The sequence below is a fragment of the Rutidosis leptorrhynchoides genome, chromosome 4, assembly GCF_046630445.1.
Source record: "Rutidosis leptorrhynchoides isolate AG116_Rl617_1_P2 chromosome 4, CSIRO_AGI_Rlap_v1, whole genome shotgun sequence".
NCBI classification, from domain to species: Eukaryota; Viridiplantae; Streptophyta; class Magnoliopsida; order Asterales; family Asteraceae; genus Rutidosis; species Rutidosis leptorrhynchoides.
Genome location: NC_092336.1, coordinates 301,492,701 through 301,636,879, shown reverse-complemented (window position 1 = coordinate 301,636,879; position 144,179 = coordinate 301,492,701). Strand labels below are relative to the sequence as shown.

The following is a 144,179-nucleotide window of genomic DNA, read 5'->3' as shown; positions in this document are numbered from 1 at the left end:
GAGGTTCATGGAGATCGATGATCATAAGGTGATGATGATCGGAGAAGATGATGAATAGTGAAAACGTTAATGATAATACGAATGTTTAAGATGAGCAAAATGGTACATGTATGATGAAGAGGATATGACGAGGGTATGATGATTCCTGGATTTATTTCTGTTGTGGTCTCGGGTCGACTACAATTTAATAACAAGAAGAGAGAAACTGAAAGCGAGTTAAACAAAATTAAAATCGTATTTAGAACAGAAAAGTAAGTAGTAGCGGAATGGTTTGGAGTGTTGTTGAGTAAGCGAGAGGTCCTAGGTTCGAAACTAGGCCACTACATTATTTTTTTTCGTAATAAAAGCTGCTATTGGGCCAATACATATGTTGGGCCGAGTCCATTTGTCTGTTGGGCCATGATTAGATGTTGGGTCATTTTGCTGTTGGGCCGAGATTTGGGTTAGGGATTAACTTGGGCCGGAAGAGTTCCTCATGGACTAAGCAACTTGGGCCGAAACCCAATTGTTTATATATGTTTAATTCTTGAATTAAAACAAAAGGTAATCGCAGAGGAATGGTAATGAGTGTTGTTGGTTAAGCGTGAGGTCGCGGGTTCGAGTCCTTGCAGAGGCACTTTTATTTTTTTTGAGATTATACTCTTAAGGTAGTTCTTATTATTCTTCTTCTTCTTCTTATTATTATTATTATTATTATTATTATTATTATTATTATTATTATTATTATTATTATTATTATTATTATTATTATTATTATTATTATTATTATTATTATTATTATTATTATTATTATTATTATTATTATTATTAGGAATATAAAGTTATTATTACTAATACAAGATTTATGATCATTTATTATTATTGTTATTATTATTAAGGTTATAATTATTATCATTGTTATCATATCTAAGAGTATTATAATTATCATTAATATTAGCATAAGTAGGATTATCACTATTATTATTATTATTATGAAAATAATAAAAGTTATTGTCATCTTCATTGACATTAGTATTAGTATCATATTTTTTGAATTATTAATATTATTATTAACAAAAGAAGTACTAATAAAATTATCATTTGTAATAAGATTTTATAATTATTGTCATTATTAAGTATGAAGTATTATTACCAAAAAGATTATTTTCATTATCATTATTAGTAAATTTTTTCATTTAAGAAACTACAAGTATTATTATTAGAATTAAAATTTTAGGAGCTTTTATTCAAAACTATCACTAATATTAAAATCATTAATAATAAAATTTATACTATTATTATTATTATTTTTACTAAAGTTATCATAGAATTATTATAACTACTGATTTAATAAACAAATGATATATATATATATAAAGATATAATCAAAATACATAACTTAATCATATAAAATTCTTATGTATCTTAAATATACAAAATAAATATATTTAATAATAAAGTATATACATAGGTTATTAATACAAAAGTTATATCAGTAACAATAAAATATATGCTTGTTCGATTACGAATATATGTGTTAATAAATATACAAATGATATAGGTTCGTGAATCTGAGGCCAACCCTGCTTTGTTCAGTTGTTTAATGTCGTCATATGTATTTTTACTACAAAATACATTAGGTGAGTTTCATTTGCCTTTTTACCCTTTATATTTTTGGGCTGAGAATACATGCGCAATATTTATAAATGTTTTACAAAATAGACACAAGTACGTGAAACTACATTCTATGGTTGAATTATCGAAATCGAATATGCCCCTTTTTATTAAGTCTGGTAATCTAAGAATTAGGGAACAAACACCCTAATTGACGTGAATCCTAAAGATAGATCTATTGGGCCTAACAAACGCCATCCAAAGTACCGGATGCTTTAGTACTTCGAAATTTATATCATATCTGAAGGGAGTCCCGGAATGATGGGGATATTCTTATATATGCATCTTGTTAATGTCGGTTACCAGGTGTTCAATCCATATGAATGATTATTTTTGTCTCTATGCATAGGACGTATATTTATGAGAAATGCAAATCTGGTGATCTATTAAAATGATGAAAATGATTATTTATGTTAAACTAATGAACTCACCAATCTTTGGGTTGACACTTTAAAGCATGTTTATTCTCAGGTACGAAAGAAATCTTCCGCTATGCATTTGCTCATTCTAGAAATATTAATTGGAGTCATTTATGGCATCTTTCAAAAGACGTTGCATTCGAGTCGTTGAGTTCATCAAGATTATTATTAAGTCAATTATAGTGGATATATTATAAAATGGTATGCATACTATCAACCTTCGATGTAATGAAAGATTGTCTTTTCAAAAACGAATGCAATGTTTGTAAAATGTATCATATAGAGGTCAAGTACCTCGCGATGTAATCAACAGTTGTGAATCGTTTATAATCGATATGGACTTCGTCCGGATGGATTAGGACAGGTCTCTACAGTTGGTATCAGAGCGGTGGTCTTAGCGAACCAGGTCTTGTATTAGTGTGTCTAACTGATAGTTGTTTAGATGCATTAGTGAGTCTGGACTTCGATCGTGTCTGCATGTCAAAAGTTTTGCTTATCATTTTTAGTCGGAAATCATCTGCTTATCATTCTTAGTCTAGACACATCTTACTGCATTGATTGCGTGAATAGTGTATAGACAAAAATCCATATCTTAGCATATCTTCACTGTAGACTTTATCTGACACGTTTCCTTAATTTTCTCTGTAATTAACGGGATCTTTGAAAGTATGTATAGATATTCTATATATAATTAGAATATCATTCGATATTTGAAAATTATTTCATATCAAAACCCTTTAACTGATCGTGAGAGATGGATCCTACTCCTAGCTTGGATTCCATTAGTTCCGGAAGCGATTTTGAGATGTATATTGAAGCAGACTCCGAAGTCAATGAACCAGAAGTGCCTCAACCATTTAGTTATTTTTCTTTTTGGAGGAGATGGGGGTGGGTCCGAGACTTACTCACTCGATGGAGAAATGAAGAAGGCGAGCCCTACAGCGAACCAAACTTACCTCCTAACATCGGAGAAAACGATATACTCACCGGTGAACCTATGCGCAACACTGTATTCACCCTTCTTGCTAAAGTCTTCCACCTCGAAGGTCGTATTACTGCAATCTCAGAAAATATTCAACCTCTACTTCCGAATACCAATCGAAGAGGAATATTAGAAGAAGTTAGGGAACTTCGAATTGATAACCAAGATCTATCGAATCAGATGAGTGGATGGATAGAAATGAAAGAGGGTAGGATAGAAAACCTGACAAGAATGGTGCGTGATCTACAAGCTATACTTACTACACCAACATCATCACCAACCTCAGCACCAACAACACTTGTAGCACCGACAGCAACAGTACCACTATCAGCAGCACCAGCAGCATAAACCAGTACCAATAACAACAACATCATTACACGCCTCAACCTCGCAATCTATACCTCAAGCATAATCATCGTTCTACGAATCGTTCTACATAAACTATCTTCGTCCTTCATGGCAATTATGTAATCTCTAATGTTTTAGAGATTATGTACTCTAGTTCTAGCCGTAAATCTGATGAGTTTAATATCACATTGACTCATTAAATCCATGATTACGTCCGAAGAAAATATATGTATATATGTTTTCATAAAGATTGTAATTAAAAGTTTTATTGTACAAACTGTTAATGGTGAAAATATTTTAGCGGGTAGGTAATACCCGAAGAATATTTAGATTCCACATTAATAAGTTACACTGTACACTCTTAGAATCTGATTCAACAGTCATTTACTATTCTACTTACATCCACATATATACGTATCCGTTCACCACAGAATAACCATTTTCATTCAATTTCATATTTGGATTTTGACCTATCAGAATCCGACAAGTGGCATAATGAAGAAAACATTGGATAAAATAAAATTTGTTAGAAACAAACGATTATTATGAGAAATTTTGTTAAGAATCCACGGTAACAAAATCCTAGCTAACTGTTCCTAGCTAACTGTTAATTCCGTATTACCTTTTATTTATCACAATTTATTTATCGCAATTTATTTATCGCAATTTATTTATCGCATTTTATTTATCGCAATTTTAATTCTCGCAATTTTATTTATCGTCATTTAATTTCTGTTATTTATTTTACGCACTTTAAATATCGGGACACGTATACAAGGTTTTGACATATCATATCGACGCATATATATATATATATATATATATATATATATATATATATATATATATATATATATATATATATATATATTATTTGGAATAACCATAGACACTCTATATGCAGTAATGATCGAGTTCTCTATACAGGGTTGAGGTTGATTCTTAAATAATATATATACTTTGAGTTGTGATCGAGTCTGAGACATGTACACGGATCACGATACGTATTAATTAATTCGAATATTATATATTAAACTATATATGAATTATTAAACTATTAACTGTGGACTATCGACTGTGGACTAATAACATTGGACAATTAAAATAAATTAAAATATTGATTATAACATATGAAACTAAACAATTCTTCAAGTTTGCCACTTGATTTCATCCTAAACTTCATTTATATCTTAACGATTACGATCTGCGTTCAAACCTTTCATGATACTTGAAAACACCTCAATCGAGAGGATAAACCAACCGCATTTCATCTACGGAAGGAAAGATTGATGCATATAGTTATGTACTTGAAAACACTCGGAACCTGAGTAAACGTTTAACACGTATCTGTACTAGCTTCTTTGGCGTTGTTATTACCGAAAATAACTTTACAATCCCTCTTCAAAGTAGCCAATTTTGTCACAGCTCCAGCAAGTCAACTTCGACTTTTCGTTCGAAACAACCTTATTATAACCTTGATATATATATGTGTCCTCTTTTATTGTTACCGGGGAACCTTTCATATTCCACCATGTTACCATCAGCGTTTAATCATCTAAAAACACAATTCTCTTGAAACCACTTCGGAATGATAACCGATGATTCAGATATCGTAGCATTAAATGCAGAGGAAACAGAAAAATTATAGATGGTCTAAACGGTCAAAAGTTTGATGATAAAGAATGGAGTGTTGGGAACGCTCGATAGAAAATTTGATAATGAAAAACAGTAGGAGACTCTGAACAAATCAAAAGGACTAAACTTGTACATAAAATCCTGATGATTCTATATCTGATGAAATCTTTAGCCAACACCATGCTTCAGAATCTAAACCCTTACGGATAAATCTTCTTCATCATCCTTCGATATTAGAAATTCCAAGATATCATCGTATCTATCATTATAAATATCCTCCATATTTCTGAAGATATTTTTATAATTATTCTTATCTGAAATCATTAATCTCTTCGTGCTATCAGTGTTACATCATATAGAAACTGTTAGTTTTTATATTCTGTAAACTTTCGAGATTAAAATTTGAATGTTATTGAAATAATGTTGGGAACTGATGCATGAGTTAGTATAATATAATGACACTTGATTAACGTGATTATATTACAGTAAGTCATGCTGAGTTTCTAATGGAACGTGATGATTCACAGACTATAACGTCATCATGTGCTATGTTACATAACTCTTTCATTCTGATTAACTTCTGAACGTATCAAGAAAAATATATTCTTGATAGTTCTATTCTCAGTTATTCTGGTAATTTGACAAATCAAATCGTGCTGTTACGTTCTTTCTTATTTAGAACATGAAGTTCATTCGAAACCCCATACTTATGAATTCTGAACCATTACTCGCCTTACTAGAGGTCAAGAAGAGAATAAAAAGGCAAAGAGATCCAAAATATAAGAGAAAATATAAAGCCCAATAACAACACGGAGGTTACAAACCGTGAATATTAATACGAATAGCAATATAAAGATACGATAAAATTAAGAATAGTATCACCCCAAGGTAATAGTAGGAGTAAACAGATTTTTCTAGTAGAAGATTGAAAAGAAGGGTGACAGAAGATTGAAAAGAAGGGTGACAGAAATAATAATTAGGAAAATATCAAGGATTAGAACTGGATTAAGCATTTTCATAATCTTTTGGATGTACGAACTAAGAAAGAAAGTATATGAATGGTGAGAATAATAGAACGGAAGAGTTTAATTTATAAAAAAAAAAATTAGACGTAACAATCGAGACAGATGACCGTATTTAATTATAGAGATCTTAATTTCCTCATTTACCTAAGAATCATATCTTATAGATTTCATAGATTTTCTTTAAATCCCTTGAATTCCGGAATTCAAACCTGACTACGTCAAAAGTTAAAAACAAATTTTTTGTTTCCCATTTCATTCTTTTGTGAATAGCTTCACTCGTACTCTTTAAATAATCAAATTGTTTTATTCATATTACTTAATGATGATAAAACTCTATTTATCAACTCATATTCGTCATGAAAACATTTTTTATTGTTAGCCATGACCACCTCACTCAAATTTCGGGACGAAATTTCTTTAACGGGTAGGTACTGTGACGACCCGGGAATTTCTGACCAAATTTAAACTTAAATCTTATTATGATTTCGACACGATAAGAAAGGTCTGTTAGGTTGAGTCTCATAAACTTTGAACTGTTTCATATATTCGTTTGACTTTCGACCATTCCCGACGATTCACGAACAACTATTTGTAAATAGATAACATATATATTTAAATAGGTATTTATAATTTGAAATATAATTTGGAATATTATATAATTTAATTATTAGAATTTATATTGTCAAAATAGTAAAATGCGATGTAATGGAAACTATATTTAATTATATATAGATAAATATAAATATGTATATAAATACTACTTGTAAATATATAAAGTTATATTAAACCTATTTGTTTAAAACTATATAATATTATTATTTTAGTAATTAAACTTGATATTTTAAAACTGTTATATATATATATATATATATATATATATATATATATATATATATATATATATATATATATATATATATATAGTGTATATTAAATATAATTAATTTTGAACTTAAATTGTAAATGTCTGTAACTTTCGGTTGACATTTTATTATTTTAAAATAGGTCTAATATATATATATATATATATATATATATATATATATATATATATATATATATATATATATATATATATATATATATATATATATATATATATATATATATATATATATGAAGTTTTAAAATAAAATTTGAACTGTAAATCGATTACGAAGATTTTAGATTTGTTAAAAATATTTTTTACCTTTTTAAGTTTAAATATTAGTACTCCGTACATATAAATCGAAACAGAAAATAAATAATTTTCGAACCTTTTTGGTCAGGTTTCAAACAGTTAATGAGTGAAATAATTAAATATATTTAATCTAAAAATATGGGATTTTTCCGAATTAAATTAGCCATAACTGTTTAGCAATGGACACACCCCGTGAAAACTGTCTGTAACTAAATAACAAATCATCTCATCTGTCCACTGTGCTTAATTAAAAAAGTTGCGCATTATTACTGTTTTCATTTGACTTCCACTTCAAGATTTTTTTCATTATTACTTTACTATTATTATTATTAATTAATTATAATTATTATTAATAATTATTAATGTTATAATTACTATATGTATTGTAATATACATATATCTCCATATATAGATCGAGATTGGGAGAACACCCTCACTACCTTCCACACCGGACCACCACCATCGTGAACCTTCTCCACCTATCACCACCCAACGACCACCTTCCTCCCATTGAACTAACCACCGTCTCCATCTCTCTATATCATTTTCTCTCTCTCTAAATTTATGTTCGTAAGGCACAACAAGAACCACCACGACCTACTCATATTACTGCTGCTGCTATGATTCACGTTTCTTGTTCCTATTCAACTAGCCACCACCACCGAGAGTCCATCACAACCACCATCGAATAAAACATTTATGTTTTCTGTTTTCCTGTTTCTGGTTCCACCACCGTAAACCACGATCAACACCTGCAGCAATTTATACACCTGTTTCCATTCCAGTCGTTGTCAACAATCACCACCTTCATTTCACCGTTGCTACTACTATTAATTTATATTTTTTTTATCAGTCGACACCCAAAAAGAAACAGGAATGATGTTACAGCTGTGCATATGTGTTTCTGTCAACCCCCAACAAAAACAAGGTGTGATTAAACGAATGATGATGAGGTTCATGGTGATCGATGATCATAAGGTGATGATGATCTGAGAAGATGATGAATAGTGAAAACGTTAATGATAATACAAATGTTTAAGATGAGCAAAACGGTACATGTATGATGAAGAGGATATGACGAGGGTATGATGATTCCTGGATTTATTTCTGTTGTGGTCTTGGGTCGACTACAATTTAATAACAAGAAGAGAGAAACTGAAAACGAGTTAAACAAAATTAAAATCGTATTTAGAACAGAAAAGTAAGTAGTAGCGGAATGGTTTAGAGTGTTGTTGAGTAAGCGAGAGGTCCTAGGTTCGAAACTAGGCCACTACATTATTTTTTTCGTAATAAAAGTTGCTATTGGGCCGATACATATGTTGGGCCGAGTCCATTTGTCTGTTGGGCCATGATTAGATGTTGGGTCATTTTGCTGTTGGGCCGAGATTTGGGTTAGGGATTAACTTGGGCCGGAAGAGTTCCTCATGGACTAAGCAACTTGGGCCGAAACCCAATTGTTTATATATGTTTAATTCTTGAATTAAAACAAAAGGTAATCGCAGAGGAATGGTAAAGAGTGTTGTTGGTTAAGCGTGAGGTCGCGGGTTCGAGTCCTTGTAGAGGCACTTTTATTTTTTTTTGAGATTATACTCTTAAGGTAGTTCTTATTATTATTATTATTACTATTATTGTTATTATTATTATTATTATTATTATTATTATTATTATTATTATTATTATTATTATTATTATTATTATATTATTATTATTATTATTATTATTATTATTATTATTATTATTATTATTGTTATTGTTATTGTTATTATTATTAGGAATATAAAGTTATTATTACTAATACAAGATTTATGATCATTTATTATTATTGTTCTTATTATTAAGGTTATAATTATTATCATTGTTATCATATCTAAGAGTATTATAATTATTATTAATATTATCATAAGTAGGATTATCACTATTATTATTATTATTATTATGAAAATAATAAAAGTTATTGTCATCTTCATTAACATTAGTATTAGTATCATATTTTTTGAATTATTAATATTATTATTAACAAAAGTAGTACTAATAAAATTATCATTTGTAATAAGATTTTATAATTATGGTCATTATTAAGTATGAAGTATTATTACCAAAAAGATTATTTTCATTATCATTATTAGTAAATTTTTTCATTTAAGAAACTACAAGTATTATTATTAGAATTAAAATTTTAGGAGCTTTTATTCAAAACTATCACTAATATTAAAATCATTAATAATAAAATTTATACTATTATTATTATTATTTTTACTAAAGTTATCATAGAATTATTATAACTACTGATTTAATAAACAAATGATATATATATATATATATATATATATATATATATATATATATATATATAAAGATATAATCAAAATACATAACTTAATCATATAAAATTCTTATGTATCTTAAATATACAAAATAAATATATTTAATAATAAAGTATATACATAGGTTATTAATACAAAAGTTATATCAGTAACAATAAAATATATGCTTGTTCGATTACGAATATATGTGTTAATAAATATACAAATGATATAGGTTCGTGAATCCGAGGCCAACCCTGCTTTGTTCAGTTGTTTAATGTCGTCATATGTATTTTTACTACAAAATACATTAGGTGAGTTTCATTTGCCTTTTTACCCTTTATATTTTTGGGCTGAGAATACATGCGCAATATTTATAAATGTTTTACAAAATAGACACAAGTACGTGAAACTACATTCTATGGTTGAATTATCGAAATCGAATATGCCCCTTTTTATTAAGTCTGGTAATCTAAGAATTAGGGAACAAACACCCTAATTGACGTGAATCCTAAAGATAGATCTATTGGGCCTAACAAACGCCATCCAAAGTACCGGATGCTTTAGTACTTCGAAATTTATATCATATCTGAAGGGAGTCCCAGAATGATGGGGATATTCTTATATATGCATCTTGTTAATGTCGGTTACCAGGTGGTCAATCCATATGAATGATTATTTTTGTCTCTATGCATGGGACGTATATATATGAGAAATGCAAATCTTGTGGTCTATTAAAATGATAGAAATGATTATTTATGTTAAACTAATGAACTCACCAACCTTTTGGTTGACACTTTAAAACATGTTTATTCTCAGGTACAAAAGAAATCTTCCGCTGTGCATTTGCTCATTCTAAAAATATTACTTGGAGTCATTTATGGCATCTTTCAAAAGACGTTGCATTCAAGTCGTTGAGTTCATCAAGATTATTATTAAGTCAATTATAGTGGATATATTATAAAATGGTATGCATGCTGTCAACCTTCGATGTAATGAAAGATTGTCTTTTCAAAAACGAATGCAATGTTTGTAAAATGTATCATATAGAGGTCAAGTACCTCGCGATGTAATCAACTGTTGTAAATCATTTATAATCGATATGGACTTCGTCCGGATGGATTAGGACGGGTCTCTACACCTGTTGGGCCGTGGTTGGGTAGGTGGGCTGCGATTCGGGTTATAAGTAAATGGTGTGAATTAATCTCAGAAAAACTACATTGGATGAATGGTATGGGAGTGTTTGTGTTTAACGAGAAGTTGAGGGTTCAAGCCAAGGCAGGGGCATTTATTTTTTAAGGGCCTATTACATTAAGGTAGCATTTCTATTATTTTTATTATTATTATTATTATTATTATTATTATTATTATTATTATTATTATTATTATTATTATTATTATTATTATTATTATTATTATTATGTTTACTATGATTATTATCATTATTACACTTATCACTATGTTAATATTATTATTATCATAAAGTATTAGAAATAGTAATATTATTATTGTTGGTATTATTATTATCAATTATTATCAAGTATTATGGTTATCATTATTAATATCTATATTATTATTATTTTCATAAATATTATTATTACTATCGTTTTATAATTATTAGTACCATTATTATCATAACATAGGTATTATTATTAGTATTATCATTACTATCAATTTTACTAAAAGTTATCATTAAAAACTATCAATATTATTATTATAATTATTATCAATATTATTATTAAAATAATTTATGAATATAAAAATAAAAGTTTTAATAACGTTGTTAAAATTATAGGTATAAAAAAAATAAAAATTTTAAATACAAAGATATATTTAAATTTCATAACTTAACTATATTAAAATTCTCTATATATATAAAATGAAAATATATAAATAAATAATGAAACTTAGAAAGTATTAATATAACAAATACATTACTAATAATAAATAGATTTATTCGATTACAAGTATATGTATTAATATATATACAAATGATATAGGTTCGTGAATCCGAGGCCAACCCTGCATTTGTTCAATATCGTAATATGTATTTTTACTACAAAATACATTAGGGTGAGTTCATTTGCCCCTTTTACTCTTTACATTTTTGGGCTGAGAATATATATGCAAATGCTTTATTAACTATTTTACAATATTTATATGCGTGAGTTCATTTGATTCCCTTTTACTCTTTACATTTTTGGGACTGAGAATACATGCGCTACTTTTACAACTGCTTTATTAAATGCTTTTGAAATACATTTTGAACTGCGAATACATGAAATGCTTTTATAAATGTTTGACGAGATAGACACAAGCAAAACATTCCTCGAATGAATTATGTGGACGTGATAATTGCCACCATTGAATTATGTGGACGTGATAATTGTCACAATTGATATGAATATTTTTCCCCTGATTATTATTGTTTGGTAACCTAAGAATTAGGGAACATCACTAATTTTGAGAATTAGTGTACGCCTAATTGACGCGAATCCTAAAGGTAGCTACCGGGTTTAACACCCCCACCCAGAATGTTCACAAGACGGACGGGCTAGTGGGCGTGGTGTATAGTACTTCGAGGTTTATATATTATACAGACGAGATGTTCTGTTTTTGGGGATATTATTTATGCGCATTATATGTTAAGGTCGGTTACCAAGCCAAGCTATGAAAGAAATGAAAAGTGAATGTTATGTATCGAGAGAATGATTTTATACACAGGTTATGTGTATGTTATTTTTGTGCACTAAATATGTATACGGTTACTAAGATTTATGAAAGATGATTTCGTACACGAGAAAGGTGTACTGTATTTAAAAGATATCGCATGTACATTACAGGTGGTTATAGGATTCGGGCCCATTTGTACCATGCAGCATTTAAATCTTGTGGTCTATCAAAATGATGAATTTTATTGTTTTATGATAAACCTGTGAACTCACCAACCTTTTGGTTGACACTTGAAAGCATGTTTATTCTCAGGTATGAAAGAAATCATCGGCTGTGCATTTGCTCATTTTAAAAGGCATCATTTGGAGTCGATCATCGCAATGGGACCAGATGTTGGTGACTTCGTCCAGATGGATTAGGACGAGGTATGACATAATTTAATTATTATCATAATCATAAACATCTCATTCTCGTATCATCTTCTATATGATTATTATTATCAATTCGTCGTTAACATAGAATCACCACTATATCATCAACATAGCGATCATCATCTCATCTAACATCTCACTATTATCATTAACTTCTATCATAATCATCATCTCCTAATCATCATACATGTATCACCTTCATTATCCTAATCATTATACATGATCATCATCAATCATCGTTGAACTTCATCACTCATCATCATCATAACGTCCTTGTTTGTTATAGTACATCACATAAACGGAAGAGAGAAAAAGGTGATCGAGTATGGTTAGTTTTAGTAAATGACACAAGTCATCTGTCGAAGGAGGAAATAAAAAGAACGGGCAGCCCACTAAAACGGAAACTGGATCTTGAACAGGACATGACCCAATATGATAAGCCTACTAAAAAATCTCTTATAGTTTGTTTGGATTGGAAGCCCCAGAAAGCATTTTGTAGGTTGTCTGGTTCTTTCAAAAGCACAGTAACAAATCAAAGAATGATATACGAAATCCTCATTCTTTAAACATCGCTATCACTCTTTTTCATTTCCTTAGTCATACGCTAATAAATAAAAAATGAAATGTCAATTTAAGAGGTAAAGTTGGTCGGCCATTTAACTTACTTTGTTCCATATGTAATTTGATAAAGTGCCATAATATTTTATTTTTAAGTTGACAAAACCTTCCAACAATTAAGTGGTGCAGCTTCTTTCTCGTTTTGATTTGTAACCGAAAGTAGCAGTAGGCGAACAAAATAAAACAAGTGGTTTTTGAGTTGTAACAATAGGAGGAAATAATAGTAGGAAATCGTCCAAGATAGTAACAGCGAAGGCTGCAAATTGGAGTAGCAAAGCAACAGCTCGAACAGTAAACAAAAGCAAAAATAGAAAATGAGACGTATAGCAGCAGGTTATGAGAGTTTGGGTTGTGGTGGTTGTCGGTTTTTTTCTTGTTTTGGGTTGACAGACGACCAGGTGGTGACAAGGTGTTCAGCGTATTCGATAATCAATTAACTGATGCATTGAAACTGTTACAATTTGACAAACGACTTGCAAGTGGGTTTTATGGTTGAGTGAGGTGTGGATTTTCGTGTGAATTTAGAACGAAAGAAAGGGAAAAAACAAAATATAACAAAGCCGAAAAACCGAAATGGGTTTCATGTGGTTAACAAGGGTGGTAGTTGAAGTGGTTGAAGGTGGTGTTATAGTGTTGAGTTATTGGTGATCAAAGGTGGCGTGTGATTGCCAGAGGTGATAGCCGGTGATTGAAGAGGAAGGTTGGTTGTATGGGGGATTGAGCAAGGTGACTATGGCGTGTTTGTTGTTGTTTGTTTTTCGAAAAGGAAACGAGAAGGAAGAAGAAGTTCTCTAGTGTGTGGTTATGTATTCTTGTGGTTTTATATATATGCATATGTATGTTATATACAGAGAGAATAATGGATAGATAGATAATTGGTGAGATGCAAAAACAAAAGCAAAACAACAATAATCTCATCAAATTTCGGATAGATAGATAATTGGTGAGATGTAAAAACAAAAGCAAAACAACAATAATCTCATCAAATTTCTGAATAAGTTAAATTGAAAACAACTGGATTCCTTTTTATTTTCAATTACAAAAACTACCACTAGTACTTATTATAATGTAATTAATAAAAAACGTGTCATAAGTTTAGTCGTCACCATTTACGGACTGGATTTCGTATTTCGTTGTAATTAGTGGCGGATAAAAGTCCTCGAAAAAATTCCATATTTTTAAATTAACTATATTTATTTATTTTGGTCAATATGGTATAAAATTCGAGCATTAACTATTAAATAAAAATGACATTAATTATTCACTCCCAACCCTAAGTAAAATATAAAAAGTTTTAAAATTAAACAAATAGTTCCTAATTGTATTTTTAATAAGCCTGTAGTTCGTATAACTCATTTTCGGATCACCGTTTATTTTAAAATCATATAAGTTTGAATTTAACTTGCTTAATATCAATTGGAACATCAAACGAGTATTACAATCATTTAGTATTTATTTTTACTATACTTTATTTATATATAGTTATGTTATAAATAATAATTATTATAATATTCTATTTTTATTTTATTTTACATAATGCATTTTAACAACAACAACATATAATGTTGCGAATTATATTTCCAATTATATATATATATATATATATATATATATATATATATATATATATATATATATATATATATATATATATATATATATATATATATATATATATATATATATATATATATATATTCGCACATAACTATTTACAAATAGTGGTTCGTGAATCGTCGGGAATGGTCGAATGTCAATTGCATATATGAAACAGTTCAAAATTATTTTGAGACTCAACCTAACAGACTTTGCTTATCGTGTCGAAAACATGTAAAGATTAAGTTTACATTTGATCAGAAATCTTCGGGTCATCACAGGAAAGACGGGCCATTACAAAACTGCATGCCCGGACGAAGTAAATAATAATGGCCAAAACCGTGAAAGAGTCTTCAACATTAATGCGGTTGAAGCGCAGGAAGACCCGGAGCTTATTACGGGTACGTTCCTTATTGACGATAAACCTGCTTATGTTTTATTTGATTCGGGTGCGGATAGAAGCTATATGAGTAGAGATTTTTGTGCTAAATTAAGTTGCCCATTAACGCCATTGGAGAATAAATTTTTACTCGAATTAGCAAACGGTAAATTAATTACAGCAGATAAAATATGTCAGAATCGAGAAATTAAACTGTTAGCGAAACGTTTAAGATTGATTTGATACCAGTAGAGTTAGGGAGTTTTGATGTGATAATCGGCATGGACAGGTTGAAAGAGGTGAAAGCAGAGATCGTCTGTTACAAAAATGCAATTCGCATTGTACGAGAAAAAGGGAAACCATTAATGGTGTACGGAGAAAATAGCAACGCGAAGCTAAATCTTATTAGTAATTTGAAGGCGCAAAAACTAATAAGAAAAGGTTGCTATGCCGTTCTAGCACACGTCGAGAAAGTACAAACTGAAGAAAAGAACAACAATGATGTTCCCATCACAAAAGAATTTTCCGATGTATTTCCAAAAGAATTACTGGGACTACCTCAACACCGATCTGTTGAATTTCAAATAGATCTTGTACCAGGAGCTGCACTAATAGCTCGTGCTCCATACAGACTCGCACCCAGTGAAATGAAGGAACTTCAAAGTCAATTACAAGAACTTTTAGAGCGTGATTTCATTCGACCAAGCACATCACCATGGGGAGCTCCTGTTTTGTTTGTCAAAAAGAAGGATGGTACATTCAGGTTATGTATCGACTATTGAGAGCTGAACAAACTTACCATCAAGAACCGTTATCCACTACCGAGAATCGACGATTTATTTGATCAACTACAGGGTTCGTCGGTTTATTCGAAGATTGATTTACGTTCTGGGTATCATCAAATGCGAGTAAAGGAGGATGCTATTCAAAAGATTGCTTTTAGAACTCGTTACTATCATTATGAGTTTATGGTTATGCCGTTTGGATTGACTAACGCACCAGCTGTGTTCATGGACCTCATGAACCGAGTGTGTGGATCATATCTTGACAAGTTTATCATTGTTTTCATTGATGACATACTTATTTACTCAAAGAATGATCAAGAGTACGAAGAACATTTGAAAAAAGTGCTAGAATTGTTGAGGAAGGAAAAATTGTACGCTAAATTTTCAAAGTGTGCATTTTGGTTGAAAGAAGTTCAATTCCTTGGTTATATAGTGAGCAAATGAGGTATTCAAGTTGATCCGGTAAAGATTGAAACCGTTAAGAAGTGGGAAACACCGAAAACTCCTACGCAGATACGCCAATTTTTAGGATTGGCAGGTTACTACAGAAGTTTCATCCAAGATTTTTCTAAAATAGCAAAACCCTTGACTGCATTAACGCATAAAGGGAAGAAATTTGAATGGAAGGATGAGCAGGAGAAAGCATTTCAATTGCTAAAGAAAAAGTTAACTACGGCACCTATATTGTCACTGCATGAAGTGAATGATGATTTTGTGATATATTGTGACGCCTCAAAGCAAGGCCCCGGTTGTGTATTAATGCAACGAGCGAAGGTAATTGCTTAAGCGTCTAGATAATTGAAGATTCACGAGCAAAATTATACGACACATGATTTGGAATTAGGCGCTGTTGTTTTTGCATTAAAGACTTGGAGGCACTACTTATATGGGGCCAAAAGTATTATATATACTGACCACAAAAGTCTTCAACACATATTTAATCAGAAACAACTGAACATGAGGCAGTGTAGGTGGATTGAGTTATTGAATGATTATGATTTCGAGATTCGTTACCACCCGGGGAAGGCGAATATGGTAGCTGACGCTTTGAGTAGAAAGGACATAGAACCTATACGGGTAAAAGCTATGAATATAATTATTCGTACTAATCTTACTACTCAAATAAAAGAGGCACAACAGGGAGTTGTAAAAGTAGGGAATTTGAAGAATGAAATACCCAAAGGATCGGAGAAACACCTTATTATTCGAGAAGACGGAACCCGGTATAGAGATGAAAGAATTTGGGTACCAAAGTTTGGAGATGTGAGAGAAATGGTACTTGGGGAAGCACATAAAACCAGATACTCAATACATCCCGGAGCGGGAAAGATGTACAAGGACCTCAAGAAACATTTTTGGTGGCCGGGTATGAAAGCCGATATTGCGAGATATGTAGGAGAATGTTTGACGTGTTCTAAGGTCAAAACCTCGCAACAAAATCAATTAATATGGAACGTTTATAATCTATATAAACAGGACATTTCAAATGTGATGCCCAAAATTTAGCCCATTCCATATTAGTATCCTAATTCACAAAATAAAACAAAAAACAACATTAGTGAATTAAAGAATTGTTAATTATTTTAATACTTACAACTAAACTATTAGATATTAGTAAGACAAGTGGTGTTCCAGTGCCTCCTGTAGTTGTTAGTGGTATATACCTAATGTCAAACTTCATCAACTAAACAACACAAAGTATCAAACTTCATATCACAGGCATAGACTCTCTAATGTCAAACTTCATAAACTTAATAACACAAGGTATCAAATTCCTATTCTAGTTGCAATTAAAAATCACTTTTACAAATACCTAATTTTAATCACCATAGCATAAAAACTACCGAAAAGATAAGCAACCCAATTACAGAATAGTATACATATTATCAAGAAATAGATCATCATAAAAAATAATAAATAAAAAAGTTAGCAAACATATTTACTACCTCTTGATTTATCCAAAAAGACCAAGAATCAAAATCCGTAGTCGTAATTCATCAATGGATAGTCGTATTCATCTCTGTACCTTTGAGCCTAATCGAACCTTATGCTTGAGTTTGTACATAGAAAATAGGTGTTGGTGGGTCGACCTAAAAATCTAAAATGTTCTTCTTTGTGCCAAAATATTACCCATTTGACCATTTGAAGTGTGTTCCTGCATAAAACCATCCGTTAAGCTTTAGAAGAAAAATTACAGCATGCTCTTATTACCACTATGACTTTCACAATGAATAAACCTCATTTTGATATAAAATGAAGAACCATATGTTGATAGAACACCCCCATTTGTTAATTATAACTATTTGCAGCATCAATTGTCGAACTTTGAATGATTTGCATATACCAACTGAATTCGAGTGTAGATTAGATAAAAAAAAATGGAACAGAACTTATAATTGTAAATATTTGCAACATAAATTCTCGTACCTTGATTGAATTGCGACTGAATTCGATTGTAGATTAACAAAAAATGGAACCCTATTTTCACAGTAGACGACTTATAACTGTAAATATTTGCATCCACAATTCTCGTACCTTGATTGAATTGCAAAAATCCTTCGAATTAGATCTTTCAATCTCTGATAGGAATATAAAGCGGCTGGAATTGATTTTGCTGAATACGTTAATTGTGGATGAACTGAGGGTTTGGAATTTTGTTATATTGTATACGTTAGATGGGAGGGCATTGTGGTCACTCAACAAATGAATTGGAGGAGAGAAACAAATGTTGAGTGATCACTTGATCCAATGGTAGATTTTGAATGTTGTTGTTTGATCTAATGGTTATTTCTCTTCTATTTAATTTTTTTTTTAAAAAGATTAGCTAAATAGGACTTTGTTATTTTATATAATGTAGAATGTAGATAGCTGAAACATATCCATATCCATAATCCATAATCCATATCCATAATAAACTATAATAATCGAGTTATAATTGTGGCATCAAATTCTATTGTATCTTTTCTTGACTATCATGTCACCTTAATAGAGGTCCACGTTTGATTTTTGCTATCAATAATTCAAACATGGAATAAGATACCTAGGGAGCATTATATTATATTATTATTACAAGTTTTATGAGCCAGTAGTCGATAATGTTAGTATTGATACTTATCGAATTTATAATACAATTACAATAAAAAAAATCTTTTATTACTGACAACATTTGTATCGAAATCATTAGTTACTAAAACATAGATTATGAGTCCGTCCGTTAGAATCATTTTAACTTTAATTGACAAATAATCGATAAAACACTAAACATGAGCTCGTAATAGGTTACTTTAAAACTGATTGTTTCTAATATAAGTAACATAAATTGTCTGAACAATTTGCTCTCTGTTACCCTTTTAAGATGACAATAAAATAAAATAACATAATATAATAATAATAATGTATAATTAACTTACGGGAGATGATTCTCACACACACTTTTTTGATCCTCACATACCAATCGAGTATTATTAGAAGAGTAAAAGGTTAAAATAGGTGTGTGAGGATCAAAAAAGTGTGTGTGAGAATCATCCCCCTTAACTTAAGGACATATAATCTTTAAATTAAGATAATTATTTCATACAGAGTATAAATTTATGTTAGTTAAAGATTTATATACGAAGACTTATATACGATCTAAGATAACTTTTAAAATTTAAGATACCTTTTAATTAAGATAAGATTTATATACAAAAAAATCTTTCATATATGAAATTAATTTATAGAGTGACACGTGGCACGTAAGATTATAAGCACGCGCTATATATATATATATATATATATATATATATATATATATATATATATATATATATATATATATATATACTAGGTTTTAGAGCCCGCGTGTTGCACGAGTAGGTAAAAAACCGTGCAAAAACAGTTACATATATATAATTAATTGAGGTATGTAAATATCGATATTAAATAAAAAAAATTAGGAACATGTAAGAATAATCAATTACATCAATGAGAAATTATAATCCCAACACTAATCTATTACTAAAAAATAAACCATCTATCTATGTCTATGCTTAAGTAAAAGGAAAATGAGTCATAGGGTAACAAACTATATTAAGATGCTTACACAAAATATATATCAGTCCAATAAATGAATGAGATAATTAACAATTGAATAGGGTCAGTTGAGCCCATAAAAATTAAGCATAGTCCTCTTTTAATATTTAGTAAAAATGTTAATTTTAATATTAATAATACTTTTAATAATAATAATACTGATAAAGATAATGAAAACGATATTTTTATCTAAATCAATAACTTACAATATTTTAATTTTATCATGATACTTATACTCATTATTTCTTAATCGATTTGTTTAATAGCTTTTAGTCCTCTTTTATAACGCATTCATAGAAATGATAATAATCGCAATCATAACAATTAGATAATACTAATATTAGTTTTAATGATAATGATACTAATAAGTATTATAATAATATTAATTAATAATAATAATAATAATAATAATAATAATAATAATAACCTTTGTGATAATAACGATAGTATTAATAATAACAATAACAATTTTAAATAATGATACTTATATTAATAACGATAATAATAATAATAATAATAATAATAATAATAATAATAATAATAATAATAATAATAATAATAATAATAATAATAATAATAGTTATTAGATAATAATAACGACGATAATAACGTCGATAATAATAATCATTTTTAATAATAATACAAAATTTAACGATAATTTAGTTGACTATATCTTTTAAACCGTTCAACGAAATCATACCCTTTCTAAATGAAAAGTTATTAATTTTTCGCCAGCTTTCCAACGACATGCATATCATATACCTTATCTCAGTCGCAAATGTAACAAATTCATGATCTATCATAAACTATCTAACGACAAAGTTAAACATACAAGCATGCATAATCATATTACTCGAGCACTAGTGTAACGACCCGCACTTTTTCGATCATTCCATACTTATAAGATTAATATTTACATAAATTAAACCTTACCAACATGATAAGCAATCCAAATTGTCGAGACTTATGTTTTTCGAAAAGAGATTTACACAACGTTTGACCGTCTAGTTTGACCGATGATATCACGAACTATACAATATATGATAATTATACATTTGTATATATATATGTATATATACATGTTTAACATGATTTAAGGATGTTTTAATACCTCATTTTGTATTAATAACAATAAGTTATAAGTATATTTTGAAACTACTAACTTAAGTTTTCAAAACGATAACCATACGTAACGTTATTTGACTTAAATACTTATGACATATAATGTTTATACATATATCGTATAAGTAATGTATTTAATCATTTTTAAGGACTTAAATACATAAAACCATATAAGTATATTCACAAAAGATAGCTATATTTGAATCCTCGTTCCGTTTTCACAAGATTTCTATACGTATACTTAGGGTATATGTACCCGTATAAATACGCAGTTTCTAGAAGTTTTACTATTGAAAAATACCAATTATTAGACTTCAATTATATGATCTTAGCAGCCTTTGATTAGTCAATACATGTGGGATCATATATGAGGACTTTTGAGCTAAAAATCAAAAAAATAAAGTCTATATATACATATACATATATACGCCTATATACACATATGCACACTTTCATAACAATTTTCTTTCAAGTTAAATGATCTTCTAAACTCTCTTATCTTCAACCTTCAAGTGTTCTTCAAGGTCCTCATAAGTTTTTAGCTTCAAAACATCACTTAATCATCATAAGAAAACCCTTACAAAAATACTTCAAGAAAACCTTCCAAGAATACCAACTTACTTCCAATCTTTCATCCACTTCCATCACCCTTTTAGTTCTAGGTTCTTACTCCTCTTTTACAGCAACCTTGTCCAAGGAATTTGAGGTAGAATCTATGTTCATAACCTTATTCGATTCATATATATATATAGCTATCTTATTTTGTGGTATAAAATTTTAACAACAAGAACATAGTTTGAATGTTTTCAAACTTGTTTGCAAACTAAATAGATCCTTCTAACTTAACTTTTAAAATACTCCAAGACCTGTAATATAACTTAAATATATGCTAATTTAACAAGGTATAACTTGGTTTTTCAAAGATTATCTTAAAAACTGTTTTTACGACGTCGGAGTGCCACCGGGGACTGTTTTGGGTTGGATAATTAAAAACTATCTTAAACTTTGAATTGGAGGTTTATGTTCTGGAAAAATGATTTTTACTATGGATATGATAACACATAAAAATTCCATGATTTAATTCAAAGTATAAGTATTTTTAGAAAAATAATCATTTAAGGTTGTTTACATAAAGGAAAATGTTTAACTTCATAAGTTTCACTAAAGTTTCACCTATGCCGTGTGATTTTGAATACAAACCAAGGTATTTTCAGTTCATAGTCTTAAAGAGGGACTCGATCCAAGGAGATGGCAAGTTGAATCAACGAAAACGGATTTGTAACAAAGAAACTATGACCGAAACAAAATTGGTTATCCAAGACTTGTTTAACTTCGGGATTAATTGGGAAAAATTAAATAAAATCACATCTTTCTAAGATAACATGATATTTTATATAATTCAATTTTATATGGTTCAGGATCACCCGTAAACAACACGAGAAGATTAATCATAAGATCCCATGATTGTACGCAACACGTCATTTGACAACACCGGTACTTTATGTACGCAACACGTCATTTGACAACACCGGTACCGTGGGTCAAGATTAATCTCGACCAATACATATACGATGGGGTTTTATTTATTTCGTTGGGGGTTTTATTTATTTCATTGCGGGTATATTAAACATCTAAAAATGAACCATTAAAATTGAATTACTAACAACGAACTGCTAACTACGGACTAAGGAATTATTCAAAGTATTAAAAGTATAACAAGTATATATATGTGACGTTTGTTTAAAAAGAAAAGGTATTGATATATTATATATGGATAGGTTCGTGATATCAACCGGAGACCAAGTCAAATTATATATATATATCTTCAAGACGAAAGTGAGTATATAGTCCCACTTTTAAACTCTAAATATTTCGGGATGAGAATACATGTATTTTATGTTTTACAATATGGACACAAGTAACTGAAAAATATATTCTACGTTGAGTTGTACCACTGGCATACTTCCCTGTAGCTTGGTAACTAATATTTACAGCGGTATTGTAAACGCGAATCCTGTTGATAGATCTATCGGGCCTGACAACCCCAACCGGACTGGACGACCAGTATTCAACGGTTGCACAGTACTTCGTTTCGTGACTACACTTGGTACAGTGTAGTAAGATTTCATATTAAAGGGAATATGCGACGTGATTAATTGTTAAGTATGGTTACCAAGTGCTCAACCACTTAGAATATTTTTATTAAACTGTTTATATACGAAATCTTGTGGTCTATATATATATTGCTGCCGGCACTAAACCTATATCTCACCAACTTTATGTTGACCTTTTAAAACATGTCTATTCTCAGGTGATTTCTAAAAGCTTCCGCTGCATTATGTTGAATTTGAGCAGGATCTTGCGTACGCATATTTGTGTCAAAAATAAGACTGCATATCCAAGAACTTGTGTTGTAAAATATGCTAGAAATCGTGTTGTTATCATCATTTGTAAAGTTTGTAAGTCGAAGATTATCGCTAAACGATAATCATCTTTATTTCGTCCAAAGCTTGTATCAAAAATAAGAATCATGGTTTGTAATGTATAATATATGCAGTTTTTCTTTTAAAAATGTCGCATATAGAGGTCAATACCTCGCAATGAAATCATACGTTATCTAACACGTTCTTACGGTTAAGGACGGGTTATGACATGTGGTATCAGAGCGGTGGTCTTAGCGAACCAGGTTTGCATTAGTGTGTCTAACCGAGAAGTCGTTAGGATACATTAGTAAGTCTGGACTTTTACCGGGTCTGATTTAAAAACCATTGCTTATCATTGTTGGTTAAAATTTATATGTAAATATTATGTAGTACTAATGGGTTAGTTGTTGTGTGATAGATGTCAGGCTCAAAACTTGTCATCACGTTCAGCGACTCCGAACCAGAATCTTCAGATGGTGTTCCAGTCATTAACCTATCCGATGACGAAAATAATATCTTTGGGGAAGACTCACAAATTCCGGATGAACCGACTATAGAGAACCCGGAAAGTGAACCCGAGGAGGAAAGTGAACCCGAGGAGGAAAGTGAACCCGAGGAGGAAAGTGAACCCGAGGAAGAAATACAGGAAATTACAAAAGACGAGTTCAAACTAGGAAAGAAACGAAAGGCTAATGAATTAGAAAATTCAAATCCCGAGTTTAGTAAGGATGATGTGGCACCAACTCCACTAGACACTACCACCCCTATTCCCGCTATTCCTATTCGTTCTATCCCGGCATCCAGTTCTTCAGCCCCACAGCCAAAATATAGGCAGACAGCCAGGATAAGCGTTAAGCGATTCTTTGAACCTAAGCGTCCTAGAAAATAGACCAAACGATGCGCTGCCGTATTAAACCATGGGATCATATAATGTTTTGTATAATATTATTAGTGTGGTTTGCTTAATGTTCGATGTAAGATAAGCATATGTAAAATAGTGAAGTGTGAAATGCAATAATTTTCCATGGTTAAGTATTATTTAGATGGTAGTAATTGATTCTGTACTAAGCTATTAAGTATGGACATTAACGGGTAGGTACTACCCTAGATATAATTATAAAACGCTAATAAGAAGAAAAGGCTTTTATAATAATACCTGGTTCATATTATTAATAAGCTATAATGTACTGTAAATATACACTACATCTATAATATTCCATGTGAATAATTATTTTCTTTTCATTCTTATAGAAGAATATGGCGCGATTGAACCGAATGACGGAACAAGAAATCCAGGAACTCATCAATCAGCGAGTGAACGACAGAATGTTATGGGTCGAGGCTGCAAGAGGTGCTGCAGTTAACCCAAATCCTCGTGTGGGGTGCACTTACAAAACTTTTCAAGCTTGCAAGCCCTCATCATTCAGTGGAACAGAAGGACCGATCGGTTTAACCCGGTGGATAGAAAAGATGGAGACTGTGTTTAAAATCAGTGGTTGTGTTGAAAAGGACATGACCAAGTATGCATCGTGCACTTTACAAGATAGTGCACTCACGTGGTGGAAAAATTATGTGAAGGCTGTAGGAGGAGATGTAGCTTATGATACTCCATGGGAAGAATTCAAAATAATGTTAATCAACGAGTATTGTCCAAGGAACGAGGTTAGAAAGTTGGAAGATGAATTACGAAGCCTGAAGGTTGTTGGTACTGAAATAACCAACTACAATCAGCGATTCATGGAATTAGTTTTGCTATGTCCTGAATTGGTTCCAACCGAAGAACGGAAGATTGAAATGTACAAAGATGGTTTGCCCAAAAAGGTCAAGGCAAATGTTACAGCATCGAAACCTAAGACAATTCATGAAGCTATAACCATGGCAAACGAGCTAATGGATCAGGTCATCATGGATAAGAAAGCATCCAATACTGATATGAAGGTATCAGGTAACAAAAGAAAGTGGAATGGAAATTATGATCGAGGTAACCAACAACAATCTTTTAAGAAACAAGAAACCACGCAAGGTGCAGGTAGTGGTTCAAGCTTTGGTTACAAAGGACAAAATCCTTTATGCAACCGTTGTCACAAACATCACTTTGGTTACTGTAGTGTGTTATGCACCAAGTGTAATCGACAGGGTCATCTTGCTGAAGATTGTAGGGCTCTCGTTACAAATACAAATGGTACCAAGACTCCTGCCACCAATGCAAATAGAACTGCTTTGGCTACCGTTACTTGTTTTGGGTGTGGAAAACAAGGTCACTATAAGAGTCAGTGCCCGAATTCAGAGAAGAATGTCAGACCTGCACGTGGGAGAGCATTTGTTATTAATGCTAGAGAGGCACGCGAAGATCCGGAGCTTGTTACGGGTACGTTTACCATTAATAACTTATCCGCATCTATTATATTTGATACTGGTGCTGATAGAAGTTACGTGTGTAGAGACTTTCACGCTAAATTGAATTGTTCATCATTACCTCTAGATGCTAAGTACATGATTGAGTTAGCTAATGGTAAACTAATTAAAGCCGATAAAATTTGCCGTGATTGTAAAATAAATTTAGCCGGAGAAACATTTAAGATTGATTTGATACCCGTAGAATTAGGAAGTTTTGATGTAATAATCGGCATGGACTGGATGTCCAAAATAGGAGCTGAAGTTGTGTGCGCCAAGAAGGCAATTCGCATTCCTCGTAAGGATAAAACGCCAGTAATGATTTATGGAGAGAAGGGTAACTCAAAGCTAAAACTCATTAGTTATTTGAAAGCTCAAAAGTACTTGAAGAAAGGGTGCTATGCTATCTTAGCACATGTTAATAAAGTCGAAAAGAAAGAAAAAGAGAAGTGCATCAATGACGTGCCTGTGGCAAGAGATTTTCCTGAAGTATTTCCGGAAGAGTTGCCGGGATTACCTCCATTTAGATCTGTAGAATTTCAAATAGATCTTGTACCAGGAGCTGCACCGGTTGCCCGTGCTCCATATAGACTTGCACCGTCCGAGTTAAAAGAACTTCAGAGTCAGTTAAAAGAATTACTGGATCATGGATTCATACGACCAAGTACTTCACCGTGGGGAGCTCCAATTTTATTCGTCAAGAAGAAAGACGGATCTTTCCGAATGTGTATAGATTATCGTGAATTAAATAAGTTAACTATCAAGAATCGGTATCCACTACCGAGAATTGACGACTTATTTGATCAACTCCAAGGATCATGTGTTTATTCGAAAATCGACCTAAGATCGGGTTATCATCAATTACGTGTCAAAGAAGAAGATATACCGAAAACTGCTTTTCGGACACGTTACGGTCATTACGAATTTTTGGTCATGCCGTTTGGATTGACGAATGCGCCAGCTGTATTCATGGACCTCATGAATCGAGTTTGTAGTCCATATTTAGATAAGTTTGTTATTGTTTTCATTGATGACATTCTTATCTATTCCAAGAGTGAGCAAGAGCATGAGCAGCATTTAAGTTTAATATTAGAGTTGTTAAGAAAAGAACAGCTATATGCTAAATTTTCTAAATGTGCCTTCTGGTTGAAAGAAGTGCAATTTCTTGGCCACGTTGTTAGTAGCAAAGGAATTCAGGTTGATCCAGCAAAAATTGAAGCCATTGAAAAATGGGAGACTCCTAAGACAGCAATGCAGATACACCAATTTTTGGGTTTAGCCGGTTATTATAGAAGGTTTATTCAAGATTTTTCCCGAATAGCTAAGCCGTTGACAGCGTTAACACAAAAAGGGAAGAAATATGAATGGACTTCTGAGCAGGAGAGTGCATTTCAATTACTAAAGAAGAAGTTAACTACGGCGCCTATTTTATCGTTACCAGAAGGGAACGATGATTTTGAAATATATTGCGACGCTTCGCGACAAGGTTTTGGTTGCGTTCTTATGCAACGGAAGAAAGTTATTGCATACGCATCTCGACAATTAAAGATTCACGAGCGGAATTATACGACGCATGATCTAGAACTGGGAGCAGTCGTGTTTGCATTGAAGATATGGAGACACTACTTGTATGGGGTTAAATGCACTGTGTTTACTGATCATAAAAGCCTTCAACATATTTTTGATCAGAAACAGTTGAACATGAGGCAACGTAGGTGGGTCGAGTTAATAAATGACTATGATTGTGAAATTCGTTATCATCCCGGGAAAGCGAACGTAGTGGCCGATGCTCTAAGCAGAAAGGAACGAGAACCAATCCGAGTTCGAGCAATGAACATAAAAATTCGCATGAATCTCAACTCACAAATCAAAGAAGTTCAACAAGAAGCACTCAATAAAGAAAACATAAGAAATGAAATAATGAAGAAGTATGAGAAGCAACTCGTTATACGGGAAGACGGAATTCGATATTTTGCAAATCGTATTTGGGTACCGAAGTTGGGTGGATTAAGGAAGTTGATATTGAATGAGGCACATAAGACAAGATACTCGATACATCCTGGAGTTGGAAAGATGTATCAAGATCTTAAGACACGTTATTGGTGGCCTAATTTAAAGACAGACGTAGCAACATATGTTGGGGAGTGTTTAACTTGTTCCAAGGTCAAAGCAGAACACCAAAAGCCGTCAGGGTTACTTCAACAACCAAAAATCCCAGAATGGAAATGGGATGGTATTACCATGGATTTCATCACGAAGTTACCAAAGACTGCCTGGGGTTACGACACCATTTGGGTGATTGTTGATCGTCTCACCAAGTCTGCACATTTCTTGCCTATAAAGGAAACGGATAGAATGGAGAAACTATTACGATTGTATATAAAGGAAGTTGTTTCAAGGCATGGAATACCTATTTCCATTATATCTGATCGTGATAGTAGATTTACCTCAAAGTTCTGGCAAGCACTACAGGAGGCACTGGGAACTCGTTTAGATATGAGTACCGCATATCATCCGCAAACGGACGGGCAGAGTGAAAGAACAATTCAGACTCTTGAAGATATGCTCAGGGCATGTGTGATCGATTTTGGAAACGGATGGGATAAGTATTTACCGTTAGCAGAATTCTCGTATAATAATAGTTATCATGCGAGCATTGGAGCTGCGCCATTCGAAGCATTGTATGGAAGGAAGTGTAGATCTCCTATCTGTTGGAATGAAGTAGGAGATCGACAATTAACTGGTCCCGAGATCATACACGAAACGACTGAGAAGATAGTACAAATCAAGGAGAGATTGAAAACAGCCCGTAGTCGCCAAAAGAGCTACGCCGATGTCCGAAGGAAACCATTAGAGTTTCAGGTCGGGGACATGGTTATGTTAAAGGTGTCACCTTGGAAAGGTGTAATACGTTTCGGCAAAAGGGGTAAGCTGAACCCAAGATATGTAGGCCCGTTCAAGATTATTGAACGCATTGGACCGGTAGCTTATCGACTTGAGTTACCGCAACAACTCGCCGGGGTACATAATACCTTTCACGTCTCAAACCTTAAGAAGTGTCTTGCAAAGGAAGACCTCACTATTCCTCTTGAAGAAATCCATATCGACGAGAAACTACAATTCGTCGAAGAACCAATCGAAATCATGGACCGTGAAGTTAAACAGCTCAAACAGAGCAACATACCGATTATTAAGGTTCGTTGGAATGCTAGAAGAGGTCCCGAGTTTACTTGGGAACGAGAGGATCAGATGAAACAAAAGTATCCACACTTGTTTCTCGATGACGCAAAATAGGTACAATTTTAAAATTTCGGGACGAAATTTATTTAACGGGGAGGTAATGTAACGACCCGCACTTTTTCGATCATTCTATACTTATAAGATTAATATTTACATAAATTAAACCTTACCAACATGATAAGCAATCCAAATTGTCGAGACTTATGTTTTTCGAAAAGAGATTTACACAACATTTGACCGTCTAGTTTGACCGATGATATCACGAACTATACAATATATGATAATTATACGTTTGTATATATATATGTATATATACATGTTTAACATGATTTAAGGATGTTTTAATACCTCATTTTGTATTAATAACAATAAGTTATAAGTATATTTTGAAACTACTAACTTAAGTTTTCAAAACGATAACCATACGTAACGTTATTTGACTTAAATACTTATGACATATAATGTTTATACATATATCGTATAAGTAATGTATTTAATCATTTTTAAGGACTTAAATACATAAAACCATATAAGTATATTCACAAAAGATAGCTATATTTGAATCCTCGTTCCGTTTTCACAAGATTTCTATACGTATACTTAGGGTATATGTACCCGTATAAATACGCAGTTTCTAGAAGTTTTACTATTGAAAAATACCAATTATTAGACTTCAATTATATGATCTTAGCAGCCTTTGATTAGTCAATACATGTGGGATCATATATGAGGACTTTTGAGCTAAAAATCAAAAAAATAAAGTCTATATATACATATACATATATACGCCTATATACACATATGCACACTTTCATAACAATTTTCTTTCAAGTTAAATGATCTTCTAAACTCTCTTATCTTCAACCTTCAAGTGTTCTTCAAGGTCCTCATAAGTTTTTAGCTTCAAAACATCACTTAATCATCATAAGAAAACCCTTACAAAAATACTTCAAGAAAACCTTCCAAGAACACCAACTTACTTCCAATCTTTCATCCACTTCCATCACCCTTTTGGTTCTAGGTTCTTACTCCTCTTTTACAGCAACCTTGTCCAAGGAATTTGAGGTAGAATCTATGTTCATAACCTTATTCGATTCATATATATATAGCTATCTTATTTTGTGGTATAAAATTTTAACAACAAGAACATAGTTTGAATGTTTTCAAACTTGTTTGCAAACTAAATAGATCCTTCTAACTTAACTTTTAAAATACTCCAAGACCTGTAATATAACTTAAATATATGCTAATTTAACAAGGTATAACTTGGTTTTTCAAAGATTATCTTAAAAACTGTTTTTTACGACGTCGGAGTGCCACCGGGGACTGTTTTGGGTTGGATAATTAAAAACTATCTTAAACTTTGAATTGGAGGTTTATGTTCTGGAAAAATGATTTTTACTATGGATATGATAACACATAAAAATTCCATGATTTAATTCAAAGTATAAGTATTTTTAGAAAAATAATCATTTAAGGTTGTTTACATAAAGGAAAATGTTTAACTTCATAAGTTTCACTAAAGTTTCACCTATGCCGTGTGATTTTGAATACAAACCAAGGTATTTTCAGTTCATAGTCTTAAAGAGGGACTCGATCCAAGGAGATGGCAAGTTGAATCAACGAAAACGGATTTGTAACAAAGAAACTATGACCGAAACAAAATTGGTTATCCAAGACTTGTTTAACTTCGGGATTAATTGGGAAAAATTAAATAAAATCACATCTTTCTAAGATAACATGATATTTTATATAATTCAATTTTATATGGTTCAGGATCACCCGTAAACAACACGAGAAGATTAATCATAAGATCCCATGATTGTACGCAACACGTCATTTGACAACACCGGTACTTTATGTACGCAACACGTCATTTGACAACACCGGTACCGTGGGTCAAGATTAATCTCGACCAATACATATACGATGGGGTTTTATTTATTTCGTTGGGGGGTTTTATTTATTTCATTGCGGGTATATTAAACATCTAAAAATGAACCATTAAAATTGAATTACTAACAACGAACTGCTAACTACGGACTAAGGAATTATTCAAAGTATTAAAAGTATAACAAGTATATATATGTGACGTTTGTTTAAAAAGAAAAGGTATTGATATATTATATATGGATAGGTTCGTGATATCAACCGGAGACCAAGTCAAATTATATATATATGTCTTCAAGACGAAAGTGAGTATATAGTCCCACTTTTAAACTCTAAATATTTCGGGATGAGAATACATGTATTTTATGTTTTACAATATGGACACAAGTAACTGAAAAATATATTCTACGTTGAGTTGTACCACTGGCATACTTCCCTGTAGCTTGGTAACTAATATTTACAGCGGTATTGTAAACGCGAATCCTGTTGATAGATCTATCGGGCCTGACAACCCCAACCGGACTGGACGACCAGTATTCAACGGTTGCACAGTACTTCGTTTCGTGACTACACTTGGTACAGTGTAGTAAGATTTCATATTAAAGGGAATATGCGACGTGATTAATTGTTAAGTATGGTTACCAAGTGCTCAACCACTTAGAATATTTTTATTAAACTGTTTATATACGAAATCTTGTGGTCTATATATATATTGCTGCCGGCACTAAACCTATATCTCACCAACTTTATGTTGACCTTTTAAAACATGTCTATTCTCAGGTGATTTCTAAAAGCTTCCGCTGCATTATGTTGAATTTGAGCAGGATCTTGCGTACGCATATTTGTGTCAAAAATAAGACTGCATATCCAAGAACTTGTGTTGTAAAATATGCTAGAAATCGTGTTGTTATCATCATTTGTAAAGTTTGTAAGTCGAAGATTATCGCTAAACGATAATCATCTTTATTTCGTCCAAAGCTTGTATCAAAAATAAGAATCATGGTTTGTAATGTATAATATATGCAGTTTTTCTTTTAAAAATGTCGCATATAGAGGTCAATACCTCGCAATGAAATCATACGTTATCTAACACGTTCTTACGGTTAAGGACGGGTTATGACAACTAGTCAGAGATACAATATTAATATATAAAAGATAGGATATGAGTGCTCACGTATCAATATTGCGATTCAATATTGCAGGAAAGTACGTAGACGCAACGGAGATGATAAACACTAGTTTGACTCATGAGCAATACCCCTGAATCATACTCATAACCTCCATAGCTATAACCCATAATTTCCTTAGCTCTATCCCGCTCGCAAAACCTGTTTTGAAAACACACGAGCAGAACCTCGTCGTAGTATTTTATGTATAAATAATAATAATAATAATAATAATAATAATAATAATAATAATAATAATAATAATAATAATAATAATAATAATAATAATAATAATAATAAGATTAACCTTAATAATAATAATAATAATAATAATATAATTAATAATAAAAATGATATATTTAATAATGTAAGTAATAATACTACGGAGTAATATTGATATGTGTGTGTGATTAACCCTGAAACTCGCTCGACTTTATAGACCTTGCCTGACCCAGCATGCCATGTGATCGCATGGGTCTGAAGGCACTTGGCCATGCGATCGCATGGCTAGTGTATCCAGCTCACAATCAATTATTTAAGGGCTGCCGACAGTTTTAATAATAATTAAATATATATATTAAATCTTTATAATTATATAAATATTATATTATATTCTCGTGTTTAGTTGACTTGTAAAATTAGTTCCAATGACTCGTACGTTGTCACTCGACCTATGTCTCGGTTCCGGTTTCTCGAACGCGTTTTCGTACGCTTAAAAAACTAGTGCTTTACGTTTCGCGACGTGTACCTTTAACAAAATATAACTTAAGTTATTAATAAACTATATCACTCAAAATGTAACTTGAACATATGAGTGTTATGGTCATTTGCTTCTATAAATCGACGTCTCGTTATATATACACATGATAGTATTAATTTAAATCCAAAACGTTTTGTATTAAGTTAATATTATAATTAATCACTTTGTAAAATATATATATATATATATATATATATATATATATATATATATATATATATATATATATATATATATATATATATATATATATATATATCAATTTGTACATATCATATAGAATTAAGATATTAATTTTAGTTTTTCAAAAATAATTATATTTTGAAATTCATTTATAATCGTTTAAATAATAGGAAATATATTATGTTGTATTTCGTTTTCGTTTTTGAAATACTATATATATATATATATATATATATATATATATATATATATATATATATATATATATATATATATATATATACACTTGTAATTTATAATATAAGCTTTAATTAAAATCCTTCAAAATTCATAAACAAATTATCTTACAAAATGTTTTAATAATAACGTTCTTTTTAAACTGAAAACGTTTTGTACGTTTGAAACTATATCAAATAAATATAAAGATTTTGTTTTCCAAAACTAACTGTATTTAAGAATCATTTTGTTTAAAAGTTAAAATAATGGAAATTGTTATATCATAAAACATATTAGGAAAATAAAATTATAAATACTCATAATAGGTTTCAAGTTTTTAAATTACCATTTGATGATGAAGTGTGAGATAAAGTTAAGAGGTTAAAGGAACGTACGAAATTATAATAAAACGTCGATATTTATTTTCTAAGTTATCTATATTCCATAATATTATTTTCACATTAAATATTATGAAAGCTAATAATTACCGTATAAAAAGTCACTAGGATAATATTGTAAACCATGAAGTGCAATTCAAACAGGAATCTCCACTAACCCTTGTCTAGTTTCCGTTAATTGACACATTTGTTCTTACTTGTAATTCACTTTACCAATTATTCCGAATACCGTTAAAAAGGACAGGTTTCCTAAATCAAAGTGGACCTCTCAACAGAGACTCGTAATCATACAATGTATCTGATAAATCAATTATTTGATATTATCTTCTACTTCCATCGATAATCATATTGAAACAAATACGTTCATGTAAAGTATTATACGTTTAATACTTTGTTAATATTCTCAAGTTATAATATATATATATATATATATATATATATATATATATATATATATATATATATATATATATATACACAATCATATCCATTTATATAATGGTTCGTGAATCGTCGGAGTTTGGTCGAGGTTAAATGAATGTATGAACAAAATTTTAAAATTCTTGAGATTTAACTTAATAAACTTTGCTTATCGTGTCGGAATAATATAAAGATAAAGTTTAAATTTGGTCGAAAATTTCCGGGTTGTCACATCAAATGCCACTCAAACGTAAAGAATGTTGTAGATGTTCACGCTATAATATGTTTCGTTTAGTTTAGAGTATTAAGCGATGTTCTTTGTTTATACTCCCTCCGTCCCTATATTATTGTCCACTATTCTATTTTGGGATGTCCCAAATTAATTGTCCACTTCCATAAATAGAAAGGAAAGAAGATATTTCATAGGTGGATCTGGAGAGAGAAGAAATTTCATTGGTGGAGAAATAAAGTTAGTGGAATTTTCTAAAACTGTGTGTTTTTTGTCTGGTGACAATAAATATGGGACGGAGGGAGTAAGTGGTAACAACTCAATCAAACATTCATGGTAAGTTGATTGTTGTACACCACCATTCAAATATCTAAACTGTGATGCTTGGTCTAATTGTGCATGTCGTTTTGTAGGGTGTTTAAATGGATGATCAAGTAGCACATTGTTGGATTGACCAGAAGGTGTCTGTATTCTCCGAACTAATCGAGTTTATGTTTTTCTTTTCTTTTTTTTTTTTTTCATTTTAAATTATTGTTACATGGGTGAAGACTTGGATATGAATATTGTTTCATTGTTCCCTTTTATGCAATTCTTACGACTTCTATGTAACATTTTCAATCTTTTTAGTTAGGGGCTTTGATCATAACTAAGTTAGCAACTCCTCTCAAAGTTGTTACAAAGCAAGATAGTAACAGTGCAATACTATTGTGTCCTTTTGGGCTTAACCGTTAAAAATAAATCAAACGGTTTGGCCGGGTCGGGTCAATTCATGTGTTTTTATCTCTTCTCATATACAGGTTGTGTAGAATTTTGTTGGTGTCAAAATTCTCTCTGCTAAAGTGGTGTTTACAAGTACTAAAAGTTGTATATTTTTGGGGTGTGTTTCAACACCCCATGAGAACCTATAGTTAAGGGCTAAAAGATGGGTGTTCCCGATGTTAAAGCGAAAAACAAAATCCGTGACTTGCAGGTAATGAGAAGTTATGTGTTTGATAACTATGGCGTTAAATTAAGCAAGTTGAATATTCTGTTACTATTATATGTAAGTTTTTAGTTAATTTGTCAGTTTTAATATTTTTGTGGCTGTTTTGTGTAATATAGGGTGCTGCGAATGGTGGACGAAAGGATCAAAGGGGGTTTGCACCTTGGAGTTAGAACGCTTTTGCAAGTCCACGAGTCTAATTGTCAATTAGACAACTGGTCAAAATCGTTTGCTGACCCATTCTGAATCAGGCTCTTCAAGATGGAGCTGGACTGGAAGATTTATTGAACTTATAGGTATGGAGTGTTTTTTGGAATATTTTTAAGTTATAAAGTCTCAAACCGTTTCATAGTAACAATTTTAATTCCATATTTGTCAGTATTTATTTCCTTTAGGTGAGTAATTGTTGTCGATGATGCGCTGATTGAACAATTTTCTATTAGTATAAAATATCTTACCAGTAGTAATCTAATGAACCCGAGGTAAAAACTCTATGTTAACAAATAAACTAAAGTACTTCAATTTTATATGGTTTATTTAAATGTTTAGTTACGACGTCTTTAGTCGAACTTGCAATGTTAAATCCTTTTCTTATTTTTTCTTTTGATTAAGAAAAACTATACTATTTGCTTTTTTAACACATTAGATTTGTATAATATTGTAAAAAAATTTTCTTACAGTTCAAAATTTTAGTTCATTACCAGAGTTTGGAATGTATTAGTGTTTTTTTTAGATGTTATCATGTTTGATGGTGTTGATATTGTTTACACATTTGGGTATAAGTTACAATTTGTGTCCTTTTTCCGAACTTCATGTAACATCCCGCGTTTTTTCGTTAAATTTATTTTTAAGACTATCTTTATTTTTTAAATAATACCTTTCGTTATTTAAATTCGTAGTTTCCGTTGACTAACGTTCATAATATTCCCGTTATTTAATTATAACATCACTCGTTTACTCGAGCGTTTTTAAAATATTCGTTTGGTTAATTCCCGCACCCGCTTTGAAACTTGAGGGACCGAAGTTGCCAAGTGGGCAAACTAGTTGACTAGATCAACTAGTCAACCCACCTCATCCATCCATTCATTTTCACCCACCTCCTCATCTCTTTCTCTCTTTCTCTCTTCTTACTTCCATTTTGGAACTTAAACACCCAACTCACAAAATCATCATCTAAATCCGAATCAAGAAGCAAACATCAAAACAAATTACATATTCGTGATCCTCTCTTCATCCTCTACATGTTGGTACCAATTTCATCTCGTTTGGGTAACATTTCTAGAACACTAAATTTCTCTAAATTCGTTTTATATACTTGAAATTGTGTAAGTTAGTGTCTATGGCTCGTGTATAACATGAATATATGATTTGTTTGCTCGATTTGTTGTTTTGAGTCACTAGTTTGAACATTTGAAAATGGGTTTGCTTAATCTTTGATTTTGGATGAGTTAATGTTATTAAATTGTTAAAGTTCATGTTTTAATTGTGTTACTAGTATCACTAGCTTCGTTTTGATGCGTAGGTTGATTAAGAAAACTTCAAAAACATGAATATTGATTTTTGTGAATTTTGGTTAGGGTTTGATAGACTTAAAACGAGCTTTTGATGTTTCGAATGCCATGAAATGTTATTAGTAAGTGTGTGAATTGGATGCCCGAAACTTAAAATGCATTTGATGAACTTGAAACTTTAAAAATAAACCTTTATTGATCACTTGACAAGATTTCGGTTATTGTAATTGATGTTTTTGCTTGGTGAAAGGTAGTTAGTTGTATTCCTTGTCAAAAGAGCTTTCTAACGATATAAGATACGAGTTCTAAGCGTTTGCGGTTTGTGATTTATGCTTGAAAGAGTTTTGATTTGAGACTTGGACATTTGAGACTGACCAGGTACCAGCACACGTTAAATGCCGCGGCGCGGCGCGACCTATGGCGTGTCCAGGTTCTGACCTACATGGTAAAAATTCGAAAAATGTTTGCTATGCTACGCACCTCCGATTCACATGTAACTTGTTCTAACATGCTTATATATGAATAAAAACCTCAGAAAAATAGTTCGGGACCCGACCCGAACGTGTTGATTTTTTGTTGACTTTGACTTGACCGAGTTTGACTTTTAGTTAAACTTAACCAAACGTTTATGCAATCGTTCTAATCTTCTTTTATACTTGATTCTTGCATGAAACTTGACAACGTGATTTACATGCTATACTATTCGAGTCGTAACGAGCCATAGGACTAATTGAACACATTTCGCCCGACCTTGTGTTGTAACTGGTTAATTGATACAACTTACTTGTTTAGGTCAAGGCTAAGCAACTTTCATGCACACGTTTACTTTGTGAAGTACTTTTATACTCGTGCACTCGAGGTGAGATCATAGTCCCATCTTTCAACAACTTTTATGCTTTAAACTATGGGATGAGAAACATATACGTATCATACTTTTACACTTGAACACAAGTACGAAAACGAACATTCCACGTACGGGTTTGAACAAAAAGCCTCAATTCAATTATCATTAGTTACACTTGCAGGGTGTAAACGTGAACTTATATTATGTGATCACATAGGCTTGACGAGCCTCATTCGGACGGTTCGCTACCGTTAGCGGATGAAATATATTTTCGGGTCTAGTGTATGTTCTAACACTACGCAAAGGGTGCAAAACAGTTAAGTTTGATAATTGGGTGCCCGGGATACAAACAACAACTTTGGAATGCAAATGATTTTGATAATCATCTTATACTAAATCGTGTGGTTCAAATACAACGTTTACTAAAACACCTATGATTTCACCAAAGTTTTTCGTTGACAGTTTTCTATATGTTTCTCAGGTTCATACTTGGCTATTTGATACATGCATACACTCTGATTTATTGCTTGGGGTCAAGCATACATACATACATACATACATACATACATACATACATACATACATACATACATACATACATACATACATACATACATACATACATACGCTAGTGATAGCACCTTTGGATTCAAACTTTTGTCTACAGACTTACGCTATTTATAGCAACCGTGATTTTAAACTAATTATGTCGCAAGTTATCTCATTTATAATTTATACTTTTGCAAACTTGAAATTGTTGTCGAATGGTGTGATGACCCGGAAATTTCTGACCAAATTTAAACTTAATCTTTAACGTTTCCGACACGATAAGCAAAGTCTATGAAGTTGAATCTCAAAATTTTAGAACTGTTTCATGTATTCAATTACATTTGACTGCTCTCGACGATTCATGAACAATTATATGTATGTATGTATGTATGTGTATATATATATATATATATATATATATATGTATATATATATATATGTATTGATGTCAAAGCAGAGGGGTATAAAATACTATTAAATTTTAGCAGAAAATACTATTTAATACGATACAATTTTACACAAGATATTTATTTATTTATAGAATGGATATACTTAAACCTTGCTACAACACTTATAGGCAGTGTACCTAATCGTACAGTAGTGTAGTTTTTAGTAAGTCCGGTTCGTTCCACAGGGAAATCTTTAAACAAAGCTCAACGCTATATTAGTTTACTTTTATAAAAATACAAATATATATATAAGTAATATTATTATTATAAAGGGGGGTTTTTACCGTTTAATGACCGGTTTGTCGATTTTAAAACTTTTAGTCGCAGTTAAAACCTAATGTAAAATATAAAATAAATACAAGACTTTAAATTAAAGCGTAAAGTAAATAACGATAATGAAATTGCGAATAATAAAAATGCGATAAAATAAAATTGCGATAATTAAAAGTACGATAATTAAAAGTGCGATTAAATAAAATAACAATAAATAAAAGTGCGATAATTAGAAGTGCAATTAAATATAAAATAAAGGAAATTAAATATGAAATAAAAGAATTATGCTTATTTAAACTTCCGTAATCATGATGTTTGACGTGTTGATTTTAGTTTTATGCCCATGGGTTAATTGTCCTTTGTCCTGGATTATTCAATATGTCCGTCTGGTTTTTGTCCATAACAGTCCATCAGTCATAAATATAAATTGCAAGTGTCCTTGTCAAATTATTATTATACCCGAAGATAAATATTCCAACTAATTGGGGATTCGAATTGTAACAAGGTTTTAATACTTTGTTTAATGAATACACCAGGTTATCGACTGCGTGTAAACCAAGGTTTTACTACTTTGTTAACAATTACACCAATTACCCTTGAATGTAATTTCACCCCTGTTTTGATTATTCTAGTGGCTATTAATCCATTCCCGTGTCCGGTTAAATGAACGATTATTCGTACATATAAATACCCCGCCCATCGTGTCCGATCGAGTGTATATGGTAATTTATAGGGACGCCCAATTGTAAATCTTTATATTAACATTAACAAACTTTCATTTAGTTAAACAAATATAAAGCCCATTAATAGCCCATAGTCTAGTTTCCACAAGTGTCGTTCTTTTGTCCAAACCCCAATTATGGTACAAAGCCCAATTACCCAATTTTAGTAATTAGCCCAACATCATGATGACTTCGTTTTAAATAAGCATAATAATAACTTAGCTACGAGACATTAATATAAAAAGGTTGAACATAACTTACAATGATTAAAAATAGCGTAGCGTTACACGGACAGAATTTCGACTTACACCCTTACAACATTCGCTAACATACCCTTATTATTAGAATTATAATTAAAATTAAAATATAAATTATAAATATAAATATATTACTTCGTATGAATGAGAAGAAAAAATGATGATTTTTTTGATCAGAATTCGGGTTGATTTATAGCCAGGAATGATTTTTGGGGCTCCGCGACTCGCGGCCAAATAGCCTTAAAACTCCGCGAGTCGCGGAGAGGTATTTTCAGTTTTCACCCTTGGAGTTTCCTGCTGCCGACGGTTTTAAATATATATATATAATATATATATAATTAATTTAATTAATTATATATTATATTATATTTATATACATAGTTAACTTGTAATTTTTAGTCCGTTGCGTCGAGCGTTAAGAGTTGACTCTAGTCCCGGTTCCGGATTTTCGAACGTCCTCGCGTACAATTTAATATCTTGTACTTTGCGTTTTGAATCTTGTACTCTTGTGATTTCGAGACGTTTCTTATCAATAATTGGAACCTTTTTGATTGTCTTTTGTTCTTTTGAGCTTTTTGGTCGTTTGCGTCTTCAAATCGTCGAATCTGTCTTTTGTCTTCACCTTTTATTATTTAAACGAATATCACTTGTAAATAGAACAATTGCAACTAAAAGCTTGTCTTTCTTGAGGGATTTTGCTATGAAATATATGTTCCTTTTTAGCATTATCAATATCCCCACACTTGAGCGTTGCTTGTCCTCAAGCAATACAGTCTTGAAATAATATAATACATCACACGAATCACTTCTTTATTCTTCACACTTTGTACATCAGTGATTTTGATAGAGCGGTATAAACAATGATATTAACAATAGAACCATGGTTAAAGGTAGGTGTGTCATCCACAGTTGCCTTGGGTTTAGGTCAACGACACTTGCAATCAAATAGCCGATTTACTTTCGGTTTCCAAAGCAAAGTGCACATTTGAAAGGCGGTTTACAGTCCCACATGACTATAAAAATGTAGATCCTTTAGGAAATTGGATCTTTATGAAAACATTTGATCTTTTAAAAATTCAAGCTAGATTTTACCCTAGACAAGTTTTCTGATTTGACCCACCATCGGTGTTGCAAAATATATTTGTGAATCAATATTTTGGCTAAAAACATTTAGGTTCGTGTAATCCACTGCTATCCCGGTATCGGAAAGCACACATCCAATTTACTTGTTCCGTATATTACCTTTCGGTAAACTACCGTCCGGTTGTAAAGGAAAGCGATGAACAAGAAACTGTTAAGGCAATGTCCCGTGACATGCAGATGATTATGGTCTAAAAACGTGTCGGATGCTAGAACTATCCTTGGTAGGAGCGATAGTAAAGATCATCCTATGATTTTTTGGTCTGGCACAAGGTCCTGTCTCCGACCATGCTATGCAACCACCGTTCTTACGGTTGACACCCGATTTGGTTCAGGTGACCTAATGAATTCCAGGTGAATTCCTAGGATTTTACGTTCAATGGTAATGAACGCATTGAAAATGGGTTTTCAGAAAACAAATCGGTTTGTATTTTTGATCAAAATATTTTCTCGTTCAAGCTCGAGTTTAGATATCATTGAATTCCATGAGTTTGAATTCTCAATCTTTAAGGTCAATCTCAAGGATTGAGTAATATCAGTCTTAAAAGCTGATTTTTAATCTTTAAGGAGATTATCCTTTCTGGGGATCTGATTCATTAGTCTTATCAAGCTAATTTGCACGGTGCCTCCCCATTGTACGAGATAAATCCTTCTCATGGTTAGGATAAATCTGACCACTTGGCGACCCTGTTTGATGCTGAGGTCCGTAGATTTCCTGCTGATTTTAGAGATGACTTTTCTAGATTTTTCGTCAACCTACAGCTGGTCTGGACGACAACTTCATGACCTAAATCAAGAAGCGCGTGTCTTTTTCGGAAGACTTTACTTCCTTTTAATGATGGAATTGATTCATCGTGTAGATCCATCTCTTCTTTTCTTTCATTGGGTAAAACAGTTTAGTTTAGTTTAAAGCAAAAGTATTTTCAGTTATTTGTTACAAATATATGTGGCATATGTTTAAAATAACTTGGTAAATTTTCCCACACTTGGCTTTTTATTTTTCTTTTTATCGTCCTCTATTCCATTTTAAATGAATTTTAACATTTTAGTTTGTTTCTCAATTTATGTCCTTTCCGAGGTAACAATAATTTCGGTGTTAAAACCTAGTTTTATCGTTCATAAATATGTATAAACATGATTTTAATTCATTTAATTGAAAATTTTGAAAAATTTTACTAGAATTGGGTAGTCAGTATATAAGACTAGGGCTGTTCTTTTTTATCAGAGAGCACTAGATTCTAATACAACTACTGCTTTACTAGTATTTTTAATGGTAACCAAGTGTTTAATATAAAAATTTTTAAAATCCGAAAGAATTTAACCCCTTCCCACACTTAAGATCTTGCAATGCCCTCATTTGCAAGAAATCAGTAACAATTTAAATTATTGAGGGTGATTTGTGTGAAAATGATTAAATTTTTACCAAAGTTTCCAAATATATTGGCGTTTGTTTGCTGAATGATAAATGGTGCACGTCATTTGTTCATTCCGTCTTGTTGTTATTTCACATATATTTTGCATCATTGTCGTCAAAATTACTTGCTTTTGCTGAACTTAATGCCAGTCTTTGAAAATGCGTTGTTTTACCCTGTTGTTTACATAAGATAAACTGCAAACATATATATATATTTTTGAAGTTTGGTTTATTACCCCACATTCAAAAATTATTAAAATCTAAGAATAAAAGTTAGATAATTATAAAAATGATTACAATATTAACAAAAATATTAAATACATCAATAATTACAAATTACATAATAATAATAAAAAAAAAAATAAGTAAACTAAGGATGATATTGGTACCAATAGGGGTTCCACGCATAACCATAAGTGCTATAGAATGCTTCGGCAGGGTCATACGTAGGATATGGTGGCTGCATCTCTATCGACCAAGGAGGGAAGACGGGCTTCGGTGTAGGAATATAGTTTCTACCTATATGTTGGCAATGCGCTATGATCTGGTTCTGATGAACTTGCCAATCTTCAAATGCTCTCTGTCTAGCATTTTCGTATTCCTGAGAAGCTATAAACCTATGCATTTCTTGCCCCCCTCCTACATTACCTTGTTCCTGGTTTCTCTCTACCTGTGGATGTCTACCATTGTATCGTACTGCGGCGTTATTTCGCCGCTTCAACACTTTCGCACCATGGTATACATTTAAACCTATAGTGTCGCGGGGTTCCGGCTCTTCTACTAATAATCCCCCCCGACTTATATCCACACCGAGATATTCACCAATCAAAGTAATAAAAATACCACCTCCTATTATGCTATGTGGACGCATCCCTCGAACCATAGCTGATAAATAATAACCCACACAATATGGTATACTTACAGCGCTGTGTGGGTCTCGAATACACATATGGTAAAACAAATCTTGTTCATTTACCTTTTCTTTGTTTTTACCCCTTTGTGTAATCGAGTTAGCTAAAAACCTATGTATTACTCTTAATTCGGCTCTATCTATATCCAAATAAGAGTAGTTTCCCCCTTTGAAACGGTGATGGCTTGTCATTTGACTCCACACACCGTGTGTATCAAAATTTTCATCTATTTTCCTACCGTTTAGTATCAATCCTCTACAATCGGCAGACGCTAATTCCTCAGGCGTATATATACGTAAAGCCTGAGCCATGTCTAGTAAAGACATGTGGCGCATCGAACCGCCTAACAAAAATCTAATAAAAGAACGATCGGTTAAACTAGCTACCCGATCATTCAACTCTATACTACATAACAACTCTTCACACCATACTTTATATACAGGTCTGCGTATGGTGAATAAACATATCCAGTCATTAAAAGAAGAATTACCATACCTCTGTACCAGTAATTCCCTAATTGGCCCGGCCAATTCTACAGCTTCCAAGGGTCCCCATTCTATGACCCTCGGTACCTCAACAACCTTAGAGTGAAGAGTATGCAAACCCCGTTGATATTTTGGATAATCTATCCAAAGTCTGTCAAATCTCAGGTTCGGGTGCAACTGTTCCAAGTGCATATCTGAAAAGGTCATGACTGGATGAGGTACATCCTGCTTGTAGTAGTTATCTACCTCCTGTTGTTCCAAGTTCTCAGCAGGAGCATGACGGGCTTGGGATGAAGATTCACCCCTTTCATTCTGCAAAACACATCAAACACAAATTTTGTGCATCCAAATATGCATTAGTGTCAGCAAAATCATCAATCAAAATAATTACAATGACATTATCAATTTACATCAAACTTAAGCTTATTTTCACATTTTTATCAAATCTACACTTTTTCAAATAAGCATATACGAAAATTTTCGCCAAGTTCATAAGCATTCAACTCAAATAACATGTCAAAATAATCATTACTAGCAAATAAACAAGTCTCAAATGGCATTATCTTTCAAAAATCAAGTTCATGAATTTTGGACTTGAAAAAGTCCACTTTAATTCTCAAAATCATGTTTAGGCTCAAAGTTTGGATCATTTAACTACCTAGACATGTTACACTACTCAATTTAGCAATAATTCATGACAAAAATCGGCCATAACCTGTTTATATCAAAAAGCCCCAAATTGCTCAAGAACACAAACCCTAGATTCTAAAGATTTTGAAGTTTTTGGTTTCAAATCATGTTAACAAGCAGCAATCTAGGTTATACATGCATAATATACTAACAATTTAACACTAATTACACTAAAAATTAACAAAATTCAAATTATGAAAATATGCTCAAGAACACACTAAAATTCGGATTTAAAGGTGATTTGGGGTGTAATTGTACCTGTTTTCTTGAGTAATTCTTAGATAAGATCCTCCTCAACATGATTGTAGTGAAAAATTTGAAGATTAACGGTGAAAAATCGAGTTTTTGGGATGATTTTCGTGGGTTTTCTCGAGCTCTTTTTCGCAGTTTTTTTTCTGTGTTTTTGTGTTTTGTGTGTACAGATCGTGCAGCTGGTTATATTTTTTTTCTGTAATTTTGTCCCTCCGCGAGTCGCGGAGGTTTTCACTTAAAACTCCGCGAGTCGCGGAGTTATTTTTTTTTTTTTTTTTTTTTTTTTTTTTTTTTTTTTATAATCTTTAACTTATAAAACAATTAAGAAATTAATTTTAAAATTTTGTTTCCCTTGTTATTTAGGACGAGGTCGTTTCGGATCGATGTCCTAGTCCGTCCCTCGACAAAATTTTAAAATTTGTCTTTTTGTAGCGATTGTTTTAAAAGCTAAGATTTTTGGGTTTTTTAATGTTTTTGGCATACTTTAAATCAACAAGATTAAAAATATTGATAATAAAATTTCTCGTCCCTCCCTCGGGTAAAGCAATTTCGGTTCAAAGACCTAGTCTTCAACTTACGACGAATTTTTTAAAAATCATATTTTTAACTTAATGAGATAAAGTAAATTTTTGTTTTTAAATTCACACAACTTAAATATAAAATTCAAAATTAATATTAAAAATTCACACCAAACTCAAAATTTGAAATGCATATAATTAAAATTTTATATTTAAAAATTAAAAATTCACACCAAACTTAATTTAAAAATTCATATTATAAATTCACACCAAACTTAATTTAAAAATTCATATTATAAATTCACACCAAACTTAATTTAATTTTTCAAATATTTACAATTTTAAATATATTGTTTTTACAAAGTTTACAATATTAATTTAAGATTTAAAATTTAAGATTAAAAACATGGTAAAAATAAAATTAAAAATCTTTTTGTCTTTTTATTCCACTTTAATCAGTCAAATATTATCAAAAATATGCGCCCCTCTTTTCGGTAAAGTAATTTCGGTTCCAAGACCTAATTTAACTCATGACGAATTTTTGAAATATTTTGGGTTGATTGATTAAAGATATTTATACCTTAAGAATAAACGTTAAATTTCGCAGTGATGTAATAAATTTTTGAACGATATCAATAATTTCGGTCGCCAAACCTAATTTTATTTAATACCAATTTAATACTTTTTAGCGAACAAATTAGCGTTTATTATCAAAAGGTTAAAAATAATAAAAAAAATAAAAACTGTACAGACATACCTGTGAAATAGATTTCTTAGTTATATGACCTATTATATTCATAAGATAGTCGGTTTAATTGGTTTTCCATGGCTGCATAGGCGTAACCTCGAGCATTCATTGTCTTTTCTTCTAAACATATGAACGGTCCGTCTCTGCATAAAGTAACAAATTCGGTATTTGAATAGGTTTGATTATTTGAACATTTACCTCCATGTGACCATTTTCCGCATTTGTGACATTTTTCTAGGTGTCGTGCTCTTCTTTTCGCTGCGGATTTTGATTTTCCTTTACCAAATTGTAACTTATTATCTTCGCATCTGGATCCTTTTCTAACTCCGTCCATTCTTTCTCTGATTACTGATACTATTTCACTCGGTAGTATGTCATTATTACGTTTAGTGATCAAAGCGTGTAGCATTAGACCATGGTTTAGTTCACAGGCAGTCTTCATTTTGTAAAAACCTAAAAAAAACAAAAATTCAGAATGGGGGGAGAAGGCTAGTTCTTTAGGGTCTGCTAGGGAAAGACCATACGTGTTCCATTTCCGAGAACTACACGAAAACAGACAATCTAACTCTAACAGAAATACATATTATCCTTTAAAGACTTGATTCTCCCCACACTTAGTTAGTTGTGGTGTCGAAATTGTGATTAACTTCGTTGTCGACTTCCATCGGACCATGTATGTAATGTTTAACTCTGTGACCATTAACTTTAAATTCAATCCCATTTGAATTTATTAATTCTATCGTTCCGTATGGGAAAACTCTTTTGACTATGAATGGTCCAGACCATCTTGATTTCAATTTTCCAGGAAATAGCTTGAATCGTGAATTGAAAAGAAGAACTCTGTCTCCTTCTTTAAATTCTTTTGAACTTCTGATTCTTTTATCATGCCATTTCTTCGTTCTTTCTTTATAGATTAACGAATTTTCGTATGCTTCATGTCTTAATTCTTCTAATTCGTTTAGTTGACTTAATCGTAGACGTCCAGCTTCATGTAAATCAAGATTACATGTCTTCAAAGCCCAAAATGCTTTGTGTTCAATTTCCACTGGAAGATGAAATGCTTTTCCATAAACAAGTCTAAAAGGTGTGGTTCCAATTGGAGTTTTGTAGGCTGTTCTAAAAGCCCAGAGTGCATCCTCCAATTTAATGGACCATTCCTTCGGATTTGATCCTACGGTTTTCTCTAGAATACGTTTTAAAGCTCGGTTTGTATTTTCAACTTGTCCACTTGTTTGTGGATGATATGCGGTGGAGATTTTATGAGTTACTCCATATCTTTTAAGAACTTTCTCAAGTTGATTATTACAGAAATGAGTACCCCGATCACTTATTAAAGCTTTCGGTGTTCCAAACCTTGCAAAAAGACGTTTTAAAAAGTTGACTACAACTCGTGCATCGTTAGTTGGGAGAGCTTGTGCTTCCGCCCATTTAGATACATAATCAATGGCTACGAGTATATATAAATTATTATGAGATTTTGGAAATGGACCCATAAAGTCAATACCCCAAATGTCAAATACTTCACATACTTGGATGACATTTTGTGGCATTTCATCACGTTGACTTATTTTTCCGGCCCTTTGACATGCATCACAGGATTTGCAAAGAAGGTGTGCGTCTTTGTAAATTGTAGGCCAATAGAATCCAGCTTCATAAACTTTTCTTGCTGTTAGTTGAGGCCCATAATGCCCTCCTGTTGGTCCTGTGTGACAATGGTTTAAAATTTTACTAGCTTCATCTCCAAATACACATCGGCGTATTATTCCATCGGGACAACTTTTAAACAGATGTGGATCTTCCCAGAAATAGTGTTTTATATCACTGAAGAATTTCTTTCGTCTTTGGTACGATAATCCTTTTTCAAGGAATCCACAAACTAAGTAGTTTGCATAGTCTGCAAACCATGGGATTTCTTTATAATCTATCTTCAATAGATATTCATCAGGAAAGTTGTCTTGTATGGCCGATTCATTCAGAACTTCTAATTCGGGATTTTCAAGACGAGAAAGATGATCAGCGGCGAGATTTTCTGCTCCTTTTTTATCTCGGATTTCAATATCAAACTCTTGTAAGAGTAAGATCCAACGGATTAATCTTGGTTTAGCATCTTGTTTTGAAAATAGGTATCTAAGAGCAGAATGGTCGGTATAGACCACCGTTTTTGCTAGAACGAGATATGATCGAAATTTGTCAAAAGCAAAGACAATAGCAAGGAGTTCTTTTTCAGTAGTTGTATAGTTCGTTTGTGCTCCTTGTAACGTCTTACTAGCATAATATATAGGTTGAAATCGTTTTTCAATCCTTTGTCCTAAAACGGCTCCCATTGCAAAATCACTTGCATCGCACATTAGTTCAAATGGTAGATTCCAATTTGGTGTTATCATGATCGGTGCATTAGTGAGTTTTTCTTTAAGAATATTAAAAGATTTGATACATTCATCTGAAAAGATGAATGGCGCATCCTTTTCTAGGAGTTTATTCATAGGAGTGGCAATTTTAGAAAAATCTTTTATGAAACGTCGGTAAAAACCGGCATGCCCTAGAAAACTCCTAACTCCTCTAACATTGGTGGGATGTGGAAGTTTAGCAATTACATCTACTTTAGCTCTATCCACTTCAATTCCTTCTTTTGAAATTTTATGTCCAAGAACGATGCCTTCTTTAACCATGAAATGGCATTTCTCCCAATTAAGTACTAGATTTGATTTTTCGCATCTAATTAGCATTCGTTCCAGATTAACTAGACATGATTTAAATGTATCACCGAAGACTGAAAAGTCATCCATGAATACTTCCATGCATTCTTCTATCATGTCATGAAAAATTGCCATCATGCACCTTTGAAAGGTTGCAGGGGCGTTACAAAGTCCAAATGGCATGCGTTTGTAAGCAAAAGTACCATAAGGGCACGTGAATGTGGTTTTCTCTTGATCCTCGGGTGCTATTGGAATTTGAAAATATCCGGAAAATCCATCTAGAAAACAATAGTAACTATTTCCGGCTAATCTTTCCAACATTTGATCTATGAAAGGTAAGGGAAAGTGATCTTTTCTGGTGGCGTCATTTAATTTTCTATAATCAATACATACACGCCATCCTGTTACAGTCCTAGTAGGAATAAGCTCATTTTTCTCATTTGTGATGACAGTCATGCCACCCTTCTTAGGTACGCATTGAACTGGGCTTACCCATGGACTATCAGAAATTGGATATATCAAACCTGCATCTAGCAGTTTAATAATCTCTTTCTTAACTACATCTTGCATATTAGGATTTAGTCTTCGTTGGCGTTGCACATACGTTTTATGACCTTCTTCCATAAGGATTTTATGTGTGCAATACGAAGGACTTATTCCTTTAATATCATGAATCTTCCATGCAATGGCTGGTTTATGAGCTTTCAACACAGAAATGAGTTGTGATTTCTCATTTTCAGTAAGAGAAGACGATATTATTACAGGTAATTCAGATTCACCATGTAAATAAGCGTATTCCAAATGGTTTGGAAGTGGCTTTAACTCTAATTTCGGAGGTTCTTCTATCGATGATTTATATCGATATCTGTCTTCTTCTTTTAGCATTTGAATTTCTTCTGTTGTTGGTTCATATCCATTAGCTATAAGTGTAGCTAACATTTCAGCTTCATCAATTGGTTCATTTCCTTCTCCTAAAGAACATTCTCCTGTTCCTTGTAATTCTGGAAATTCTTCTAATAATTCTGCATGTGCATCTATAGTTTTAATATAATAACATGTATCATCTGCAGATTGTGGTTGTTGCATAGCTCTATCCACTGAAAAGGTAACACTCTCATCCTCTATACTTAGGGTCAGTTTCTTACCGAACACGTCTATCATTGCTTTAGCCGTGTTTAAGAATGGTCTTCCTAATATGAGAGGAACTTGAGAATCTTCTTCCATGTCCAAAACAACAAAATCTACTGGGAATACTAAAGTACCAACTTTAACTAGCATGTTCTCCATTATCCCTCTAGGATATTTTATTGATCTATCGGCTAGTTGTATGCTTATTCTGGTTGGTTTCAATTCTCCAAGGTCTAGTTTAGCGTATAGTGAATACGGCATTAGATTTATACTAGCACCTAAGTCTGCCAATGCTTCTATTGAACTAAGACTACCCAGAAAACATGGAATTGTGAAACTTCCTGGATCAGATAGTTTTTCTGGTATCTTATTCAACAGCACTGCTGAACAATTAGCATTCATAGTAACAGCCGAGAGTTCTTCCATTTTCTTTCTATTCGTGATTAGATCTTTCAAGAATTTAGCATACCTTGGCATTCCTGAAATCACATCAATGAAAGGAAGATTTACATTTATTTGTTTAAACATATCCAAGAATTTGGATTGCTCGGCTTCAAGTTTTTCCTTCTTCATTTTACTCGGGTAAGGAAGTGGTGGTTGGTATGGTTTAACATAAGGTTTATCCTTAACTGTGTTATCTTCATTAACCTTTTCAACTACCGGTTCTTTTTCCTTATCTTGATCAGGTTGTGGTTCTTGTGAAGTAGGAATAGTTTCATCAGAAGTTACAGGTATTTCAGGTGATTTAATTGTTGTACCACTTCTTGTGGTAATAGCTTTAGCTGTTTCATTCCGGGGGTTAGCATTTGTATCACTAGGTAAACTTCCTGGTTTTCTTTCACCTATTAACCTTGCTAGGTTACTCACTTCTTGTTCCAGATTTTGAATAGAAGCTTGTTGATTTCTAAATGCTTGAGCATTTTGTTCATTGGTTTGTTTTTGAGATGTGAAAAACTGCGTTTGAGTTTCAACTAGCTTCGTCATCATATCTTCTAAATTCGGCTTTTTATCTTCGGTTTGTTGTGGTGGTTTGTTTTGAAAATTCGGTCTTTGCTGATTGTAAGTATTATTGGATACTTGTTGATTGCTAGGACCTTGTTGGTTGTTGTATGGAATATTTCGGTTATAATTCTGATTTTGATTATAAATCGGTCTTGGCGGTTGATAATTATTCTGATAATTATTTCCAGGCCTTTGGTTTATGTATGAAATATTCTCTCTTTGTTCCATTGTTAATTCAATACTGAGACAATCTTTTGTCAAATGTGGTCCTCCACACTGCTCACAACTAATTCGTATAGAGTGAATATCCTTAGTCATTTTTTCCATTCGTCTCTCCACAGCATCTATCTTTGCGGAAATGGAATTTAAGTCATGGCTAGAATCGGCTCTAGCTGCTTTAGATGATCTAATGATATCTTTTTCTTGGTGCCACTCATGTGAGTGGGAAGCAGTATTATCAATAATTTTGTAAGCATCAGTTTCGGTTTTCTTCATAATCGAACCACCAGCTGCTATATCTATGTCTTTTCTTGTAGTGATGTCGCATCCTTGGTAGAATATTTGTACTATTTGACAAGTGTCTAAACCATGTTGCGGACATCCTCTTAATAACTTTCCATATCTTGTCCACGCCTCATATAGAGTTTCATTTGGTTTCTGTGTGAACGTAACAATTTCTGCTTGAAGTCTTACGGCTTTAGATGCAGGAAAAAATTGTTTAAGAAATTTATCAATTAAAACGTCCCATGTATCGATCGCCCCTTCAGGTAACGATTCCAACCAATCTTTGGCTTCTCCCTTTAAAGTCCAGGGAAATAACATGAGATATATCTGTTCATCCTCCACTTCTCGGATTTTAAATAGTGTGCAGATCCTATTAAAGGTACGTAGATGTTCATTTGGATCTTCCTTCGGCGCACCACTAAATTGGCATTGATTAGTCACCATGTGTAGAATTTGTCCTTTAATTTCATAATCTGGCGCATTAATGTCTGGATGAGTAATTGCGTGACCTTGGCCAGTGCGTTTAGCTCTCATTCGGTCTTCCATACTTAAAGGTTCCAGATTCTCCATAATTGAATTTGTTGACTCGGTATCACTAGATGATTCTGATTTAATAGTTCGTTCCTCAACAATCTCTGTTTGAATGATTGGTGGTTCCGGAGGAAAGTTTAATGGTTCAGGATCTATGAACCGTTCCTGAATATTTTCTGGATTCTCAATTGTGAGGTTTGTTTCAAAAACTGGATTATCGGAAATTTGAACTGAAGTACTTGGTCGACTGGATGACGATTCTAAAGAAAAATCAACGGCGGTTATATTTGTTAAACGATGTCTTGATCGAGTTAAAGGTGGTGAACGTATTAAAGGTGGTGAACGTCTTGCTCGGTGCATTCACTGAATATCCTATTAGTTTTTAAAAGGAAAGAAAAATTATAATAAGTTATCCAATCAATAGACTTTTCTGATTTTGCCCACGTTTCGAATAGCCAAAAGATGCAGCAGAGGGGCAGGATTCGTTTGGTCTCAATATAATTGAGGACTGTTTGGCTCCAATAACCCGGTCCACGTACAAATCCAACTATTACTACGAACCAGAAAATTTTGATGTCTATTAATTTAACCACTCAAAATAAATTTTCGTAATTTTAAGAAATTTAGATAAGAAGTAGAATAAAATTCTAAGTCCTAAAACTAGAATGGCGAGAAATAAGAAAGACAAAGAGTTCGTCGCAAAAGGTCGAAAAAGAAAAAAAAAAAAAAAAAATGGTTGAAAAATAAAAGGTGACGGAAAAATAAAAGAAACTTATAAAAACTTAAAAATACTTAACTAATTTAACCTTATTACTACAACTAACTTAAAATTATAATCGCAAATTGAAATTACTAATTGGAATGATAATTGATACATAGTAAAAGGTCTAAAAATATTAAAGCTTACAGGAAAAACTAAATCCCAAATGGAAATAACTTAAAAAGAAACTAAAACTTAAAAAGGCGTCGCAAAATTCTAAAGCACCTAATTCTTAGTTTAAAGAAAAAGCACTTAAGGAATTCTACGGCAAAGCCTAAAAATCTAGGAGTAAAAATAACTTTAGCTAAAACTAAGTTTAAAATTAATTATGAGCTAAAAAATACAAATATTACGCTACAACGATTAAAAAGGTACAAAATATAAAAATATACAAAAAGTTGTAAAAAGTACAATTTTTATAAAAATATTATTTTTATATTATTTATTTAATAAAACTACAAATAATACAATTTTATTAAAACTAATTTAACTAAAATAAATAAATAAAAAGTATAAGTAAAATTAAAACTAATAATAATAATAATAGTAATTAGGTTTTAATAATAATAATAATTAAAAATAACCCGTGATTAGGGTTTTGTCCGTGTGTCAGAGGGTCTCCGCGAGTCGCGGCTAATAAAGAGGAAAACCCCGCGAGTCGCGGGGTTCAGAAAAACAGTTGACAGGTTTCACTTTTTTACGCGTTTTTCTTTATTTTTTTTTTTTTATTTTGTTTTCTGTTTTTTTAAATAATTAAAAGATATTAAAATTAAAACTTATATTTTTATAAACTAAAATAAAAATAAAGAAACTTATAAAACTTAAATATTTAATAAAATCCTAAAAATACTAATATTTTTGTTTTTTTATATTTTTGAATAATTAAAACGTATTTCTACAAAAGCAAATTTTTAATAAAAGTAACTAAAAATCTTGTTTTTTTTTTTTTTTTATATTATATTAGCGTTGCGCTTCCGGCTTTTAAGATGTTCCCCGGCAGCGGCGCCAAAAATACTTGATGTCAAAGCAGAGGGGTATAAAATACTATTAAATTTTAGCAGAAAATACTATTTAATACGATACAATTTTACACAAGATATTTATTTATTTATAGAATGGATATACTTAAACCTTGCTACAACACTTATAGGCAGTGTACCTAATCGTACAGTAGTGTAGTTTTTAGTAAGTCCGGTTCGTTCCACAGGGAAATCTTTAAACAAAGCTCAACGCTATATTAGTTTACTTTTATAAAAATACAAATATATATATAAGTAATATTATTATTATAAAGGGGGGTTTTTACCGTTTAATGACCGGTTTGTCGATTTTAAAACTTTTAGTCGCAGTTAAAACCTAATGTAAAATATAAAATAAATACAAGACTTTAAATTAAAGCGTAAAGTAAATAACGATAATGAAATTGCGAATAATAAAAATGCGATAAAATAAAATTGCGATAATTAAAAGTACGATAATTAAAAGTGCGATTAAATAAAATAACAATAAATAAAAGTGCGATAATTAGAAGTGCAATTAAATATAAAATAAAGGAAATTAAATATGAAATAAAAGAATTATGCTTATTTAAACTTCCGTAATCATGATGTTTGACGTGTTGATTTTAGTTTTATGCCCATGGGTTAATTGTCCTTTGTCCTGGATTATTCAATATGTCCGTCTGGTTTTTGTCCATAACAGTCCATCAGTCATAAATATAAATTGCAAGTGTCCTTGTCAAATTATTATTATACCCGAAGATAAATATTCCAACTAATTGGGGATTCGAATTGTAACAAGGTTTTAATACTTTGTTTAATGAATACACCAGGTTATCGACTGCGTGTAAACCAAGGTTTTACTACTTTGTTAACAATTACACCAATTACCCTTGAATGTAATTTCACCCCTGTTTTGATTATTCTAGTGGCTATTAATCCATTCCCGTGTCCGGTTAAATGAACGATTATTCGTACATATAAATACCCCGCCCATCGTGTCCGATCGAGTGTATATGGTAATTTATAGGGACGCCCAATTGTAAATCTTTATATTAACATTAACAAACTTTCATTTAGTTAAACAAATATAAAGCCCATTAATAGCCCATAGTCTAGTTTCCACAAGTGTCGTTCTTTTGTCCAAACCCCAATTATGGTACAAAGCCCAATTACCCAATTTTAGTAATTAGCCCAACATCATGATTACTTCGTTTTAAATAAGCATAATAATAACTTAGCTACGAGACATTAATATAAAAAGGTTGAACATAACTTACAATGATTAAAAATAGCGTAGCGTTACACGGACAGAATTTCGACTTACACCCTTACAACATTCGCTAACATACCCTTATTATTAGAATTATAATTAAAATTAAAATATAAATTATAAATATAAATATATTACTTCGTATGAATGAGAAGAAAAAATGATGATTTTTTTGATCAGAATTCGGGTTGATTTATAGCCAGGAATGATTTTTGGGGCTCCGCGACTCGCGGCCAAATAGCCTTAAAACTCCGCGAGTCGCGGAGAGGTATTTTCAGTTTTCACCCTTGGAGTTTCCTGCTGCCGACGGTTTTAAATATATATATATAATATATATATAATTAATTTAATTAATTATATATTATATTATATTTATATACATAGTTAACTTGTAATTTTTAGTCCGTTGCGTCGAGCGTTAAGAGTTGACTCTAGTCCCGGTTCCGGATTTTCGAACGTCCTCGCGTACAATTTAATATCTTGTACTTTGCGTTTTGAATCTTGTACTCTTGTGATTTCGAGACGTTTCTTATCAATAATTGGAACCTTTTTGATTGTCTTTTGTTCTTTTGAGCTTTTTGGTCGTTTGCGTCTTCAAATCGTCGAATCTGTCTTTTGTCTTCACCTTTTATTATTTAAACGAATATCACTTGTAAATAGAACAATTGCAACTAAAAGCTTGTCTTTCTTGAGGGATTTTGCTATGAAATATATGTTCCTTTTTAGCATTATCATGTATATATATGTATATATATGTATATATGTATATATATATATATGTACAAGTAAAAACGACTTTCCTACAGTAAAACACTATTTGCTACAGTAAAAATGACTTTGCTACAGTAAAACATTATTTGCTACAGTGAAAACGACTTTGCTACAGTGAAACCGTACTTTGCTACAGTGCTACATTGAAAACAACTTTGCTACAGTACAACACTATTTGCTACAGTAAATACTATTTGCTATAGTAAAACACTATTTGCTACAGTACACTATTTGATGTCGACGAATTAGCAAACAAAAACGGATATGGCGGCCATGCGATCGCATGGCAAAAACACTGAAAACTCATGCGATCGCATGAGGTACTGTAGCAGGCCACATACTATAAAAGCTCGATCTGGTCTCCACATACTATTATTATTTATTATATTATTATTATTATTATTATTATTATTATTATTATTATTATTATTATTATTATTAAGATTTATATTATTATTATTAATCTTATTATAATATTATTATTAGTAATATATATACATAAAATACTACGACGAGGTTATGAGCGTGTCACCTTCAAAATGGGTTTTTGAGCGGGATAGAGCTAAGGAAATTATGAGTTTTTGCCAAGGAGGTTATGGGTAATGTTCGAGGGTATATTTGTGAATCAAATCTAGTGTTTTTCATCTTCGTTGCGTCTACATACTTTCCTGCAATATTGAATCACAATATTGATACGTGAGCATTCATATCTTATCTTTTATATATTAAATGTGTATCCATGTCTAGTGCTCGAGTATATATATTTATATATGCTTGTATGCTAAATTTCATCGTTAAACAGTTTATAATGAATCACGAATTAAATACATATATTACTGGTAAAAGGTATGTGATATACATGTTTTTGGAAAGCTGGCGAAAAATCAATAACTTTTCATTTAGATATCGAATAATTTCGATGAACGGATTAAAAGATATTATCAACTGAATTATGATTGACGTTAATTGAAATTGCTTTTGAATCTGCAATTAAGATTTAAACAACTCGTTTGTAAGATTGATAAATTGGATTTTTGAATATTACCAACCGAGTAAATGAATCCTTATATAAGGTACGTCTCGTTTTGTTAAACTATTGTCAAAATTGACTTTTTGAAACGACTTTGGATAACTTTTGTATGTCGATCTCGAGCATTAGGATTGTGATACACTATGACCTGACCTAGCTTGATAGACAATTATTGACCAACATATGTTCTCTAGGTTGAGATCTACGGTTATTTGGTATTCCAAGTTTTGGTCACATTTCGGTGAACGACTTTATGTACTGCTAAGGTGAGTTTCATTTGCTCCCTTTTTAATTGCTTTTGCAATCTATATTTTTGGGCTGAGAATACATGCACTTTATTTTAAAAACAATGGACACAAGTACATACTAAATTCTACACTAAGTTTGAACCGAAAATCCCTTAGCTTTGGTAACTAGTAACTGCCAGTTATAAGAACTGGTGGGCGCGAGTAGTAGTATATGGATCCATAGGGCTTGACATCCCCGTCTGTTCCAGGTTTAGAAACCCTAGCCTGAACTATTAAACAAACTTATGCTATTTGAGTTTAGTACACGTTGGTTTGCGTGTATTGTACATGTTGGTTGCATGTATGTTAAAACAGGGGTACTTATTCTAATGTTAAAGCTTAGTTACCAGGGTGCTCAATCTTGTAGAATAGTTTGATAAACGTTTCTGGATGAAACAACTGAAATCTTGTGATCCACCTTTATGTACAGATTATGCAAAACATTAAAACTATGAACTCACCAACCTTTGTGTTGACACTTGTTAGCATGTTTATTCTCAGGTTCCCTAGAAGTCTTCCGTTGTTTGCTTATATGTTAGACAAGCTATGTGCATGGAGTCTTACATGGCATATTTTTCAAGGAAACGTTGCATTCACCAAATCATCACCATGTATCTTATTTTGACTGCATTGTCAACGGAAGTACTATTGTAAACTATTATTTACGGTGATTGTCTATATGTAGAAATCATCAGATGTCGAAAACCTTTGATTTAAATATTCATTTATGGTGTGCCTTTTCAAAAGAATGCAATGTTTACAAAACGTATCATATAGAGGTCAAATACCTCGCAATGAAATCGATGAATGACGTGTTCGTCCATATGGATTTGGAGCGATCGTCACAGTTGGTATCAGAGCATTGGTCCTAGCGAACTAGGTCTTGCAAGAGTGTGTCTAACTGATAGTGGTTAGGATGCATTAGTAAGTCTGGACTTCGACCGTGTCTGCATGTTAAAAGTTTTGCTTATCATTTCTTGTCGGAAATTACATGTTTATCATCTTAAGTCTAACCGCGTATAATATTGCAATGATTGCATAGATAGTGTATAGACAAAATTCATATCTTAGCGTATCTGTTACTGTAAACTTTTCCTGACATCTTCCGAAAATTCCTCCGTGATTTATGGAATTTTGGTATTATATATACATATGTAAATTATGTATTGAAGAGTACCAATCTAAATTATATAATTTATTTCATATCAAAAATCATCTCTCTAATTATATTAGATGGATCCTGTATCTAGTTCAAATTCCTTAAACTCCGACAGCTATTCCGATATGGATATTCACCTGAATTTCGAAGACAGTGTAACCGGAATGGATCAACCAATCAGCCATCACCTATTCTGGATGAATTGGGGATGGGTTCGTAGCCTACATAATTATTGGAGACAAGAAGAAGGCGATCCCTTCCATCTACCACATTGCCCTCTTGGCGAAGAACATGAAGCACTTACCGGCGAACCTGTTCGAGACACCATTTTCTCTCTCATTTCCAGAGTATCTCGTCACGATAATATACTATCTCAAATTCTGGATCTTATTCATCCGCTCGTTCGAACCGCCAATCATCCCGGTGTAGTAGAAGAAGTCAACAAGCTTCGCGCTCGGGTAGTGGCTTTGGAGAATATGGTGCAAAGGTTACAGGCACCAGCAGCATCACCGGCATCAACAATACCACCATCAGCAACACCAACAGTACCATCACCACCAACAACAACAACATCCGCATCCCACACCTCAACATCACAATCTGTACCTCGAACATCAACGTCATACGCCCCATAGATACCAAGGAATACCAACAACAACAAACGATGAAGTATTGATTCATAACTTCACCGAAGAAATATTCTGCATAGAATATGTAGTGTCAAAAAGTTTTAGAGATTACTTATTCTAGTTCTATTTGTAAACCAGATGAATGAGCGAATAGAAATGATGAAATAAAACCCTGATCGGAATGGTGCACGATTTACAAGCTAGATCTGTTAGCAGCAGCACCGTCAGTACCATTAGCATCGTCAGCATCAGCAGCATCTACAACAACCACAAGCTCCGCCAGATCCATAATCACCGCAAACATCATCACTAATCAACAACGCATATATCGTATCAACGAGTTATGCAGTATTAACTCATTCCCTCTAAAGAAATTATATGTATATTTTATATGAATTCTGAGATCAAAATAAATCTTTTCGTACTAAGCTATTACGTGTGAATCTTAACTAGTAGGTACTACTCGGTTAATTCATATTACTAATATGCTATGATGTACATCCTTCGTTAACGACTTAACCATTGTTAACTACAATCTCTGTTTCAACTTAATGAAATCCATTTCATAATAAACCAAGTGTATTATTCAATTACATAATTGATTTTACATTTTCATTTTCGATATACTCGAAACTTTCCAGAAAACATCAAATGTGCCTTGTAAGGTTCACAAAAATTCCACGAGAATCAACATCCTTCACCGAGGAATAAGAATGAATAATGAAGTATTGATTACATTAGTGAAATACTCTGCGAAGACTATGAAATCTCTAATATTTTAGAGATTATTCATTTCTAATCCAGCCAAAAATCAAATGAGCTTAATATGATATTAATTCATTAAATATGTATTACATCTGAAGAAAATATACATACATATATTTTCATAAAGACTGTAATAAAATTCTCTGGTACAAAATATTACTTGTGAAACTTTGAACGGGTAGGTAATACCCGAAAGATATATAAATTCACAAGTAATATGTTACATTATTCAATTCTGATTCAACAAATCATCAACTATACTCACTACTTTCACAACGATATACATTCTTTCTGAGAAATCAAAACAACCATCCACATCCAAATTTGATTACATATTCTGATTTTGAAAAATCATAATCCAAGCCAAGATTTAACAGAAAACATCACTCTTAGATTCTTACATCTTTCAAAGCTATACTTTGACTTCAAAACTGTGCTAGAACATCACTTCTATTCATAAACCCTAAAAAAAAAAAATATTTGTATCATTCAAAAATTCTAGAACATCATATGTATCTTGACAATTACAATCTTCATGCAAACCCTTCAAACTTTTGAAAACACCTCGGATTGATAACCGACGATTCGGTTATGATAACTTTGAATGTTGATGAAGCAGCAAAAACTGTAAACGATCTTAACAGCTAAAAGTTTGATGATAAAGAATAGTGTGTTGGCAAAACTCAGAAAAAGAGAAGGTTTGGAACTGGAAAACGGATTGAGCAAACCATGAAGGAGGCTGTGGACAAATCACAAAGACTAAACCTGCCTTCAAAGAATCCAAATGATTCAGTATCTGTTGAAGATATTAACGAATACCTTGCTCCTGACTCTAAACCTTCACAGAAAAATCTTCTTCACCATCCGTTGATATTAGAAATTCTAAGATATTATCATATCTTTCATTATAAATATCTTCGATATTTTTGAAGATATCTTCATAACTATCATTGTCCGAGATTATTTATCTCTTCACGCTATCTGTGTAATATCATAAAAGAAACTGTTTTAGTTTCTAGATTCTGAAAAATTCGAATTTAAAATACAAATGTTTTTGAAGTAGTGTTTGGGAACTGAAGCATGAGTTAGTATAATATAATGACACCTGATCAACGTGATTATATTACAGTAAGTCATGCTGAGTTTCTAATGGAACGTGATAAAGGTTCATAGATCATACCCTCATCATGAACCATGTTACATAACTCTTTCATTCTATATAATCTCTAAAAATATCAAGAAAATATTTTCTTAATGATTCGATCTTTTTCGAGGTATTCTGGTAATTTGACAAGTCAGATTGTGCTATTACCATTTCTTTCTTAGAACATTAGTTATGTTCATCTGAAACTTCATACCTATGAATTCTGGACCATTATCTGCTTGACTTAAGGTCGGGAAGAGATAACGAAAGCATGAAGCTTCGAAATATATTGGAGAATATAAAGCCCGATAACAACTCCGAAATTACAAACCGTGTATATCAATGCGTATAGCAATATAAAGACACGGGAGAATGAAAAACACTATAACCCCAAGGTAATAGTAGAAGAAAATAAATTCCTCTGGTGGCAGATGAAAAAGAAGAATGAAGGATACGATAGTCAGGAAAATATCAAGAATCGGAACTGGATTAAGCATTTTCACAATCTATTGGGATGTATGAAATAAGAAAGAAGATTATAGGAGTGGTGAAAATAAATGAAACGGAATTGGTCAATTTATAGCGAAATATCAGACATAACAATCGAGGCAGATTACGCATTTAATCAAAGAAAATCCTAATTTCCGCAAATTCTGAAGAATCAAATCTTATATAGATTATGAAGATTTTCTATTCCTTAAATTCCGAAAATCAATCGTTAATACGTCAAAAGTTAAGATGAATCTCTATTCCCTCATTTCACTTTATTACGATAACTTCTCTCATACGCTTCGAGTAATCGGATTGTTTTATCCGTGTTATTCAATGGTGATAAAACTCTATTTATCGACTCATATTCGTTATGAAAATATTTTTTATTGTTAGCCATGACGACCTCACTCAAATTTCGGGACGAAATTTCTTTAACGGGGAGGTACTGTGATGACCCGGAAATTTCTGACCAAATTTAAACTTAATCTTTAACGTTTCTGACACGATAAGCAAAGTCTATGAAGTTGAATCTCAAAATTTTAGAACTGTTTCATGTATTCAATTACATTTGACTGCTCTCGACGATTCATGAACAATTATATGTATATATATATATATATATATATATATATATATATATATATATATATATATATATATATATATATATATATATGTACAAGTAAAAACGACTTTCCTACAGTAAAACACTATTTGCTACAGTAAAAATGACTTTGCTACAGTAAAACATTATTTGCTACAGTGAAAACGACTTTGCTACAGTGAAACCGTACTTTGCTACAGTGCTACAGTGAAAACAACTTTGCTACATTAAAATACTATTTGCTACAGTAAACACTATTTGCTACAGTACACTATTTGATGTCGACAAACTAGCAAACAAAAACAGATAAGGCGGCCATGCGATCGCATGGCAAAAACACTTAAAACTCATGCGATCGCATGAGGTACTGTAGCAGGCCACATACTATAAAAGCTCGATCTGGTCTCCACATACTATTATTATTTATTATATTATTATTATTATTATTATTATTATTATTAGTATTATTATTATTATTATTATTATTATTATTATTATTATTATTATTAAGATTTATATTATTATTATTAATCTTATTATAATATTATTATTAGTAGTATATATACATAAAATACTACGACGAGGTTATGAGCGTGTCACCTTCAAAATGGGTTTTTGAGCGGGATAGAGCTAAGGAAATTATGGGTTTTTGCCAAGGAGGTTATGGGTAATGTTCGAGGGTATATTTGTGAATCAAATCTAGTGTTTTTCATCTTCGTTGCGTCTACATACTTTCCTGCAATATTGAATCACAATATTGATACGTGAGCATTCATATCTTATCTTTTATATATTAAATGTGTATCCATGTCTAGTGCTCGAGTATATATATTTATATATGCTTGTATGCTAAATTTCATCGTTAAACAGTTTATAATGAATCACGAATTAAATACATATATTACTGGTAAAAGGTATATGATATACATGTTTTTGGAAAGCTGGCGAAAAATCAATAACTTTTCATTTAGATATCAAATAATTTCGATGAACGGATTAAAAGATATTATCAACTGAATTATGATTGACGTTAATTGAAATTGCTTTTGAATCTGCAATTAAGATTTAAACAACTCGTTTGTAAGATTGATAAATTGGATTTTTGAATATTACCAACCGAGTAAATGAATCCTTATATAAGGTACGTCTCGTTTTGTTAAACTATTGTCAAAATTGACTTTTTGAAACGACTTTGGATAACTTTTGTATGTCGATCTCGAGCATTAGGATTGTGATACACTATGACCTGACCTAGCTTGATAGACAATTATTGACCAACATATGTTCTCTAGGTTGAGATCTACGGTTATTTGGTATTCCAAGTTTTGGTCACATTTCGGTGAACGACTTTATGTACTGCTAAGGTGAGTTTCATTTGCTCCCTTTTTAATTGCTTTTGCAATCTATATTTTTGGGCTGAGAATACATGCACTTTATTTTAAAAACAATGGACACAAGTACATACTAAATTCTACACTAAGTTTGAACCGAAAATCCCTTAGCTTTGGTAACTAGTAACTGCCAGTTATAAGAACTGGTGGGCGCGAGTAGTAGTATATGGATCCATAGGGCTTGACATCCCCGTCTGTTCCAGGTTTAGAAACCCTAGCCTGAACTATTAAACAAACTTATGCTATTTGAGTTTAGTACACGTTGGTTTGCGTGTATTGTACATGTTGGTTGCATGTATGTTAAAACAGGGGTACTTATTCTAATGTTAAAGCTTAGTTACCAGGGTGCTCAATCTTGTAGAATAGTTTGATAAACGTTTCTGGATGAAACAACTGAAATCTTGTGATCCACCTTTATGTACAGATTATGCAAAACATTAAAACTATGAACTCACCAACCTTTGTGTTGACACTTGTTAGCATGTTTATTCTCAGGTTCCCTAGAAGTCTTCCGTTGTTTGCTTATATGTTAGACAAGCTATGTGCATGGAGTCTTACATGGCATATTTTTCAAGGAAACGTTGCATTCACCAAATCATCACCATGTATCTTATTTTGACTGCATTGTCAACGGAAGTACTATTGTAAACTATTATTTACGGTGATTGTCTATATGTATAAATCATCAGATGTCGAAAACCTTTGATTTAAATATTCATTTATGGTGTGCCTTTTCAAAAGAATGCAATGTTTACAAAACGTATCATATAGAGGTCAAATACCTCGCAATGAAATGGATGAATGACGTGTTCGTCCATATGGATTTGGAGCGATCGTCACAAATGGTTTTGTAAACTAAACTTTGCAAGTCTTGTACTTTTCAAATGAACGCGACATAATTTTGGTCAAACGAGTCTCATATAGGGACTACGACCACGTAACGGGACCTAAGTTAGCGGCGCCGTCAATGACGATTTTGTCGGGTCACCACAGATGGTATCAGAGCGTTGGTTGTAGGGAACTAGGATGTGCATTATTGTGTCTGACAGAGTCATTAGGACGCATTAGTGAATCTAGACTACAACCGGATAGTTAATCATTGCATCCTGACTTGCATTTGCTATAGATAGCACTTACTTGACTACTTGTGCATATATACTTGAATCTTTCTTAGGTGAACTCCATAATGGTACCAAACTTTCATCATACGAATCCGTATTCTGCCACTTCCGGGTAACACACGTAAATTCGAGATTCATACGCGTAAGGATGACAACGACTTCATTAGTCACACTTGTTCGGGAACTCTGTCTCCCAGATTGTTATTCGCCACCGTTTCAACTTACTATCGGTGTCACACCGGTGTTCCTTACTATCTACCACTTCTTGTTACTACCATCATTACTATATGTGAGTATCGTCATCAATGCTTATCACTACGTCTGCGTACTATTTGTTATCATGATTCGTTACTCTTTTCGTGCCTAAAGGCATTATCGTTTGACTTGAACTGCATTGACGTGAACGCTCATTTATACACTTCCCTCGGGGAACGCTTCTTTAGAGTCGCACTAATTCTTTCGATTCAATACAAGTCACGTTTGAGACATCGTTACACTTTGTTCATTTTAGATCTTTATGATTACACGAACTTGAATCTATGGAGTGAGGTGGGAATGGAGGTATGAGTTAGCGTAATATAACGACACTCGATCAACATGGTTATATTATGGTAAGTCATACCAAAGTTCTAATGACACGTGATGGTGGTTGGACTCGATCAACCTAATCACCACCATGTGCCATGTACATGACTTCATCTTTCTTGTTAGGTATCCGAAAACTCCGAGAATATTGATAACAACCATACCAAGGACACACCTTCGATTATTGTCGAACCATATTTATGCTTCCGAATGAATGACAAATTCTTTCGACTCCAAACATATGTTACACGTGTATACTATCTCGTTTTCTTACAGTTTTATCGACGAACTACAATATGCTTGTTATGCTCATATCGAGGCGGAAACTTCTTCCGCATTACACTCGTACTTTCGTATAAAGAAACCTTCTATCTAAATTCTCAATGGAGAGAGAGACTCTTTACACTATACTAGCATTCGCCACGAGGGTGAATAGTCCTAACGAACGTTTTTAGAAACCGATAAATCTTCCGCGGCGCGAAATTCTTGAGAAACAGAAACTTGTTCCAACAAACGTTTTCAAGTCCTAACAAACTTTTTCAAATATACCTTAAAGAAATGTACCTCGTTTCGGATCGAGATTCTCATTTCACTTCTAGATTTCGGAGTGCCTTACAAAAAGCTTCGGGACCACGTTTAAACATGAGTACCGCGTATCATCCACAAACCGACGGACCAAGCAAACACATGATTCAAACCTTGGAAACCATAATACGAGTTTGCATTATCAACTTCAAATTTACTTGAGAAAAGTTTTTGCCTTTAACCAAATTCTCTTACAACGATGGTTATCATTCAAGTCTTAACGTCACACCTTTTAAAATCTTATATGACCGGAAACGTCATTCTCCTTTTGTAGAACCAAGTAAATGATAATCAAGTCACCGAACCTGGACTCATTCATGGAGTAACCGTTAAAATCGTTCCAATCCGAGAAAGGCTCGAGACGGCCCGTAGTCGCCAAAGGAGCTATGCCAATGTTAGACGTAAACCTTTCGAATTCCATGTGGGAAACCGCGTAACGTTAAAAGTTGCACCTTGAAAAGGTGTAGTCCGTTTCGGAAACGTAGAAAGCTAAATCCGCGATATTTTTAGTCCTTTTTAAATCTTGGGGCGTGTTGTGCCCGTTGCTTACCGTTTCGAACTTCCGACTCAAACAAATTCCGTTCATCCTACATTCTGTGTATCAAACTTAAGGGCGTGTCTTGCGAAACAAGAACTTGTTATCCTCTTCGATGAACTTACTATCAACGATAAACTTCGCTCCCTAGGAGGACCGGTTGAAACTATAAATCTTGAAACCAAACTTTAAACCAACGTAAAATCCCAACTGTCAAAGTTCGTTGAAATGCCCAAGGAAGTACCTTCACATATTCGTAGAATTTGCAACGCAAGGTTTCGAAGAAGAAACAACATCTACTACTTCCAACTAAATTTCGGGACGGAATTTCTTTTAAGGTGTAGGTAATGTAACATCCCGCGTTTTTCCGTTAAATTTATTTTTAACACTATCTTTTTTTTTTAAATAATACCTTTCGTTATTTAAATTCGTAGTTTCCGTTGACTAACGTTCATAATATTCCCGTTATTTAATTATAACATCACTCGTTTACTCGAGCGTTTTTAAAATATTCGTTTGGTTAATTCCCGCACCCGCTTTGAAACTTGAGGGACTAAAGTTGCCAAGTGGGCAAACTAGTTGACTAGGTCAAATAGTCAACCCACCTCATCCACCCATTCATTTCCACCCACCTCCTCATCTCTTTCTCTCTTTCTCTCTTCTTACTTCCATTTTGGAACTTAAACACCCAACTCACAAAATCATCATCTAAATTCGAATCAAGAAGCAAACATCAAAACAAATTACATTTCGTGATCCTCTCTTCATCCTCTACATTTTGGTACCAATTTCATCTCGTTTGGGTAACATTTCTAGAACACTAAATTTCTCTAAATTCGTTTTATATACTTGAAATTGTGTTAGTTAGTGTCTATGGCTCGTGTATAACATGAATATATGATTTGTTTGCTCGATTTGTTGTTTTGAGTCACTAGTTTGAACATTTGAAAATGGGTTTGCTTAATCTTTGATTTTGGATGAGTTAATGTTGTTAAATTGTTAAAGTTCATGTTTTAATTGTGTTACTAGTATCACTAGCTTCGTTTTGATGCGTAGGTTGATTAAGAAAACTTCAAAAACATGAATATTGATTTTTGTGGATTTTGGTTAGGGTTTGATAGACTTAAAACGAGCTTTTGATGTTTCGAATGCCATGAAATGTTATTAGTAAGTGTGTGAATTGGATGCCCGAAACTTAAAATGCATTTGATGAACTTGAAACTTTGAAAATAAACCTTTATTGATCACTTGACGAGATTTCGGTTATTGTAATTGATGTTTTTGCTTGGTGAAAGGTAGTTAGTTGTATTCCTTGTCAAAAGAGCTTTCTAACGATATAAGATACGAGTTCTAAGCGTTTGCGGTTTGTGATTTATGCTTGAAAGAGTTTTGATTTGAGACTTGGACATTTGAGACTGACCAGGTACCAGCACACGTTAAATGCCGCGGCGCGGCGCGACCTATGGCGTGTCCAGGTTCTGACCTACATGGTCAAAATTCGAAAAATATTTGCTATGCTACGTACCTCCAATTCACATGTAACTTGTTCTAACATGCTTATATATGAATAAAAACATCAGAAAAATAGTTCGGGACCCGACCCGAACGTGTTGATTTTTTGTTGACTTTGACTTGACCGAGTTTGACTTTTAGTTAAACTTAACCAAACGTTTATGCAATCGTTCTAATCTTCTTTTATACTTGATTCTTGCATGAAACTTGACAACGTGATTTACATGCTATACTATTCGAGTCGTAACGAGCCATAGGACTAATTGAACACATTTCGCCCGACCTTGTGTTGTAACTGGTTAATTGATACAACTTACTTGTTTAGGTCAAGGCTAAGCAACTTTCATGCACACGTTTACTTTGTGAAGTACTTTTATACTCGTGCACTCGAGGTGAGTTCATAGTCCCATCTTTCAACAACTTTTATGCTTTAAACTATGGGATGAGAAACATATACGTATCATACTTTTACACTTGAACACAAGTACGAAAACGAACATTCCACGTACGGGTTTGAACAAAAAGCCTCAATTCAATTATCATTAGTTACACTTGCAGGGTGTAAACGTGAACTTATATTATGTGATCACATAGGCTTGACGAGCCTCATTCGGACGGTTCGCTACCGTTAGCGGATGAAATATATTTTCGGGTCTAGTGTATGTTCTAACACTACGCAAAGGGTGCAAAACAGTTAAGTTTGATAATTGGGTGCCCGGGATACAAACAACAACTTTGGAATGCAAATGATTTTGATAATCATCTTATACTAAATCTTGTGGTTCAAATACAACGTTTACTAAAACACCTATGATTTCACCAACGTTTTTCGTTGACAGTTTTCAATATGTTTCTCAGGTTCATACTTGGCTATTTGATACATGCATACACTCTGATTTATTGCTTGGGGTCAAGCATACATACATACATACATACATACGCTAGTGATAGCACCTTTGGATTCAAACTTTTGTCTACAGACTTACGCTATTTATAGCAACCGTGATTTTAAACTAATTATGTCGCAAGTTATCTCATTTATAATTTATACTTTTGCAAACTTGAAATTGTTGTCGAATGGTTTTGTAAACTAAACTTTGCAAGTCTTGTACTTTTCAAATGAACGCGACATAATTTTGGTCAAACGAGTCTCATATAGGGACTACGACCACGTAACGGGACCTAAGTTAGCGGCGCCGTCAATGACGATTTTGTCGGGTCGCCACACTTCATATGGTAATGACACTTTTTTTTGTCAAATATTGGTACTACATATACTACCGTGAACTGATATCACTATCTTTCTGGGATTAGGGACTGCTCTTGCAGCTGGAGTAAAAGAAGTGTGTTTGTTGTTGTTCGAAGTTCTTTTGATGCTCAAACCAGAACTGCAGCATAGTTGATAGTTTTTAGCGTCATCTGATGTTGCTTCTGTTGCTAGGTAGCACTCCATCGCCGTGCCCAGATATTTACTCTAGATTATATGTATGGGCTATTTGAACTTATGTATTATATAATGGATCAAAAAATTAACACAACATAAAGGTTTTAATAAGTTAAAAGTTACCCGTTGCATTCCTTTTCACGTGTTCCTTGCGTTAGTTGTTTGCTAATTGCATATATCAGTTGTCAATTTTTGACATATTTAATATATCACATTCATAAGATGGAAGAGATATAGGAAAACATATGAAAAAAGAAAACAGAATGATAAAATGATTAAGTTCTTTTTGGCAAACCTCCATTATATATGCTTATATCTATTTAGACTAAATTTTTACTATGATACTTTAGTGTTCTGTTATATTGGTATGTGTCAGTTTTTCTTGGATAATTAAGTTACTTCTATGAATTTGTAGGTATGATTCTAGTTCTTTTAATCAGAAGTACAGATTATATAAATCTATAGGTATTATTATTTTGTGATTCTTATGAATTTGTTATTGCGATTGTTATGAATTTGTTTCTATTTACAACGTTAAATTCAACCGTAAATTTGTGTCAAATCAAAGCACTTCATTCTTGATTCAGTAGTTTATAAATTAGTATGAATGTTTGTTTTTTTAATAAAGCAGAAGGCTATGTTGCTAGGTTGTAAATTGGATTTAAGGGATAAGCAGCAAGTGGTTGAAACATGAAAGCAACACATCATTGTTACTTGGAAGTGATCACTAAAATGATAGAACACCATGAAATCATTGAATCGATTTTTTTTCCGAAAAAATGTAACTAATGTCCTATGTTCATTTTCATAGATTGGAACTCTTTATGATTATGTAAGGTTTTTATGTTTTTGTAATTGTTCAGGAAGTTCAACCTTGGAGTGTTTTATCAGCTTAAAATCAACTCAGCCCTTATTCTATTTCATACTATTATTGTAAGGTCTGTATTAATTAAATTTCCACCTATTTAGATTATATACAATTAAAATTATTTTTTATGCCTAACAAGCTGTCATTTTTTAGTATAGAGAAATATATGATTGGTGTTTACTCATTTGTATGGTGTTAAAATTTTTAATTTGAATATGGTTTTTGTACTTTGATATCTACTTAATTTTTATCCTTTGATTATGGTTTCAGATGGAATTCAGCTGTTGACTTGAAATGGTGATGAAAATCTTAATATGATTAAGGTTATTCTTATAAGATTCTAATAAGGTTTGTTTAAACACAGGAAATCGAATGATTGTGATAATCGCTTGGTTTGCTTTACGACTGACCAATGTGTTACACATCAATGCAAAGTTTGATTGGTTTGCTTTAGTTTTTTTAAATTACGTATTTGGAATCTACGATTGTGATAATAGAGGGACACCTTTTCACCTGCCAAGGAACCATACATAATATAGAAAAACAACGCATCTGGTGCTACAACATCGAAATTGGCGTAAGATGCATCGACCATGGAAGACAAGACGACAATCACAGGTATAATAAATTAAAGATGCCATAATTGTAATTATAAACATCAAAAGCCAAAACACTGTGCACATACTCCTGAAATGCCTTCTCAGAATTTGTCATTTTCTGTTTTTTTCCTTTTAATTTTATACAAAATGTTTTCTTAAATATAACTTATTTCTGCATATATGAATGAGTAAGTCTTTAACTTGGATAGTTCAGTGTTACATGTTTGCCTTGCACGTCGTAAGATCTACTTTGGCCCATATTTTTCACTTTTTTTTCTTAGGCGCTCATTAGTTTTGGTTATCAATCCGTCATCACTTGTGAAACTCCAACCTAACCTCCAGGTATTACTAAAAGTCAATGTTGGTCAAAGCTCGAGACTTGACCCGACCGACTCGCCCCCAACTGGTGACTTTTACACCTTGATGAAAACACAAGCAAAACCAACAGAAACATGTTACTGACCAGCTTGTCTGGAACAACAAAACATTGACGCTGAATTGAGAGTAAGTAGGCTTCGTGTACTTCGATCACTTCATCAAGAGATCCATCAGCTGCATACCTTCACATAATTCACTCCATGCGCTGTGGTGTTACGAGTTTAGCGGTTCGTATGATTTCTATCCGATTTGTTGAAATCATCATCAATTTGAATTTGGCCTGAACACTTATGTTATGAATGCTCTTTTGTTTTTCTAAACACTTGATTAACAATGAAAATGATAATAGAGTTGTATTCCTTTAAAACCAAAAATTTACTTGAAATTCAGTGGACCAATCAGAGCACATGTGACGCGACAATCACATGTGATTGGAAAAAAAATTAAAAAAAATTTTTAAATTTTTTTTTTTAAAATTAAAAAAAAAAAAATTTCGAATTTTTTTTTTAAAATTTAGCATGTCAAATCCAATCACATGTGATTGTAAAACCCAATCACATGTGATTGTGGAACTCAATCACATGTGATTCTGCATATCAAATCCAATCAAATGTGATTAAAAAAAATTACAATTTTTTAAAAAAAATTTCAACTGGAAACATACTTTAATTCGGTGATTTGATCAAGTTTGTTAGCGTTTCGTGATCATATCTTCAAAATTTTAGACGTTAATTCAGTGATTTGATCAAGTTTTGATCCAAAACTTGGTGTTTGAAGGTTTCAGCACAAATTTAGTGAAATTCATCATTATTCGTCATTTTACTGAATTTTATTTTTCAATCATATGTGATTGGATTTGGCATGCAATAATCACATGTGATTGGGTTTTACAATCACATGTGATTGGCATGCCCAATCACATGTGATTTACTGCATGTCAAATTTAATCACATGTGATTGGAAAAAAAAATTTCGAAAAAATTTCAAAAATTTTTTTTTTGAAATTTGTTTTTTCGAAAAAAACAAATTTTTGAATTTTTTTTTCCAATCACATGTGATTATCGCGCCACGTGTCGCAATCTGATTGGTCCCTTGAATCTCAACTTAAAACTTGGTCTCATTTGAATATTCCTCAATGATAATAATACTTATAAACCAGATTAATCACAATTTTTTTCTTCGAAATATTAAAAACTTATATAGAACCGAGTTTCTTCACCTAATGAGGTGTGTAATTAATAGCTGATTGTCTATATGTTACATGTTTCTGTTACCATTCAGTAGATCTGTTCGATTCTGTTAACATTATCATTTCTATTTGATTGTCGACTGTAATGTTTTAAGTTTTTTACTGTGTAGGTAGAGAGATATCTTTGCATAGTTGTTTTTACCCCGAGTGCAACACACAGGCTCTAAATGAAGGGTTTTGTCATTATAATTGTATCATACAGGCTAATCAATATAAATAACAACGTTTTCCAATACAATTTTTAAGAACTTACGTGCAATACACGCTAATAGTGACGGTGATAGCGACGATGACAGTGGTAGCGACGATGACGGTGACGACACGACAGGGTGGATGTTTGCAATCGGTGAAGAAGGATAAATTAAGTACTCAGCGGAGATGCTTAGCAGACTAATGGGATGCGGTTTGAGTAGTCAGAATAGATGTTTTCATTGCATTTAGGCGGGTTGTTGTTTTGTTTTTTACATAAAGTCAATTACCGTCATTTTCTAATGTAGCGTTCCAACATTTTTGACATTGTTGTATGATTTCCAATTTATTCAACATTTTTGACACTATAATGGGGTATGAATCCATGTAATATCTTTGCAATTCTTATTCTTATTGTGTTTATATATCGATTTTGTATATGTTGAGTTTGCAAGTTTCGATTTGTACTTTGTGTCCTTGGAATTATAGTGAGTGGCGATTTTCACTCTTATGTTAGATTGTCCAGACGTTGAATTCTACATGTTTCATATAATTTCTTATGATCGTAGATAAAACTAAAAGCTTAGCTTTAGTATTTAGTGGATTAAATATATGATATTATTGTATAGGGGGTAATATTTGTGGAAATACCAATTCCCTTTTCGTGTAAATGATATTGTTTGTATAGGGGGTAATATCTGTGGAAATACGAATTCCCAGTCTCTCGCGCATGTTGGTTTATTCCTTTCTAAACCAGTCTCTAGTCACGGTCATCTTTATGTGTTACATCGAAAAAAGGACTAAAGGTCCTCATTTTAAACAAGGAGAATGAGATTTCAAAGACTACTAAAATTGTAGTCTACAAGGAGGTACTACAACAAATATAGATACAGGTTCGAATTAACATGTTTATAGATTATTATTCCCGTTTAATAATTATACAAATCAGTTTATAACAACTACAAATACTATTTCATAATACGTACTTTCATTTTCTTATGTGCAGGTCAGGAAAACATTGACGAATTTGAAATGTACTTGTATGTTACTTATTTCGAAAACATCAATAACGCATACGTTTTTTAATAAGATTGTGAAACTTTTTGATTACATTTTTAATTCAACCGTGCAACGTACGAGCTATTGAGCTAGTAAATAAAAAAAGTACAAAGAAGTGTGACTTATATTTTATTTTTATTTTTTCGTGTAGTCCGGTATAAATCTTGTTTTACTTTTTCTAGTTTAGTTTTTTTATAAATTCTAAATTAAATCAACAAAGAAAGAAAGATCATACTTAGTATACGCCCATTTTACTCAATTATCTACTCAAATTGACACACTATATCTATTAAAAATTATATGTTAAAATCTGATATTTAAGTCGATTAAGTTTTAAATACCTCATACTTTAAAAAGGGCCAAAATTCAGAATTACTCATATACTAAAAAATCTATTTATATAATTTTTCACATATATCAAAGCATATATATATATATATATATATATATATATATAGTAGAGGGATCAAATGAGAATTTTTTGTATTTGAGAACCCTGAGAACTCACGCGGCCGAACAAAAAAACATCACGGACGAACAAAAAATGGTTGATTCGAACAATTTTCGTTTTCCCCTAATTTTACTGGTAAAGGGTAATTTCGTCATTTTACATGTGTCTAACCTATATATACTTTGATGTTTAAATCGTTTAATACAAAAATTAGGGTTCTATGTTTTTCCCCAATTCTACGAGTTCATTCTTTTACGATTCAATATTAGGGTTCTATCGTTCAAATTGATTTTCGTTTTTACATTCTTTATCTTTTTTAGGTCATTTGATTACATTATTCAAATTCTCTGTTCTGAATTTTAAAAAACAAATTTGATAGGAAACAATGTCGATCGGTGATAAAAATGTTCAAGTTGATGACTTGATTCATCGTAATGATCAGTTTCATGTCAAAGATGATTTTGTTGTTAACGACGGCGATGATGATGAACAATCTCATTTTTCTGACGTCAGTGATGAATTTGATCATATCGAGATCTTTGATCATCATGATACTGACGGAGAATGTACGTTTACATGTTTTAATTAAAAATCATTCTTTATTTATTTGAGAAATTCCTACTATTAGAAGCAATTTCTTTTTTCATAACTAGATGCAAGATGATGCATCTATGCATTCTAGTGATGTATGCATCTTTATTTACTTTTTTTTTGCACACGTGTGTTCTACATGATGCATTTAGTGTTTTATACATTTAATACATCTGTGTTTCTACATCTCTGATGTACATGTACATATGTGTTCTACATCTGTGATGTACATGTGTATGTTCTAAGCCATTTAGGCATATAGATTTACATGTACATGTGTATGTTCTAAGCCATTTAGGCATATAGATTTACATGTAGAAATTCCTAATGTTCAAGTTAAGCTTTTACAATTTTGTGGTATAAAATCTGTGTTCTACATGTGTGTTTTGTACTTTTTAGAGGTATAAAATCTCTGTTCTACGTAAATTTTTTTCGATGCACCTTTATGCATCTTTTTTGATGGATTATATTTATATTTATGTTTTTTTTATACTTTTTCATAGGTGTTTATGTACCCAAAAGTTTCTGTGTTGGTTCTGAGGAAATTTCATCTTCTGGTATAAAATCGTGGACACCTAATGTAGACGAATCTCTTTTACCAGCTATAGGAATGGTTTTTGATTCTATAGATTTAGCATATAATTTCTACAAGGAGTATGCAATTAATGGTGGGTTTGAGGTAAGGAAGTCTTCATCAAAGAGAGGGTTTGATGAATTTGGTAATAGTCTAGTCAGATATAAGTATTTTCTATGTAGCAAGCAAGGATCTAATCAAGAGATTTTGCATAAACCTGAGGATGTTTCAGCTACTGATGATATATTTGATATGAATGTGGATTGTTTTGGGGAAGTTATTACATTAACGTCTGTTGATGATAATGTTGGTTATAGAGTTAAACAAACGCTGCCTATTCGAGTACATAATAACAAAAAGAAGAAGAAAAGAAATAGGCCATCACAGAGGACAGGATGTCTTGCTTCTATTGGTATTGTGTTGAATAAATACAATAAATTTGTCATTCAAAAGTTTGTGAAAGCTCATAACCATATATTGGTTCATCCTTATCACATAAAACATTTAAAATCTCAAAGACGATTAAATAATTCTCAAAAATCATTTTTATTCAAGTTGAATCAAGCTGGGATTGGTCCTTGTAGAGGTTATCGAATTTTGGGTAAAGTGAAAGGTGGTGATGAAGATGTTGGATGTTCGAAGGTTGATTGTAAGAATTGAAAAAGAGATGTTATTAAGTATATAGGAGAGGGAGATGGTGAAATGTTTGTTCAACTGTTAGAAAATAAGAAAAAGAGTTTAAACAACTTTTCATTTGAATATTTTACGGTGTTCAATAATGATAAGTGGGAGTTAGCTGGAGCATTTTGGGCTGATTAAGCTTCAAAAGAAAATTACAAAGTTTTTGGAGACGTAGTTTCATTTGATTCAACCTATCGAACAAACAAGTACTGTTTTTATACTTTTTTATCATTATATTGTTATTTTATTTTTTCATTTATTATATACATTACTAAAATAAATGTAATTGTTATTTTTTTGTTGTGGTTTGTTGCAGATATGATATGAAGTTCATACCATTTACTGGTATTGATAACCATAAGAAGTGTGTTACTTTTGGTGCTGCGTTATTAGCAAAAGAAGATGCGGATTCGTATAAGTGGTTATGTGAAGCTTTTAAGAAAGCATTCCCCGAAGAACCGCAAATAGTATTGACTGATCATGATTCCTCCATGATAGTTGCTATTGAAGTTGTTTTTAAGAAAGCAAGACACAGACTTTGTATGTGGCATGTAACTGAGAAAATTACAAACAAGGTAACATTTTTTTATTTATCTAATTAATGCATATAAACATCACATTAAATGCATGATTTACAAATCTTAGTTAATTCATATTTTTTGCATTATGTATTGATTCTGTTTTGTAAATGATGTCTGTTTGTGACCCTTTCCTGTCTCTTTAGTAAACACGTGAATGATCAAAAGTAAGGTTAAATCCATCAAAAGTTCAGTAAATGCCGGTCAATAATTTAAAATTCAGTAATAATCCGTCATAAGTTAGTCAAATCTTTCAAAATAGACGTAGGATAGTGTTCTTTTTTGTATAATTCCCGTATCTTTAATAAATAGGTCAATGGTCAAAAGTTATGTGATGACCCGGGAATTTCCGACCAAATTTAAACTTAATCTTTATATGGTTTCGACACGATAAGCAAAGTCTGTTAAACTGAATCTCAAAAATCTTGAATTTGTTTCATGTATCATTTAACCTTTGACTATCTCCCGACGATTCACTAACAATTGTTTGTAAATAAATAAATATATAAATATAAATGTAAGTAGTGAAAACAATTAAATACAATTGAATTATTAGAACTAAAAACATAAAATAACATACAAGATAAAAAGTTAATATTAAAAATGAAACTATATATATTTTGTGATATATTTTGAATGTATAGATAATAATTATTCAATAAAAGTTAATATATAAATACCACATATGTAATAATACAAGTACAACTATAATTGTTAAAATGATATTGTTATTACTTCTAATATTAATGTCAATACTAATGATATTAATATTATTTTAAATATATAATCTATAGTTACGAAAGTGATATATATAATTTGTAATAATATTATCATTACTAATATTATTATTAATATTAGTAATATTAGTATTACTATTATAATTAATATTATAATATGATAAATAATAATATTATTATTAATTTTATATATATTATATTCATTATCATTAATAATAATATAATATAATTGTTGATACCATATTATTATTATAAATTCTTATTTTTATTTATAATAATAAATGTATTATTATTATAATTATATCTTCTAATTAATAAGAATAATTATATAATGTAAATACAGATATACTTATACAGATGTATAAACAGATATAAAATACGAAATTATACCGTGTATATATATAGTTATACAGAAAATATAATTCATATATATATATACATATATATATATATATATATATATATATATATGTATATATATATATATATATATAATTATATAATGTACATCTATTTAAATAAAAAAAATAAGCAGATATAAAAGAAAACCCTGTGATATCACGAGCAGGTTTTATAGGATCCCTTCAATTGCTTTATATCACCATCTGTTTTTTTGTTTTCTTTTTATTTATCTCCCACTTTGTTTCTGTCTATCGTCCTACTCCAACAAGACATCGGATCAAATTTTATTTTTTGTTATAACCAAACATTCATCCATCATCATTATAAATTATCACGGTTCATATCTATATCTATTGAAATCTAATAGAAATTCGAAGCAGAAGAAGCCGATAATCCTGTTTTTTTCATTTTATCCAAGTCACCAATTTGTAACGATTTTGAAAATCTAAAAATGCTGTTCGATTAGAAATCACGTGTTTAATCTATCTGCAAAATTATAGATTTTAATTATTCATATTCATCAAGAATTTCGAAGTCAAAATTTTATTCATAAAAGTTAACTGTTTGTTCTTCATCAAAATTCGGAATTGTGTTTGTGTTCCAGGTCCAATCGATGATCCCATTAGTTTCTATATATGTATAGTAAACTAATTCGTGTTATAAACATTATCTGAAATGAACTAGAATTTGTTAATTGATTTTGAGTTCATCGACTTCTTACAGCGACGGGTTCAGTTTTTTTTTTTTTTCTTTTGGTCTGTTTTGTTTTAACCACTCGTAAACGTTTCTGTTTAAATTAAGAAACCTAAAATCGTTGGTTAACTAGTTGTTGATTATGGTATTATCTCTGGTCGACTTGTATATGATGAAGAAGATGAAGGAATTAAAGTTGATGGATTACGGATTAAATATAATTCAGGAATGAGTCTAAAACAGAAAAGGCTAGACAGATAGGTGGTCGTGAGTGTTGTCGGGTGTTCGATGGGTCATGGGTTCGAGTCTCGCATGAGACAATTCTTTTTGGGATGGATTTTTTTTAGAGGGTATACACTTCATTTTATTATTTTTATTATCATTATTAATATTATTTTTATTATTATTATTATAATTATTATTATTATTATAATTATTATTATTATTATTATTATTATTATTATTATTATTATTATTATTATTATTATTATTATTATTATTATTATTATTATTATTATTATTATTATTATTATCATTATTATTATTATTATTATGATTGTTATTGTTATTGTTATGTATTATTAATTATTGTTATTAATACAAGTATTATTATTATTATTGTTATTAGCAGTATATTTAGAAATTATTAGTATTAACATTATTATTACTAAAAATATTATCATTATGGTTAATATTATTATTAATATTAGATATTATTATTATTATCATCATCACTAATAAAAGCTATCATTTATTATTACTAATACAATTGAAAGTTACAATTATGACTACTATTATTATCATTATCACTAGTATTATTATTAAGTAATAATATTCTTAATATTATCAATTGTATTATTATAAGTAATATTAATATTATTAATCGTACGATTTTAGTACTATTATAAATATTATGATTATGATTAACATTGGTAATATTATTATAAAAATGATACGATTTATTAGTACTTACATAAATATTAGTATTATTATCATAAGTATATTATTAAGGTTATTATCATTATTTTTACCTTTACTAATATTAACTTAGTATAATTAGAACTACTGTTTGATAAAAAAACAAAATATATTTACATAAATATATGTAACACATACAACATAACAAAGTATTTTTTTTTTACATATATAAAATGAATATATAAAACTTAAATATATTATTAATATAAACATGATATAACTAATAAGTTATGTATAAATATATATAAATTTATTCGATTACGATTATGAGTATTGATAAATATACAAATGATATAGGTTCGTGAATCCGAGGCCAACCCTGCATTGTTCAATATAGTCATATGTATTTTTACTACAAAATACATTAGGTGAGTTTCATTTGCCTTTTTACCCTTTATATTTTTGGGCTGAGAATACATGCGCAATTTTTATAAATGTTTTACGAAATAGACACAAGTAATTGAAACTACATTATATGGTTGAATTATTAAACCGAATATGCCCCTTTTTAGTCTGATAATCTAAGAATTAGGGAACAGACACCTTAATTGACGCGAATCCTGAAGATAGATCTATCGGGCCCAACAAGCCCCATCCAAAGTACCGGATGCTTTAGTACTTCAAAATTTATATCATGTCCGAAGGAGGATCCCGGAATGATGGGGATATTCTATATGCATCTTGTTAAGGTCGGTTACCAGGTGTTCACCATATGAATGATTATTTTTGTCTCTATGCATGGGATGTATATATATGAGAACTGGAAATGAAAATCTTGTGGTCTATTAAAATGATGGAAATGATTATTTATGTAAACTAATGAACTCACCAACCTTTTGGTTGACACTTGAAAGCATGCTTATTCTCAGGTACGAAAGAAATCTTCCGCTGTGTAATTGCTCATTTTAAAGATATTACTTGGAGTCATTCATGACATATTTCAAAAGACGTTGAATTCGAGTCGTTGAGATCATCAAGTTTATTATTAAATCAATTATATTTAGATATATTATAAAATGGTATGCATGCCGTCAACTTTCGTTGAAATGAAAGATTGTCTTTTCAAAAACGAATGCAATGTTTGTAAAATGTATCATATAGAGGTCAAGTACCTCGCGATGTAATCAACTGTTGTGAATAGTTTATAATCAATATGGACTTCGTCCGGATGGATTAGGACGGGTCTCTACAGTTGGTATCAGAGAGGTGGTCTTAGCGAACCAGGTCATGCATTAATATGTCTAACTGATAGTTGTTTAGATGCATTAGTGAGTCTGGACTTTGACCGTGTCTGCATGTCAAAAGTTTTGCTTATCATTCTAGTCGAAAATCATCTGCTTATCATCCTTAAGAAATTACCTGTTTATCATTCTTAGTCTAGACACATCTTACTGCAATGATTGCATGAATAGTGTATAGACAAAATTTATATCTTAGCATATCTATTAATCCATATCTTAACGTATCTGTCACTGTAGACTTTATCTGACACGTTTCCTTAATTTTCTCCGTAATTCACGGGATCTTTGTAAGTATGTATAGATATTTTATATATAATTAGAATATCATTCGATATTCAAAAATCATTTCATATCAAAATTCTTTAAATGATCATGAGAGATGGATCCTACACCTAGCTTGGATTCCATTAGTTCCGAAAGCGATTTCGAGATGTATACTGAAGCAGACTCCGAAGTCAATGAACCAGAAGTGTCTCAACCATTTAGTTAATTTTCTTTCTGGAGGAGATGGGGGTGGGTCCGAGACTTACTCACTCGATGGAGAAACGAAGAAGGCGAGCCCTACTGCGAACCAAACTTACCTCCTAACATTGGAGAAAATGATGTACTCACCGGTGAACCTATGCGCAACACTGTATTCACCCTTCTTGCTAAAGTTTTCCACCTCGAAGGTCGCGTTACTGCAATCTCAGAAAATATTCAACCTCTACTTCTGAATACCAACCGAAGGGGAATATTAGAAGAAGTTAGGGAACTTCGAATTGATAATCAAGATCTATCGAATTAGATGAGTGGATGGATAGAAATGATAGAGAGTAGGATAGAAAACCTGACAAGAATGGTGCGTGATTTACAAGCTATACTTACTACACCAACATCATCATCAACCTCAACACCAACAACACTTGTAGCACCGATATCAACAGTACCACCATCAGCAGCACCAGCAGCATAACCAGTACCAACCACAACAACATCATCACACGTCTCAAACTCGCAGTCTATACCTCAAGTATAATCATCGTTCTACGAATCGTTCTAGATAAACTATCTTCGTCCGTCATGGTGATTATGTAATCTCTAATGTTTTAGTGATTATGTACTCTAGTTCTAGCCGTAAATCTGATGAGTTTAATATCACATTGACTCATTAAATCCATGATTACGTCTGAAGAAAATATATATGTATATATGTTTTCATAGAGATTGTAATTAAAATTTTTATTGTACAAACTGTTAATGGTGAAAATATTTTAACGGGTAGGTAATACCCGAAGAATATTCAGATTTCACATTAATAAGTTACAATGTACATTCTTCGAAGCTAATTCAACCGTCATTTACTATCCTACTTGTAGTGACCCGAACTTTTCCATGTTTATATATATATATTAAATGAATTGTTATTTACATGATTAAGTGTTTCCAACATGTTAAGCAATCAAACTTGTTAAGACTTGATTAATTGAAATAGGTTTCATACAGACAATTGACCACCCAAGTTGACCGGTGATTCACGAACGTTAAAACTTGTAAAAACTATACGATGACATATATATGGTTATATATATAGTTAACATGATTTTATTATAAGTATGTATCTCATTAGGTATTTTAACAATGAGTTATATACATAAAAATGAGACTATTAATTTAAGAAACTCGAAAACGATATATATAACGATTATCGTTATAACAACGTCTTACTAGGTACATATGAATCATATTAAGATATTGATACACTTGGTTAATTATGTTAAATGATAAGTAAATATATTATTAAGTGTATTAACAATGAAATACATATGTAAAAATAAGACTACTAACTTAATGATTTCGAAACGAGACATATATGTAACGATTATCGTTGTAACGACATTTAACTGTATATATATCATAATAAGATATATTATATATCATAATATCATGATAATATAACAATTTAACATCTCATTTGTTATAATAAACAATGGGTTAACAACATTCAACAAGATCGTTAACCTAAAGGTTTCAAAACAACATTTACATGTAACGACTAACGATGACTTAACGACTCAGTTAAAATGTATATACATGTAGTGTTTTAATATGTATTCATACACTTTTGAAAGACTTCAAGACACTTATCAAAATACTTCTACTTAACAAAAATGCTTACAATTACATCCTCGTTCAGTTTCATCAACAATTCTACTCGTATGCACCCGTATTCTTACTCGTACAATACACAGCTTTTAGATGTATGTACTATTGGAATATACACTCCAATGATCAGCTCTTAGCAGCCCATGTGAGTCACCTAACACATGTGGGAACCATCATTTGGCAACTAGCATGAAATATCTCATAAAATTACAAAAATATGAGTAATCATTCATGACTTATTTACATGAAAACAAAATTACATATCCTTTATATCTAATCCATACACCAACGACCAAAAACACCTACAAACACTTTCATTCTTCAATTTTCTTCATCTAATTGATCTCTCTCAAGTTCTATCTTCAAGTTCTAAGTGTTCTTCATAAATTCCAAAAGTTCTAGTTTCATAAAATCAAGAATACTTCCAAGATTGCAAGTTTACTTCCAAGTTTTCTAAATCCATTCCAAGTAATCATCCAATATCAAGAAACCTTTGTTACTTACAGTAGGTTATATTTCTAATACAAGGTAATAATCATATTCAAACTTTAATTCAATTTCTATAACTATAACAATCTTATTTCGAGTGGAAATCTTACTTGAAATTGTTTTCCTGTCATGATTCTGCTTCAAGAACTTTCAAGCCATCCAAGGATCCTTTGAAGCTAGATCTATTTTTCTCATTTCCAGTAGGTTTATCCAAGGAACTTGAGGTAGTAATGATGTTCATAACATCATTCGATTCATACATATAAAGCTATCTTATTCGAAGGTTTAAACTTGTAATCACTAGAACATAGTTTAGTTAATTCTAAACTTGTTCGCAAATAAAAGTTAATCCTTCTAACTTAACTTTTAAAATCAACTAAACACATGTTCTATATCTATATTATATGATAACTTAATGATTTAAAACCTGGAAACACGAAAAACACCGTAAAATCGGATTTACGCCGTCGTAGTAACACTGCGGGCAGTTTTGGGTTAGTTAATTAAAAACTATGATAAACTTTGATTTAAAAGTTGTTATTCTGGGAAAATGATTTTTATTATGAACATGAAACTATATCCAAAAATTATGGCTAAACTCAAAGTGGAAGTATGTTTTCTAAAATGGTCATCTAGACGTCGTTCTTTCGACTGAAATGACTACCTTTACAAAAATGACTTGTAACTTATTTTTCTGACCATAAACCTATACTTTTTCTGTTTAGATTCATAAAATAGAGTTCAATATGAAACCATAGCAATTTGATTCACTCAAAACGGATTTAAAATGAAGAAGTTATGGGTAAAACAAGATTGGATAATTTTTCTCATTTTAGCTACGTGAAAATTGGTAACAAATCTATTCCAACCATAATTTAATCAACTTGTATTGTATATTATGTAATCTTGAGATACCATAGACACGTATACAATGTTTCGACCTATCATGTCGACACATCTATATATATTTCGGAACAACCATAGACACTCTATATGTGAATGTTGGAGTTAGCTATACAGGGTTGAGGTTGATTCCAAAATATATATAGTTTGAGTTGTGATCAATACTGAGATACATATACACTGGGTCGTGGATTGATTCAAGATAATATTTATCGATTTATTTCTGTACATCTAACTGTGGACAACTAGTTGTAGGTTACTAACGAGGACAGCTGACTTAATAAACTTAAAACATCAAAATTTTTTAAAAGTGTTGTAAATATATTTTGAACATACTTTGATATATATGTATATATTGTTATAGGTTCGTGAATCAACCAGTGGCCAAGTCTTACTTCCCGACGAAGTAAAAATCTGTGAAAGTGAGTTATAGTCCCACTTTTAAAATCTAATATTTTTGGGATGAGAATACATGCAGGTTTTATAAATGATTTACAAAATAGACACAAGTACGTGAAACTACATTCTATGGTTGAATTATCGAAATCGAATATGCCCCTTTTTATTAAGTCTGGTAATCTAAGAATTAGGGAACAGACACCCTAATTGACGCGAATCCTAAAGATAGATCTATTGGGCCTAACAAACCTCATTCAAAGTACCGGATGCTTTAGTACTTCGAAATTTATATCATATCCGAAGGGTGTCCCGGAATGATGGGGATATTCTTATATATGCATCTTGTTAATGTCGGTTACCAGGTGTTCACCATATGAATGATTTTTATCTCTATGTATGGGATGTGTATTGAAATATGAAATATTGTGGTCTATTGTTACAATTTGATATATATAGGTTAAACCTATAACTCACCAACATTTTTGTTGACGTTTAAAGCATGTTTATTCTTAGGTGAATACTAAGAGCTTCCGCTGTTGCATACTAAAATAAGTACAAGATTTGGAGTCCATGTTTGTAGATATTGTGTAAAAACTGCATTCAAGAAACTGATTTCGATGTAACATATTTGTATTGTACACCATTATGTAATGGTCATGTGTCAACAGGATATTTTAGATTATCATTATTTAATAATCTACGTAAAGATTTTTAAACCTTTATTTATGAAATAAAGGTTATGGTTTGTTTTAAAAATGAATGCAGTCTTTGAAAAACGTCTCATATAGAGGTCAAAACCTCGCAACGAAATCAATTAATATGGAACGTTTTTAATCAATAAGAACGGGACATTTCAGTTGGTATCAGAGCGTTGGTCTTAGAGAACCAGAAAATTTGCATTAGTGTGTCTTATCGAGTTTGTTAGGATGCATTAGTGAGTCTGGACTTCGACCGTGTTTTCTTTAAAAATGATTGCTTAACATTTTTGTTGGAAACTATATATTATTAACATGTATATATTATGTGATATATTAATCTCTTAACATGTTTGATATTGTGTGATAGATGTCTACCTCTAGCACAAATCCCATTGACTCACTTAATAATAACGAAGAGTCGAATATATATTGGACTGATTCACAAGTTCCCGAAGAAGAACCGGAAGAAGAATCAGAACCGAAAGAAGAATCAGAACCGGAAGAGGAGGAACCGGAGGAGGAAATAGAACCGGTGGGGGAAATAATAAAACGGTTAAGTAAAAGAAAATCCTCAACCAACCGACCAAGGTTAATTATGGTCAATGGTGTTTCCGCCAAGGAAGCAAAATATTGGGAGGATTACCAATTCTCCGATGAATCGGATTCCGATGAGAATTCCGATGTTGTTATAGAAATTACCCCAACTGAATTTAAAAAGGCAAAAGAAAATAATAAGGAAAAGGGCATAAAAATAGAGAAATCTAATTCCAACCCCGATGAACTTTATATGTTTCATCAACCCCCGAAGCCCTTAAGTTGTAACAATGACCCGGGAACCTCTAAACCACCAGGTTTTTCTAAACCGTTGTGGAAAACGACAGCTCGTATTAGGGGAACATCATATATCCCTAGAAACTTGGCAAAACGAACCAAAACCGAAGAAGAAGAAACGAGCGAGTCGGAATAAGATAGTTGTATTCGTGTGGTGTAATATATGTAATATAGTGTGCTTATGCTTTATGATATATGTAAAAATTGCTTGTATTAATAAGTATTTTTTTTTATGAATCTAACTCTTGTCTATTTTACAGTATAAAAACACAAAATGGATAGACAACCCAATATTTTAAGAGACCTACCCGGAGACATGATTGATGAAATCTTGTCTAGAGTCGGTCAGAATTCTTCGACACAACTATTTACGGAGAAATCGGTTTGTAAGACATTCGAAGAACATTCCAAGAATGTCTTGGTTTATAAGAGACTTTTGTTTGAAAGATGGGGGATATCACATTGGGAAACCCATAAGTTACGATGTGTTTACTTTGACGCATATATTGCGGGGAACCCAAATGCTATTTTACGCAACGGGTTAAGAAATTATTTTGACTCAATGTATCCGAATATAGGACTTTATGATTTAGAAAAAGCGGCTAACATGCAACATAAAGAAGCATGCTATGCTTACGGGTTATTAATGTTCGGTTCTCACCAAAGTGAGAAAAAGAACATCGGGCTACAACTATTAAACAAAACGTTCCCACAAGTGACGGAGTCGGTAATTGGGGTAAGAAATGAGGTTTTTAGGTTATTACGAGACTGTTGGTCATTACGTAACCCTCGTCCCTTTGACGACGTTACAATACGCTGTCTTATCAACGGCCATAACGGTTATGTTTCACAAGACCAAGGATGGGAAGTAGTCCTAGTAAAACCAGAATGCATGACTTGTTTCTGGACGTATGAATTACGTGTCTTTATTGCCTTTGCTGAACGACTTGTGTACTAGCTAGAATTATCTTCACAACTATCTTGTATCAAAGTTATTGTGTGCTATATTTCATGCTTTATGTAAAATAAGCGGTATTGTAAGTTTGTAAAATATTGTATAAAAGTTTGAACACGAAATATTATTATAATCTGTTTTTCATATAGAATTGTAGTAGTTGAATTGTATATTAGCTACTAAGTATGAACTTAACGAGTAGGTACTACCCGAATTTAAACTTATAAAACGCTAATATGAAGAAAAAGCTTTTATAAATGAGTTCATATTATGCTACGAAATACTATTAACTACTCTTAATATTCTGTATGATTAACTTGTTTCATTTGACTATTTTGAAGGAAATGGCACCGACTACTCGACACACCGTGAATATGAATGAAGAGGAATTCCGTACTTTTCTAGCTTCAAACATAGCCGCAGTACAGGCTGCGCTACATACCAACAATAACCTTGGATCTAGCATTACAGGAAATAGTGTAGGATGCACCTACAAAGAATTCACTGCCTGCAAACCTTTGGAATTTGATGGAACCGAAGGACCGATCGGATTGAAACGGTGGACCGAGAAGGTCGAATCGGTGTTTGCCATAAGTAAGTGTACTGAAGAGGACAAAGTGAAGTACGCTACGCATACCTTCACAGGTTCTGCGTTAACATGGTGGAATACCTATCTAGAGCAAGTGGGACAAGATGATGCGTACGCACTACCGTGGTCAGCATTCAAGCACTTGATGAACGAGAAGTACCGTCCCAGAACCGAGGTCAATAAGCTCAAGACAGAACTTAGAGGGTTACGAACCCAAGGATTTGATATTACCACGTACGAAAGACGATTCACAGAATTGTGCCTATTGTGTCCGGGAGCGTTCAAAGATGAGGAAGAGAAGATCGACGCGTTTGTGAAAGGATTACCAGAAAGAATCCAAGAAGATATAAGTTCACATGAGCCCGCCTCCATACAACAGGCATGTAGAATGGCTCACAAACTAGTGAACCATATTGAGGAAAGAATTAAAGAACAGACGGCTGAAGAGGCCAATGTGAAGCAAGTCAAAAGAAAGTGGGAGGAAAACGGTGATAAGAATCACCAATACAACAACAACAGCAATTACAATATAAATCGCAATAATTATCCCAACAATCGCAACATCAATCGCAACTACAACAAACGGCCCAACAACAACAACAACAACAACAACAACAACAACAACAACAACAACAACAACAACAACAACAACAACAACAACAACAACAACAACAACAACAACAACAACAACAACAACAACAACAACAACAGCAACTACAACAATCATCCCAACAACAATAACAACCGCAACAACAACAACAACAATCAGAAGCAGCTATGCCAAAGGTGTGAAAAGTATCACTCGGGGTTCTGCACCAAATTTTGCAACAAGTGTAAAAGAAATGGTCATAGCGTGGTAAAGTGTGAGGTCTACGAACCAGGGGTTAACAGAACGAAAGGAACAAATGGTGTCAGAACGAGTAATGGCAGAGCAAGTAGTGTCGGAGCAAGTTATGCCAATGTAGTTTGTTATAAATGTGGAAAACCGGGCCACATTATTAGAAATTGCCCGAACCAGGAGAACACGAATGGACAAGGCCGCGGAAGAGTTTTCAATATTAATGCGGCAGAGGCACAGGAAGACCCGGAGCTTGTTACGGGTACGTTTCTTATTGATAATAAATCTGCTTACGTTTTATTTGATTCGGGTGCGGATAGAAGCTATATGAGTAAAGATTTTTGTGCTAAATTAAGTTGTCCATTGACGCCGTTGGATAGTAAATTTTTACTCGAATTAGCAAACGGTAAATTAATTTCAGCAGATAATATATGCCGGAATCGAGAAATTAAACTGGGTAGCGAAATATTTAAGATTGATTTGATACCAGTAGAGTTAGGGAGTTTTGATGTAATAGTTGGCATGGACTGGCTGAAGAAGATGAAAGCAGAGATCGTATGTTATAAAAATGCAATTCGCATTGTACGAGGAAAAGGAGAACCCTTAATGGTGTACGGAGAAAAGGGCAACAGGAAGCTACATCTTATTAGTAATTTGAAGGCACAAAAACTAATAAGAAAAGGTTGCTATGCTGTTCTAGCACACGTCGAGAAAGTACAAACCGAAGAAAAGAGCATCAATGATGTTCCCGTCGCAAAAGAATTTCCCGATGTATTTCTGAAAGAATTACCGGGACTACCTCCACATTGATCTGTTGAATTTCAAATAGATCTTGTACCAGGAGCTGCACCAATAGCTCGTGCTCCTTATAGACTCGCACCCAGCGAGATGAAAGAACTGCAAAGCCAACTGCAAGAACTATTAGAACGTGGTTTTATTCGACCAAGCACATCACCATGGGGAGCTCCTGTTTTGTTTGTCAAGAAGAAGGATGGTACATTCAGGTTGTGTATCGACTACCGAGAGTTGAACAAACTTACCATCAAAAACCGTTATCCATTGCCGAGAATTGACGACTTATTTGATCAACTACAAGGCTCGTCGATTTATTCGAAGATCGATTTACGTTCTGGATATCATCAAATGCGAGTAAAGGAGGATGATATTCCAAAAACTGCTTTTAGGACGCGTTATGGTCATTACGAGTTTATGGTTATGTCGTTTGGATTGACTAACGCACCAGCTGTGTTCATGGACCTTATGAACCGAGTGTGTGGGCCATATCTTGACAAGTTTGTCATTGTTTTCATCGATGACATACTTATTTACTCAAAGAATGATCAAGAGCACGAAGAACATTTGAGAAAAGTGCTAGAAGTATTGAGGAAAGAAAAACTGTACGCTAAGTTTTCAAAGTGTGCATTTTGGTTGGAAGAAGTTCAATTCCTCGATCACATAGTGAACAAAGAAGGTATCCAGGTGGACCCGGCAAAGATCGAAACCGTTGAAAAGTGGGAAACCCCAAAAACTCTGAAGCATATACGTCAATTTTTAGGATTGGCTGGTTACTACAGAAGATTCATCCAAGATTTCTCCAAAATAGCAAAACCCTTGACTGCATTAATGCATAAAGGGAAGAAATTTGAATGGAAGGATGAACAAGAGAAAGCGTTTCAGTTATTGAAGAAAAAGCTAACTACGGCACCTATATTGTCATTGTCTGAAGGGAATGATGATTATGTGATTTATTGTGACGCATCAAAGCAAGGTCTCGGTTGTGTATTAATGCAACGAACGAAGGTGATTGCTTATGCATCTAGATAATTGAAGATTCACGAACAAAATTATACGACGCATGATTTGGAATTAGGCGCGGTTGTTTTTGCATTAAAGACTTGGAGGCACTACTTAGATGGGGTCAAAAGTATTATATATACCAACCACAAAAGTCTTCAGCACATATTTAATCAGAAACAACTGAATATGAGGCAGCGTAGGTGGATTGAATTGTTGAATGATTACGACTTTGAGATTCGTTACCACCCGGGGAAGGCAAATGTGGTAGCCGACGCCTTGAGCAGTGTAGTGACCCGTCCTAATCCACCTGGACGAAGTCATCAACATTTGGTCCCATTGCAATGATCGACTCCAAATAATGTCCTTAAAATGAGCAAATGCACAGCGGAAGACTTAATTCGTACCTGAGAATAAACATGCTTAAAAGTGTCAACCAAAAGGTTGGTGAGTTCATAGGTTTATCATAACAATCTTTTCAATATTAATAGACCACAAGATTTCATAATTTTAAACATAATACACTCGCAAGTGTATGTAAAGCATTCTAAGTGGTTGAGCACTTGGTAACCATACTTAACATTTAATCACGTCGCATATTCCCTTTATTATGAAATCTCACTACACCGTACCAAGTGTAGTCACCGAAACGAAGTACTATGCAACCGTTGAATACTGGTCGTCCAGTCCGGTTGGGGTTGTCAGGCCCGATAGATCTATCAACAGGATTCGCGTTTACAATACCACATGTAAATAGTAGTTACCAAGCTACAGGGAAGTATGCCAGTGGTACAACTCAACGTAGAATATATTTTTAAGTACTTGTGTCTATTTCGTAAACATTTATAAAAGCAGCGCATGTATTCTCAGCCCAAAAATATATATTGCAAAAGCAATTAAAAAGGGAGCAAATGAAACTCACCTATTGTATTTTGTAGTAAAAATACATATGACGACATTGAACAAAAGTAAGGTTGGCCTCGGATTCACGAACCTATATCATTTGTGTATTTATTAATATACATAACTGTAATCGGATAAACATATATATATATATATATATATATATATATATATATATATATATATATATATATATATATATATATATATATATATATGTATATGATTTACTAATTATATCATTTTTATATTAATAATATATATACGTCTCATATATTCATTTTGTATATAAAAATATCAATTTTTGTTATGTTATATGTATTAAATATTTCATTGGTTTTAAAATAGTAATTATATTGATATTATTTTAATATTAGTAATGGTAAAAATAATAATAATAATAATAATAATAATAATAATAATAATAATAATAATAATAATAATAATAATAATAATAATAATAATTATAATAATAATAATAATAATAATAATAATTATGAAAATAAAATTATAAAAAAATGTATACCCTTTCCTAAGCTTGTTGTAAAAAGAAATGGCCATAGCCGGGCTTAACCCGCGATCTCTCGCTACTCCGAACACCCCTCAAACCACCATCCATGCCCATTTTTCTGTTTTATTTACTCTGAGTATTTATATAACCCGTAAATCCTGTATTCTTCTTCTTCAACTTATGTCATTTACTAATCGTCTTAATCATCATCATTCTAATTCTTCTTTATGATCATGATTATCATACCCATTAAATCATCATCCTCATGAATCATGGATCATGAATCCTAACCATTTTCATAATCATAACTCACGCATTATATCCAACTTATATATCATCAACAATACATAAGTTCATTACTACCTACATTATATCATTAACTCCTAATCCTAATTCATTTCATTAACTACCCATCGCCATGCTGTCCAGAATTTATATCGACCCATCATTTTTTTTTTCAAAAGCCCAACGATGACTAGTCCAAATAAATACTACTAGCCCAACTTGCTTAATCGTTGTTTATGAATAATTTTTGTTGGCCCAACTTGAAAATTCAATCATCGGCCTAAGTAAAAAAAAAAAAAAAACGTGGTGACCTGTGAAGGAAAACCCGTAATACAAAAACAAAACAAAAAGTGTACGTGCTTAAGTGTTTGGTTAATTTTAAAGAGAAAAGCTTTATGTATGCCTCAAACTCAATTTATACTCCATGTGGGGTTTTGATATAGAAGTTGTCGGCCACAAAGGGGAACATGCAAGCAACACTATCATTTATTTATTAGCAAATGGGTTTTGTTCTTGGAGCCTTCGAACAGTAAAAGAAGACAAAAAAAATACACCTTGTGGTTTTCGTGAGGTTGTGGGTGATGGTGGCGGCTTCGGTTGGTTAAGCTTGAATGAAGAAGATGGCTTGTGGTGGGTGGTTCATCAAACGAAGAGAGATAAAGAGATGACGAGGGTAGTGGTAACCGGTTGTGGTTGTGTTGGGTTTGAATCAAAATGAGAGATATAGGGTGATAATGAGAATAGAGGTGGTGATTCTTGAATAACATAAAGCATAAGTGGGTTTTAACGAAGTGTTGAAACTAAAACAAATGAGTTTTAGTAGGATGGTCGTCGAGTGGTGGTGTCGTGTAGTAGAAGATGGTGGTGATATTGTGGTCATTTGTAAGAATGATGCGAGGATGGCCGGTGATGTTCTTCAAAATAAAACAGAAGGAAGATAATAACGATGATGGTGGAGATGGTTTACCTCAAAAACAAGAGATAGGTACTAGATCATATATGATGACGGTTGAGGTAGTTTTAGGGTGGTAGTCAGCGGCAGTGGTGGTGATGAGAGGGTTGAAGAAGCAAGTGTTTAATCTATATTAGTGTAGGTGTAAATATAGATACATATATATATATATATATATATATATATATATATATATATATATATATATATCTATAAAGTTAGTTAAATAATTAAGAATAATAATACATCAATAATTCTAATAAGCCACACGTGAAATGAACTGACACATAGTCGCATAATTGAAATATTATGCCGACGATTTTAACCCGAGGAGTATATCGTGTCCATTGCTAAACAGTTAAAATATAAAGGTGTTCCTAAAAATCCCAAATTTTTATATTAAATATTTTTAATTATTTCACTCATTATCTGTTTGAAACCCAATCAAAAAGGTTCGGCAATTATTTATTTTATGTACCCATTAATATGTACGGAGTACTAAAATTTAAACTAAAAGGATAAAATATTTTTAACAAATGTAAAATCTTCGTAATCAATTTACAGTTCAACTTTTATTTCAATCCTTTCATAAACATGTATTATATTTATATTAAAACTAACGAAACGTCAACCGAGTGTCACTGACGATTACTAATTAGGCTCGAGATCAATTACTTTTAATATATTCTCTTTCTATATGCAAACAGTTTTAACTAGCAAGTTTTAACTACTAAAATAAATATATTATATGTTTTTAAACAATTAGATTTAATATAATTTGATATATTTACAAGAAATATTTAGATATACATATATATACATATCTATATATTTATAATAGTAGTTTTCATAACATCGCATATTATTATAACAAATTCTAATAATTGAATCATATAATATTTCAATTCATATCTCATAATATTATTATATATTCATATATTTAAATATATATGTACCTATTTACAAATAATGGTTCGTGAATCGTTGAGAGCAGTCGAAGTTCAATTGAATACATGAAACAGTTCAAAATTTTTGAGACTCAACCTAACAGATTTTGCTCATTGTGTCAAAAATATGAAGTCGTATCGAGAGTTTGGTTCAAAATCAGTCGAAATTTTCCGGGTCGTGACAGTACCTACCCGTTAAAGAAATTTCGTCCTGAAATTTGATCGAGGTCGTCATGGCTAACAATAAAAATGTTTTTATGACGAATATGTATTGATAAATAGAGTTTTATCATTATTTATTAATATAGATAAAATGATTCGATCATGTGAAGCGTACGAGTGAAGCTATCACAAAAGAGTGAAAAGTTTCGTCTTAACTTTTGACGTAGTCATGGTGGATTTCCGCAATTCAAGGAATTTAAGGAAATCTTCTAATCAGAAAGAAAATGTAATAGCACGATTTATTAGCAATTTGTTGGAATTACGGAAGAATATAAATATCAAGGGAATATTTCCGTGATATGCTTAGAAATTAAGTAGAATGAAAGAGTCGTGTAACATGACACATGATGAGGATAAGGTCTGTGAATCATCATCACGTTACCTTAGAAATTTAGCATGACTTACTGTAATATAATCACGTTGGCCTGATGTCATTATATTATACTAACTCATGCTTCAATTCCCAACACTTTTCTGCTATTCATTCATAGTTTATACTTAGTTTTTTTTACAGAAGTTTCCAATATAATGGAATAAAGAAAACACGAAGAGGTAGATAATTTCGAACAAGAATATTTATGAAAATATCCTCAGAAATATCGAAGATATTTATGATGATATTTTGGAATTTCTAAGTTCGAAAGTTGATAAGGGAAAAAAAAATTTCCACAAGATTTTAACGTGGGGACGGAGCAAGATATTCTCTAAAGATTTCATCGGATCCAGATTTATCTGGGTTCTTTGAATATAGAGTTTGATCCTTGTATTTGTCCTTGATCTCCTTCATGGTTTGCTCAATCTGTTTTTCAGTACCAAATTTTCTTTCGAGCGTTCCCAACACTCCATCCTTTTATCATCACTTTTGGCCATTAAGACCATTTACTACATGCTGCTTCGTCAGCATTTACAAAGTTAACGGATCTGGATCATTGGTTATCAAATCGAGGTGTTTTCAGGAGAATTGCATTTTGGGATGATTAAACGCTGATGGTAGTATGGTGGAATATAAAAGGTTCTCTGGTAACAATAAATAAGCACGTATATATTCCGAGGTTATAATAAGGTTGTTTTGAACGAAAAGTCGAAATCAACTTGCTGGAGCTGTGACAAAATTGGCTAATTTGGAAAGGAATTGCAAAATTATTTTGGGTAATAATAGCTCCAAAGAAGCTAGCACAGATATGTGTTAAACGTTTACTTAGTTTCCGAGGGGTTTTTTTTTTTCCAGGTGCATAACCATATGCATCAATCTTTTCTTCCGTAGATGAAGTGCGGTTGGTTCATCTTCTCGATTGAGATGTTTTCAAGAATCATGAAAGGTTTGAACGCAAATTGTAATCGTCAAGATACGAATGAGGTTTAAGATGAAAATCAAGTGGCAAACTTGAAGAATTATTTAGTTTCATATATTATAATCAATATTTTATTTCATTTTAATTGTCCAAAGTTAGTAGTCCAATAGTCCAATAGTTCATATATAGTTTAATATATAACATTCGAATTAATTAATACGTATCGTGACCCGTGTACCGGTCTCAGTATTGATCACAACTCAAACTATATATATATTTTGGAATCAATCTCAACCCTGTATAGCTAACTCCGTCATTTGCATATAGAGTGTCTATGGTTGTTCCAAGATAAATATATAGATGGGTCAATATGATATGTCGAAACCTCGTATACGTGTCCCGTTATTTAAAGTACGTAAAATAAATACAGAAATTAAATGACGATAAATAAAATTGCGAGAATGTAAATTACGAGAATGTAAATTGCGAGAATGTAAATTGCGATAAATAAAATGTAACCAGTTAGCTAGGAACATTTAGCTAGGAACAGTTAGCGTGGATTCTTAACAATATTTCAATTAGTTAGTTCGTTTGTTTCTAATAAATTTTACTTTGTCCGATGTTTTCTTCATTATGCCACTTGTTGGATTCTGATAGGTCAAAATCCAAATATGAAATTGAATGAAAATGATTGTTCTGTGGTGAACGAATACGTATATCTATGGATATAAGTAGGATAGTGACTGACTGTTGAATCAGAGTCGATGAATGTACTGTGTAACTGATTAATGTGATATCTAAATATTCCTCGGGTATTACCTACCCGTTAAAATATTTTCACCATTAACAGTTTGTACAAAAGAATTTTAATTACAATCTTTATGAAAATATACTTACATATATATTTTCTTCAGATGTAATAATGGATTTAATGAGTCAATATGATATTAGACTCATTTGATTTACCATTAGAATAAGAATATATAATCTCTAAAACATTGGAGATTACATAATCGTCATGTAGAACAAAGGTAATTGATATAGAATGATATGTAGAACAAAGATAGTCAGTGTAGAACGATACGTAGAACGAAAATTACGCTTGAGGTACAGAATGAGATGTTGAGGCATGTGATGTTGAAACTTGGGTTGTTGGTGGTACTGTTGGTGCCGGTGATGTTGCTGGAGCTGTTAAGTTTTACACCATATTCTCCAAAGTCACTACTCGAGCGCGAAGCTCGTTGACTTCTTCTATTACTCCGGGATGATTGTCGGTCAGAATGAGCGGATGAATAAGGTTTAGAATTTTAGATGGAAGATAATCATGATGAGCTACCCTGGAGATGAGGCTAAAATGGTGTTTCGAATAGGTTCATCGGTAAGTGCTTCAGGTTCTTCGCCGATGGTGAATTCAGTTGGTGGAAGGAAAGGATTGCCTTCTTCTCGTCTCCATTGATTAAGTCGACTACAAACCCATCAAGTGAATTGGGGATGGTTGACTGATTGATTCATTCTGGTGACACCGCTTTCGGAGCTTAGGTGAATATCCATGTCAGAATAGTTGTTGGAATAACTATCGGAATAACTATCGAAATCTAAGGGACTCGAACTGGTTAAGTGATTCATCTCGTACGATCATATGACGGATTTTCGATAAGAAATAGATTATAGGATATAGATTAGTACCCTGCAATACATAGTTTACATATGCATATATAATACTAAAATCCTATAAGTTATGGAGATATCTACAGAAGCTGTCAGGCAAAGGTAACAATAACAGATACACTAAGATATGAATTTATCTATACACTGTCTATGCAATAGAGGCAGTAAGACGTGTTTAGACTTTAAGAATGAATAGCAGGTAATTTCTTACAGATGATAAGTAGATGATTTCTGACTAGAAATGATAAGCAAAACTTTTGGCATGCAGACACGGTCGAAGTCCAGACTCACTAATGCATCTAAGCAACTATCAGTTAGACACACTAATGCAAGACCTGGTTCGCTAAGACCACCGCTCTGATACCACCTGTAGTGACCCGTCCTAATCCACCTGGACGAAGTCATCAACATTTGGTCCCATTGCAATGATCGACTCCAAATAATGTCCTTAAAATGAGCAAATGCACAGCGGAAGACTTAATTCGTACCTGAGAATAAACATGCTTAAAAGTGTCAACCAAAAGGTTGGTGAGTTCATAGGTTTATCATAACAATCTTTTCAATATTAATAGACCACAAGATTTCATAATTTTAAACATAATACACTCGCAAGTGTATGTAAAGCATTCTAAGTGGTTGAGCACTTGGTAACCATACTTAACATTTAATCACGTCGCATATTCCCTTTATTATGAAATCTCACTACACCGTACCAAGTGTAGTCACCGAAACGAAGTACTGTGCAACCGTTGAATACTGGTCGTCCAGTCCGGTTGGGGTTGTCAGGCCCGATAGATCTATCAACAGGATTTGCTTTTACAATACCACATGTAAATAGTAGTTACCAAGCTACAGGGAAGTATGCCAGTGGTACAACTCAACGTAGAATATATTTTTAAGTACTTGTGTCTATTTCGTAAACATTTATAAAAGCAGCGCATGTATTCTCAGCCCAAAAATATATATTGCAAAAACAATTAAAAAGGGAGCAAATGAAACTCACCTATTGTATTTTGTAGTAAAAATACATATGACGACATTGAACAAAAGTAAGGTTGGCCTCGGATTCACGAACCTATATCATTTGTGTATTTATTAATATACATAACTGTAATCGGATAAACATATATATATATATATATATATATATATATATATATATATATATATATATATATATATATATATATATATATATATATATATATATATATATATATATATATATATATATATATATATATATATATATATATATATATATATATATATGTATATATGATTTACTAATTATATCATTTTTATATTAATAATATATATACGTCTCATATATTCATTTTGTATATAAAAATATCAATTTTTGTTATGTTATATGTATTAAATATTTCATTGGTTTTAAAATAGTAATTATATTGATATTATTTTAATATTAGTAATGGTAAAAATAATAATAATAATAATAATAATAATAATAATAATAATAATAATAATAATAATAACAATAATAATAATAATAATAATAATAATAATAATAATAATAATAATAATAATAATAATTATAATTATGAAAATAAAATTATAAAAAATGTATACCCTTTCCTAAGCTTGTTGTAAAAAGAAATGGCCATAGCCGGGCTTAACCCGCGATCTCTCGCTACTCCGAACACCCCTCAAACCACTCATCCATGCCCATTTTTCTGTTTTATTTACTCTGAGTATTTATATAACCCATAAATCCTGTATTCTTCTTCTTCAACTTATGTCATTTACTAATCGTCTTAATCATCATCATTCTAATTCTTCTTTATGATCATGATTATCATACCCATTAAATCATCATCCTCATGAATCATGGATCATGAATCCTAACCATTTTCATAATCATAACTCAAGCATTATATCCAACTTATATATCATCAACAATACATAAGTTCATTACTACCTACATTATATCATTAACTCATAATCCTAATTCATTTCATTAACTACCCATCGCCATGCTGTCCAGAATTTATATCCACCCATCATTTTTTTTTCAAAAGCCCAACGATGACTAGTCCAAATAAATACTACTAGCCCAACTTGCTTAATCGTTGTTTATGAATAATTTTTGTTGGCCCAACTTGAAAATTCAATCATCGGCCCAAGTAAAAAAAAAAAAAAACGTGGTGACCTGTGAAGGAAAACCCGTAATACAAAAACAAAAAAAAAAGTGTACGTGCTTAAGTGTTTGGTTAATTTTAAAGAGAAAAGCTTTATGTATGCCACAAACTCAATTTATACTCCATGTGGGGTTTTGATATAGAAGTTGTCGGCCACAAAGAGGAACATGCAAGCAACACTATCATTTGTTTATTAGCAAATGGGTTTTGTTCTTGGAGCCTTCGAACAGTAAAAGAAGACAAAAAAAAATACACCTTGTGGTTGTCGTGAGGTTGTGGGTGATGGTGGCGGCTTCGGTTGGTGAAGCTTGAATGAAGAAGATGGATTGTGGTGGGTGGTTCATCAAACGAAGAGAGATAAAGAGATGACGAGGGTAGTGGTAACCGGTTGTGGTTGTGTTGGGTTTGAATCAAAATGAGAGATATAGGGTGATAATGAGAATAGAGGTGGTGATTCTTGAATAACATAAAGCATAAGTGGGTTTTAACAAAGTGTTGAAACTAAAACAAATGAGTTTTAGTAGGATGGTCGTCGAGTGGTGGTGTCGTGTAGTAGAAGATGGTGGTGATATTGTGGTTATTTGTAAGAATGATGCGAGGATGGCCGGTGGTGTTCTTCAAAATTAAACAGAAGGAAGATAATAACGATGATGGTGGAGATGGTTTACCTCAAAAACAAGAGACAGGTACTAGATCATATATGGTGACGGTTGAGGTGGTTTTAGGGTGGCAGTCAGCGGCAGTGGTGGTGATGAGAGGGTTGAAGAAGCAAGTGTTTAATCTATGTTAGTGTAGGAGTAAATATAGATACACACACACACACACACATATATATATATATATATATATATATATATATATATATATATATATATATATATATATATATATATATATATATATATATATATATATATATATATATATATATATATATATATATATATGTATATATATATATATATAGTTAAATAATTAAGAATAATAATACATCAATAATTCTAATAAGCCACACGTGAAATGAACTGACACATAGTCGCATAATTGAAATCTTATACCGACGATTTTAACTCGAGGAGTATATCGTGTCCATTGCTAAACAGTTAAAATATAAAGGTGTTTCTAAAAATCCCAAATTTTTATATAAAATATTTTTAATTATTTCACTCATTATCTGTTTGAAACCCGATCAAAAAGGTTCGGCAATTATTTATTTTATGTACCCATTAATATGTACGGAGTACTAAAATTTAAACTAAAAGGATAAAATATGTTTAACAAATGTAAAATCTTTGTAATCAATTTACAGTTCAACTTTTATTTCAATCCTTTCATAAACATGTATTATATTTATATTAAAACTAACGAAACGTCAACCTAGTGTCACTGACGATTACTAATTAGGCTCGAGATCAATTACTTTTAATATATTCTCTTTCTATATGCAAACAGTTTTAACTAGCAAGTTTTAACTACTAAAATAAATATATTATATGTTTTTAAACAATTAGATTTAATATAATTTGATATATTTACAAGAAATATTTAGATATACATATATAGACATATCTATATATTTATAATAGTAGTTTTCATTACATCGCATATTATTATAACAAATTCTAATAATTGAATCATATAATATTTCAATTCATATCTCATAATATTATTATATATTCATATATTTAAATATATATATATATATATATATATATATATATATATATATATATATATATATATGTACCTATTTACAAATAATGGTTCGTGAATCGTTGAGAGCAGTCGTAGTTCAATTGAATACATGAAACAGTTCAAAATTTTTGAGACTCAACCTAACAGATTTTGCTCATTGTGTCAAAAATATGAAGTCGTATCGAGAGTTTGGTTCAAAATCAGTCGAAATTTTCCGGGTCGTTACAAGCAGGAAGGATAGAGAACCCATTCGAGTAAAATCTATGAATATAATGATTCACAATAACCTTACTACTCAAATAAAGGAGGCGCAACAAGGAGTTCTAAAAGAGGGAAATTTAAAGGATGAAATACCCAAAGGATAGGAGAAGCATCTTAATATTCGGGAAGACGGAACCCAGTATAGGGCTGAAAGGATTTGGGTACCAAAATTTGGAGATATGAGAGAAATGGTACTTAGAGAAGCTCATAAAACCAGATACTCAATACATCCTGGAACGGGGAAGATGTACAAGGATCTTAAGAAACATTTTTGGTGGCCAGGTATAAAAGCCGATATTGCTAAATATATAGGAGAATGTTTGACGTGTTCTAAGGTCAAAGCTGAACATCAGAAACCATCAGGTCTACTACAACAACCTGAAATCCCGGAATGGAAATGGGAAAACATTACCATGGATTTCATTACTAAATTGCCAAGGACTGCAAGTGGTTATGATACTATTTGGGTAATAGTTGATCGTCTCACCAAGTCAGCACACTTCCTGCCAATAAGAGAAGATGACAAAATGGAGAAGTTAGCACGACTGTATTTGAAGGAAGTTGTCTCCAGACATGGAATACCAATCTCTATTATCTCTGATAGGGATGGCAGATTTATTTCAAGATTCTGGCAGACATTACAGCAAGCATTAGGAACTCGTCTAGACATGAGTACTACCTATCATCCACAAACTGATGGGCAGAGCGAAAGGACGATACAAACACTTGAAGACATGCTACGAGCATGTGTTATTGATTTTGGAAATAGTTGGGATCGACATCTACCGTTAGTAGAATTTTCCTACAACAACAGCTACCATTCAAGCATTGAGATGGCACCGTTTGAAGCACTTTATGGTAGAAAGTGCAGGTCTCCGATTTTTTGGAGTGAAGTGGGGGATAGACAGATTACGGGTCCTGAGATAATACAAGAAACAACCGAGAAGATCATCCAAATTCAACAACGGTTGAAAACCGCCCAAAGTCGACAAAAGAGCTACGCTGACATTAAAAGAAAAGATATAGAATTTGAAATTGGAGAGATGGTCATGCTTAAAGTTGCACCTTGGAAAGGCGTTGTTCGATTTGGTAAACGAGGGAAATTAAATCCAAGGTATATTGGACCATTCAAGATTATTGATCGTGTCGGACCAGTAGCTTACCGACTTGAATTACTTCAACAACTCGCGACTGTACATAACACTTTCCACGTCTCAAATTTGAAGAAATGTTTTGCTAAAGAAGATCTCACTATTCCATTAGATGAAATCCAAATCAACGAAAAACTTCAATTTATCGAAGAACCCGTCGAAATAATGGATCGTGAGGTTAAAAGACTTAAGCAAAACAAGATACCAATTGTTAAGGTTCGATGGAATGCTCGTAGAGGACCCGAGTTCACCTGGGAACTAGAAGATCAGATGAAGACGAAATACCCGCATTTATTTCCAGAAGATACGTCAACACCTCCAACTGCTTAAAATTTCGGGACGAAATTTATTTAACGGGTAGGTACTGTAGTGACCCGAACTTTTCCATGTTTATATATATATTAAATGAAATTTTTATTTACATGATTAAGTGTTTCCAACATGTTAAGCAATCAAACTTGTTAAGACTTGATTAACTGAAATAGGTTTCATATAGACAATTGACCACCCAAGTTGACCGGTGATTCACGAACGTTAAAACTTGTAAAAACTATACGATGACATATATATGGTTATATATATAGTTAAAATGATTTTATTATAATTATGTATCTCATTAGGTATTTTAACAATGAGTTATATACATAAAAATGAGACTATTAATTTAAGAAACTCGAAAACGATATATATAACGATTATCGTTATAACTACGTCTTACTAGGTACATATGAATCATATTAAGATATTGATACACTTAGTTAATTATGTTAAATGATAAGTAAATATATTATTAAGTGTATTAACAATGAAATACATATGTAAAAATAAGACTACTAACTTAATGATTTCGAAACGAGACATATATGTAACGATTATCGTTGTAACCACATTTAACTGTATATACATCATACTAAGATATATTATATATCATAATATCATGATAATATAACAATTTAACATCTCATTTGTTATAATAAACAATGGGTTAACAACATTCGACAAGATCGTTAACCTAAAGGTTTCAAAACAACATTTACATGTAACGAATAACGATGACTTAACGACTCAGTTAAAATGTATATACATGTAGTGTTTTAATATATATTCATAAACTTTTGAAAGACTTCAAGACACTTATCAAAATACTTCTACTTAACAAAAATGCTTACAATTACATCTTCGTTCAGTTTCATCAACAATTCTACTCGTATGCACCCGTATTCGTACTCGTACAATACACAGCTTTTAGATGTATGTACTATTGGTATATACACTCCAATGATAATCTCTTAGCAGCCCATGTGAGTCACCTACACTTGTGGGAACCATCATTTGGCAACTAGCATGAAATATCTCATAAAATTATAAAAATATGAGTAATCATTCATGGCTTATTTACATGAAAGCAAAATTACATATCCTTTATATCTAATCCATACACCAACGACCAAAAACACCTAAAAACACTTTCATTCTTCAATTTTCTTCATCTAATTGATCTCTCTCAAGTTCTATCTTCAAGTTCTAAGTGTTCTTCATAAATTCCAAAAGTTCTAGTTTCATAAAATCAAGAATACTTCCAAGATTGCAAGTTTACTTCCAAGTTTTCTAAATCCATTCCAAGTAATCATCCAAGATCAAGAAACCTTTGTTACTTACAGTAGGTTATCTTTCTAATACAAGGTAATAATCATATTCAAACTTTAATTCAATTTCTATAACTATAACAATCTTATTTCGAGTGGAAATCTTACTTGAAATTGTTTTCGTGTCCTGATTCTGCTTCAAGAACTTTCAAGCCATCCAAGGATCCTTTGAAGCTAGATCTATTTTTCTCATTTCCAGTAGGTTTATCTAAGGAACTTGAGGTAGTAATGATGTTCATAATATCATTCGATTCATACATATAAAGCTATCTTATTCGAAGGTTTAAACTTGTAATCACTAGAACATAGTTTAGTTAATTCTAAACTTGTTCGCAAATAAAAGTTAATCATTCTAACTTGACTTTTAAAATCAACTAAACATATGTTCTATATCTATATGATATGCTAACTTAATGATTTAAAACCTGGAAACACGAAAAACACCGTAAAACTGGATTTACGCCGTCGTAGTAACACCGCGGGCTGTTTTGGGTTAGTTAATTAAAAACTATGATAAACTTTGATTTAAAAGTTGTTATTCTGAGAAAATGATTTTTATTATGAATATGAAACTATATTCAAAAATTACGGTTAAACTCAAAGTGGAAGTATGTTTTCTAAAATGGTCATCTAGACGTCGTTCTTTCGACTGAAATGACTACCTTTACAAAAATGACTTGTAACTTATTTTTTGACTATAAACCTATACTTTTTATGTTTAGATTCATAAAATAGAGTTCAATATGAAACCATAGCAATTTGATTCACTCAAAACGGATTTAAAATGAAGAAGTTATGGGTAAAACAACATTGGATAATTTTTCTCATTTTAGCTACGTGAAAATTGGTAACAAATCTATTTCAACCATAACTTAATCAACTTGTATTGTATATTATGTAATCTTGAGATACCATAGACACGTATACAATGTTTCGACCTATCATGTCGACACATCTATATATATTTCGGAACAACCATAGACACTCTATATGTAAATGTTGGAGTTAGCTATACAGGGTTAAGGTTGATTCTAAAATATATATAGTTTGAGTTGTGATCAATACTGAGATACGTATACACTGGGTCGTGGATTGATTCAAGATAATATTTATCGATTTATTTCTGTACATCTAACTGTGGACAACTAGTTGTAGGTCACTAACGAGGACAGCTGACATAATAAACTTAAAACATCAAAATATATTAAAAGTGTTGTAAATATATTTTGAACATACTTTGATATATATATGTATATATTGTTATAGGTTCGTGACAACAGTGGCCAAGTCTTACTTCCCGACAAAGTAAAAATCTGTGAAAGTGAGTTATAGTCCCACTTTTAAAATCTAATATTTCTGGGATGAGAATACATGCAGGTTTTATAAATGATTTACAAAATAGACACAAGTACGTGAAACTACATTCTATGGTTGAATTATCGAAATCGAATATGCCCCTTTTTATTAAGTCTGGTAATCTAAGAATTAGGGAACAGACACCCTAATTGATGTGAATCCTAAAGATAGATCTATTGGGCCTAACAAACCCCATCCAAAGTACCGGATGCTTTAGTACTTCGAAATTTATATCATATCCGAAGGGTGTCCCGGAATGATGGGGATATTCTTATATATGCATCTTGTTAATGTCGGTTACCAGGTGTTCACCATATGAATGATTTTTATCTCTATGTATGGGATGTGTATTGAAATATGAAATCTTGTGGTCTATTGTTATGATTTGATATATATAGGTTAAACCTATAACTCACCAACATTTTTGTTGACGTTTAAAGCATGTTTATTCTCAGGTGAATACTAAGAGCTTCCGCTGTTGCATACTAAAATAAGGACAAGATTTGGAGTCCATGTTTGTATGATATTGTGTAAAAACTACATTCAAGAAACTGATTTCGATGTAACATATTTGTATTGTAAACCATTATGTAATGGTCGTGTGTAAACAGGATATTTTAGATTATCATTATTTGATAATCTACGTAAAGCTTTTTAAACCTTTATTTATGAAATAAAGGTTATGGTTTGTTTTAAAAATGAATGCAGTCTTTGAAAAAGTCTCATATAGAGGTCAAAACCTCGCAACGAAATCAATTAATATGGAACGTTTTTAATCAATAAGAACGGGACATTTCAGTTGGTATCCGAGCATTGGTCTTAGAGAACCAGAAAATTTGCATTAGTGTGTCTTATCGAGTTTGTTAGGATGCATTAGTGAGTCTGGACTTCGACCGTGTTTTCTTTAAAAATGATTGCTTAACATTTTTGTTGGAAACTATATATTATTAACATGTATATATTATGTGATATATTAATCTCTTAACATGTTTGATATCGTGTGATAGATGTCTATCTCTAGCACAAATCCCATTGACTCACCTAATAATAACGAAGAGTCGAATATATATTGGACTGATTCACAAGTTCCCGAAGAGGAACCGGAAGAAGAATCAGAACCGGAAGAAGAATGAGAACCAGAAGAGGAGGAACCGAAGGAGGAAATAGAACCGGTGGGGAAATAATAAAACGGTTAAGTAAAAGAAAATCCTCAACCAACCGACCAAGGTTAATTATGGTCAATGGTGTTTCCGCCAAGGAAGTAAAATATTGGGAGGATTACCAATTCTCAGATGAATCAGATTCCGACGAGAATTCCGATGATGTTATAGAAATTACCCCAACTGAATTTAAAAAAGCAAAAGAAAATAATAAGGGAAAGGGCATAAGAATAGAGAAATCTAATTCCAACCCCGATGAACTTTATATGTATCGTCAACCCCCGAAGTCCTTAAGTTGTAACAATGACCCGGGAACCTCTAAACCACCAGGTTTTTCTAAACCGTTGTGAAAAACGACAGCTAGTATTAGGGGAACATTATATATCCCTAGAAACTTGGCAAAACGAACCAAAACCGAAGAAGAAGAAACGAGCGAGTCGGAATAAGATAGTTGTATTCGTGTGGTGTAATATATGTAATATAGTGTGCTTATGCTTTATGATATATGTAAAAATTGCTTGTATTAATAAGTATTTTTTTATGAATCTAACTCTTGTCTATTTTACAGTTTAAAAACACAAAATGGATAGACAACCCAATATTTTAAGAGACCTACCCGGAGACATGATTGATGAAATCTTGTCTAGAGTCGGTCAGAATTCCTCGGCACAACTATTTAAGGCGAGATCAGTTTGTAAGACATTCGAAGAACGTTCTAAGAATGTCTTGGTTTATAAGAGACTTTCGTTTGAAAGATGGGGGATATCACATTGGGAAACCCATAAGTTACGATGTGTTTACTTTGACGCATATATTGCGGGGAACCCAAATGCTATTTTACGCAACAGGTTAAGAAATTATTTTGACTCAATGTATCCGAATATAGGACTTCATGATTTAGAAAAAGCGGCTAACATGCAACATAAAGAAGCATGCTATGCTTACGGGTTAGTAATGTTCGCTTCTCACCAAAGTGAGAAAAAGAACATCGGGCTACAGCTATTAAACAAAACGTTCCCACAAGTGACGGAGTCGGTAATTGGGGTAAGAAATGAGGTTTTTAGGTTATTACGAGACTGTTGGTCATTACGTAACCCTCGTCCCTTTGACGACGTTACAACACGCTGTCTTATCAACGGCCATAACGGTTATGTTCCACAAGACCAAGGATGGGAAGTAGTCCTAGTAAAACCAGAATGCATGACTTGTTTCTGGACGTATGAATTACGTGTCTTTATTGCCTTTGCTGAACGACTTGTGTACTAGCTAGAATTATCTTCACAACTATCATGTATCAAAGTTATTGTGTGCTATATTTCATGCTTTATGTAAAATAAGCGGTATTGTAAGTTTGTAAGATATTGTATAAAAGTTTGAACGCGAAATATTATTATAATCAGTTTTTCATATAGAATTGTAGTAGTTGAATTGTATATTAGCTACTAAGTATGAACTTAACGGGTAGGTACTACCCTAATTTAAACTTATAAAACGCTAATATGAAGAAAAAGCTTTTATAAATGAGTTCATATTATGCTGCGAAATACTATTAACTACTCTTAATATTCTGTATGATTAACTTGTTCCATTTGACTATTTTGAAGGAAATGGCACCGACTACTCGACACACCGTGAATATGAATGAAGAGGAATTCCGTACTTTTCTAGCTTCAAACATAGCCGCAGTACAGGCTGCGCTACATACCAACAATAACCTTGGATCTAGCAGTACAGGAAATCGTGTAGGATGCACCTACAAAGAATTCACTGCCTGCAAACCTTTGGAATTTGATGGAACCGAAGGACCGATCGGATTGAAACGGTGGACCGAGAAGGTCGAATCGGTGTTTGCCATAAGTAAGTGTACTGAAGAGGACAAAGTGAAGTACGCTACGCATACCTTCACAGGTTCTGCGTTAACATGGTGGAATACCTATCTAGAGCAAGTGGGACAAGATGATGCTTACGCACTACCGTGGTCAGCATTCAAGCACTTGATGAACGAGAAGTACCATCCCAGAACCGAGGTCAATAAGCTCAAGACAGAACTTAGAGGGTTACGAACCCAAGGATTTGATATTACCACGTACGAAAGACGATTCACAGAATTGTGCCTATTGTGTCCGGGAGCATTCGTAGATGAGGAAGAGAAGATCGACGCGTTTGTGAAAGGATTACCAGAAAGAATCCAAGAAGATATAAGTTCACACGACCCCGCCTCCATACAACAGGCATGTAGAATGGCTCACAAACTAGTGAACCAGATTGAGGAAAGAATTAAAGAACAGATGGCTGAAGAGGCCAATGTGAAGCAAGTCAAAAGAAAATGGGAGGAAAACGGTGATAAGAATCACCAATACAACAACAACAGCAATTACAATAATAATCGCAACAATTATCCCAACAATCGCAACATCAATCGCAACTACAACAAACGGCCCAACAACAACAACAACAACAACAACAACAGCAACTACAACAATCGTCCTAACAACAATAACAATCGCAACAACAACAACAATCAGAAGCAGCTATGCCAAAGGTGTGAAAAGTATCACTCGGGGTTCTGCACCAAATTTTGCAACAATTGTAAAAGAAATGGTCATAGCGCGGCGAAGTGTGAGGTCTACGGACCAGGGGTTAACAGAACGAAAGGAACAAATGGTGTCGGAACGAGTAATGGCGGAGCAAGTAGTGTCGGAGCAAGTTATGCCAATGTAGTTTGTTATAAATGTGGAAAACTGGGCCACATTATTAGAAATTGCCCGAACCAAGAGAACACGAATGGACAAGGCCGCGGAAGAGTTTTCAATATTAATGCGGCAGAGGCACAGGAAGACCCGGAGCTTGTTACGGGTACGTTTCTTATTGACAATAAATCTGCTTACGTTTTATTTGATTCGGGTGCGGATAGAAGCTATATGAGTAGATATTTTTGTGCTAAATTAAGTTGTCCATTGACGCCGTTAGATAGTAAAGTTTTACTCGAATTAGCAAATGGTAAATTAATTTCAGCAGATAATATATGTCGGAATCGAGAAATTAAACTGGTTAGCGAAACATTTAAGATTGACTTGATACCAGTAGAGTTAGGGAGTTTTGATGTGATAATCGGTATGGACTGGTTTAAAGAAGTGAAAGAAGAAATCGTTTGTTACAAAAATGCAATTCGCATTATACGAGAAAAAGGAAAACCCTTAATGGTGTTCGGAGAAAAGGACAACACGAAGCTACATCTTATTAGTAATTTGAAGGCACAAAAACTAATAAGAAAAGGTTGCTATGCTGTTCTAGCACACGTCGAGAAAGTACAAACTGAAGAAAAGAGCATCAATGATGTTCCCGTCACAAAAGAATTTTTCGATTTATTTCCGAAAGAATTACCGGGATTACCCCCACATCGATCCGTTGAATTTCAAATAGATCTTGTACCAGGAGCTGCACCAATAGCTCGTGCTCCTTACAGACTCGCACCCAGCGAGATGAAAGAACTGCAAAGCCAATTACAAGAACTTTTAGAGCGTGGTTTCATTCGACCAAGCACATCACCGTGGGGAGCTCCTGTTTTGTTTGTCAAGAAGAAAGATGGTACATTCAGGTTGTGTATCGACTACCGAGAGTTGAACAAACTTACCATCAAGAACCACTACCCACTACCGAGAATCGACGACTTATTTGATCAACTACAAGGCTCGTCTGTTTATTCAAAGATTGACTTACGTTCCGGGTATCATCAAATGCTGGTGAAAGAAGATGATATTCCAAAGACTGCTTTCAGAACACGTTACGGTCATTACGAGTTTATGGTCATGCCCTTTGGTTTAACTAATGCACCAGCTGTGTTCATGGACCTTATGAACCGAGTGTGTGGACCATACCTTGACAAGTTTGTCATTGTTTTCATTGATGACATACTTATTTACTCAAAGAATGACCAAGAACACGGTGAACATTTGAGAAAGGTGTTAGAAGTATTAAGGAAGGAAGAATTGTACGCTAAATTTTCAAAGTGTGCATTTTGGTTGGAAGAAGTTCAATTCCTCGGTCACATAGTGAACAAAAAAGGTATTAAGGTGGATCCGGCAAAGATAGAAACTGTTGAAAAGTGGGAAACCCCGAAAACTCCAAAACACATACGCCAGTTTTTAGGACTAGCTGGTTACTACAGAAGGTTCATCCAAGACTTTTCCAGAATAGCAAAACCCTTGACTGCATTAACGCATAAAGGGAAGAAATTTGAATGGAAGGATGAACAAGAGAAAGCGTTTCAGTTATTGAAGAAAAAGCTAACTACGGCACCTATATTGTCATTGCCTGAAGGGAATGATGATTTTGTGATTTATTGTGACGCATCAAAGCAAGGTCTCTGTTGTGTATTAATGCAACGAACGAAGGTGATTGCTTATGCATCTAGACAACTGAAGATTCACTAGCAAAATTATACGACGCATGATTTGGAATTAGGCGCGGTTGTTTTTGCATTAAAGACTTGGAGGCACTACTTATATGGGGTCAAAAGTATTATATATACCGACCACAAAAGTCTTCAACACATATTTAATCAGAAACAACTGAATATGAGGCAGCGTAGGTGGATTGAATTGTTGAATGATTACGACATTGAGATTCGTTACCACCCGGGAAAGGCAAATGTGGTAGCCGACGCCTTGAGCAGGAAGGACAGAGAACCCATTCGAGTAAAATCTATGAATATAATGATTCACAATAACCTTACTACTCAAATAAAGGAGGCGCAACAAGGAGTTTTAAAAGAGGGAAATTTAAAGGATAAAATACCCAAAAGATCGGAGAAGCATCTTAATATTCGGGAAGACGGAACCCGGTATAGGGCTGAAAGGATTTGGGTACCAAAATTTGGAGATATGAGAGAAATGGTACTTAGAGAAGCTCATAAAACCAGATACTCAATACATCCTGGAACGGGGACGATGTACAAGGATCTCAAGAAACATTTTTGGTGGCCGGGTATGAAAGCCGATGTTGCTAAATATGTAGGAGAATGTTTGACGTGTTCTAAGGTCAAAGCTGAACATCAGAAACCATCAGGTCTACTTCAACAACCCGAAATCCCGGAATGGAAATGGGAAAACATTACCATGGATTTCATCACTAAATTGCCAAGGACTGCAAGTGGTTTTGATACTATTTGGGTAATAGTTGATCGTCTCACCAAATCAGCACACTTCCTGCCAATAAGAGAAGATGACAAGATGGAGAAGTTAGCAGAACTGTATTTGAAGGAAGTCGTCTCCAGACATGGAATACCAATCTCTATTATCTCTGATAGGGATGGCAGATTTATTTCAAGATTCTGGCAGACATTACAGCAAGCATTAGGAACTCGTCTAGACATGAGTACTGCCTATTGTGATGACCCGAGAATTTCCGATCAAATTTAAACTTTAATCTTTATATGTTTCCGACACGATAAGCAAAGTCTGTATTATTGAGTCTCAAAACTTTTGAACTGTTTCATATATTCAAATGACCTCTGACTATTCCCGACGATTCACGAACCTTTAATTGTAAACAGAAATATACATATATATAATCATATATGTAGATAATTATATATAATAAACTAAATATATTAATGTACTAGTATGTGATTTAGTTATTATGAATGATAACTTAAAATAACAAAAACTTATTATTTTGAATATAGAAAGTAGATTGAATATACATAATGTATCAATATTAACAAAGTAATTAAATGTTATACTCAGATATTATTTGTTTCAATATATATAATTAATATAATCACTAGTATTTTTAATAGGGTTATTAATATTAATAATACTAAAAATTATTATAATTGTTATTATAATACAACTTATGTGATTATTTGTAGTAATATAATTATTAGTATTATTAATAGTATTATTATTATTATTATTTAATATATATTTATATTTATTATTTATTAAAATCAATAAAAATCAAATAAAGAATCCAATCTTGTTATGCATCACCATCGAGATTGTATTGTCTGGGATCTTGAACATGTCTAAAGCAAATTCACAGAAACAACCAATTTTTATTAGACATCAATATCAACTTTAATAATTTCTTTCCTTTTCTATGTGCTTCCATCCCACTTATGTTTGGCATAATATTCCTACTCAATTAAAACACTTCTGTTTTCATTGTATGACATTTAGCCACACTTATCTTATCTAACTACCCTCTCTATATATTCATACAAGTACATATGAAGATCAACCACCACCAATAAGCTAGAGCTATTAAACACCAACCATAACCATCATCTCCCTTTATTATTCGAGTAACCATGCACCATCACTGCAACCGTGAGCTACCTTTACCCCAACCACAACCGACACTATCAAAACCCATTTAAAATCGATACCATCATCATCAGATTACTGATATTGCTACAATTTTGTATTCTGTTTACCATTCGATCGAGACCATTAAGGTATTTGCTACTACTCCTATCTCTTGCCCAATTGTTCCTGTCGCCACTCGAGAACACCATAACTACCTACGTCTACCTTTCTATTTCTTGCTTCTATTATTTGAACAAGATACATCTTTCTATTATGCTACTATTTACAGCTCAAAACCCACCCGAACCAATAAGGATTGTAACTACTATTATTGAATCGAGCAACTATATTAATAGTTACTTGTTGCTGCAATTGACCAAGACACAACCCTCACCATTTATTTTTTTTTCTTTAAACCCATTAAACAACCACCTCACTTTCACCACCGTACCATCAACATGTTACCACCTTCAAACAACCCATTATAACCGAATAACTCTCTTTATTTTTTTTTGTTTTCCTGTTGTTTTGTGCCACGAACAAAGCAACCCAAAAACCACCACATCACCAATAAAAAACCCCATTGAGCATAACCACCTTTCTCTTCTCTCTCTCATCTGAAAAACCACCAAACAACTTCCATCACTACTTAATGTTGTAGCTTTTGATCACCATCAAACCATCTTGATCCACCACATTCAAACTGCTCATTTCTTTCAGTTATTTCTGTTTCTTCGGCCATCACAAACTATCATAAATCACCACCGTGAAAACTGTTACGACTTTGTGTATCTAAAGTCAGCTGCAACTACTTCTTTGCTGTAATTACTGCTTCGACTTTCTGTTAATGATACGGTGATGAAACAATGATAATAATAATGAGCTCGTGAGATGATAATGAATTTAATAAAATACATATCATACTTATGAATATGAACTTGATGAAAATAATTGAGATGGTGGGATTTTATTAATTATAGCCGACATATGTGAGGTTAATGAATTATACTTTATGATAAAGTTATGGTGAGCTGTACGAATATTCCTATATGTTTGATTAAAAACTGCAAATCTAAACATCTTCCATGGAACTTGGGCCGTAAAGCTAGTAGTAATGGATGTTGGGTTACGGATTGTTTTTTTTTTAAATAAATGGATTATATTGTGGATCCACTAAACAAATACATATGGGCTATTGTTTCGGTTTTTCTTGTGGGAATTGAGAACGAACGATGTTGATAGATGATGCTGATTTCGAATATGAGCATGAGGTTAAATCGTTTTCTGACGAGTTAACTAGATAGAAACTTGAGTAATTACAATATCATAACTGATAGATCACTGGTGTTGAGTGTTGGTGTTATTCAAGACGTCTTGGGTTCGAGCCTCGTCCTAGGAAAATCTTTTTAGGAAAGCATTTTTTAATGGTATAAATTTTTATTTCATTTCCCTTATCATTATAATGATCATTTTTATTATTGTTATTATTATTATTATTATTATTATTATTTAGTTATCATTATCAATTTATGTAGTAAATACTATCCTTACAAAAATGAATATAGTTATTATTATTGTAAGGATTATTATTATTAATAACGTTAGTATTTTCGATATTAGGATAGTTATTAATAAAAAGTATTATCTTTACAACTATATTAGTATTGAGAGAATCATTATTAGTAAAACTATTATTTTATCTTTATTATTAAAAACATCATTGTTAGTAAAATTATTATTATTATTAAAGTTATTATTTTTATTAAAATTATCATTATTTAAAATTAACATTTTTATTATTAATGTTATTATTATTATTACTATCCTTAATCTAGTATTACTGTTAAAGTAACAGATAAGAGATCTTTATATAAAAATAAATTTAATACACATAACTTAACTATAACACTATTTTTATTTACTTAAAATAAATAAAATGAATATATGTAATTAAATAATGAAACCTATAAGTTATTAATATAAAAATTAGATCACTAATAATAATATACATATATTTTGTTCGATTACGCTTATATGATTTAATAGTTATACAATTAATATAGGTTCGTGAATCCGAGGCCAACCCTGCATTGTTCAGTTGTTCAATATAGTCATATGTATTTTTACTACAAAATACATTAGGCGAGTTTCATTTGAATCCCTTTTACTCTTTACATTTTTGGGACTGAGAATACATGCAAATGCTTTATTAACTGTTTTACAATATTTATATGCGTGAGTTTCATTTGAATCCCTTTTACTCTTTACATTTTTTGGACTGAGAATACATGCAAATGCTTTATTAACTGTTTTACAATATTTATATGCGTGAGTTTCATTTGAATCCCTTTTACTCTTTACATTTTTGGGACTGAGAATACATGCAAATGCTTTATTAACTGTTTTACAATATTTATATGCGTGAGTTTCATTTGAATCCCTTTTACTCTTTACATTTTTGGGACTGAGAATACATGCAAATGCTTTATTAACTATTTTACAATATTTATATGCGTGAGTTTCATTTGAATCCCTTTTACTCTTTACATTTTTGGGACTGAGAATACATGCAAATGCTTTATTAACTGTTTTACAATATTTATATGCGTGAGTTTCATTTGAATCCTTTTTACTCTTTACATTTTTGGCCTGAGAATACATGCAAATGCTTTATTAACTGTTTTACAATAATTATATGCGTGAGTTTCATTTGCTCCCTTTTACTCTTTATATTTTTGAGCTGAGAATACATGCGCAACTTTTATAACTGTTTTACGAAATAGACACAAGTAATCGAAATTACGTTCTATGGTTGAATGATCGAAACTGAATATGCCCCTTTTTATTAAGTCTGGTAATCTAAGAATTAGGGAACAGACACCCTAATTGAAGCGAACTCTAAAGATAGATCTATCGGGCCCAACAAGCCCCATCCAAAGTACCGGATGCTTTAGTACTTTGAAATATATATCATGTCCGAAGGAGGATCCCGGAATGATGGGGATATTCTTATATGCATATTGTGAATGTCGGTTACCAGGTGTTCAATCCATATGAATGATATTTTTGTCTCTATGCATGGGACGTATGTTTATGAGAAATGGAAATATGAAATCTTGTGGCCTATTAAAATAATGAAAATGATTATTTATGTTAAACTAATGAACTCACCAACCTTTTGGTTGACACTTTAAAGCATGTTTATTCTCAGGTATGAAAGAAACCTTCCGCTGTGCATTAGCTCATTTTAAGGACATTACATGGAGTCGATCATCGCTCTGGGATCAAATGTTGATGACTTCGTCCGGATGGATTAGGACGGGGCATTTCAGTTGGTATCAGAGTGGTGGTCTTAGCGAACCAGGTCTTGCATTAGTATGTCTAACTGATAGTTGTTTAGATGCATTAGTGAGTCTGGACTTCGACCGTGTCTGCATGTCAAAAGTTTTGCTTATCATTTTGTGTCGAAAATTACCTGCTTATCATTCTTAGGGAATCACTTGCTTATCACTCTTAGTCTAGACACGTCTTACTGCCTCTATTGCATTGACAGTGTATAGATAAGTTCATATCTTAGCGTATTTGTTATTGTTACCTTTGCCTGACAACTTCCGTAGATTCCTCCGTAACTTATGGAATTTTATTATTATATATACATATGTAAATTATGTATTGCAGGGTACTAATCTACATCCTATAATCTATTTCTTATCGAAAATCCTTCATCCAATCATACGGGATGAATTCTTCAACCAGTTCGAGTCCCTTGAATTCCGATAGCTATTCCGATAGTTATTCCGACAGCTATTCCGACGTGGACGTTCACCTAAGCTCCGAAAGCAGCGTCACCAGAATGAATCAACCAACCAACCATCCCCAATTCATATGATGAGTTCGTAGCCTCCTCAATCACTGGAGACAAGAAGAAGGTGATCCTTTTCATCCGCCACATTGCCCTCTTGACAATGAACCTGAAGCGTTTACCGGCGAACCTGTCCGAAACACCATTTTCACACTCATTTCCAGGATACCACGCAATGATGATATGATATCAAATATTCTAAAACTTTATTCATTCACTCGTTCCTACCGACAATCATTCCGGAGTAATAAGTCAACGAGCTTCGCGCCCGAGTTGTAGCCTTGGAAAATATGGTGCAAAACGTACCAGCTTCAGCAACATCACCGGCACCAATAGTACCATCAATAACAGCATCACTACCATCAATAATCCATACCTCAACATCTCAATCTGTACCTCGAGTATAATCATCGTTCTATGTATCGTTCCACTTCGATTATCTTCGTTCTTCATGACGATTAAGTAATCTCTAAATGTTTTAGAGATTATGTATTCTAGTTCTAACGGTAAACCAAATGAGTTTAATATCATATTAACTCAATGAATCCATGATTACATCTGAAGAAAATATATATACAAGTATATTTTTATAAAGATTGTAATTAAAAATTCTTTCGTACAAACTGATAATGATGAAAATATTTTAACGGGTAGGTAATACTCGAGGAATATTTAGATTTCACTTTAATAAGTTACACTGTACATTTGACGAAACTGATTCAACAGTCATTTACTATCCTACTTACAACCACCGATATACGTATCCGTTCACCAAAGAATAACTATTTTCATTCAAATTCAATTTCATATTTGGATTTTGACCTATCAGAATCCAACAAGTGGCATAATGAAGAAATAATGGACATAATAAAAATTGATTAGAAACACACTAATTAACAATATGAAATTTTGTTAAGAATCCACGCTAACAAAATCCTAGCTAACTATTCCTAGCTAACTGTTAATTCTGTATTACATTTTATTTATCGCAATTTAATTATCGCAATTTATTTATTCGTAATTTAATTCTCGCAATTTTATTTATTGTTATTTAATTTCTGTTATTTACTTTACGCACTTTATTTATCGTTATTTAATTTCTATTATTTATTTTACGCACTTTAAATATCGGGACACGTATTTAAGGTTTTGACATATCATATCGACACATCTATATATATTATTTGGAATCACCATAGACACTCTATATGCAGTAATGATCGAGTTCTCTATACAGGGTTGAGGTTGATTCTATAATAATATATATACTTTGAGTTGTGATCGAGTCTGAGATGTATACGGGTCACGACACGTATTAATTAATTCAAATATTATATATTAAACTATATATGAATTATTGAACTGTCAACTGTGGACTATCGACTATGGACTAATAAGATTGGACAATTAAAAATGAATTAAGATATTGATTATAACATATGAAACTAAACAATTCTTCAAGTTTGCCACTTGATTTCATCTTAAACCTCATTGTATCTTGACAATTACAATCTGTGTTCAAACCTTTCATGATTCTTGAAAACACCTCAATCAAGAGGATGAACCAACCGCACTTCATCTACGGAGGGAAAGATTTATGCATTTAGTTATGCACCTAGAAACTCTCGGCAACTGAGTAAAAGTTTAACACGTAGCCGCGTCAGATCCTTTGGCATTTATTAGCAAAAATAACTTTGCGATCCCTTTTCAAAGTAGCAAATTTTGTCACAGCTCCAGCTAGTACATCGATCTTTTATTCGAATAAGTCTTATTATAACTTTGATATATAAGTTTACATTTCATCATCGTTATCGGGGAACCGTTTATATTCCACCACATTAGCAGTAAACTTACCAGCAACCTCATTGCTCCTTGGCTTAAACCTCTCCGATAAATCACTATATTTATCCATTGAAACCCTATCATATACTCATCCGCATCTTGTAACGAGAACTGCCATAACAATTACCAGGAATCAGCAATCAGTACTTTGAAAACTCACAGCATATCTACATCAACAGTTATATGTATGACATTTATCTCTTAGAATTATGATCTCTCATTCTGAAATTTTGAAAAGCACCCAGTCTACAAATCAATACTCTGAATATTGAAAAAGCTGAATGAAGCAGCAGAAACCGTAGACAACCGTAAACGATCTTAATAGCCAGAAGTTTGATAATAAAGAATAGTATGTTGGAAAAGCTCAGAAAAGTTGAAACTGGAAAACGGATTGAGCTAACCATGAAGGAGACCAAGGACAAATACAAGGACCAAACCCTATATTCAGAGAATCCAGGTAATTCTGGATCCGTTGAAATCTTTAGAGAATATCTTGCTTCGAAGTCATGTTAAAATCTTGAGGATAAATCTTCTTCATCATCCATCGATATTAGAAATTCCAAGATATCATCGTATCTTTCATTATAAATATCCTCCATATTTCTGAAGATATTTTCATAAGTATTCTTATCTGAAATCATTAATCTCTTCATGATATCAGTGTTACATTATATAGAAACAGTTAGTTTCTATATTCTGTAAACTGCCGAGCTTAAAATATGAATGTTATTGAAGTAATGTTGGGAACTGATGCATGAGTTAGTATAATATAATGACACTTGATCACCGTGATTATATTACAGTAAGTCATGCTGAGTTTCTAATGGGACGTGATGATTCACAGATCCTAACGTCATCACGTGCTATGTTACATAACTCTTTCATTATGCTTAACTTATGAACATATCAAGAAAGTATTTTATTGATAGTTCTATTCTCAGTGATTCTGGTAATTTGATAAATCAAATCGTGCTAATACATTAGTTCTTATTTAGAACATGATGTTTTTTCAAAATTCCATACTTATGAATTCTGGACCATTACTCGCTTTACTAGAGGTCGTGAGGATAATAAAAAGGCAAAGAGCTCCAAAATATAAGAGAAAATATAAAGCCCAACAACAACACTGAAATTACAAACCGTGGATATCAGTGCGTATAGCAATATAAAGACACGGGAGGATTATAAATACAATAATCCCTAAAGCATAGTAGAAATAAACGGATTCCTCAAGTGGAAGTTGAAAAAGGAGAATGATTGTTGCGATAATCAGGATAAGGACAAGGATCAAAACTGGATTAAGCATATCACGACCTTTTGAATTTGGGAATTGAGTATTGAAGTGATGAAGATTAATGGAATGGAAAAGGTAGAATTTATAGTGAAAATATCAGACAGAGGAATCGAGGCAGATCACCGCATTTAATTATAGAGACCTTAATTTCCTTATTCGCTGAAGAATCAAATCTTTTAGATTTCGAAGATTTCCTCTAAATCCCTCGAATTCCGGAATTCAACCAAGGCAACATCAGAAGTTAAAACGAAACTTCATTTATTCATTTCACTCTTTTGTGATAGCTTCATTCGTACTCTTCGATCAATTGAATTATTTTTATCCATATTACTCAATGATGATAAAAATCAATTTATCAACTCATATTTGTCATGAAAACATTTTTATTGTTAACCATGACGACCGCACTCAAATTTCGGGACGAAATTTCTTTAACGGGTAGGTACTGTGATGACCCGAGAATTTCCGATCAAATTTAAACTTTAATCTTTATATGTTTCCGACACGATAAGCAAAGTCTGTATTATTGAGTCTCAAAACTTTTGAACTGTTTCATATATTCAAATGACCTCTGACTATTCCCGACGATTCACGAACCTTTAATTGTAAACAGAAATATACATATATATATAATCATATATGTAGATAATTATATATAATAAACTAAATATATTAATGTACTAGTATGTGATTTAGTTATTATGAATGATAACTTAAAATAACAAAAACTTATTATTTTGAATATAGAAAGTAGATTGAATATACATAATGTATCAATATTAACAAAGTAATTAAATGTTATACTCAGATATTATTTGTTTCAATATATATAATTAATATAATCACTAGTATTTTTAATAGGGTTATTAATATTAATAATACTAAAAATTATTATAATTGTTATTATAATACAACTTATGTGATTATTTGTAGTAATATAATTATTAGTATTATTAATAGTATTATTATTATTATTATTATTATTATTATTATTATTATTATTATTATTATTATTTAATATATATTTATATTTATTATTTATTAAAATCAATAAAAATCAAATAAAGAATCCAATCTTGTTATGCATCACCATCGAGATTGTATTGTCTGGGATCTTGAACATGTCTAAAGCAAATTCACAGAAACAACCAATTTTTATTAGACATCAATATCAACTTTAATAATTTCTTTCCTTTTCTATGTGCTTCCATCCCACTTATGTTTGGCATAATATTCCTACTCAATTAAAACACTTCTGTTTTCATTGTATGACATTTAGCCACACTTATCTCATCTAACTACCCTCTCTATATATTCATACAAGTACATATGAAGATCAACCACCACCAATAAGCTAGAGCTATTAAACACCAACCATAACCATCATCTCCCTTTATTATTCGAGTAACCATGCACCGTCACTGCAACCGTGAGCTACCTTTACCCCAACCACAACCGACACTATCAAAACCCATTTAAAATCGATACCATCATCATCAGATTACTGATATTGCTACAATTTTGTATTCTGTTTACCATTCGATCGAGACCATTAAGGTATTTGCTACTACTCCTATCTCTTGCCCAATTGTTCCTGTCACCACTCGAGAACACCATAACTACCTACGTCTACCTTTCTATTTCTTGCTTCTATTATTTGAACAAGATACATCTTTCTGTTATGCTACTATTTACAGCTCAAAACCCACCCGAACCAATAAGGATTGTAACTACTATTATTGAATCGAGCAACTATATTAATAGTTACTTGTTGCTGCAATCGACCAAGACACAACCCTCACCATTTATTTTTTTTTTCTTTAAACCCATTAAACAACCACCTCACTTTCACCACCATACCATCAACATGTTACCACCTTCAAACAACCCATTATAACCGAATAACTCTCTTTATTTTTTATTTTTTTTCCTGTTGTTTTGTGCCACGAACAAAGCAACCCAAAAACCACCACATCACCAATAAGAAACCCCATTGAGCATAACCACCTTTCTCTTCTCTCTCTCATCTGAAAAACCAACAAACAACTTCCATCACTACTTAATGTTGTAGCTTTTGATCACCATCAAACCATCTTGATCCACCACATTCAAACTGCTCGTTTCTTTCAGTTATTTCTGTTTCTTCGGCCATCACAAACTATCATAAATCACCACCGTGAAAACTGTTACGACTTTGTGTATCTAAAGTCAGCTGCAACTACTTCTTCGCTGCAATTACTGCTTCGACTTTCTGTTAATGATACGGTGATGAAACAATGATAATAATAATGAGCTCGTGAGATGATAATGAATTTAATAAAATACATATCATACTTATGAATATGAACTTGATGAAAATAATTGAGATGGTGGGATTTTATTAATTATAGCCGACATATGTGAGGTTAATGAATTATAGTTTATGATAAAGTTATGGTGAGCTGTACGAATATTCCTATATGTTTGATTAAAAACTGCAAATCTAAACATCTTCCATGGAACTTGGGTCGTAAAGCTAGTAGTAATGGATGTTGGGTTACGGATTGTTTTTTTTTAAATAAATGGATTATATTGTGGATCCACTAAACAAATACATATGGGCTATTGTTTCGGTTTTTCATGTGGGAATTGAGAACGAACGATGTTGATAGATGATGCTGATTTCGAATATGAGCAAGAGGTTAAATCGTTTTCTGACGAGTTAACTAGATAGAAACTTGAGTAATTACAATATCATAACTGATAGATCACTGGTGTTGAGTGTTGGTGTTATTCAAGACGTCTTGGGTTCGAGCCTCGTCCTAGGCAAATCTTTTTAGGAAAGCATTTTTTAATGGTATACATTTTTATTTCATTTCCCTTATCATTATAATTATCATTTTTATTATTGTTATTATTATTATTATTATTATTTAGTTATCATTATCAATTTATGTAGTAAATACTATCCTTACAAAAATGAATATAGTTATTATTATTGTAAGGATTATTATTATTAATAACGTTAGTATTTTCGATATTAGGATAGTTATTAATAAAAAGTATTATCTTTACAACTATATTAGTATTGAGAGAATCATTATTAGTAAAACTATTATTTTATCTTTATTATTAAAAACATCATTGTTAGTAAAATTATTATTATTATTATTAAAGTTATTATTTTTATTAAAATTATCATTATTTAAAATTAACATTTTTATTATTAATATTATTATTATTATTACTATCCTTAATCTAGTATTACTGTTAAAGTAACAGATAAGAGATCTTTATATAAAAATATATTTAATACACATAACTTAACTATAACACTATTTTTATTTACTTAAAATAAATAAAATGAATATATGTAATTAAATAATGAAACCTATAAGTTATTAATATAAAAATTAGATCACTAATAATAATATACATATATTTTGTTCGATTACGCTTATATGATTTAATAGTTATACAATTAATATAGGTTCGTGAATCCGAGACCAACCCTACAATGTTCAGTTGTTCAATATAGTCATATGTATTTTTACTACAAAATACATTAGGTGAGTTTCATTTGAATCCCTTTTACTCTTTACATTTTTGGGACTGAGAATACATGCAAATGCTTTATTAACTGTTTTACAATATTTATATGCGTGAGTTTCATTTGAATCCCTTTTACTCTTTACATTTTTGGGACTGAGAATACATGCAAATGCTTTATTAACTGTTTTACAATATTTATATGCGTGAGTTTCATTTGAATCCCTTTTACTCTTTACATTTTTGGGACTGAGAATACATGCAAATGCTTTATTAACTGTTTTACAATATTTATATGCGTGAGTTTCATTTGAATCCCTTTTACTCTTTATATTTTTGGGACTGAGAATACATGCAAATGCTTTATTAACTATTTTACAATATTTATATGCGTGAGTTTCATTTGAATCCCTTTTACTCTTTACATTTTTGGGACTGAGAATACATGCAAATGCTTTATTAACTGTTTTACAATATTTATATGCGTGAGTTTCATTTGAATCCTTTTTACTCTTTACATTTTTGGCCTGAGAATACATGCAAATGCTTTATTAACTGTTTTACAATAATTATATGCGTGAGTTTCATTTGCTCCCTTTTACTCTTCATATTTTTGAGCTAAGAATACATGCGCAACTTTTATAACTGTTTTACGAAATAGACACAAGTAATCGAAATTACGTTCTATGGTTGAATGATCGAAACTGAATATGCCCCTTTTTATTAAGTCTGGTAATCTAAGAATTAGGGAACAGACACCCTAATTGACGCGAACTCTAAAGATAGATCTATCGGGCCCAACAAGCCCCATCCAAAGTACCGGATGCTTTAGTACTTCGAAATATATATCATGTCCGAAGGAGGATCCCGGAATGATGGGGATATTCTTATATGCATATTGTGAATGTCGGTTACCAGGTGTTCAATCCATATGAATGATATTTTTTTCTCTATGCATGGGACGTATGTTTATGAGAAATGGAAATATAAAATCTTGTGGCCTATTAAAATAATGAAAATGATTATTTATGTTAAACTAATGAACTCACCAACCTTTTGGTTGACACTTTAAAGCATGTTTATTCTCAGGTATGAAAGAAACCTTCCGCTGTGCATTAGCTCATTTTAAGGACATTACTTGGAGTCGATCATCGCTCTAGGATCAAATGTTGATGACTTCGTCCGGATGGATTAGGACGGGGCATTTCACCTATCATCCACAAACTGATGGGCAGAGCGAAAGGACGATACAAATGTTGAAGACATGCTACGAGCATGTGTTATTGATTTCGGAAACAGTTGGGATCGACATCTGCCGTTAGCAGAATTTTCCTACAACAACAGCTACCATTCAAGCATTGAGATGGCGCTGTTTGAAGCACTTTATGGTAGAAAGTGCAGGTCTCCAATTTGTTGGAGTGAAGTGGGGGATAGACAGATTACGGGTCCGGAGATAATACAAGAAACTACCGAGAAGATCATCCAAATTCAACAACGGTTGAAAACTGCCCAAAGTCGACAAAAGAGCTACGCTGACATTAAAAGAAAAGATATAGAATTTGAAATTGGAGAGATCGTCATGCTTAAAGTTGCACCTTGGAAAGGCGTTGTTCGATTTGGTAAACGAGGGAAATTAAATCCAAGGTATATTGGACCATTCAAGATTATTGATCGTGTCGGACCAGTAGCTTACCGACTTGAGTTACCTCAACAACTCGCGGCTGTACATAACACTTTCCACGTCTCGAATTTGAAGAAATGTTTTGCTAAAGAAGATCTCACTATTCCATTAGATGAAATCCAAATCAACGAAAAACTTCAATTTATCGAAGAACCCGTCGAAATAATGGATCGTGAGGTTAAAAGACTTAAGCAAAACAAGATACCAATTGTTAAGGTTCGATGGAATGCTCGTAGAGGACCCGAGTTCACCTGGGAATGAGAAGATCAGATGAAGAAGAAATACCCGCATTTATTTCCAGAAGATACGTCAACACCTCCAACAGCTTAAAATTTCGGGACGAAATTTATTTAACGGGTACGTACTGTAGTGACCCGAACTTTTCCATGTTTATATATATATTAAATGAAATTGTTATTTACATGATTAAGTGTTTCCAACATGTTAAGCAATCAAACTTGTTAAGACTTGATTAATTGAAATAGGTTTCATATAGACAATTGACCACCCAAGTTGACCGGTGATTCACGAACGTTAAAACTTGTAAAAACTATACGATGACATATATATGGTTATATATATAGTTAACATGATTTTATTATAAGTATGTATCTCATTAGGTATTTTAACAATGAGTTATATACATAAAAATGAGACTATTAATTTAAGAAACTCGAAAACGATATATATAACGATTATCGTTATAAAAACGTCTTACTAGGTACATATGAATCATATTAAGATATTGATACACTTGGTTAATTATTTTAAATGATAAGTAAATATATTATTAAGTGTATTAACAATGAAATACATATGTAAAAATAAGACTACTAACTTAATGATTTCGAAACGAGACATATATGTAACGATTATCGTTGTAACGACATTTAACTGTATATACATCATACAAAGATATATTATGTATCATAATATCAAGATAATATAACAATTTAACATCTCATTTGTTATAATAAACAATGGGTTAACAACATTCAACAAGATCGTTAACCTAAAGGTTTCAAAACAACATTTACATGTAACGACTAACGATGACTTAACGACTCAGTTAAAATGTATATACATGTAGTGTTTTAATATGTATTCATACACTTTTGAAAGACTTCAAGACACTTATCAAAATACTTCTACTTAACAAAAATGCTTACAATTACATCCTCGTTCAGTTTCATCAACAATTCTACTCGTATGCACCCGTATTCGTACTCGTACAATACACAGCTTTTAGATGTATGTACTATTGGTATATACACTCCAATGATCAGCTCTTAGCAGCCCATGTGAGTCACCTAACACATGTGGGAACCATCATTTGGCAACTAGCATGAAATATCTCATAAAATTACAAAAATATGAGTAATCATTCATGACTTATTTACATGAAAACAAAATTACATATCCTTTATATCTAATCCATACACCAACGACCAAAAACACCTACAAACACTTTCATTCTTCAATTTTCTTCATCTAATTGATCTCTCTCAAGTTCTATCTTCAAGTTCTAAGTGTTCTTCATAAATTCCAAAAGTTCTAGTTTCATAAAATCAAGAATACTTCCAAGATTGCAAGTTTACTTCCAAGTTTTCTAAATCCATTCCAAGTAATCATCCAAGATCAAGAAACCTTTGTTACTTACAGTAGGTTATCTTTCTAATACAAGGTAATAATCATATTCAAACTTTAATTCAATTTCTATAACTATAACAATCTTATTTCGAGTGGAAATCTTACTTGAAATTGTTTTCGTGTCATGATTCTGCTTCAAGAACTTTCAAGCCATCCAAGGATCCTTTGAAGCTAGATCTATTTTTCTCATTTCCAGTAGGTTTATCCAAGGAACTTGAGGTAGTAATGATGTTCATAACATCATTCGATTCATACATATAAAGCTATCTTATTCGAAGGTTTAAACTTGTAATCACTAGAACATAGTTTAGTTAATTCTAAACTTGTTCGCAAATAAAAGTTAATCCTTCTAACTTGACTTTTAAAATCAACTAAACACATGTTCTATATCTATATGATATGCTAACTTAATGATTTAAAACCTGGAAACACGAAAAACACCGTAAAACTGGATTTACGCCGTCGTTGTAACACCGCGGGCTGTTTTGGGTTAGTTAATTAAAAACTATGATAAACTTTGATTTAAAAGTTGTTATTATGAGAAAATGATTTTTATTATGAACATTAAACTATATCCAAAAATTATGGTTAAACTCAAAGTGGAAGTATGTTTTCTAAAATGGTCATCTAGACGTCGTTCTTTCGACTGAAATGACTACCTTTACAAAAACGACTTGTAACTTATTTTTCCGACTATAATCCTATACATTTTCTGTTTAGATTCATAAAATAGAGTTCAATATGAAACCATAGCAATTTGATTCACTCAAAACGGATTTAAAATGAAGAAGTTATGGGTAAAACAAGATTGGATAATTTTTCTCATTTTAGCTACGTGAAAATTGGTAACAAATCTATTCCAACCATAACTTAATCAACTTCTATTGTATATTATGTAATCTTGAGATACCATAGACACATATACAATGTTTTGACCTATCATGTCGACACATCTATATATATTTCGAAACAACCATAGACACTCTATATGTGAATGTTGGAGTTAGCTATACAGGGTTGAGGTTGATTCCAAAATATATATAGTTTGAGTTGTGATCAATACTGAGATACGTATACACTGGGTCGTGGATTGATTCAAGATAATATTTATCAATTTATTTCTGTACATCTAACTGTGGACAACTAGTTGTAGGTTACTAACGAGGACAGCTGACTTAATAAACTTAAAACATCAAAATATATTAAAAGTGTTGTAAATATATTTTGAACATACTTTGATATATATGTATATATTGTTATAGGTTCGTGAATCAACCAGTAGCCAAGTCTTACTTCCCGACGAAGTAAAAATCTGTGAAAGTGAGTTATAGTCCCACTTTTAAAATCTAATATTTTTTGGATGAGAATACATGCAGGTTTTATAAATGATTTATAAAATAGACACAAGTACGTGAAACTACATTCTATGGTTGAATTATCGAAATCGAATATGCCCCTTTTTATTAAGTCTGGTAATCTAAGAATTAGGGAACAGACACCCTAATTAACGCGAATCCTAAAGATAGATCTATTGGGCCTAACAAACCCCATCCAAAGTACCGGATGCTTTAGTACTTTGAAATTTATATCATATCCGAAGGGTGTCCCGGAATAATGGGGATATTCTTATATATGCATCTTGTTAATGTCGGTTACCAGGTGTTCACCATATGAATGATTTTTATCTCTATGTATGGGATGTGTATTGAAATATGAAATCTTGTGGTCTATTGTTACGATTTGATATATATAGGTTAAACCTATAACTCACCAACATTTTTGTTGACGTTTAAAGCATGTTTATTCTCAGGTGAATACTAAGAGCTTCCGCTGTTGCATACTAAAATAAGGACAAGATTTGGAGTCCATGTTTGTATGATATTGTGTAAAAACTGCATTCAAGAAACTGATTTCGATGTAACATATTTGTATTGTAAACCATTATGTAATGGTCGTGTGTAAACAGGATATTTTAGATTATCATTATTTGATAATCTACGTAAAGCTTTTTAAACCTTTATTTATGAAATAAAGGAACAAATGAATGCAGTCTTTGAAAAACGTCTCATATAGAGGTCAAAACCTCGCAACGAAATCAATTAATATGGAACGTTTTTAGTCAATAAGAACGGGACATTTCACATATGAATCATATTAAGATATTGATACACTTGGTTAATTATGTTAAATGATAAGTAAATATATTATTAAGTGTATTAACAATGAAATAAATATGTAAAAATAAGACTACTAACTTAATGATTTCGAAACGAGATATATATGTAACGATTATCGTTGTAACGACATTTAACTGTATATATATCATACTAAGATATATTATATATCATAATATCATGATAATATAACAATTTAACATCTCATTTGTTATAATAAACAATGGGTTAACAACATTCAACAAGATCGTTAACCTAAAAGTTTCAAAACAACATTTACATGTAACGACTAACGATGACTTAACGACTCAGTTAAAATGTATATACATGTAGTGTTTTAATATGTATTCATACACTTTTGAAAGACTTCAAGACACTTATCAAAATACTTCTACTTAACAAAAATGCTTACAATTACATCTTCGTTCAGTTTCATCAACAATTCTACTCGTATGCACCCGTATTCGTACTCGTACAATACACAGCTTTTAGATGTATGTACTATTGGTATATACACTCCAATGATCAGCTCTTAGCAGCCCATGTGAGTCACCTACACTTATGGGAACCATCATTTGGCAACTATCATGAAATATCTCATAAAATTATAAAAATATGAGTAATCATTCATGGCTTATTTACATGAAAACAAAATTACATATCCTTTATATCTAATCCATACACCAACGACCAAAAACACCTACAAACACTTTCATTCTTCAATTTTCTTCATCTAATTGATCTCTCTCAAGTTCTATCTTCCAGTTCTAAGTGTTCTTCATAAATTCCAAAAGTTCTAGTTTCATAAAATCAAGAATACTTCCAAGATTGCAAGTTTACTTCCAAGTTTTCTAAATCCATTCCAAGTAATCATCCAATATCAAGAAACCTTTTTTACTTACAGTAGGTTATCTTTCTAATACAAGGTAATAATCATATTCAAACTTTAATCCAATTTCTATAACTATAACAATCTTATTTCGAGTGGAAATCTTACTTGAAATTGTTTTCGTGTCATGATTCTGCTTCAAGAACTTTCAAGCCATCCAAGGATCCTTTGAAGCTAGATCTATTTTTCTCATTTCCAGTAGGTTTATCCAAGGAACTTGAGGTAGTAATGATGTTCATAACATCATTCGATTCATACATATAAAGCTATCTTATTCGAAGGTTTAAACTTGTAATCACTAGAACATAGTTTAGTTAATTCTAAACTTGTTCGCAAATAAAAGTTAATCCTTCTAACTTGACTTTTAAAATCAACTAAACACATGTTCTATATCTATATGATATGCTAACTTAATGATTTAAAACCTGGAAACACGAAAAACACCGTAAAACTGGATTTACGCCGTCGTTGTAACACCGCGGGCTGTTTTGGGTTAGTTAATTAAAAACTATGATAAACTTTGATTTAAAAGTTGTTATTATGAGAAAATGATTTTTATTATGAACATTAAACTATATCCAAAAATTATGGTTAAACTCAAAGTGGAAGTATGTTTTCTAAAATGGTCATCTAGACGTCGTTCTTTCGACTGAAATGACTACCTTTACAAAAACGACTTGTAACTTATTTTTCCGACTATAATCCTATACATTTTCTGTTTAGATTCATAAAATAGAGTTCAATATGAAACCATAGCAATTTGATTCACTCAAAACGGATTTAAAATGAAGAAGTTATGGGTAAAACAAGATTGGATAATTTTTCTCATTTTAGCTACGTGAAAATTGGTAACAAATCTATTCCAACCATAACTTAATCAACTTCTATTGTATATTATGTAATCTTGAGATACCATAGACACGTATACAATGTTTTGACCTATCATGTCGACACATCTATATATATTTCGAAACAACCATAGACACTCTATATGTGAATGTTGGAGTTAGCTATACAGGGTTGAGGTTGATTCCAAAATATATATAGTTTGAGTTGTGATCAATACTGAGATACGTATACACTGGGTCGTGGATTGATTCAAGATAATATTTATCGATTTATTTCTGTACATCTAACTGTGGACAACTAGTTGTAGGTTACTAACGAGGACAGCTGACTTAATAAACTTAAAACATCAAAATATATTAAAAGTGTTGTAAATATATTTTGAACATACTTTGATATATATGTATATATTGTTATAGGTTCGTGAATCAACCAGTAGCCAAGTCTTACTTCCCGACGAAGTAAAAATCTGTGAAAGTGAGTTATAGTCCCACTTTTAAAATCTAATATATTTGGGATGAGAATACATGCAGGTTTTATAAATGATTTAAAAAATAGACACAAGTACGTGAAACTACATTCTATGGTTGAATTATCGAAATCGAATATGCCCCTTTTTATTAAGTCTAGTAATCTAAGAATTAGGGAACAGACACCCTAATTGACGCGAATCCTAAAGATAGATCTATTGGACCTAACAAACCCCATCCAAAGTACCGGATGCTTTAGTACTTCAAAATTTATATCATATCCGAAGGGTGTCCCGGAATGATGGGGATATTCTTATATATTCATCTTGTTAATGTCGGTTACCAGGTGTTCACCATATGAATGATTTTTATCTCTATGTATGGGATGTGTATTGAAATATGAAATCTTGTGGTCTATTGTTACGATTTGATATATATAGGTTAAACCTATAACTCACCAACATTTTTGTTGCCGTTTAAAGCATGTTTATTCTCAGGTGAATACTAAGAGCTTCCGCTGTTGCATACTAAAATAAGGGCAAGATTTGGAGTCCATGTTTGTATGATATTGTGTAAAAACTGCATTCAAGAAACTGATTTCGATGTAACATATTTGTATTGTAAACCATTATGTAATGGTCGTATGTAAACAGGATATTTTAGATTATCATTATTTGATAATCTACGTAAAGCTTTTTAAACCTTTATTTATGAAATAAAGGTTATGGTTTGTTTTAAAAATGAATGCAGTCTTTGAAAAACGTCTCATATAGAGGTCAAAACCTCGCAACGAAATCAATTAATATGGAACATTTTTAATCAATAAGAACGGGACATTTCACTACTTACGTCCACCGATATACAAATCCGTTCACCACAGAATAACCATATTCATCCAATTTCATATTTGAATTTTGATTTATCAGAATCCAACAAGTGGCATAATGAAGAAAACATTTGACAAAATAAAATTTGTTAGAAACAAACAAATTATCTATGAGGAATTTTGTTAAGAATTCACGCTAATGAAATCCTAGCTAACTGTTCCTAGCTAACTGATTACATTTTATTTATCGCAGTTTATTTAACGCAATTTAATTATCGCAATTTACATTCTCGTAATTTTATTTATCGTCATTTAATTTTTGTTATTTATTTTACGCACTTTATTTATCGTTATTTAATTTCTGTTATTTATTTTACGCACTTTAAATATCGGGACACGTATACAAGGTTTTGACATATCATATCGACGCATTTATATATATTTTTTGGAATAACTATAGACACTCTATATGCAGTAATGAACGAGTTCTCTATACAGGGTTGAGGTTGATTCTACAATAATATATATAATTTGAGTTGTGATCGAGTCTGAGACATGTACACGGGTTACGATAAGTATTAATTAATTTGAATATTATATATTAAATTATAAATGAATTATTGGACTGTCAACTGTGGACTATCGACTGTGGACTAATGACTTTGGACAATTAAAAGGAATTAAAATATTGATTATAACATATGAAACTAAACATTTCTTCAAGTTTGCCACTTGATTTCATCTTAAACCTCATTTGTATTTTGACGATTACAATAAGCGGACAAACCTTTCATGATTCTTGAAAACACCTCAATCGAGAGGATGAACCAACCGCACTTCATCTACGTAAGAAAAGATTGATGCATATAATTATGCACTTGAAAACTCTTGGAACCTGAGTAAACGTTTAACACGTATCTGTGCTAATTCCTTTAGTATTATTATTACCAAAAATAACTTGGTAATTCCTTTTAAATTAGCAAATTTTGTCACAGCTCCAGCAAGTCAACTTGGACTTTTCGTTCGAAACAACCTTATTATCACCTTGATTTATATGCATGCTCTTTTATTGTTACCAGAGAACCTTTTATATTCCACCATATTACCAGCAGATGTACCAGCAACCTCGTCGCTCCTTGGTTTAAATCTCTCCGACAAATCACTATATTTATCTATTGAAGTCTCATCATGTACTCATCTGCATCATGTAACAAGAATTGCCATATCAATTACCGGGAATCAGCAAATCTGTATTTTGAGTCTCGCAACGTTTCCACATCAACAGTTATATGTATCCATATAATATTTATCTCTTAGAACTATGGTCTTCCATTCTGAAATTCTGAAAAGCACCCAGTCTGTGAATTAATTTTGAAAAGCTGAATACAGTAGCAAAAACTGTACACGACCTTAACCGTCGAAAGTTTGATGATAAAGAATGGAGTATTGGAAACACTCAATAGAAAATTTGTACCGAAAAGCGGATTATGCGAAACTATGAAGGAAGCCGTGGACAAATCACAAAGAATAAGTTTGACTTCAAAGAATCCAAATGATTCAATGCCTGCTAAAGTCTTTAGCGAATATCTTGCTCCTTACTCTAAACCCTTGTGGACAATAGTTTCTATCATTCTCTGAACTTAGATATTCTGAGGTATTATCGTATCTTTCATTATAAATATCCTCGATATTTCTGAATATATTTTCATAACTAATCTTATCTGAAATCATTAATCTCTTCGTGCTATCATTGTTACATCATATAGAAACTGTTAGTTTCTATATTCTGTAAACTTTCGAGCTTAAAATATGAATGTTATTGAAGTAATGTTGGGAACTGATACATGAGTTAGTATAATATAATGACACTTGATCAACATGATTATATTACAGTAAGTCATGCTGGGTTCTAAATGAAACGTGATGATTCACAGATCATAACGTCATCCTGTGCCATGTTATACGACTCTTACATTCTGTCTAATCTATAAACATATCAAGAACATGTTCTTCTTGATAGTCCTATTTTCCCTTGAACTCTGGTAATTTGACAAATCATATTGTGCTATTACCGTTTCCTTCTTAGAACATTAACAATTTTCATTCTGAAACTTATATCTGCGAATTTTGGACCATTACAGGAGATTCCAAATCGCAAGAAGAAGAAACGAAGGGACAAAGCTCCGAAATAGAAATTGGGGTATAAAATCGCAGTAAATAGGAGGGAGTATTAACTATGGACGACAATGATTGTAGGAAACAGAAATAGGGACATTGAAATATAAGGAGAGATATAAAGCCCGATAACAATGCATAAATTACAAACCGTGTATATCAATGTTTATCGCAGCATAAAGACACGGGAGAATTATAAGTACTATAACCCTAAGGGCAAAGTAGAAGTAAGCAAATTCATCTGGTGGAAGTTGGAAAAGGAGAATGATTGTTGCGATAGTCAGAATAAGGATAAGGATCAGAACTGGATTAAACATTTTCAGAATCTTTTGGATGTATGAAACAAGAAAGAAAGTATAGGAATGGTGAGAATAATGGAACGGAAGAGTTTAATTTATAATGGAAATATCAGACAGAGTAATCGAAGCAGATCATTGTATTTAATTAGAGAGATCTTAATTTCCATATTCACCGAAGAATCAGATCTTATAGATTTCCAAGATTTTCTTTTAAATCCCTTGAATACCGAAATTCAACCAAGGCAACGTCAAAAGTTAAAAAGAAACTTCAATTATTCATTTCACTCTTTTATGATAGCTTCATTCATGCTCTTCGAATAATCGAATTATTTTATCGGTATTATTCAATAATGATAAAAACTCTATTTATCAGCTCATATTCGTCAGGAAAACATATTTATTGTTAGCCATGACGACCTCACTCAAATTTCGTAAAAAAATTTCGAGACAAAATTTTTTTAACGGGTAGGTACTGTGATGACCCAGAAATTTCTGACCAAATTTAAACTTAATCTTTATATGGTTTCGACACGATAAGCAAAGTCTGTTAAACTGAATCTCAAAAATCCTGAATTTGTTTCATGTATCATTTGACCTTTGACTATCTCCCAACGATTCACGAACAATTGTTTGTAAATAAATAAATATATAAATATAAATGTAAGTAGTGAAAATAATAAAATACAATTGAATTATTAGAACTAAAAACATAAAATAACATACAAGATAAAAAGTTAATATTAAAAATGAAACTATATATATTTTGTGATATATTTTGAATGTATAGATAATAATTATTCAATAAAAGTTAATATATAAATACCACATATGTAATAATACAAGTACAACTATAATTGTTAAAATGATATTGTTATTACTTCTAATATTAATGTCAATACTAATGATATTAATATTATTTTAAATATATAATCTATAGTTACGAAAGTGATATATATAATTTGTAATAATATTATCATTACTAATATTATTATTAACATTAGTAATATTAGTATTACTATTATAATTAATATTATAATATGATAAATAATATTATTATTATTAATTTTATATATATTATATTCATTATCATTAATAATAATATAATATAATTGTTGATACCATTATATTATTATAAATTCTTATTTTTATTTATAATAATAAATGTATTATTATTATAATTATATCTTCTAATTAATAAGAATAATTATATAATGTAAATACAGATATACTTATACAGATGTATAAACAGATATAAAATACAAAATTATACCGTGTATATATATATAGTTATACAGAAAATATAATTCATATATATATATATATATATATATATATATATATATATATATATATATATATATATATATATATAATTATATAATGTACAGCTATTTAAATAAAAAAAAATAAGCAGATATAAAAGAAAACCCTGTGATATCACGAGCAGGTTTTATAGGATCCCTTCAATTGCTTTATATCACTATCTGTTTTTTTGTTTTCTTTTAATTTATCTCCCACTTTGTTTCTGTCTATCGTCCTACTCCAACAAGACATCGGATCAAATTTTATTTTTTGTTATAACCAAACTTCCATCCATCATCATTATAAATTATCACCGTTCATATCTATATCTATTGAAATCTAACAGAAATTCGAAGCAGAAGAAGCCGATAATCCTGTTTTTTTTTTCATTTTATCCAAGTCACCAATTTTTAACAATTTTGAAAATCTAAAAATGCAGTTTGATTAGAAATCACGTGTTTAATCTATCTGCAAAATTATAGATTTTAATTATTCATATTCATCAAGAATTTCGAAGTCAAAATTTTATTCATAAAAGTCAACTGTTTGTTCTTCATCAAAATTCGGAATTGTGTTTGTGTTCCAGGTCCAATCGATGATCCCATTAGTTTCTATATATGTATAGCAAACTAATTCGTGTTATAAACATTATTTGAAACGAACTAGAATTATTAATTGATTTTGAGTTCATCGACTTCTTACAGCCACGGGTTCAGTTTTTTGTTTTTTTTTTCTTTTGGTCTGTTTTGTTTTAACCACTCGTAAACATTTCTGTTTAAATTAAGAAACCTAAAATCGTTGGTTAACTAGTTGTTGAATATGGTATTATCTCTGGTCGACTTGTATATGATGAAGAAGATGAAGGAATTGAAGTTGATGGATTACGGATTAAATATAATCCAGGAATGAGTCTAAAACAGAAAAGGCTAGACAGATGGGTGGTCGTGAGTGTTGTCGGGTGTTCGAGGGGTCATGGGCTCGAGTCTCGCATGAGACAATTCTTTTTGGGATGGATTTTTTTAAACGGTATACATTTCATTTTATTATTTTTATTATCATTATTAATATTATTTTTATTATTATTATTATTATTGTTATTATTATTATTATTATTATTATTATTATTATTATTATTATTATTATTATGATTGTTATTGTTATTGTTATTGTTATGTATTATTAATATTGTTATTAATACAAGTATTATTGTTATTATTATTGTTATTAGTAGTATATTTAGAAATTATTAGTATTAACATTATTATTACTAAAAATATTATCATTATGGTTAATATTATTATTAATATTAGATATTATTATTATTATTATCATCACTAATAAAAGCTATCATTTATTATAACTAATACAATTGAAAGTTACAATTATGACTACTATTATTATCATTATCACTAGTATTATTATTAAGTAATAATATTCTTAATATTATCAATTGTATTATTATAAGTAATATTAATATTATTAATCGTACAATTTTAGTACTATTATAAATATTATGATTATGATTAACATTGGTAATATTATTATAAAAATGATACGATTTATTAGTACTTACATAAATATTAGTATTATTATCATAAGTATATTATTAAAGTAATTTTCATTATTTTTACCTTTACTAATATTAACTTAGTATAATTAGAACTACTGTTTGATAAACAAATGAAATATATTTACATAAATATATGTAACACATACAACATAACAAAGTATTTTTTTTACATATATAAAACTTAAATATATTATTAATATAAACATGATATAACTAATAAGTTATGTATAAATATATATAAATTTATTCGATTACGATTATGAGTATTGATAAATATACAAATGATATAGGTTCGTGAATCTGAGGCCAACCCTGCATTGTTCAATATAGTCATATGTATTTTTACTACAAAATACATTAGGTGAGTTTCATTTGCCTTTTTACCCTTTATATTTTTAGGCTGAGAATACATGCGCAATTTTTATAAATGTTTTACGAAATAGACACAAGTAATTGAAACTACATTATATGGTTGAATTATTAAACCAAATATGCCCCTTTTTAGTCTGGTAATCTAAGAATTAGGGAACAGACACCCTAATTGACGCGAATCCTAAAGATAGATCTATTGGGCCCAACAAGCCCCATCCAAAGTACCGAATGCTTTAGTACTTCGAAATTTATATCATATCCGAAGGAGGATCCCGGAATGATGGGGATATTCTATATGCATCTTGTTAAGGTCGGTTACCAGGTGTTCACCATATGAATGATTATTTTTGTCTCTATGCATGGGACGTATATATATGAGATCTGGAAATGAAAATCTTGTGGTCTATTAAAATGATGGAAATGATTATTTATGTAAACTAATGAACTCACCAACCTTTTGGTTGACACTTGAAAGCATGTTTATTCTCAGGTACGAAAGAAATCTTCCGCTGTGTAATTGCTCATTTTAAAGATATTACTTGGAGTCATTCATGACATATTTCAAAAGACGTTGCATTCGAGTCGTTGAGATCATCAAGTTTATTATTAAATCAATTATAGTTAGATATATTATAAAATGGTATGCATGCCGTCAACTTTCGTTGAAATGAAAGATTGTCTTTTCAAAAACGAATGCAATGTTTGTAAAATGTATCATATAGAGGTCAAGTACCTCGCGATGTAATCAACTGTTGTGAATCATTTATAATCGATATGGACTTCGTCCGGATGGATTAGGATAGGTCTCTACAAGTTAGGTCAAATCCATCAAAAGTTTGGTCAACGCTGGTCAATAATCAAAAATTCAGTAATATTCCGTCATAAGTCGGTCAAATCTATCAAAATATATATAGGTTAGTGTTATCATTTGTATAATGTTGAATGATTATAAATTTGAACAAATTGTATTTCTATATTTGTTATGTTCTGCATTCTTATTTTTTCTACATTTAAAATTGTTCGAATATGAAATATCATACTTTTAACATGTAAAATGTAGAACTGTTTATTGTAGAAGGTAAAGAATTTTAAAAAATTGTTCGAATATAAAAAATTGTTAGAATTTGAAAATTGTTCGAATTGAATTATTATTCTTTTAGCATGTATAATGCAGAAGAGCAGTTTATTGTAGAAGTTAAAAAAATGTTCGTATACAAATAATGTAGAATTTAAAAGTTGTTCGAATTTAAGAAATTGTTCGAATTTAAAAAATTGTTTGAATTTAAAAAATTGTTCGAATTGAAAATTTTGTTCTTGTATCAGATGCAAGTTAATGCATCTGATATATAATTATTAATTTTTTACCATCTTCTTTAATTTTGGATGCAAGAGAACTTTTAGTCTTTTTTTGTGTAATTTATTAATGTTTAGATAATTTTTTTTTATACATCAGATTGGTCCTGCTATTTCAAATGTGAGTTTTAAAGATTCTATTTCTCAAATTGTCTGGACTGACAAGTTAGACCCTGATGATTTTGATAAAAGATGGTTCTCAATTGTGGCACGTTATAAATTAGAAGATAACGAGTGGTTAAATGAAATGTTTAAACAGGAGAAAATGGATACCAGTCTATTTTAAATATTGAGATATGTCAGTTTTAATGCGCACTTCTTCCCGTTCTGAGAGTGAAAACCACATGTTTCAACAATTGATGAGCAATAGTTCAACCTTAGTTGAGTTTATCAGTTTTTTCGAAACTGCTATGCAGATTCAACGACAAGTGCAGTCTAAAAACGATCACGATTCACGATACACTATCCCTAAAGTTGTTACTGATTATGAGATCGAACAACATGCTGTGCAATTGTATACTTGGAAAATTTTTGGTGAAGTACAGGATCAAATCAAAGCTGCATCGAGATATTGTATGAATTATCAAGTTGATCATAAAAATGGTTTTACAGAGTATACTGTAATGGATAGAAGTGTTACAAATAATGGGTTAGCAAATAATCTTGATAAAGCTGGTAATCCTCGGGCTTTTGATGAATACATTCCAGCAGTTAGTGTGGTAAAGTATTCAAAAAAATCAAAAGAAGTATCATGTGATTGTAGATTATTTGAAAGAATAGGTTACTTTTGTCGAAATATTTTATATGTGCTAAGGATGACAAATGTTAAAGGAATCCCAAACAAGTATGTTATGAAAAGATGGTGTATTGATGCTATTACTTTAAAAGATCCAAACACATATTTTGATTCTAATCAAGTTGGATCTTCCGGAGAGTTTGGTGTTCAAATGAAGGAGATTTATAAAATGATTGATCATGCGATAGGGCTTTATAAGGATGATCCTGAAAAATTAAGTTTACTCAAAGATACAATTTGTGACGACCCGGAGATTTTCAACCAAATTTAAACTTCATCTTTATATAGTTTCGACATGTTAAGCAAAGTCTGTTGAGTCTTAAAATTTTTGAATTTTTTTTCATATATTCAATTGACCTTTGACTGCTCTCGGCGATTCACGAACAATTAAGTATAAATAGATATGTGTGTATGTATATACAAATAATAAATTGAAATATAACCTGAAGTATTAAATGTTGTGGTTATTAAAAATTAATAAAATAAAAATAGGATATTATAATAATAATTATTTAAAATATATCTCTATATATAAATAAATTATATAAAAAATAAATATTAAATGATTGTAATACTCGTTTGATGTATCGATTGATATTAAGCAAGTTAAATTCAAACTTATGTAATTTTAAAATAAACGGTGATACAAAAATGAGTTATATAAGTTATAGGCTTATTAAAAGTATATTCAGGATCTAAATATTTAATTTTAACAATTATTTATATTTTACCCAGTTATGAGAGGGACAGTTGATGTAATTTTTATTTAATAATTAATGATCAAATTTTATACCATAATGACCGAAATAAATAAAGATAATTACTGTGAAAGTTTGGGATTTTTCTGAAGACTTTTTATTCGCCACTGAGTGAACAACGGGGCACGATATAATAGTCCGTGGAAACTGTTGGTAACATATAGACAAATGTATTCACGAGATAATAATTCAGTTACTGTTTATGATTGTTTCAATCTGTCCACTTTGTTGATTCAAATCAATCACACGTTTTCGTAACATATATTCATTATTATTACTATTAGATAATTTAAGATGTAGTGGGTTTTCTTCATTGACTATTCTATATATATATATATATATATATATATATATATATATATATATATATATATATATATATATATATATATATATATCTATATATATATATATATATATATATATATATATATATATATCTATATAGACAGACACATATACATAGATATAGGACTATCCATCACCTTCCTCTTCCATCTTGTTTCAAACCGTCCACCACCGGCCATCATTACCACCGCCACCTTGAGTCACCCTCACCACCTACAATCATCATCATCTTATATCAAAACCACGTGTTAACCGATCACCATGGAACAAACCCTTTCATGTAAGCAACGGCCGTTATCCTATTTAATATCCACCAACACAACCACTTTCTTTTGCACTCTTCTTTTCCTGTGTCACGGATGAAAATCACACCCACGATTAACCATCACCTTCAACCCTAGCAATCACCATGACCGTCACTCTTAAATCTCTCTCCCTCTCTTCTTCTTCAAACCACCATCACCCACATAACTGCTGCAACTAATTCTCTTTCGCAAACCTATTACTACCATCTGTTTTCTGTTTCAAATACCACAACCACCATCATCGATATCTTCAACACTTATCTGTTATCTGTTTAGTGATCGATGACCCAACTCAAAACTCACCTTCATTTGATCACCATCTGATTACCACCAACGAAACCCATTTTCAAGTTTAATCTATTATTACTTGACAAAATTACTGCTACTGCTGCATCACTTTTCGGTTTTAATCAAGCATAACCACTGTTACTGCTATGACCTTGTTTGCTATTCGAAGACAACCTGCAATAGTGAAGTTGATGATGAAAGACACATTTTACTAAAGTATTGATCGTGATATTTTGGACTATTCGAGAAGAGACATGATTGAACCAAGTGGTGAGATCTTTTCAGCAAAAGGTATTGATAGTGCTGAACACAAAAACCCCACTTCTAATTGAATATTAAGACGGCTATGGATTTTGTCAAATCCATTTAATTGTTCTTCTTGGGTCTGTTAAGACATAAGCCTATTATACGCATGATTAAATTGTTTTAGTAGAGCCATATTATAGTTCTTTGATATTGGACCGATAACTAGGCTTATAATCTTTTATTATGGACCAATACTTAATACTTGGGCTTATGTGATCTATTGGGCCACTAAATTTCAAATCCATCGATTATGTTTTCTGGTTATTACTCGATGACAATCTAAACACCCACACCATTTAAGTTGATGATGATGGTAACCGTAAAAGATGATGATTCTAGGTGTAAGATGACGATGTCGAATAAATTATGATAATGATGTTAAAACTAAATGATATGATACCGTAAACTTTCTGTTCCATTTCTGTTCAAATCACAGACCCACCACCTTGTTCATTTTATTTCGATCACCAACACAGCCAAATCATCATCCACCGACAATCCTATGCAGCTGAAGTTTTACAGCTTCCTATTTGGTTTCCTGTTTATGATTACAAGTCACTACAAACAACCGAACCCATATTCCTACTATTAGTTACTGTTTCTATGTTCTATCAAAACCATGTTAATGGTGATGATATTACTATAACAGTGATGTTACAGCATGTTAGGATAACGATGATGATGGAGATGAAGTTGGGTATCGAGTAGTGATTAGGATAGAATCGTAAGGATTAATGATAATGATATATGATGATAAGGATCATACGATAATGATGAAACTGTGAGGAAGAAGAAACAAGAAAAAACGGGTTAAATAAATTTAGGATACGGATTATAACAGGAAAGTAACAACAGATGGATGGTTGGGTGTTGGTTCGGGTTTACGAGAGGTCGCGAGTTCGAGCCCGGTTTGAGGCATCTTTTTGTTTAAAACCTATTTTAGTGAGGTGTAACTCTTTTATTTTTTTGTTTTTATTATTATTATTATTATTATTATTATTATTATTATTATTATTATTATTATTATTATTATTATTATTATTATTATTATTATTATTATTATCATCATCATTTTTAATGTAAGTAGTATTATTATTGAAACTAATTTTTTTTTTATAAGTTATCATATCATATTTATTATTAGAACTATCATTATTATTATTATTAGAATTATCATTATTTTTATTATTATTATTTTTATTATCATTTTTATTATTTCTAACACTAATATTATTATTTTTATTATTATTATTACTAGTATTATTAATATATCAAATAAAGATTTTCTATATAAAAATATATTATTTAGATAAAACATAACTATATTAATGAGTTTATAACAAATATTAATCATCTATTTAATGTATATAAAAATAAATATAGTTAATTTAGTTATAAATGAAACGTACAAGTTACTAAAATAACAATTAATAATAATACCTAAATTTGTTCGATTACCATTATATGTGTTAATATATATATATACACAAATGATATAGGTTCGTGAATCCGAGGACAACCCTGCATTGTTAAATGTCGTCCTATGTATTTTTACTACAAAATACATTAGGTGAGTTCATTTGATTCCCTTTTACTCTTTACATTTTTGGGACTGAGAATACATGCGCTGTTTTTACAACTGCTTTATTAAATGCTTTTGAAATATATGTTGAACTACGAATACATGAATTGCTTTTATAAATGTTTGACGAGATAGACACAAGCAAAACTTCCTCGAATGAATTATTATGCAGACAGAAGTTCTGCGAATTATTATTGAATTATGTGGACATGATAATTGCCACCATTGAATTATGTGGATAAGATAATTGCCACCATTGAATTATGTGGATAAAATAATTGCCACCAATTGAAATAAATGTTATGTATCGAGAGAATGATTTTCATACACAGTTTATGTGTATTAGTTTTTGTGCACGAGATACATGCACGATTATTTAAAAATCGCGAGGCAACCTACGGGGGAGAAAAGGATACGAACCTACTCTACTAAGCTTTATGAAATATAGTTTTGTACACGAGAAAGATATACTGTATTTGAAAGATATCGCATGTACATTACAGGTGGGTATAGGATTCGGGCCCATTTGTACCATGCAGTATTTAAATCTTGTGGTCTATCAAAATGATGTATTTTATTGTTTTATGATAAACCTATGAACTCACCAACCTTTTGGTTGACACTTTTAAGCATGTTTATTCTCAGGTATAAAAGAAACCTTCCGCTGTGTATTTGCTCATTTTAAGGACAATACTTGGAGTCGATCATCGCTCTGGGATCAAAGGTTGATGACTTTGTCCGGATGGATTAGGACGGGTCATTACAGTTGGTATCAGAGTGGTGGTTGTAGCGAACCAGGGCTTGCATTAGTGTGTCTTACTAGGAGTTGTTAGGATGCATTAATGAGTCTGGACTTCGATCTAGTAGTTGTTAGGTTATATTAATGAGTCTGGACTTGAACCTGGTCAGCATGTAGAAAGTTTTGCTTATTATTCTTGTCAAAAGTTTTGCTTATCATTTTGTGTCGAAAATCATTTACTTATCATCCTTAGGAAATTATCT

At 31.7% G+C, this 144,179-nt stretch overlaps 1 protein-coding gene across 1 annotated transcript; it reads left to right on the top strand.

Moving 5' to 3' along the window:
- The first annotated feature begins 75,890 nt into the window (after positions 1-75,890).
- Positions 75,891-139,080, top strand: LOC139841682 (protein FAR1-RELATED SEQUENCE 5-like). Its single transcript, XM_071831885.1, has 3 exons — positions 75,891-75,904; positions 76,186-76,444; positions 138,895-139,080. The coding sequence occupies exons 1-3, from the start codon at positions 75,891-75,893 to the stop codon at positions 139,078-139,080; spliced, it is 459 nt and encodes a 152-aa protein (XP_071687986.1).
- Positions 139,081-144,179: the final 5,099 nt, after the last annotated feature.

Bases quoted from the DNA above. Each gene is read 5' to 3' on its own strand.
- LOC139841682 (XM_071831885.1), top strand. The intron at 76,445-138,894 runs GTAACATTTTTT...TTTATACATCAG, and splicing joins CTGAGAAAATTACAAACAAG to ATTGGTCCTGCTATTTCAAA.